Raw genomic sequence first — 144179 nt, 5'->3', positions numbered from 1 at the left:
TCAACATAAGAAGAAAAATACTGAATTTCCTCCTGCATTTTATCAAATCCAGTGATTTATGGAGCAATTCCTCTTGTCAATGTAGCGGTAAATCTCGGGGCCGGCCGAGCTCTTTGCTTTTTTTTCCCGATTCCCAGCGTTTCCCTTACTCATGCTGGATCAATAAGTAAGAAATAGAATGTTATTACGAGAGTGCGTAGAATTCCATTTACTCTTTTTATTCGAGTTAATTAGTTAACAAGGCAAACGCGTCGTATGCATCTATTTTCATAACTTATTATTATTTTTATTTACTTATTAACTCATTTATTTGCACTTTATTATTAATTTTATTGTAATTTTACTTAATCAACTATTATCGTATTGTTATTATTATTACAGTTATTATTGTTACTGTTATTATTATTGTAATTATTATTTTTGTATCCTATAATTCCATCATTTTTTGTTTTATTATTCATTTTTATTTATTATTATTTTTAGTTAATTTTATTAATAGTTTATTTTATTATCTATTGTTATGCTATTGTTACTTATTACTATATTTTTATTAATTACTATTTCATTATTATTTAAACTATTATTTATTATTGTTTATTTAGTAGTAATTATGAGAGTACTGTTGAAAATTTACTTTGTCACTATTTTTAACTGGTTATAATAAGTATTCATTACTTATTATATTTTTATTATTTGCTATTTTATTATTATATACTATATAAATAGATACACTACATATACATATGCACTATATTACATATACTATTTTATTTTTTATTATTTTATTTTTTTTTATTTATTTAGTGGTAATCATGAGAAATACTGCTGAAAGTTCACCTGATCACTATTTTATTCTACTGTTTGTTATTATTAATTATTATTATTAATTATATTTTTATTAATTTCTATTTCATTATTTTTAATTTTATTGTTTATTTTTGTTTATTTAATGGTACTCTTGAGGAAATACTGTCAAAATTCGACTTTAGCTGTATGTGTGATTTGTTTGATGCGGTCGGAGGTCGATGACGAGGATTCTCCTCCCCCGCTCTACGAATCGGATTCACGTTGGTGGCAATTATGCACGCATTCGTGGTGGTGCAATTTCCGCTTACTCTTTATCTGTCACCATCTCTCGTATTCCCCTTAGGACCTCAATTATATCTACGGCTTCATCGAAATCGAAATGAATGACCGACGAAAAGATTGTCTCGCTAGCACTTCACCGTTATTTCTCATTTAAACAACTGTTTTTAAGAAAATTTTACCGACAAATTCACGATTTCCAGACAAATTCAGGAATTCAATTCAAGAGTCTCAATGTTTTAGTTTTAATTCAAATTAGAGTCTTTAAAAAAAATTTCAATTTATTTTATTTTTAATCTCAATTATTCTTCGTCTAGCTCTTCTTCCCTTAAATAGCGAACCTATGTATTTCTAGGTGAACACTGAAATCTTTGAATCTTTTAAGGAACGAAGAAAATAAAATTTAAAAAAGCAGAATAAGAATAAAAAGTAAAGGAGAAGGAGCAAAAAAAAGAAAATAAAACGCGCAAATATGTAATTTCGCTAATACTTGCCGAATTAATTATAAAAACTCAAAAAAAAAATTGGATTATTACAAAGTATTATTACAGTTATTACAAATTATTACATATTACAATGTAATTACTACATTATTTATTACAATTATTACATAAAACAAACCTTGCTTAGTCATAATTAAGTGAATTGAAAAAAAAAAGATTTCAGAGAAATTCAGAGAGAAGGATTTTTTTTTTTGAAAGAAAAAGAGAAAAGAATTAAATTTGGAAATTCAGCAAAAAATGTGAATTTATTATTTTTTTTTTTGATTCGTGGCTGCCGGCTTAAACCAATAATAGGGAATTCGGAGAGCTCATCGTCATCATCATCCACATCTGTATCGTCAGGCAAACAACAACAACAACAACACCAACAATTCACTGAAATTCCATACAGTAAGAACAGACACACACGGTGGTTTGCACGATTATTCCCGGCACGTATGTACGTTACTGTCGAGTACTAGTTTCCAGTAAATTACATGTGCACTGTCCGAATAAATATGGTTGGAGAAAAACGATTCGACCTTTCACGTACTTACGTATCACGACACGATTTATTCCAGCATAGCATCGAATTCGATAATTTTATTCGAGCTTATATTCGACATCGATTATTCGAATAATCGAACTATGTATCATAGATAAGACACACACAAACATCAGTGTTCGCACAAAACAAAAATATCTGTGAAAAGTCCGACCATTATTGTGTTCGATTTCCCGGAAAAAATTACTTATTGTTTTTTGTTATTATTTACTATTTCATTAGTTTTTAATTTTATTGTTTATCCGTCCGTATTCGAATATTCGAGTGGTCGATATTCGAACGGAGGACATTCGAACGTTCGAATAGATCAAATTTTTTGTTGTTTATCTGTTTCATGGATGTAATATCGTCTTATTTTTTTTTCGAATATCTCTTAGTTTCTCGAGAATTCTACACGTGAAAATTCGAAACCGCGGATCATCCGTGAAATTTCACGGTGTGTAATTTTTCATCGACACACAATGGCCATCACATTATTTTTAGTGTCGTCGCCGTAGAGTTTTCCATCTCGAAAATGTGTGAGAACGATATCCTTCTAATAGTTCCACACATATTTGAGAGACCAGAGACCTGCTCCAGAGGTGTCATCGGTGGTTTTCGAAAAAGATTTTTCGGAGAACAGAAGCACAGAAATTTGTCACAAATCCTAGAGGACCACTTCGAATTTGAAGAAGATTAATCTAATTTGAATAAATAATAAATAATTAATCTAATTCAAGTTAAATTTCGGTGTTGCTTTGGTTAGGAAGATCTTTGTAAAATAATAAATAAACAAATAAGTAAATGAGCAAGTATATAAGTGAATAAACTTCTACGTTATGTTACGCTGTGTTGCGCTCAGATCTCATGGATTTTCTGCACCTTACGTGGTATAAACCGCAATAAATAAATAAATAAATAAATAAATAAATAAATAAATAAATAAATAAACCTCTTCATTTTTTAATTCCGCTGAGATCTCACGCGAATTTGATAAATAAACAAACGAGCAAATGAAATTCTACGTTATTCGATTGCGCTCTGATATCACGGATTTCCTGCATCCGCTGCATGTGCCGGAAGTATTCATTTTCAAGTAAATAGCGCCCAAAAATATTATTCCTAGATTCCCCAAAAGATTTCCGGATAAAAAAAACTCTATTAAAACACGTCATTAGCTTTTAGCAACCCATAAAACCGCTTGAGAAAGCCGAATGTTAACCATTTTCTTTTTTTTTTCTTTTTTCTTTTTTCTTTTCTTTTTTTGTATCGCTCGTTTCTGTTTTTCAGCAGTAAATTTCTAACAATTCGACATAGCCGGTACGGGACGAGTTGTGTCGATGTGTGTGAGAAATTGGTTTCCCGATGATCCACGGGCGCGTTATCCGTAAATCTTCTGCCGTTGATTTTCCCCACCCGCCCGCCTTTTCTATGCGGCTATGTTGTTGTCTATCCGTCTATTTAGTGCGAAATGGGATTTCCATCCATAATTTCCCCATAATCGCTCGCTACGGCATTTACGGCACTTCCACGAAGGAGAAGACTGCTAATTTTAGCTTTAATTCATTGTCGACATTGCTTAACGGATATTTATTTATTTCTTTTTTTTATTTATTCACATACACCAATGGTAATATTGAAAAAAAGAAAGAAAGAAGAAAAAACAAATTTTATCCACTTAAACCAATATTTCACTTAGAAAAAAGAAAAAAGAAAAAAGAAAACAAATTTTGTTTGAGTTCGAACATTCTAGAGAAAAAAAAGACTCGGCATCCAATTTATTCCCAATGGAACTTTTCCGGCGCAGTGATTTTCGGATACGGCTGTGGATATTCTGATATAAGCTCTATGTAGTTCATTATCGACATTTGCATACCCGATATTTACTTGTTTATTTACTTATTTATCCATATAAACCTATGCTCTACTGAAAAGGAAAGAAAAAAGAAACCAAATTTTTTGTCTGAGTTAGAACATTCTAGAAAAACAAAGAACTCGGCATCCAATTTATTCCCAATGGAACTTTGCCGGAGCCGTCGTTTTGTGGATATGCGAGACGTAAACAAACGTACTTAAGTGAACGTACTAAAGTTCTTCGAGCACTAGAATCCAATTAGTAGAAGACGTGGCCAACACATCTTGAACTTTTTTGTTTTTCTACTTCTTGTGTTTTTTTTTGTTTATCACTCTCCAGAAACAACAACATGAGACAGTAAACAAGCAACATAAAACCTCGCAGGGATCTCATGTTGCTTGTTTTTGTTTTCCGGGTGAAATATGCTCATTTACGTACGACCTAATGGCTAGGATTTCTGCAATTGCGGACAGTAGCGCCGCATCATCGAAAAATTTTTGAAAAATCTGCTTTCCATGAAACTTTTCGGCTTGGATTGTTCCCAGTAATGCTTCTTTTTCCCCTACCAGCGTTTTCAGTATAAATAGGGCATACAACACAAAGTTCTCCGGAGGAATCCGCTTTCTTTCCCCGTTTCCGGTTCGATTTCTCGCTATGGTCGTCAAGTTGGCGATGTGGATGCTTTGTTCTCGATTTTGTTGTGTCGTGCTTTGTTGCATGAGCCTCATCTTCATACCGAGATCGATAGGGAGGCCTGACATGTGGAGGGGCGGTGCATTTTTTCGAAACAATCGAGTTCCAACCCCTCGATAATCCAGCGACAATTGCCGCAGCAGTAACAGCTCGAGCGGCATAGCTCAGTCGTACCGATACCTGCACCCGAAACAAGTTACGCTGATCCTACCGCCCGCGTATCATCCGGAAGCGCAGCTCGTCCCCGTGTTGAAATAAAATAATCCGTGCCGAATCCTCGGATGCTGGAGGAGTGTAGGGTCCAGAAGTTCTTCGGGAGAGTCGTGCGGTGTTTTCGTGGCGGGATGGCGTGGTGGGCCTCCGCGCTCCACTCCTTCCGCCGTCGTTCCGGCGGTGGCGCCCCACATTCCATGTTATCGATCTATGGCTCCGCGCCAAGGCGCACGGCTTTGAAATTTCCCTCCTCACACACGCGCCGGCCGTCGGGGTCGTCGTCGTCGTCGTCGTCGTCGAGTGAGTGAGTGAGTACCAACACACCCGTCCAACCTGGTGCCCAGATGGTCCCCACCCCGCCGGTCGTTTCACGTCCCTCTATTCCACGGACCTTCACCACGGCCAATCAATACACACACCATCGCCTACCTCTAATTAATCTACGCTCTAAGCTCTATATAGAGCGTCCTAATCATACCTCATACCTCGTTAATGATTCCCTCAAGGGATTTCCTCAAGCGTGCAAGGCCGAGTCGAGCCCGGAGCCGAGTTGACACACACATTCTCGTTTCGTTTCGTTTCGTTCCTCGTTTTTTCGTCAACCTTCCCGTTTCGTCTGCTGCTCTCAAAGTGGTTCACGCACACTCACACAAACTGTTGCATTACGCTCGATTCGTTCTGTTCCCGGCCCTCCTCCTTCGAAAAGTTTCCCTCCCCGACGAATCGAAATCGATCTCTCTCTAATATTTCTAATATTACTTTATTCATATTTATTTCTATTCTCATCCCTATTTCTATTATTTCTAATGATTTCCACTTGATTTTTACCGTAGGCAAATACGTTTTAGGACAAAATAGTCAATCTGTGTGGTCTAATATTTATAATATCCTTTTATTCATGTTTATTTTTATTGTCATTCACATTTTTATTATTTTTGACGATTTTTGCTTAACTTTGACAAAAAGCAAATATTTTTTAGGACGAAAATTATGGAATTATAGGACAATTCTTATAACATTCTTTATTTTTATATTTCTTCTTATATTTATTTATTGTCATTTGTATATTTTAAGAATTTTCACTTGACTTTGACCAAAACGAGATAATTTTTATGTCCAAAGAAAGTAAAGTGTGTGGATTTTTCTGGGTTTTTTTTTCGGTTTTGACTAACTAGAAAAAAAATAAACAAGGAGTAAACAGCAATCATGAGTTCAGCTATATTTGTGACTATGCTTTCTTATTGTTGCGGTTTTCTTGTGCAACACTGGTGTATGTAAATAAATAAATAAATAGACAAATAAACTCCACCTATTTATATTGTATATATCTATGTATTCTTTCTGTATATCTCTATATTATTTCTATCATATTATATATATATATATATATATATATATGTATTTGTATTATTTATATTTATTTGACATCCCTTTTCCTCCTCATTTATAACTATTCTTTTCAAAAATCTCTTTTCGTCATATTTCATCTTTTTCTCCCCCTCCTATCTTTGTGTTTACTGTAAATGACGAATGAGGCTGTGTGCTGGAACTGCTCCAGGATGAGTGACAGATTTGGCAGTGCACGATTCTGGCGGGGCGAGATTCTTCGACTCTCGATTTGTGATTCTTTTTGAAGACGTTTAAAAAAAACGACGTGCGGAGCATGGAAGACTTCTTGTGAAGTACAAAAGTAGTTGTAAAACCCAAGATTTTTGTTTACTCGTTTATTTTTTTATGACATGACCATTGTCGTTACTTAGTAATAGTCAGAACAGGCTTTTCATGCCTTCCCTATTTTTAATCATGTGGAGTGTTTAAACCATCAATAAGAAAAAAGATGGAGGTCATAATTGAAAGGAATATAAAAAAAAACCCAAAAAAAGGGAAAAATTTACAAAATATTTGTAATATTCCTTTTAAATTGCTTAAATATTAACCACTACTCACTCAACTTACTTATTTAATTTTTTTCCACTACTGTTTGCTTAATGTTTTACTTGATAAATACTCGAACAAGCACACACATTTTTTAAAAAATAATTAAATTGTTTTAGTTTTAATTATGTTGTTTATTGTTTTGTTTTAATTTATTAATAACTACTCAAACAAACACAAAACAAATAAAAAAAAATTGACTGAATTATTTTCAAAAAAAAATCGTTCGAAATCTTCTTAATCTGTGTAGTTTCCTACAAATGAGAGAGGTGGCCGCAGAGAATTTTCAAAAAGTGCAACACCCGAATTTATAACCTTGCACTAAGTCCGTCCAGGACCAAGAGGTGACGGTCCTCGTCGTCGCTTCCGTATTAGTTTTATGTCCGACAGCGGAGACAACACAGAAGGCGATATGTGTCTCGGAGAGATTCGATCGTGCTCATTATTCGGAAGAACCATGTGCCGTTTACATTGTTTCTGCCGTGGTTAATGATGTACGTTGAGGGATGAGCGGGGAGGAGGAGGGGGCAGCCCCTCTGATCCGCAGGAGTCTCACCACACATACGGACGAAACTCTGCTGCGACGGAGCAGCACATTCCTTCCTAGAATTCTTTGCTCAGTTCCCAGCGAGCAGAATTCCTGGATAGTATCCAGCGTAGCTCACTTCAACGACAAAGTATAACTTCCAGTAACTTTTAGTTATTTCCACAGAATTATTATTATTTCCACAGATTATTTAGTTATTTCCAGAGGATTTCCACTCGATAAATGATGTTGTTGTTGATGATAATGTTTAATACATTTGAATACTTAAGTATAATAATAAATATATTGAAATATATAAATAATAAAATAAAAATAAAAATAAAATAAATAGAATTATATAAATAATATTGAATATGAAAACACGACCCATGACTGAACCACAACACAACCACTGTGCACCACACGTTATTCGATTCAATTTAGAATTTTTTTTTAATTACGAGAGATTCTTATGATATGAAATAAGCTGTATACGTATATAATATGTTCAGCACAATTCAAATGTGTGTCCAGAAAAAAATATCCGATTTTTCTGGAGAGAGAAAAATGAAAAAATTGAAATTTATCCAAGTCATACATATCCATATTTATACAACTCTCCTTTTTTTCGTTTTCTAACGAATAATTACCGGAGTTTTACTTTTTTTTCCTGGAAAAAAGTGATTTTATCCACTACAAAGTTAATATTCTTCCTTTAAAAATTGAAATTAGCCGCATATCTCTGAAACTCTTCTCCTTTTCGTCTTCTAGCGAATAATTATCGAATTTTTACATTTTTCTTGGAAAAAAATGATTTTATCAATTGAAGAGTGAATATATTTCCTTTAAAAAATTGAAATCTGGCCATACATCTATGCAGCTCTTCTCTTTTTCGTTTTCTAGCGAAGAATTATCGAATTTTTACGTTTTTCCTCGAAAAAAAAAAAGATATTATCCATTACAGTGTGAATATTCTTCCTTTAAAAATTGAAATTTTTAAATTGAAATTTAACCATACATCTCTGAAACTCTCCTCTTTTTCGTTTTCCAGCGAAGAATTACCGAATTCCTACTTTCTTAAAAGAGAAATTGAAATTTAAAAAAATTGAAGAATTACATAGTGAATATGCTCCCTATGATTCTCTATAAGTGATTTTGGAGCGAGTTTCTCGCCTTTGGACTTCGCTTCCAGGATTCCCTCGTTCCATGTTACGTGGATTTTTCGCGTTTTTCCCTTCTTCCGGACACGTGTAGCCGCTTTTCTTCATATTCTCGTCGTGGTCGTGGTCGTCGTCGTCGTAGCGATGCGATCCGCACTTCCCATACATATACATACATTCGTGTCCACACACACACACGCACACAGCACAGCACAGCACTTTGATGGATTTTCATTTCAGAGCAGCGGCTCCGGATGAATGGATCTTCTCAATACGTCACTAATGCCACTTCATGAATTTGTTTTCCCCCGCCGGTTTCATACACAAATTCCATTCCCCAACCATGCCAAGCTCCAATGCTTGACTATTTTTCTTTTACTCCTCTTTTTTTCTTTTTGCTTACGCAAACGCTGTGTATGCAACTCCCGTTCCTTCTCATTCTTCCCGATCCTGTGATCCTGAATCTCCCCTCTTCCCATTTACTTTTCTTTCGTTTTCCAGCGAAGAATTACCGAATTCATACTTTTTTAAAAGAAAAATTGAAATTCAAAAAAAATTCAAAGAATTACAGAGTGAATATCCCCTCTGGGATCTGGGAAATTTTCCCGGAGTCCAGTTTTTCTATGTGAACGCAAAATGCTACTTGCAGAAGTATTCTACTGATGTTTCTCTTTTAGTCTCTTTTCTTCTCATTTCCAAGGATTTCCTAGGGATTTTTCTAGGAGTTATGTTTTTCTAGGGAAACCGAAAATGTCACGTCTAAAATTGTTCTCATTTTTTCCTCTAAAATTCTATATATTATGTATAGCTCAACAATTGAGTTCACGGCAGTGTGTGCACTGATTTCCCTCGTGTAAACGAAGGTTTCAGAATTTTTCTTAGCACATTTCACATCATGTTTCTCCTTTATTCTAGTTCTACCTTTCCTTTTTCTTTCTGTATTTCTACAAGCATTTGCTTCCACATTTCTCTTTCTCATGCACGTGAATGAAATGAATGATCTTCCTTTTTTTTTAGAAAGAAAAAAACCGATTTTATCCTCTATTTATTCAATATCCTATTCTTTTATGATTTTCCATGTTAAAAATTTTCAATTTTGGATACAACTGCTCTTTAAGGGCGAGAAATTCTCCAGTTAATTAATTCTAAATCTAAATCTAAATAATCTAAACTAATCAATTTCTCTATAAATTATAAATATAGATTCTCTATACTAAGAATATGAAGATTTGAAAATTTTCCACTTAAAATTTCGGTTTTTTTCTTAGAAAGAAAAAGAAAATCACTATATTTTGTTTTAAAGACTTCAAATTTCAAGAGAAAATTCACTAGAATTCCTTGGACATTGAGAGAAGCAAGTGATTTCCCCGTGGGACCAACAGGTAAGACGTCACATGTCACACAAACATCCTCTGTCGAAATCCTTGCGGTGTTGTTTTCCGAGTTTTCCCGCGTGGTATCGTTGTTGCCGCTCTCCGTGGGCATCTCTGTCGGAGGAGTTTGGTTTGTCGCCGAGGTTCCGATGTGGGGTTTGTAACTGATTCATCCTCCTCCGGACGCGATCCACGGCGCCCGGCCGGTTTTCCTCCTCCGTTACGTTTCCTGGTCCGTTCATGGTTTGTTCGCGTGTTTGCTCGCCGTGCAGCTGAGTTGAGTTGAGGAGACTCGAGCGGCGGCCTCATACAAACCTCATCGCTACTACTGCTACTACTACTACCACATTCCCGTTACTCCGAACCAACTTCTTTTTTATTCTGACGCGTTTCCCGCAAGCGGTTTTCATTTGTAGTTCTTGTTGTTTGGTCGTATCGTTACGGTACGGGGAAAAAAAAACCTGGTGTAAATTGCTGTACATGATCCGTGCCTTCTCCTCGAATTGACGTAGATTGAATCTTGTGCTTCTGAATTGTCTCAGTTACTAAATTAGTACTAGTATTAGTATTTAGTAGGTGGTTTCAAGTATTAGTATTTAGTAAGTGGTTTTAAGTAATTTAAAGTAACTAAAAAAGTTTAAGTTAGTTTAAATAATGGTAGTATTCGGTAAGTGGTTTAAGTATTAGTATTTATTGAGTTGTTTAAGTATTACTGTTTATTAAGTGGTTTTAAGTAATTTAAAGTAAATAAAAAAGTCTAAGTTAGTTTAAAATAATTAATATCAAGTAGTTTAAAGCTACTAGAACAAAAGAAAGTAATAATAATAATAATAATAATAGTAATAATAATAATAATAGTAGTAATAATAATAACCCATTCTCATTTTAAAAATATGAGTAATATAAATAAAAATATGATAAAATTATAATATAATAATCATAACTCATTATAATAGCTCATAATATTCATAATATAATTCTAATATAATTATATATTCATAATAATATTTCAATATATTCGTAATAATATTCATAAAATTCTAATATTCTCCGGAATGTCAGTACTGGTTCGTATTTCAGGACTACTGAAATTCTCTAGAATTTCCACAAATACCACGAAGTTCAAAACTCTTACATACCTCGTGCGATTAAATTATCATTTTCCAGACTTTTCTTCTGCTCTCGGATCTTCCTAAAAGCCTTTAATTTACTTTTATTTTATTTTATTATTTGTACTCTTTATTTGTCTTATTCAAAAATTTGAATTTAACCTCTAATTTATCCACTTTTCTTGCTTTCTTCTGCGTTCCCCCATACTTCGGTGATCCGTGGATTCGAAAGTATAATAGAAGTATATAGTAGAAAGTAGGTGAAGTAAACAGTATAAAGTATACAGGTAATAGGTTTGGCTTTGTTTCCAAATTAAAAGCCTATGGGGTCTTTGAAAAAACGCGATCAATAAATCAATAAATTTTTAGTTAGGAGGTTGTTCCCATAGGGAAACAAAATCAAAATCTATTACTTGTATACTTTACCTTACTTATTTTGTACTATATAATTCTATTATACTTTTTCGAATCCACGGACTTTCGTAACTGGTCGCCTCAGGTCCACTCCATTTAGTTTTTGTACAGCAATTCCTAGAAAGAAAAAAAAAGTGGACGGATTTCGTTACGAGACTGGCTGGCGACTCCGTTGTTTCATTAATCATCAACTCTATACAGCACCGTTACTAACTACTTACACTGTTCCAGAATCCGTCTACGACTTGGATTAATCCATCCGTCGCAAATCGTCGTCAGGATTTTCCTTCTTGGAATGGTAAAATACCATTCGAAAACAATTGTGCCACTGCAATTTCAAATTTCGTACGCCTTGAATTTCGATACTAAAATGTACGGCCTGAAAACAAGCAAAACTTTCAATTTTCAGCAATTTTTACTACTTTAAGGGATTTAATATTGTAGGTAATTGTGAAAATTTTCAGCAGCACCGTAGAAGGGAACCTCCACAAAAATTTTCATCATTCCTCATTCCTCATATTCCTCATTATCTCTCCTGGAAGAATATTATTTCATATCTCATCTTTTCACTTTCTATTAAAATTCTATACATTAAGTTTTATTATATATATATATATATATATATATATATATATTAAGACCCTTTTCGTTAAAATTCTGTACATTATACTTCATCATATATATTAAAATTTAGCACTATAATTTATTTTAAAAAATTAAATTAATTATTGTTAAAAATTAATTATTGAAATAATATATATTTTAATATATATTGAAATAATGCATATGTTTGACATGTGTATATTAAAATATTAGTAATTCTACGTATCATAATTCTTCAGAACAATTCTTCAGATTATTTCCTAGGTGTTGATTAAATTTTCTGGAGAGTAACTGAATCAATATCTTCCATGTTCAGTGCTTAGACGATTCCAGAATTTAGTTAATTCACTAAATCCCAAGTATTTAGTAGTATTTCCCATGTATTGGTACTTATGTATTCACTAGTTTGTAAGGATTTTTTTGATTTACGGAATAAAACTTGAAAAAATTTTTTCGCCATTAGCAGAAGAGGACACTCATGAACAAATCGAATGAGGGAAACAGCTGAACAATCACGCGTGGAACTTCTACGATTAGCTTCAGCACTAACTACTTTTTGACTGTTTTAAACTATTCGTAAAGCTTTTTTTAATTGAAATATGTATTAAAATAATTCATATGTGTAATATACTTATTAAAATACTATCAATTCTATATATTAAAATTCTTTTTGAAAAATTTCTTAAAAAAAACCTCTTAATATTGTTTTATGTTTTTCTCTGGTGTCCTCCGCCTATTTTCTCCTCCACCTGATCAGAAAGACCGTGAGAAGGATTGTTTACTGCTTTTATCGTCTCGTCTCCTCTGTGCAACGCCTTCCAGAAAATCCTCTTCTTGTTGATGTTTACGGGGAATTTCTGAACGTGGACCATCTCACCACGCGTCCTTTGTTCCGTCGTTGAATTTTTGGGTGCTGCCCGGTTCTGTTAAAATTCTGTATATTATATTTTATCATACATATTAAAATTTAGCACTATAATTTATATTAAAATAATACTAAAAATAATAAAATAGTAATAAAATTATATTTCAATATATGTTGAAATAATGCATATGTTTGACATATGTATTAGGTTGGTACAAAAGAAATGCAGGCCTTTTTTGTTTTAATAATTTCAACACTATTTTTTTGATAAATTAATGCTTTTTTACTAGGTATTATAGATTGTTGGAAAGCTTATTATATGAATTTTCTAAATATGTATATGGAATTTAATTCAAATTAATTTGGTGTTGATGTCGCTTATTATATATTAAAATATTCGTAATTCTTCAGAACAACTTTTCACATTGTTTCCTAGTTCTTGATTAAATTTTCTGGAGAGTAACTGAATCCACATCTTCCGTGTTCAGTGCTTAGACGATTCCAGAATTTAAATTTACTACTTTTTTTTACATTAAAATAATACATATTTTAACCGGTTCGGTTCCGCTCGGTTCGGTTCGGTTCACTAAGCGTTAGTGTCAGCCAACTGACCCCGGCGCCATCCCATCCCCTTCCCCCATCCTGTTGGCCTCACTAATTATCCTCTGCATAAAAAGCTGTGCCAGATCCACTCCACCTGGCTCTAATGAACCGTAAGTGCCAGTCCATGAATTGTGTGCGTGTGTGTTTGTTGCTCTCCGGAGCGATTTTAAAACAATTTCCAATGATAAATCCCTGTACACTTCTGGATTTGTTTTCCACTTTCTTCTTTTTTTTTTGCTACCCGGTACGAACTGGTATTATTATTTCATCCGTGCCGTTCTCCTGAAATCGTTCTCGTTTTTGATAGTGTGGCTGTTTGTTTCTCTCAGGAAGGAGCTGATTTTAGTTTCGTTCCTTTTTTTGGATTCTGTTTTTTTCAATTAGATACCATTTATTTATTTTTTAATATTTATTGTTTTATATTTATATCATATTTTTTTACTCGTTATTTTATATTTTTTCGGATTAGATATTGCTTATTTATTTGTTTATTTATTACGCTCAATGGAAAAAAGGATGTGGCAAGGATAAAATAATAAAATAATTATGAAAAATAAAAATGTATGAATAAATAAAAATAATAAAATAATAATAAAATATTGAATGTAATATAAAATGTATATATAATAAAAATATATAAAATATTTAAAAATTCGGCGAATACATAGTAAAAAGCAGAGAAAAGAACATTAATATAATATAAAATAAATAATATCAGTCTCGTGTAGAATTTTGCCCTAAGTAATTTAGTACTTAAACCCATCCAGAGCATTCAGGAAGGATAGTTAAGCATCTAAGAGGTGTGGAGTTAGATGCAAGCAGACTTTGGATATAAGTGACATACATTTACATCAGCCAGCAAGATGATATTATTGATTATATCGATTAAATTATAGTTTTGATTACAAGATATTACTGTAGGTCTCGTTACTTACTGTATTACTGTAGAAAAATATGTAGTACTACGGAATAAGTTTGAATGTGTTCAACGCTAGGCCCACGTTTGTAGGTGCGTATCACATCCTGCTTCCACCGTATCGTGTCACCTTCCTTATTGAGACGTTAGGTGGAATGATCCTCAAAAAGAATGGGAAAAGTGGAAAAAATAAAATAAAAAACTTCTATATTCTCTACCTTTCTGGCATGTAATTGCTAAAAGGGGAAAAAGTAAAAAAAAAATAGAAAAAAGTACATTTCCAATTTGTATCCTGTAACTTCTATTTCCCCCTTCCATGCACGCAATTGCTAAACTTTTTGGGCCATTTTTTGTATGGGAATAAAAGTGCACGAATGTGTTCGACGAATCCGAAGCGCGATTGATTAACTCGTGGACATTTTATCCACTTTTACACTTTGTATGATTGGTGGAATCCGAGCTAAATCAGTTAATCATTTTCTTTTTTTCAATGTTTCAGTTCAATTAATCTCTGCTTCTCATTTTCTTTTTTTTTTTAGTGCTTCAGATAATCTTTTTTCTCCAGCGCTTCTTCTTTTCTCGAGAAGGACTTTCTTTGAGGTGTTCAGTTTCGATCGATTTTTCCGAATGAAGATCCGAGAAATTTTTCTAAAAATCCTTTTAACATGAGTACATAGTTCGTGGAATCTATTCTAGCGTTCCGAGATCGAGCGCTGTGAAGCGCACATAATCCACACTTTTCCATACGAACTCATCAGCTAAGCATTGCTATTGGCGTTTTTTCCCCGCTCAGCAGCTTTCCTCTTATCTTTCTGATTCTGACGGAACAACGCATCTATTAAAACATTTTCGAAGTCTGGAAGTGAAACTACAAAATCTTTTGTGATTCCTATCCGAACAACAATCCATAATCCTTTCGTACAACGGCGTTATCCTTAGGTTTTTTTTCTTCGTCCATTCATCGTAGTCAGATGCTCAGTTCGAGCAAAAACATTAGATTTATACTCCTTTTGTCGGCGTGAAGACGGACTTCAAAAGAAATTGCAAAAAAATTCACAGATGACAGCCACGTAACTGTTTTGCTCACCTTCAAACGATACGTGATAAGATTTTATTGGGCTTCATTCGTTCAGACGCGTATCTGCTTTGTTTCTGGATCGGGGCGATATATATTGTTAAAGGGACCGATTCTGGAACATTTATTACGTCATATATTACTATTATTATTATTATTATTATTATTATTATTATTATTATTATTATTATTATTATTATATATATTGTTGAAGAGACCGATTCTGGAATATTTATTTATTACGTTATATATTATTATTATTACTTAATTTTATTTATTTATCACGTCGTCGTTATCATTTATGTACTTATTTATTATTACTTTATTACGTTATTTACGATTCTTTACTTATTAGGTATTGATGCGTTCAATGGGGTACCACAAGGAAATATAGATAGAAAGGAAGTAAATGTGAATAATAGAGTAGTATAGAGAAATTTAGAGAGAGAGAGGCAGAGAGAGGGAAAGAGGGGAGAGAGAGAAAAAGAGGAGAGAGAGGAGAAAAAGAAAGGAGAGAGGAGAAAAAGAGAGAAAAGCTGGTTCTTTTACTTCCTTATTGATCTACTATTAAAACTGCGTAACAGTCGCTGGCTTATAGTTCCAATAATTTCCAAGCCCTCTCTCCTTGAAACCACCGCATTGGGAACTGTATTTATGTCCTTAACTTAGGTAAATTCTTAAAATAAATAGGTTAAATCATTAAACATAAGCAATGTTCTTCCTTTCTTCCGTTACGGTGTGAAAAAAACAGCAGCATCCATGAATTTGGCGACGATTAATTTTTGCTCACAAAGGAGTGCTGAATGCGGTTCACGGGATTTATTTCATTCCTTTACTTTTATCATCCATCCATATACATTTATTTTAAGTGTAAATAATGTGAGATGAGCACGACTGTCACAAATTTCATGAATCAGGGTTCTACAAGAAAATTCATGGGGTATTCCTTTGTTTCTTCGTAAAAGCAAGGTTTTTTCTCTTTTTTTTTCAAGAGACTCATTTTACTGTTTTTGCTGAAATTCGGCGCCGCTCATTCTCGGGAATTTTTTCAAGACGTCAAAAAAATCCAGAGCCCATCTCTCTGTGCACATGTTTTCGTTCTTCGAATTTCTTCAGGATTTCCAAGCATCCAAGGCCAAAACAGCTTCGAGATTTGAAGGTCTCTTTGTTCACGCAGAGTTAACGCGAGTCCGCTTCATTCTACCTACATTCCTTGTCTCCTCCTCTGTGTTTCTCCCGGCTTTATTTTATGACTGAGCGAGCAACTGCTGTTGTTGTTTTTGTTCGCAGGTTTTCGGCTTTTTTTCACTTTTCTGTTTTTTTTTTCTTTCTCCTTTTTCTCTTCTTCTCTGCTAAAGTGTGGCTGTAGATCAGTTGATTGATGCTCAATAAAAATTAGGAAAAAAGTTGTTGAGGAAGAAAATTTAAAAAATAAACTTCCAACTCTTCTATCCTCTATCTTTCTTGCATGGAATTACTAAACCTTTTTCTTTTTTCCTTTTTCCTTTTTCCTTTTTCACATTTTCTATCAGAATAAAAGGCTGTAGTGAGTGATAGAACTGCCGAGAAATGAGAATCCTGAACAGAATCCGAATCCTACAATGAACAAGGGCACAATTTCACCGTTTTACGTTATAAATCAGGATAAAACTGATGTCTTTTCTCCTCTTACAGTGTCCAAATTGATCATTCTTGTTTTTTTCTTTTTTTTCCCTCTTTCTGCTTCTTCGCGTTTTGAAATGAAATGAAATTTGAAAAAAAAAATGAAAGAAAATGTACTGTATCTATTTTTGAACATATATCGCTGGAGCTGGACAGCCTTTATTAATATTCCTCTGTAGTCTGCTCGATGCGACTATGCTGTATAATATTGAATGTTCGTAACGAAACGTATTAATTGATCGATGGGAAAAACTGTTCAGGAACCGGAATTCCTACATTTCCTCTTCTTCTTTTTTCTTTTTTTTAATGCCTATTTTCTCATCGTGTGAACTTTTTCCATGCTTCCTAGCTGCTTCCATGTATATCACCCACAATTCCAGAAGATTTCTTCAGTTTTTCCGCAAGTCGTCACGATGAGGGCGTTGACGGTTGTGCTGCTCGCTTTCCTTATGAATGTTATAGCGGAAAGGCCGAAAGTGAAGGATAGCACTGGTGCATTTCTCGTGAAAATCAGGTGAGTACTGTAGGGATTTATGGTCGGGTCACGAACGAATTGGAACATGGTGCAATTGCGTACACGTACGGTTGCGCTCGAAGCCCGACGTGGTGGAGCGTAGCGGTTCGGATTTACGCGGGACCATCACCAGGTGCAACGATGAGTGGTGCCGGCGAGGGTCCCCGCTTGATCCTAACCGCTACGCTTAACCGCGTCGCTTCGAGCGCAACTGCACCGTGTTTCGCGTCGTTTTGACCCTACTAAACGTTGCCTTTTTGTTACCGTAACCCACCAATCTTTACGTTAAACCCACTTTAGCGATATCCCAGTCGGATCGTGCGGTTCGGACTCGTATTTCGGTTTGGGCATGATGAACGGTAGTCTCGAGGAATGCGAAAGGTGGCAACTGACTGATCCACGCGCGGCCAGGGAGTACGAGGAGTATAAATGCAAACATCTTCGGGGTTAGTTCATTCGTTCGGATTGACGTTCTCTTATCGATGTATCTTCAATCGTTGTGAGATCTTCCGCTTCATCGTGGCGAAAAGTCCTTTAATAATCTACCCGTTCCCATTTCGTGGTCGCAATTCCTCGTCCTATCGCACTCTTTCTTTCCGACGTCTTGTGTTCGGTCGTGTTAAATTCATTTCTAATCGCTTCCTAGTTGTTTTTTTTTTTTTAAGTTTTTGTTGAATGTCGAAATTCCTTCTAAATGGCGCGCCAGATTTCTTGGCGCACGTACACGATGTTTTTGTCATTTTACACTAGCCTCTGTATATTTTCACTCCGCTTTCACATTTTCGTATACCGTGGGAAAAACGGTGGCGGTCACGTGATGAAATATCACGTGGTTATTTCCAAAAGAAAATACAGCGTTTCAAAAAAGGGGATGTACTTTATGTGTGTCCGCTAATTACTACTATCCACTAATTAGTACGAGGTGTAATGTCAGCATTTAGTATCAAAAAGTACTATAGTAAATGAGTAAGTAGTATAAATAACAAGAACGGGAGAAGATGTTGTAGGGTCTCTTAGTGACTTTAGCTTACATGTTATCCTGTTCTGTTATACTATCCTCTAAGATCCTCTAAGACTTATGTTTAGATCCTAGCGCCTCGATCGATTTAGTTATTTACTTCAAGAAATAAGGGCACCACTGAGTGCCTCCGTCCCCCTCCCCCAACTACATTTTATCCAGGAACTGCTTATGTCCTACGGAGTTTAAGGGCTTCAGTTGAAATAAACTCCTCGTATGACAAACCTCCAGAGTTCCTCTGTCCTATTAATCCGTGATTCATGTGACAATAAGATTGCAGCGTTTTGCATTAAATTTGCAATTTTCAATTCCGTACTATTGAAGTTTCTAGTTTTCTCCTCTTTTTTCGTTTCTTCATTTTTATTCATACGACTGATTGTAATCTTTGAGATTTATCCTGGTTGACATTCAAAAAGTGCGTAGGCGAAAGACATGAGCCATTGTTATGTACGTATTGTGACAAAGTGCATGTTCGGAAAACACCTATGACGGATTTGGTCATTCGTTAAAGGCAGCCCGTCGTGAGATTTTCGATGTCTGGATCTCTCATGGACAATATTAACTTCGGGGTGTAGATTATGAAAATGGACGTAGCGACGCTGAATTCTGCCTAATCGTCCTGAAACATATCGTGGGAACCAAGTTAGTTCCTACGAGGTACGTTAGAACGCGCCCGCATTGCAAACGCTAAGGTTCCCTATCCAGGGTTTTTCGGGGCCTATCCAGGGTTTTACTTGAATAAGCTGGTGAGGAGACTTAATTAATCCTCGACCACTCGCTGATGGACGCGGTGTGTGCGCAAGAGTGGACCGTTCTCACGTACCTCGTAGGAACAAACGCCTTTCCCCACGCTGTTTTCCAGGACAATTAGGGAAAATCGACCGAGACCACGTTCATACAACTAATCTACACCTCGAACTCTATGTTTTTCCTCCGGTTTCCCAACTACGCCAGTCAGGGGTACGCTGCATTTAGGAATCGTCCGAAAATAGTAAGAGGATTACTAGTTTTTACGCGGCTATGTACGCATTTCATTTTCTAGGAAATCTAGGAGAAATATAGGAGGGGAACCTCCTATCTAGGAAATCATTGGTAATGTTAGTTCTGTAACATACTTTTTTCCGTGATTCCATGCTCTGCATTACAATGTGATGCTGTCACGGAGAGCTATGTACTAATGGTTTTGCCGAGGTTTCATGCGAATAGCGGGGATTATCACTTAGTGACTGACGGCTGTCTCTCCGATGAAAATCGACGAAGCGGATTGTCGCGTGGTCGCCGGCGCCGCCAACGTTGTTGCAACACAAAATGATGCATGAGTTGACGTGAGCCGCGGCTACGGCTACGGCCGATGCCGGAAAACTCTGACGACGGGGAGGATGAGTGTAAAGAGGTGTGTAAGTGCGTGAGAGTTTCGTGATACGACGGGGATTGCCGGCGTTTTTGATGTTTTTATGGTCGAAAACTAATCTTTACTTTCGAATGGACGGTGGAGGCTTTCATTAACTGAGAAAAACAGAAAAAATAAGTCTGAGGGATTTTCCCGTTGCTACGCTCGTGGTCGCGATTGTGTAATTAGTTTTTTTTCGGAAAAGAAAAATTGGAAAACCACCAAATACACAAGACATAAGTGGGTTTAATAAATGAATTAAATAAATAAAAATTCAAATATATAAGTAATAATTTTCGACCAAACGTTTTCCTGCGTTGGAACCGCCACATACTTCTGTCTATATCGTCCATAAGTGTCTCTATGATGTTTCTAGATGGGACCTTTATTAGCCTGACCTTTTTCGCTTTGTTTAATGTTTGGAGAAAACCCCATCGATACGCTAGAATCATGGATGAAAGGTCATCGCTCTGTTGAGTGCACCTAGCGTTCGATAACTACTCGAACGTAATTTCAAAAGGTCAACCATCTCGAGTGGTCTTAGCTTATTGTTACAACAAATAGTTCAGATGTAGTGGGTTTTTAGCACTACGTGTAACATTGTTACAAGTACCCGTACACGCGCCGTCTTTTGGGAAAAGGAAGGGATCAGGTGCTAATAAACGTCATTTCACTCGTAAAATGTTCGATGGAACTTGAGTCTATGAAATCCGCGCTCCAAAATGTCGTTTATACATAGACAACCGTGCATCCAATGTTCTTATATTGTTTAATTCACAGATTTGCAATTTTTCTCCTCATTTTCCCTCCGAAATCCATGAATTCATTATTTTTGTCAAACACCAGAAAAGCTTATTTGAATTAATTTGAATTAATCTTATTTGAATTTGAATTAATCTGAAAATCATTAATATTAACTGAAATTTTTAATTAAAAATTAGTAAAAATTATTAATTAATTGATTCGAACGCTCGCTGACATCATCGAAGTCCCTTCCCAAGAAAATGTAGTTGCTCCAACACTAAATCTGTAAATTTTCGTCTGTTTGAATGCTAAATGAAGTTCAGTTATTGTTGATGTTGAATTTTTTCAAATTTTTTGAAATATCTTTTCTAATTTGTATTCTCTATTGTTTTTTAGGTGGGTTTCTTAGTTAACGTTAACAATACTGTGCGTGTATATGCGTACGGGAGTCCACAGAAATGTAGTGGGTACCCGCGCCATTTTCGAAGCGGTTCGAGTTGAAAAATGATTCAAAGTCATTCCGATCTCTTTAATTTTTTGATTTTAGCGGAGTAATTCCGTTTGAAACGCTTCTACATAGCAAATAACTAATAACAAATACTTCTACATAATTGTTAATTCCACCATCGTGCTTACCATGCTTAACGGTGGAACTACCGTATGAATGACATCCAGACCCATTTCTGTAATCTGTTGTGTAGTACACAGGTAAATTGTTCGATGCATTTTGATATCTTTATGGATTTCATGTGAAGTTTATGGTTTCTTGAAGATTAAAAATTAAAGAGATGTAAATAGATATCAATCGATTTTCTTTGGATTGCAAAAAATTGGATTTTCCATATATTATTTTATCTTACTATGCTCAGCTTCTAATTCTCGGCATATTTTTTTTTCTACGTAGGACCCAGTGCCTGCAATTCGTTGCATGAAATCGATTGCGCTCTGAGTGTTGATTAGGTGGAACTCGAAGAATACCTTCTTATCCAGATGACAAAGTATCCTATAGTAGCGTCGAAGGGGACCGAGGCTAGTACTAGCACTCATCGCTACAGTTCGCGGTGGTCCCGCCTTGATCCCGACCGCTAGCTGCACGCGTCGCTTCGAGCGCCGACGCTTACGCAACTGCACTGTGTGCTTCATGTCTCCACATTTATTGTTCTTATAGAGCTGGTTTTTTTTTTCAGTTGATGGGAAATTTTGTGCACAAGTTGAAATGAGATATCGCTAATTTTCAAGAAAAGTTCCTCATCACAGCATCGTTCTGGTCGTCTTTTAAATCGGACAAGCTTTTTGTTTATTTCTTCATGCTTCTTAGATGAAGCCTATATTATTTTGGAACTCTCTTCAATTATTCTGTATGAGATTATTATTCCATGAGAGAAGAGTTGCATCTTATGTGTTTCATCTTACTATTAGAACAGGTGACTTTTCTTTTCACTTCTGGCTGCTTAGAAGTCCGTTATTGATGCAAGTAGGAATTAGATAGCTTTTTTTAAAAGGTGGATTCCCCGTGCACATATTGATGGCTGTCCACCTTTTTCTTTACAATAGATGTAGTTCTGAAATTGATGACGGCATCGCCGCGTTCGTATGTGACGAGTGGAGCATCTTAATTGCCGTGGTATAGTCGGATAAAAACGACCTGAAGTTTGTTGAGGTTGCATAGGCAGCTGCGCTCGAAGCGATGCAGTGGAATGTAGCGGTTAGAATCGAAGAGGGTCCCCTTAGCACCACTCACCATTGCAGGTCACCTCGATCCCGTGCGCTAGCTCCGCCGCACCGCTTCGTGCGCAGCCGCCTACGCAACTGCACCGAATCTCATGTCGTTTTGACTCGACTATATCATATATATACATATATTGAGATTAAGCCAGAAATTGTTGATAATAGTTTTCTCTTTTATTTTTTCAGTACATGCCCGAATGGAAGGCAACAAATGTGTATGTGAAGCGAAATGGAAAGGACCCATTTGCAATGAATTCGAAGGATGTCCAGAAGGTCATGCACTTCTTGGCAAAGTGTGAGTTCTTAGTTCAGCTTAGTTCTTGACTTTAAGGCCGAACTATTTACACTCTTATTGTTTACATTTTGAGGAGAGTAGGAGTCTTTTTTCCTATTATCGTTTAACATCCGAAAGTATCTCTCGTTCTTAACAGGTGCACTGCGAATGTTTGCCAACATGGAGGGACTCTTGCTGTAGGAAAGAAAGAGATCGAATGTATTTGCGAAGTAGGTGGATTTATTTACTTTTTAATCCATACTACTTCAGTACGTTCTGCAATTTTGCGGAGAATTACTGTGTAATTTTCATGTTTTAATGTTCTCTACTCTTTTTTTTTCTTGAAAAATGCGGTACCCGTTCTCAAAGCGGCTACGTTGTTTTCTTTTCTTTTTTTACTGGTACTGTGACCGTTGAACGGAGTGGTGGTGTCTGTCCATCCTCGTCCGCCAAATTTAATCTTTTTCCACTATTATGATCATTTTCTAAACATGCCGTACTTTTGCGATCTGACTTTTGTGCCATCAAAAGCTCAGTCTTTGCTTTCTTTTGAACAGCAATAGCTGGATGAAATCTGACTACACGTTTTTTATCCGCAGCTGTCACAACGTGAGTGAGTTTTCAGACTCGTTGTCTCTTGCTTCTTCCCTCAATTCTGTTCCTTTTACACTGAGACATCTTTCGCCGCGATGTCTTAGATAGTGGGATCTTCTTTTTTGAATTTTAAGATTAAGGAACACAGAACACCCAAGTTCTTATCCATAGTTCGGGGAAATTTGGCTTAGGAGATAACCCCGTTCCCAGTGCAACTCATGAACTTTCTCCTGCTGCCTCACCTTTTGCGCTAAACATTATCCAAGTCCGCTTCTTGGGAATAATAGTCAACACATGTACTGACGTCTCTGCACGCAAACATTGTTTCGCAAGCGGCAAACTGCCGGAAGGATCGCGAAATCCAGGAAAGAAAAATAGAAGCGCGATATGAGAGGATTACCGTGAATACCACCATAACTGCGATAGGGAGGAGCCGGACTCTCCTCAAGAGGGTGCAGCTCATGGGATGCAGCGCAAGTGGTGAGGATCCCTTCGCCAACCATCCTAGGGATAAGGGGCTCCCTTTTCCAACTGTCCAAAAATGAAGGGGGCTGAAGCACTGGCTCCGACTATCGCATGTATGAAAACCCAGGCGATAGTTCGGTGAGCGTATCCATGCCATCACTGCTTCCACGAAGTCGTTTTGTATAGGCCCAAAGGCAAAATTCAAAAAATAGTCATATTTCGATCGATTGGTCCCCTTTTTATCATTGAACTAAGGTCTGCTCGTGATACTGATGGGTCCCACATTCTACAACACTTCCACTCCCATTTTGAATCAATCCAACGTATCTTACCGATCTATTTGACGACTACGAAAAAAAGGCCCAATTTCTATTGTCTCCGCATAACGGGCCTCTTCTTCACGTTGAAGCCTTATTAGCTTCCAGAAAAAAAAACTAATGACTGTTCAACAGTGGAACTAAGTGACGACAGGTTCAAGATCAAGGGAAGATCGCAAGTGTTTTCTGAATTCTTTACATGTTTAATTTTTGCGGTGCTTGTATTGGCCGATAACGTTTGTGGGAGATCGGAAGTAAGTGTTACTCTTGGAGCAGCACAACGATGTGCTTATTACCAGCTTCCCGGTACTATTCAGCTAGTTGGCTGTTACCTTGGAAACTGAAGTTTGTCCTTGTATGTTTGCACTATCCTACGGAATACTATTTATGGCCGATAAATGAGTGCTAGACATGTCTGAAAGGGTAAAAACACTGTTTCGATATATTGTCTAATCCTCACAGTCATTTTAAGGGGTTCGTAAACCTCAAACGACATTGAATTGAAATGAACGTGGTGACGCATCCCAACCGGATTGATTAACACTTTATCTTTTATCCTTTATTGCTAGATCTTCTCTTTGTTCTTGGAACTACATGCTTTTGCGGCAGCGAAGTAACTTTTTCCTTCTCTGTGATAACGTTCTTTTAGGTGACAAATGTTTTCTGGGCCCTTTATCTCTCGTTCATTATTTCAGATCCCGTGGGATGGCCGCTACTGTGACAGGTTGGCGTGCTGGCGAAAGACCAAATTCGGTACGTTCTGTTCGAAATTCATTCGATCGCTGCCGTAAAGCTGCTTTTCGTCTATGAGCGGAGCGCTTCCATATAAAAAAGTTTTAAGAGGGTTTATGGAAGGACTGTGTTCAGAGGCGCAATTGCATATTTAAAGGCAGCATATCACGAAACTGACGTAGTTGGGAAATGTATGGGGAGTTATAGAGTTCGGGGTGTGGATTAGTGTGAGTATGAGTACGTTCGAGCGTGGCCTTCTTCAATTCCCCCCTAATTGTTTGGAAAAAAGGGCGTGGGAGGGGTGTTTGTTCCTACGACGAAGTACATTTCCCTTCCAGTCCCCTCAGTACCTTATTCAAGGTTTTATTTGAAAATGCTGCTGAGAAGACCTCGTTTGTTTTTGAACGCTCGCTCGTGGGTACGGCTCATGTGCAAGAGTGGCGCGTTCTTACGTACCTCGTAGGAACCAAGGTTGTTTCCCACGCTGTTTTACAGGACGATTAGCGAAAAATTGAGCGTGATCACAATTATACTCGTAATCTACACCTCGAATTCTATATTGTCTACGTGAAATCAAAACACATCGAAAATTTCATGATGCGTTGCGCTTAACTCCGTGAATTATGGGCTCCATGGACGAGTTTGTAATGCCACCGTTCACTCTGGCGCGTGCACAATTGCGGAGGGTTTTCACGCACCTCGTAGGAACAAAACCAGTTTTCGACGCCCTTTTTTACGACCATTAAGTGGGCTTAATTGTGGCCAAATTCTGCTAGTACTCTACACTCTGAACCCTATATTTTCCCGCAAGTTTCCGCGCTACCTGCAGGTGTAGTGTAGCGGTTAGAGGTTCCGCTTCCTGCACGATCGACCGCCCTAGTGCTCACCAAGCCTTTCATCCATCTGGGGTCGATAAATTGGTACCAGACTTGTCTGGGAGGATAAAAACACTGGCTTGACACATCGGCGAGTCACCGCAAGTCATCGTAGAGGCCAGTTACACATTCGTGAACCTCAAACGATTCCGAATTGAAGTGAACGTGGAGGCGCATCCCGAGTGGATTGATTAACGCCAGAAACTTTATCCTTTTTATCCTTTTTCGGCCAATTTCGTGATACCTTTAGAGAACATGAGCAGCGAAAACAAAACCATTCTTACAAGCTTCTTTCTAGTACTGAAACGGATAAGATAACACGTTACAGGACAGGACAAGCGATTCCGTAATCAAGTGGATCATTGCGTTTGCACTTCCTACTTCGAAGGTGACAATTGCGATAAAATCATCGCTTGCATGAACGGAGGTGAACTACAAGATCACAGGTGATCCTTGAGTTGTTCTTTGAGAGCCTATTGTATTGTTGCGCTGTTGAGGAACAATTCGTCCTTTTTTGGGGGCATCTTAGAGAATGTTTGCTTTATTCATTGTTTTGTTGCCGAGTTTCCACTTATAGAAGCACTCAGATCGAGCGGGGCCTCCGCGTTCCATTGTCTTAGAGTTGTTGTTTCGTGTATAGAGAAGTTCACACTTCAACACTGGGTAGTTAGCACTTGTTATGATGTGGGAAAAACCATGAATGGGTCCATTATATTCGTGGAGATACAAAGAAGCACTTTTGTCGTCGAAATAGCATGAAGTGAAGAAGATTAGAAACAAAATAAATAACAAAAATAACACAAAAGAATAGATAAATGAAAGAAAAATAAGAGAACGATAGAAGGAAAAACTAAAAAAAAAAATTAAAGATATAAAAAGGAACTGTCATGTGATAATGTGTGTAAGAATATATGGGAGATGATGCTTTTTCTGTTCATTCATTGCTAAAATGCTCTAATGCATGCTTGTACAGTGCGTTACTGTACACATTTTTCTAAAAGATTTAATATAAAGTGATAGAATTAAAATTTTACATTTCTCTAAAGAACATAGTTTTGAATGAAAATACAGCTAGTTCATACAATACACACTGTGGTATAGTATAACCTGTAATACAGTAATATAATAGTATATAATATTACATATAATATAGTGATATCGCAGTCAGAGCAGTCCAAAAACGTGAGTGAATGTTTCAAAGTAAAAAGTACTTCTTTTATACAGATATGTGATATAAATACATTTAAAAAACAATTCTCATGCACCACAGCTGCGTGTTCTCTTTAATATGGTAATGTAATTCAGGGGAGTGGAAGTAATTTGTGTAAACAGTTCGTCCATCGTAATTTTTCGATCGATTCAGCTCGTTCTTCTAATTTTAATGGTGAGAGGAGAGGGGTGGAAGTAAGTAGGAGGAAGTTTTGAGGTAGATTCACCTGTGAACGGAGGCTTTCTACGACTCATTTCTTCGTGCTTTCACCATGTGTTTACATTCTCTAAACTGAAAAAAACATGAAAATTGCAGGTTTTTTTTTTAAATCCGTGAGTTCTTTTTTCTCTAGTGCCAGTGAGCAGGTTTTCTTGATGCACATGTTTTGTAAACTCATGCGAGTTGTTGAAGACGTTTTCATTTCATTCTCATTGGAATCTTTGATCTTTGAATGTTATTATAGGGTTTCATTGTAACCCAGGAGGATAGACATGTTTTATCTAATGTCCACAGTAATGAATTTGCGAATCCACGAATAAAATAACGAAAATAGAAAAATATAAATGTAGGTAAAATGAATAATGAATAATTTAACCTTATGCGAATCACTTTAATGGTAAATATGTATTGAACAAATACTAACTAAGGAGATTCTACGTCTAGCTCTGTAGCAGTAGTGGACGTTCTTATATCCGTTCCACGATAGTGTTCCATTGACTTAGATCGGATTATGTGAAGAATAAGTAGGAGGAAGTTTTGAGGTAGCTCAGATTATATCACGGTGAAGATTGGGCACCCTTCCACCATTTACCTCATTCAGCCGGAATTTTTTTTATTTCTTGAAAAAACAAACTTTAAGAACTGTGTTGCTTTGAATATGTGTCCATCTCTCGGCTTTATAGAAGTTTTCCTTCTTTATTTACTATATCATTTCAGATGTATCTGCAAAGAAGGTTACGGTGGAGAAGTTTGCGAGAAGAAATGTCAAAAGGGGCAAGTCACGTGAGTGAAGATGTTCTTCTATTATTGAATTTTGCAGTATTTTTCTTTGTAGGAATTAAAAATTAAAAAAATGACAAATGATGCAAAACAGTTTCCAATCACCACACGATGGTGATGTTGTGGGGGTCAGCTTAATTTTTCATGTAAGATGTTGATATTGGCAGCTGTGTTGGGGAAATGTATTGCTGTTGTTTTTACAGTACTGGTTTAAATATACATAAACACGTCCTTGATGGAAGCTCCATCGATGTTTTTTTTTCTGGAGATATTTGCACGCCAGTATGCATAGCTAATCTTCTCGAATTGAACGGTCTGCCTGCGTGGGTTGGGAAAAGCCTTTCGTCTTTCCTGGAACAGAGCATATATGGCTTTTGGACTAAACAGAAAAAGCAATTTAGTTGATGGATGAATCTACAGTAATCCCCACTATTTCAATATTTCTTTGTTTTTATTGGTAGTATACATACGTTCGGAGGGGTAATTCTCGAAGCCTTTCCCTTTTCTTATTTCTCCATTGTACCATATTACTCGGAAACATATTCATCCAGCAACGTCAATTGCGTTCCACGTTCCAGTCCCGGGACAATTTCTATTCATTCGTTTCGTCTTTTAAATATACACTGATGGGATATTTTGGAGGTTTAGGTATTCGTGAAGATCACTTTTATGTATTAGAACAATGAATGGAATTAGAACTGTTAGAAACAAAGAATTTCCTGAAGTTTCTGTATTACATGATGACAAATAAGCGGAACTTTTATTGCTTGTTGTCCAATAGGCTTTCTAATCTAGCTTTTACTAAAAGTTGGTATTTTATCTCTAGAGGAAGCTTCATTCTACCGTAGTCTTTAAGAAGCGATCTTGAATGAGTACTGTCAAAAAACCTCAAAAAACCACCTGACAATCTGCCGATTAGCAACTGAGACATGTTTTTTAACGCTAAATAAGTAAAATTATTGGTATTTGTAATTTATAAGAAGAAGAAACCTTCTTCTATATGCTATAAGGAGTTTGATATGTGACGTATTGCATGCTTTTTTGAATTCCCATATTTTTTGAAATTGACTTTTCTCATATTTCGTGAATAGTTCCCATCGCTAGTTACCTTTCACACAGGAGTATTTAAAAAATCAGCGAAAAATTAGAGATAATTAGCTGAAGCCAGTCGATTGTTTGGAAGAACTAAATCTTAAGTTCTAAATTTTGTTAGGGATTCAGTCAGATACTAATTACTGCCTCGAAAAATTTTATTTGTGTTCACTACCAAATCTCAACTACTGCAGATACTGTAGGAATATATTTCTTTTTCCTTCTGAACGAATTATGACGCGTATTTTTTGCACAATACCTCCCCTTCTATAAACAGTAGAGGAAGTTTAACAAGATTGCTGTCAAGAAACGAATATGACTTTTAGTTTTTTTTTTTTTTTTTTTGGATGATCCATGATGAGGAAATTTGTTACCGTGGTGACATTTTACACTTAGTGCGCGTGGACTTTGCTAGTGTTTTCGTCTCGTTGACGATCTTAGAGACTTATTGGAACCTAAAAGCTTGTAGAAGTGAAAATAAATGTTTGTCGTTATGACCGAAATTCCCGAACTTGTTTATGGCTCGCATCCTGTCGTCAACAGTGTTCATAGGAGATTTAAACTACACGCTCACGATGAAATATTAGGCACAGGGATACTTAGTGTCGTTACTTTTCAAGTAAAAATTTCAAATAAAAATTTTTCTATTCATTAACCAGGAGATCAAACAATAGTATAATCAACAAATTACTCAATAGCATTTTCCCATCTAATAGCAGTGACATAATAGGCTTTAAAAACAAGAAGAAAAATGGCTCTTTTCAGTAGTTTTTTTTTCTGCCTGAAATAAATAAGCCGGTGTTTAGTAGCTTGGAAATATTGAACCAGTCGTAAATTTACCGGTGTTTTTCATCAACAACGGTGTGCGTTTGATCGACATTGCTTTCACTGAACGTTTCATGTAAACGACCAAACGATACGGTAGTTGTTGTGATGAAAATTCGTATTTGAACAGTTGTTCAAAACAACGTGTGGTTGTTTTCGATGGTTAACATTCTAAACAATGGTTCTGTCGTTCTGTCCCCTTGTTTTGATCGAAAAAGAAATAAGGTTGAAGTCCTGGAGGAATATATTACATGGATACTTAAATACCTACCTTCACTGATCGTGTGAACATCAGAATCGTTTCCATTTGTTTTTTCAATTTCGAATCATCTAGAAGGTAGTTGATGGATTTTCCAACTGATCACCATGACTAGTTGATCTGCTATTGATCTATTGATCAGATGGGGTAGCAATTTATATGTGTGTCAAGATACAATCCATTTCAGATGTTCATCCTGCTCCATCATGCCCGTTATCGCTCTACTAGTCAGCATCGTAGCCGCAGTTGTATCTTGGCAGTGACGTTGATGAGTTCGGAAGCAACTTCTTCATCGTGATTATGGGATAAGTTCGTTCCCATCATCATCATCATCATCTTATCCGCTGACTGTGCTGTTCTAAGCGGTTCCATTTGTTCGCGGTTGTTTTATCAACCAACTTTCACCTCAACTAAATTAGTTTATAAGAACTGCGCTGTTATTCCCATTCATTCTATGCAGAAGCTCGTCCTTATAAGCTATAGATCGTTGTACATATAGGTGATCTAATCGCTCCAATGTTAACGCATGTTGTTGTATATTTTAGTACATTGCTTATCGTCGTCGACTCGTTTCGTTGTGAAGAAAAAAAAAGAAGAAAAGATCATTTTAATTCTACTGCCGATGGTCTTGTTTCATTCGTAGAAATAGCTTGCCAGTTGCGAAGATATTTTGTTTTTGTCTTTTCTCCTCAATCAAACAGGCTTTCTTTTATTTTTGTTATGCGCGAGTAAAGTTGTGATTATGAAGAAGTGGTAGAGTAAATGGTTTGCACTGTGAAGTCTAAAAATCGAGTTTCGGAATGAGACGAAACTTCCCAACTAATGGTGGATTTGTCTGAGATCCATTCCATTGGATCACAGTCGTACTCATTCATAACAATTATTTATTGCACTTTGCTTATTATTATTAGGTGTATAGCACGATATAACAACTTTGAGAACGTACGCCCGAAAAAATTGTTATTTGAAGTTAAACTCGTGCTAAAATACAGTAGTAATAAGGTTTTTATTTGATGCTTTCAAGCTCTGCGATGCTTGGAGCCGTATGAAAATCAATAACTCCATCCTAAGAATTTTCTACACATACTATCCATTTTGGATAACGAAAAAGGTGTGAATCTTGACTGTTAGAATACATTTTAGGTGTATTTCTAAGCAATAGAGGTCCGCAGCGACCAATATTCCTTTTGAACCTCCTGTTGTCTGGAAACTGTATTAGTATCACATAGATACCCCTGAATGGACGATCCAATGGATGGAAAATTTATCAGTGCTGAAGTGGAACAGAAGGAGAAATCTTACAAGACATCGTTGAGGCTCATTTTCCTCCTTTTCCTGAATTAACGAGCTGTTGGGAATCAGCTTCTCAAACTTCTGGATGAACAAGCCTTCACATCACTTAGATCTCAGCACGCGATACCTGGATGTCTAGGCAGATATAAAGAATTTTATTTGCATTGACAGAAATTCTGACTAGTTTCCTGCAACACAATGACAAAAAAAAACTTTATTATGAGCTGTTACTCACCGGCAAATCGACAACAAAGTGAAAAAAGAAACTGTTGAATAATAATAGGACACTAGTCACTATAATAAAGGCAAGAACAACCCAAAAAGAACCCATATCAAGGAAACTTTCATAAAGAAAGCTCCGAAGAAGGCACAACACTAATCACGACAAGTTTTTAGAGGTGCTAGACTTTATGAGCACCAACCATTAACGTCATTAACCGAGACCACCATGCTATCTATGCATATTTCGCCACACATGTTACTGATAAATATATTCTGCTTTGCCCCGCTGCAGTGATTCAATTACGGTTGGGATTCTCTAGGGTTTATGTGAAATAGTGAAGTATGAAAAGTAGTTACTCTTTTGTTAATGTGTCTCTTTCTGAAAATCAACAAAAATCAAGAATTACATACCAAAGTTACGTTGGTAATGAATATACCGGAAAGGGGAGTTTTTTTTTTTCAACCGTTTATGAATATAGTGGAAAATTCTAACTAGCGGAAAATGGGAGATGTGGACCATAAAATGAACAAACAAGGACCAGAAGATGAAATCTATTACGTGGTTCCCCCCAAAAAGGCAAATTAAGAGTACGTGTTTCATCTACATAGTATAAGAAGCTTCAAGGACCTACTATTTATTAAAGTACTTTTAAAGATGTTTTAGATGGTGCTGAATATCAACCCGAGGAAGGTACAGTTTATATCAGCTGCTGGATAACCGTCTCTGGTAATCAACGAACCTAGAATGATATCATGTGATGTTTTTATAAGTACGCATATTTTAGCACCACCTTTTTATAAGAAGGGGAGTAAAATAAAGAGCATAACAAATTTGAATTCTGAGCTGCGAGGACGCAACACTTGCTTCAATTACCTACATACGTTTCGTTGTCGCAGTTGTAGAGAGCATTTTTAACTTCATTCAACTCTTCAACTTTAACTTCTAACTCTTTACTTTAACTCCAACTCTTACTTCTTAACTTACTTTAACTCCAACTCTTACTTCTTAACTTACTTTAACTCTTTAACTGTATCGCAAATAACAACTAGAAATTCGCCTCAAGTACGAATGGTAAACTGGCGTATAATTACCTAACCATGACACCCTTAGTTATTCTAGCTCTAAACAAACTGATTTCCGGTTGCTCCAACATAGAAATTTCAAAAGAGCATTTGATAAGAAATAGGGATAAGGAGGAAAACTCAAGACAAATTAACGACAATTATCTTGAATGTGTCTTCCAGGTTTTCAGGTGTTGTCTCGGAGTGCTACCATAACTCCCACGGTGGTTTACTGGGAACCTCTCGAAGCATAGCAAGAGTATGATTTAATGGAATGGTCAGTCGTATCCCTCCTTCAGAATACAGCAAAAAATCTCGCAAACGACGACTGGAATGAAAGACGAAAATCGAAACAAGAAAGTAATAGAAAACAGTACAATACTCGTTGCAACTACCCACCCGCTTGCGCCAGTTATGTAACCGGCGGGTATTCCTGCTTGTCGTTGGGTAGCATCAGTTATCATGTCCACGAACTCATCGCCGCCTGGTAACAACATGAACTCTTAGCTCTTTACCTTCACTTTAAACAGAAAAAATAATTTCTTCGTTTGTCAGTCGTTCAACTGCAGTCCTACCTAACTTTTATTGACATTTATTCAACTTTTATTGCTTAAACTGGAGTCAAGATTGTTATTAATGGAATTAAAAATGTCATATTCAAGGACAGTCGAAAATGGGCAGTGCTAGAAGATATTTCGGGTAATGTTCCAACTTAACCATCATAATAAGCCTTTTTGAAGTGATTAAAGAATTACATAGAAATACATCGAAAATATTTGGTATTTCTATCAGAAAAAAAAAAATTCCCCACCTGCATACGAATCCGTGACTAGTGCTATTAGAGCTCCGGCATTTTCAGCGTTGATTATTTTCTCCACGAAAGAGCATTCACTGCAACAATGAAATGAGAGATTATCATGATATAGTCTGCATGACGTGCGACGACGTGTTAGGGCAACGTGCGACGCTGCCGTAACATACGCTCTCCTAGCAAACTCTCCTTTCCCTCTGTTTTGCCAGAATCAAAGAGATATCCCGCTCAGTCGGTTAGCCACATTCAGCGAGACTCACTATAAGCTAACGCTTAAAGAAACACACGGAAACTGCTGCATGGGCCGTCGGAGGCTACGACTGCTTCTTCATCATTATTGTCCAAATAACTGCAGGGTCCACACATAGATTTTAGACCGCACCTTTCTACGGCTTAACTCCCGAAAGCTGAGTATTTTTGTTCTTAAGTAGTCGACTTATCTGCACATCACTAGTGACATTATTCCCAGTCTCAACTTCAAGGACTCTGAAATAATTGAATGGAACATACCCTCTTTCCAAGAGAACGACCTCATTTGGACCAAGTTTATTTTTTAGCGGTTGACATCCGTGAGCAGGGTACGCATACACAAGTGACGCTTTCTACAAAATCTCATACAAAGGCGAGAGAAGCATATAAGATACGAGATAAGTGTGAAGAACAAATCAAGTAAGTAATAGCAATAATAATGATAGTAGTAATAGTATATATTAGCATAATATTATAATACTACGAAGTAAGTGAAGTTGGAACAGTGTCTACTGCTAACGTCGAGAATAATCGTTCGCCTCAAACTAGCGGCGTCTTTGTATCATCACAGAGACTATATTTGAGTCAAAACGATGCGAAGTCTCGTGAAGCTGCAAGGTGAGACCATTCCTCACTTGCTCCATACATATCTGCAGCCCAAGTGGAGCTGGAGATAGTTCCACGTGGATCGCTACTGCTTCTCCACAGCTTCGAGCGCAACTACGCAATGGCACTGGACTTCAGGTCGTTTTCACCCGACTATACCACAAAGAACAAGAATATTACTCAAAACTTCGAAAAAAATACATTTTCTGCATGTATTATGAGAGGGAATGAATCAAAAAGAGAAAGCACAAAGTAATCTACTTACCTTGTAAGAATACTTCGGAAACGGAACTCCGACACTGTGAGAAGGCTGCATTTGATAGGTGTACGACAGTTGTTTAGGATAATCAATGTAGAAAAACAAGACATCCTGAGCTACAAAGTAAGAGGTCATTAGAAGTGTAGCGTACTGTTTTCTTGTTTTTACACAAACATAGTGATATTGTAATGAGAGATCCTCTTAGAATCTGAATCAGTACCAAGAGACAGCCTAATGAACTGAAGCAATTTATCTGGAGAAATCTTCCAAAACAAGTGTCGTAGAGTATGAAATCGAGGGTAAGTGTTAAAGAAACACGTCAAGCAAAGTTCTTCTATTTTCACAAACGACTGCTGGCCAATAACTTGTTCAAGATCTTCTGCCGTTACGTGCAGATTTAAAGTTTCAGGCAATGCGTATACAAATAAACGAACTTGATAGCTCTCCAATATTAGAAAGACTTATTACATGATCTATGCGACGAGTTTGTGCAAACTGCACGTAATTCTGATGGGTACCAATAATCGCACAAATTCGATTGCAAATTACTTCATTCGTCATGGAATAAACTCTGAGACACTTTGATACTTACGATCAATATTGAGAAGTGACACTTTTGACGTCTGAATCAAGACCAACAGCATTTGAGTGGCTGTTTTAATCATTCAATAACTGAATAACTCATTTACAAAGTTATCAGACCACATAAGTTGAAAACCTTCTAACAATGCGTTCAGGAGTGCTTAGTAAAACAATGGAAAGCATCTGAAAACCAAAGCTCTCTCAATGATTTCTCGGATGCTTTCTAATTGGGGAAACGTACAAATCCACAAGCAATTTCAACCGGAACATCTCGAATACAAGAATTGCTAAGTTGGGATGTTTCATAGTGTTTTTCTTCTTCAATGTACTCAGTTCTTTTCATCTTAATTCTAAAAATATAAGGATATAAATGTGCTATTACATTATAGACACATTCACATTCCACATTCAAAAACGAAAGTGAAACGAAGGGAGGAAAAGGTTGTACTGTATATTTTCCTGTAAATGTTGAACGTCCTGTGTGTCAGCTACTGTTCTTATAGTTAATGTATCTGACCCTAACTGTTATATATGTTTTCTCATTTATTGCATTCAGTTGCTATAAACATAAGGAACATAAGAAAATGACTAAGTCGGAAACTGTTTCATGTTTACACTTTTTTCTGATCCCCGTAAGTCTCTATAACTTCCAGTAAAATTAACCGAAGAGTTTTGCAGTTACAGACTAAGCAACGTAACGCTCCACTTTAGCTGACACAATACAACCTTAAAAACCTAAACTGGCATCGGCTTTAAGAAATAAAGACACAAAAAGACTTTAGAAACCACATCATCTTATCGCATTTGCAAAAAGGTACTTAGGTTAGTTCGTTAGTAGGTTCCCTTATAGGTATAAACCTGCTTAGGATCAATGGAACACGATCTCACACATCTAGTCGGTGATATCTGGAAACCATGACTTTTCGATTAGATTGTACAGAAATGAGCGGCTCATATCCTATCGTTCCTGTGACGAAAAAAAAAAACCTCAAGATGTTTACGCACCCTAGCCCCTAGCATAAAATGAAGCAAGAAAATAACGTTCATTGTGAATAAGTCCAACAACTAAATTAGTAAAAATCTAAAAAAAATTACTAGGACTAAAACTACTAAAACCTACCAAACCGTTGGTGTTTTTATTTAGAAAGCCCTTTAAACAATTATACTTCCGAAAATCCTTACCATTGCGACACATGTCCAGCGATCTTTATGCTCCGTTCGTTCAATACTCAAATTGAAACGTTAATCCCGAATTTGGTAAATTTACCTACGTTAGTGACTTCTTCACGTTCTCATGTAAACAGTTAGAAAGATAAGTATCATGAAGATCATAATTTTGTATGTTGATGCTTACAACGTGGTTAATACAACGTTTAGAACTAATTGATTGTAGGAACACACGTCCAACCCCCTTTACTGAATGGAATGGAAAGTTCTAAAGAAGTAGAAGTTGAAGGAAATGACATACCTGCAAAAATGGAGTTCACAGTCACAACCAACAAAAGCGGTAAGAACATCCCATCTAGAGATGCTTGCGGAAACTATTTCTTTCGTCCTCCGTTTGCTAGCAGCTATGTGATAAAGTTCGCCGAACATAAGGCCCGCCACCGTGAAAGCTCTACCGCGAACCTTTACACGCGATATCCCGCGTAGCGCGGCCCTACAGCGAATGAACGACTCCTCTCTCCAGCGGAAGTTTCGTCAAAAGTAGTATGTCACGAAATTGACGACGTTGAGATCTTTCCAGAAATAAATAGGTGCAAAGGTGTAGTCCACTAACATGACTGTGCACAATTCCGCTTAGTAGTCCAGAAAAAAGGCGTGAGAAACAGCCTTGGTTGAACCGATTCCCCCTACAATGTACGAGGTTACGCGATAGAGCGCAAACATCTCTGTCTTCCCCCAACGTTCGCTATCCAGTTAATTCAACTCAAATAAGCTGCAGAAACACGTCAATCAGCACATTCGCAGACCCGTTGCCATTGTTATCACTCCGGTTCTTCCAACGATGTAATAAGTTACATCGTTGAAAGCATCGGTGCAGCCAAGTCTGTTTCACACGCTTTCTTTTCGTTTAGTAGCGGGAATTGAGCGTGACCAAGTTCACATTTGTGAACTACACTCCTATCCTCATCTGTAGAGATCTGTAGAAACCAATTCTGTGGTACTCTGCCTTTAAGACTGATAACTTGAACCGGAACCGCAGCTTCTGCGCGGTGGCTAGACAGAGCAGGGAAAAGTGTCTGACTTTCGACAGTCACTAAATTCGGCGCTACACGGAGATGGCTAAAATATGGCACCTTGGCCCGGAAATTTCAGGACGAGCTCTTTGCAAGAACTCCGCCAAGATCATCTGGCAAACAAACAGAAGGACAGGGGGTTAGTGAATCAAGTTGATGTCATCAACAGCTACCCTTTGAATGCTTGTAATTTTTATTGATCTGAACATGGCGCTGAAAGGAGCGAACATTGATTTTTCCCACTCCTCTTTTTAGAGGTTTGGAGTGGACTGATTCGAAAAGCTGCGGGGAAGAACATCTACGAGGAGAAGTCAAGGTTAACCTCATCTTATCATGGTTAATAAAATTCTCTGTAGTTACACCAGTCTTAATATCTCAGATTTATTCCCTATTCAAAAATTGGTAACATGCGGTCCCACATTTAAGATAAAGATAACATTTAAGATAAAGATAAATTTACTACCCCTAAGTGTTCTGTGAGACTTTTTGTTAACAGAGTTTGCTGAGGATTACTCAGTTGTCTGCAAAAATATCCATTATTAATAAATCTTTAGTATTTAAGAAAGTTGTTTACGGATTCCTTAAGCATATAAGTAATTAGAGAAGATAATTAGAGAAGAGTAATTAGAGAAGAAGTGGATTAATTTCTTCGCTTGTATTCACTAACGCATGTGTGCACTTCTTATTACTTTTTGCTGGTGTTTATTTATGGTACTTATTCCTTGTATACTCCATTCATTGACAGATGGATTCCCATGTAAAGAATAAATAAATGAATAAATAAATAAATAACCACTGCAAATAATAGAAATCTCCTACAGATAAAGATGTAAGGTAAGATAATTAAAGAGAAGAACAAGAAGTATGGATTTTTCTCTGAATATGACATAAATCTAAATGGAAAGCTGTAAATGAGAGGAGACACATGACGGAATGTGAAAAAAAAAAACATCTCCAGCGAATTTGAGGACTTCAAGGACAGAAAAAGAGTTACAGTTATGTATCACAAAGCCTACAAATTCAATAATAAACAACAACAGTTCTTTAAAACGACTTTTCATATTTTATGCGTTGCTTTTAATAAAACAGGTGACTGACGACCGCAAGGAGTGTAAGGCTGGCGTCGAATGTATTACTAAAGCAACGGCGATGCGCCATGATTCGATCGAAACAGGACAAAAGGGTGAGGACGGATGTGTCAGAAGGAAAGTATGTGAGAAAGAACGTACTTTGTTGCAGACTCATTCGGTTGATCGATCACATGGGACCCTTGATGAGTAATCTCATTCACAGAAGAATACATCTTAATGACAGCAATATATAACAACATATTCTCGTCTTCGAATCAGTAGAGGAGGAATCAGTATCAGTAGAGGATAAAGTGTCAATAGTAGGATGAGCCAACGCGTTCATCTCATTCGGTTGAAAACATTCGAGGACGAGAATATGTTGTTGTGGGTTCCTGTCATTGATATTATATTACTGCGAGAATGAGATTAGTCATTAAAAGTCCCATGTGCCGACTTTATTGTCAATATCAACCGTAGTAAAGGATAAAGTGTCAATAGTGAGATGTTCGTCCAGCACATTCATCTCAATTCGTAGTCGAAATTCATTCAGGAAATGGGACGGGTGTAGCCGAAGTCCTTAAGAGGAGGTGATTGCACGATCGATCAATGGTTTGAAATTGCCCTAGAGCCGATCAAACCGCTTCCCTTGAAAGCAGCATACTGCGAATCTGATCTGATGAGGAACTCCGCGGGAAAAGCTAGAGATGGGGTTGTAGATTGCGGGATCCGTGGTGGTTCCGCTCACCTCTCCCTAATCGTCCTGAAAAAAGGGCGTGGGAACCGCTTTAATTCCTACGAGGAACGTTAGAACGTTCCTCTATTTATACGTTCTGGTCCGCTTCTGCAAACTATTCATTTGTCTCGCTTGAATTCGGCAGTCGAGGAGAACTCACTGGCTTTACAACGATTAAGGAGAGATGAGTTAAATCACCCATGGTCCCACAATCTACAACCCCATCCCTAGCTTTTCCAGCGATTTCCCTAACTATGTCAGATTCGTGCTATGCTGCCTTTAAGAAGGAAGAAGGGAGTTGAAGGAACCAACTCAAAAAGCGTTCGTAATGGCTTTCACGGAAACTAGGATCGTGGGGGGACCCTTGCTAGCACCACTCATCGCTGGAGCGCGTGTTGGTCCCACCTCGATTCCAACCGCTCCGCTCCATTACGCTGCTTCGAGCGCACCCGCTTACGCAATTGCATCGAGCTTCATGTCGTTTTGATCCGGCTATACTCCAACACAATGTGACCTAAATTTCTACAACGAATGTACTGCGAACACAAAAGACCCGCGGAATCGCTACGTTGACAATTTTTTGCATTTGCTACTTGTTCACTTCGATAAAACAAAATAGGCAGCAAACATTTCGTCCGATGTATGCTAGAAATGACAACAACGACCAAAATTTCCGGCAGTTTTATCAAAACAGCCTTTTGCTCCTTACCGTCTCCCATATCCTGAACACCGCGCACGGAGTTCTCGGTGCGCTCCAGTGGCTGGCTGCACTGCGCCCGCGTTGCATGCTTAGATTGAGCAGCGCTGCGTGTTCATATTTTTGGTCGGGGAGACTCTTACTCGGCATGGAAACATCGTAAAATCTGACATTTTCTAGGATTTCTTCCTCCATATCTTGAGATTTCTTATGATTTGAAATGTGTGGATTGTGAGCATGGACAGTTCTAAGCAATTAAGTTGCACTTAATTCAATTAAGAGAAAAATTCGATGTATTTGAGGAGACGTCAGCCGTTGTAGTAGTTTTTCTGTTAAATTTGTTTTCATTGCTTCATTGGAATAAGATAACAATATTTCAGTGTTTCCGCCCTTGTTATCTATCGTTTTCTGAGGGCCGCTTTGCTGCTTGATAACAATCGTTTGAAGAATGAATCGGATGCGAACACGAGGAAAGGAACAGGATCCAGCGTTGAGCCCTTCATCACCTCTTCCCTCAGCATCTTCAAGTATCCCAAATCTTTCACCGTTAACATCACCGTGTCGAGACAGGTCAGTGGATCCTACTTGGTAAGATTTTAATTTCACTTTTTTTTTCTTAAAATGAATAAGGTATGTTCATTTTGTTCCATCTAAACTGGATCGTTAAGTTAGAGGCGAAACGATCCACTTTTTTTAACTTTACCCCCTATCTTGTTTCCTTGATATGTACATAGTTTCTGGAGCTGATTTCAACTAAAAGATCTGATGCATATACCTGACTAAAGGCTTTGCTCTGCAACTTAGTCGGCCCCGGATAGTTTTGATATTTTCACCCAATTGAAATTACAGTGTCGTTCTTTTTCTCTTGGTCGTGGATACAAAGCATGCGTAGTCTCGTAGCGCATCGACTGTAGGGGAACGGATGTTATATTCAATATCTGGGTTCAGAAATATTACATGTCCATGGCTTGATTTCTATTCTTTTATAAGCTGTCGTATAAGTAGTTTTTCTATCCAGAAAACCTCATCGATTTTGATCAGACTTTTTTTTCTGAGGTACTGAGGTATTTTATTTTGGTTTTCTTTCAATCTTATAATCCTGTACACAACTGCTCCCACAACTGTGTTTCAGTCTTCCATGCAAATTAATATATGTTCACCTTCCGTTCGACCAACACTCTCGCTTGGAAGTAAGAGCAGGGCAAACAGCTCGTGATGCGATTTCCAAACTTCTCAAGAAAAGAAACATAACTCCCCAACTGTGTCATGTGAACGTTTCCGAGGATCCAAGGAGCCTGCAGATCGACCTCAACGTGAGCTTTTTTTTTGTTGTTCTGAAATCAGACCTCCTAGCGGATGTTAAAGAGATGAGAGCAGAATCACAAAACGGAAAATAGACCGATTCAATATCGTTTACCAGTTCGTGCACTTGTTTTTATTCTTCTAATGGTTTACTTTTTAATTCATCTCTATGCAAGATAGTGTTTTTGCATGCATGGAGGTTGTAAAGCGACAAAAACGAAGAAGAAAGCTTGCCACATTTTTGGATGTAGGAAGAATGTGTCATAAGGCCGTAGCGAATGATAATTTTTGATACACTTGTCTATAATGCTTGCTTCGTTGTTTGAAAAAGTATCTGCAAAGCCGAAATGCAAAAAAAAAAATGCACGCTTTTCAGATTCTTTTCCCATACGGACATAAAATATACGGGAACCTCATTTGAAAGACTTCTATGTTCCCGTATGTTTTATAACAGGAGGATTGGTATTCTAACTGCATTATATATTTCAGAAACATTGTTAATCTAAGAACAATATTAGGAAAATATCGCGACATTTACAATGTGGAATGAAAGTACAGAACTGCTAAATAAAAGGAACAATTTTCTACAAACTGTAAAATGGAGCGGTGATGAGGAGCTGGAATTCGGAGCAATTCACAGCGAAAATAAATAGTAGACTGTAGAGTTTGTTGTATTGCATGTACAACTCCATTTAATGATAATTTCCTGCATCTCTCTGTCGTTGTAACACTATCAGATGTGTAAGAGCAGCATATTGCGCATAGAGTGAAGTGACGCGTTCAAACGTAGGTCGTAGGAAGTAGGCCCATTTCCCACGCTGTTTTTAAGGACGATTAGGGGAATTGAACGTGATCACTAATAATCGTAATCTACACCGCGAACTCTATATTGTCCCATAGAGACCCCAACTTCGTCAATTTTTGCCCTTGAAAAGAGAACGCGTCGAAACTTTTCTTTAACGTTCGTTATGAACTATCTTTGGAGGCATGAAAAAGCAAATAAGCCATAAGCCAATAAATGCGAGCATGAATAAGCTAATAAGTGATAAAACCGACCATAGACACTTTGCTGAGGAGTTAGCCTCAGCAAATCTTTGCTGTACGTCGACCTCGTGGCTGCCGTTGTTGCAGAGATCAAGAGGAGATCCCCTATTTTACACTTGTCATGATAAAGGGTTAACCCATAACTTGGGTACGAGGTAGAGTCGGAGGCAGTTAGCAAGGACAAGGTCAACGAAGACTTTTACCATAGCTGCGATAAGGAGGAGCCGTACTCTCCTCAGGTGAAGGGGGTACAGCGCAGGTGATGAGGATCCCTTTTCCAACCGTTTAAAAGTTGAGGGGTTGGAGCAATGGCTCTTAATATCTTATGTATGGCTTCTACGGAGTATGTTTATCTACTTAGATGTCGATGTTTATACGGCGCGTCATGGAAGAAGTTATAGGATGCCGAAATGGTGTGAATTCCAGCACACTTGCGTATGCAGATGAGTACGAAGCGGTGCGGTCGAGCTTGCGGTTGTTATTAAGGGATTTTGCCGCTAGTTCCGTTCACCTCTGCGGATCGGTTTACGCAACTGTTCCAAGCCTGAAGCTCTTTTGACTAGGATCTGATTAGTGACGTTGATAGGTGCATTATACCTTTGAATCAGATCCAGTCGAGGTCTCAGCTGGTCCATCACATGAACCTGAGACCTTATCAGCTCATCTAGCTGGCGGTCTCCCGCGAGTGGGCTTTGCGTCTGTTACGATTTACTCTAACGTTTTTTTAGTCCATATACCGTCATTTCTTCTTACAGTTACATCTGTGCACCGCTTTCATTATGTATTCTGGTGGCTCGCGACGGCAGAACATTCGTCTAGATTGGGAAGTGCGAATTCCTGCTAGGTGTCGTGGCTGATTTAGCTCTAAAAAATCTCTTAAGCGATCTATGAGTGAAAAATACTAGTCATTTTTCTGAGTAAAAGAGAGCCAGCCCTCATTTCCACTGCATAGTATAGTACTGGAAAACTTGAGTCAATCAAAAACGGAAGAGCTTGCTCTTTGATTTTTTAAATAAGACCATGAGCTGCTGGGCGGTGAAAACATTTGCAAAATCAAAAGAAATTAGTCGAATTGTCTCTTCTTCGACTCCCAGCCTCCTTCCCAGTTTTGGGATAGGTTGCTTGCTGACCTGCCTATTAAGTCAGCCAATGCAGTGGTGCGAATTTCTAGAACTTTTCCCTCAATCAAGTATTTCTTTGCATATCTGCAAGTATAGCAAAACACGTCTTCAAAAGTTTTTTCTTTCCAGTGTTATGAGAAAAAAATCCAATTTCAGGAGGATCTGGAATCAATCGCTGCTCGTTTGGAAAAGAATGAGCTCTGGGTGCACAGCGAGTATCTCGATACAGTTAGTTCAATCAAACACACTATCGTACGTAGGACTTTCATTCCTCCTGTCAACTGCGATGTTTGCAAGAACCCAATTTGGCTCGTTGTGAGTTTGCATCTAATCAATTCTTCTTGTATGTTTCAGGACTCGTATTCTGTTTTTCGCCCTTTCTTATTAGGTTTTCTTTCTTTTAAAGAGGGAGTGATTTAAAATGTCTACAAATCTCACTCACGCATTTGCAGTAAGATATTTTCTCTTGCAGTTCTTGTAACGATGCGTGGTGAAGTACCGGATACGTTCGTACTCAAGCTTTGTCCGTTTGTCTTCTTTCTTAATGATTTGCAATTTAAGGGTTACCGATGCGAGTTTTGTCAATTCAAATTCCACCAAAGGTGTTCGTCGTTTGCGCCACTTTACTGTGATTTAATTCAAACTGTGCCGCGAGATGAAGCTGTAAGTCATTCCTTTTCTTCGTAGTTTTCCTTTGCGCCCTCATTTAGAAAATATTTTCGTCCTACGCATGTTTGTTTTTAGCTTGCACAACGCCTCCTCGACCTGGTGTCAAGAATGGAAGGACAAGATGCAGAGGCTGCCGGGAGAGTAGTGACCCAGCTACAACCAAATCCTAGTCCAGCTCATACCCCTGAGGGAAGTCATGGTGACTTAACCCTCAAAAGGTGACTTTCTCATCTGCAATTAAAAAAATAGTTTGATGTGAAACCATCAACTAAATAAAGAGAAGTGCGCAAGTATTAAGGCGGTGCAAAAATTTAGATATAATCTAAGTAATCTTCAAATCCTACACATTTACTTCATAATTCATTAAACGTCAGCGTATACCTCCGCAGGATCTCACACTTGAAATAGATCTACCCCGCATTGACAATAATTTGAAAGTGCAATACATACTTGCGAAAATCTAACGTTCGAGTCACGGAATTCCACCAGTTATCAAAAGAAATTCGAAAAGTTCAGAAGCTTTCTGGCGTTCCAACGTAGAACTTCACTGTGTACTATGTTTCTTGCAGTCTGGACTCTTGAGCTTGGCTTGTTTAATAATATGCGCATAGGACAAGGTGCGCAAAAGCAAAATAGATGAATGAAATTCAGAGTGCTTATATAAATCCAATAAAATCGTTATTAAGCTATATAGCTTGCACAGTTTTGTGTCGGAGTTTATGCAAATGTTTGAATTTGGAGAATTAAATTCAGTCATGAAAAAATATAGACTTCGAAGTGTAGTTTATGAGTTTGTGCATATCTCTACTCAATTCCCCGTAATAATCCTGTAAAATGGTGTGGGAACAGCCTTAGTTCCTACGAGCTACGTTGGAACGCGCCCCTTTGTACACGCTCCGGTCTCTTGAGCAGCCTATCCATTAGTTTATACTTGAATAAGCTGGTTAAGAGACCTCATTGATCTTCGATTCGCTCGGTCGTGGACGCGGCACGCGCACAAGGATAGAACGTTCTCACGTACCTCGTACCAGCAACTCGTACCAACACGTACCGGTTCCTCACGCTGTTTCTCGGGACGATTTGAGCGAGGCCATAATCTACACCCCATTCTCTATATTTTAGTCCGTTGCTTTTAAGAATCTACTCGTATGTATAGAATATCGCACCCATAAATCAATATAATATAATATAATACAATTTATGCCCAATAATTATATCGATAAGTTGAGCTGATCGCAACCATTGTTTGTGTACCAGCCTTATATATTTTGTAACAAGTTCGTATAATGGATATTTTAGGGGTGGTGGTGTGAAACGACATCAACCTCCTGCAGCTAGCACCACCAAAGAGGGTGCTGGTCCTCTGGCTCCATATCCTCGTGATAGGTGAGATGTGGCTTTTTTTCAAAAAGATTCCCTGGCGTTTCTGCTTTTATCCTAACTCTTCAGGCATTTGTGTCTGTTAGGGGTTGGTAACTTGCATATATTTCATTTTTATGGAAAGTACAGCATTAAACTGACTTCAGGTCTTCTTCGGCTCCAAACATCAACGCAATCAATGACGAAGTTGTTTTGGAACACAACGTGGGTGAAATATTTTAAAATCCAATCACGTCAATCAATGCTCTGTGGAAACCCATATCACTGCGCTATAACCTCTCCAACGACTCACATATATCAATCAAATAGTCTCCAGTCTTCCCCTGTGATTTTGGCTCTATATATTCTGTCTCTGTAGAAAGTTTATAGATGCGGTTACATGGCTGTGCCCGTCACTAGCAATGGGTGACTATTGACACTGGTATAGATACACACAAACTTCGCAATCACATCTCTGAACTTCACTAAGAAACGAACCAGTTACGGAAGTGCCAGATCGTAACACGAAAAATTCTCAGATCTTTATTCATCATTTTACGTAGCATCATGCTGCTACCGTACTCTAATTTGCATAATCCATTACTAAACAAAATACAACTCGGTACACAGTTTCGATATCCCAAGTGCGGTTTTTATTTTCGTATGGGTGAAAGTTGTTCGTAAGTTGAAAGTTGAAGGAAAGAACGCCTGTACTTTAGACTGAGAACATAAAATGATGCTGTTTTTTTTTTCAGCAGCGCATTTTGGACGCCTTAGAAACGCAGCATCACGGTACGTACTTTTACCTCAATTGTTGTTTTTAACGTTAACCGAAAGTTTACAGCAGACGGTGATAATTCTTCGAGATCATTGAGAGGTGGCAAGCCTAGGCCACAATTCCAGAGCGGCCAACTAACAGGGGTCAATGTCACCGGAAGTGGAATAGGTGCTCGAAAAGCGTCCAATCGCCTACATCCACGTTCAGACACTTCTCCATTCGGCTCCAACTCTCCATCAAGTAGGATATTCTCATTTCCTTTCTAGTTGTTGGAGGAAAATTCTACGGAAACATTTGTGGTCGAAGGTTTAAGCGACTGCCAACGCTTTTGACTGCTGTTCCTTTTAAGGCACTTGCTCATCTCCTCCTGCAAATCAACTACACGCTGGTCAACTTCTACCACCTACTCTTCCGCTAACTCCTCCTCAGAGCGCTCCTCCACAAAAGGTCTCTATTATTTGCAAACAGAGTAGCGCATTTGCTTGAGAAGAATTCATTTGGTTTCTGGAGAGTCCATCTTTTTTTGTTGCAGTTTTCACCTGGATTCTTTCGAGGAAGGAGCCGTTCTCCTGGAGAACGTCTGGAGCCGCACAGGACACGCGCGCTGGCAAATAAATTTGCTCATGAGGATTGGGAGGTATGATTGTAGTTGTGCTTTTCGAAGATGCACCTTAGAAACGTTTTAAATTGACAATGGGCGAAAAGTGGGAAGGGCAACGATTAGAAAAAGCGGGCACTTATGTACTAGCTCGGTATATCTGGAGACGTGGATGGGTATGTTGAATACTTGATTCCCTCTTGCTTGGCTCTTCACAGGCGCAACGCTACGTTCTTTTTTTAAATGCATAAACGTGTATGTATCTCCCATGGTTTCAGATTGACGAAAAGCAAATTACTCTCCAGTGTAAGGTGGGATCAGGTTCTTTTGGTACCGTCTACCGTGGTGAGTACTTTGGGCTTGTTGCGGTGAAGAAACTAAACGTTGGCGAGCCCACTCTTCAACAACTTCAGGCTTTCAAGAATGAGGTAAGCTCCTGATTTTGCTACCAGTTCTTAACCTTGTAATGGCTGATCTCGTCCTTGTGGTTGCAGGTAGCAGTGTTGAAAAAGACACGTCATCTAAACGTGCTTCTTTTTATGGGATGGGTTCGTGAACCTTCGCTTGCCATTGTAACTCAATGGTGTGAAGGCAGTAGCTTGTACAAGCATATTCATGTTGTAGGTATGTTTCGGTGTAATTCATTGATTCAAGGTCTTATTTCTTATATGTTAGTATGGTAGTAAGGATATCGATTAGCTTCTATATATTTGACTGTTACATTTACAGTGATTTGGTAGCTGATTAGGGTTGTTCTTGTATCGTTCTTTGGTAATCGACATATAATTAGTAGTTTTGGTCGACTGAGTATGAATATTTTAGCCCAATAAATGCGCATATTATTTCAGAACCACGCGTGGAATTCGAGATGAGCACAATTCTCGACATTTTTAAACAAATAACATTGGGGATGAATTATCTCCATTCGAAAAATATCATACACAGGTATCTTTTTTCTGATAATATACACTGAAGTTCTTGGTGGTAGTTCGGTAAAAATTAAATTTGTATTAGTATGAGAGGTTAGTTCCATATGCCTCATTATTTGAGATATTGACACTTTTTTCCTCATAGCTGCAGTGGATATGATTCCAGTAAATGTTCATTACTTTAGTGATTTCTTATTCCAGAGATTTGAAAACCAACAACATTTTCCTTATGGACGATATGAGCACTGTCAAGATCGGTGACTTTGGATTAGCCACAGTAAAAACACGATGGAGTGGAGGACAACAAAGTCAGCAACCAACTGGTAGTATTCTGTGGATGGTGCGTTCTATATCTGACTCATATGTGAAGTAATCTACTCTCTGATGATTTAGGCACCGGAAGTCATTCGCATGCAAGATCCAAACCCTTACACTACACTTTCCGACGTGTATTCGTTTGGAGTGGTTATGTATGAGGTTCTTTCCAGCTCCTTACCCTATTCGAATATAAACAACAGAGATCAGATTCTGTTTATGGTAAGTTCGAAGTTTGGACCAACTACATAAAAGCTGAATGACTTGTATTCTGACAATAATGAGATTTTATGCTTGTTGTATAAGAACTGCAGCTTGTTAACGTTGACAATATCAGCGCATCTTTCGTTGCGTGTTGGATCAGCAGTCCAGGGTAAACACACTTCAAAGATGACCTCCAATGGGTGACTAAATGTTAACGCACATACTGCTAAATCTTTTTATACAACAACAAAAGAGAAAAAAATGGGACCTCGGTTTTTCTCTGATACCGAACGAATGATGAAATGAAAATGAAGACGTCCAAAATGGGTCGAAATGGAATTAATCGATGAACTTTTGCCAGTTGTACGAATAGTTAAATTCACCTATCGTCATTCCGTTATGTAAAGAGTTGTTTCTCCGAGTGCTGCCTTCAGAATAATTTGTACGTGTTTTCAAAACTATGTCACGATAATCTTTTTGATAAAAACTGCCGTTTATCTCAAAATTTAGAATGGGAATGGATAAAATTTTGGGTTAATCAAGAATACAGGTCAAGAATGTTGCTGCTTTTTCAGGTCGGTCGAGGTTATTTAAAACCAGATGTGACGAAAATTAGATCGGATACTCCGAAAACATTGATGACGCTTTACGAACGGTGTATTAAATTCAACAGAGATGAGAGACCCGAATTCAATGAGGTTTGTTTTTTATATCCGTTCAAAATTTCTATTTCTATGATGTGATATTACTTAGGTCCTCGATAAGCTTCGAGGGATTTCCCTTCCTAAATTAACGCGGTCGACTTCCGCTCCAAGCCTATACGGAGGTATCGTGGGATCAGTTGAACCTGTTAGTAGCTTCAATTCATATACAGCGAGAACGACTCATCACTTATGGGGATATCTTTAAAGGATGTCTTGGTAAGTCCATTCGGTCACTTCAAATCGAACAAATAGTTTTTTAAATTATAACTCTTCCATGTGGGGAAGAGAGAAACATTTCGAAAGGTTGTTCGTGATGTTGGGCATGATGCTGCTTTTAAATAGTACTCTTTCTAAAGTTTTAGAATTATTGTGGTCATGAGGATGTCGATTTTATAGGGAATGCATGTGATTATTAAGATTTTTGCAATCGGCAATAGTTTTTGTAACGAAATTCTCAGCAAACGCTTCTTTCAAGCAAAATCCAGTAGTGCTTGGGCCAGAAACCTTACGACATGAGCGAAAAACCAGTCAGTATTGAATTAGAACAAACGAATAGAGCAGACATAAAATAAAAGTGCTTGAAAGTTGCGCAAAGCAGGCTGCATGTAGTAAATTATGTTGAAAATTTTGCTTAACAAGAAAGCGTTAGCTTTAAATATGCTATGGATTAACCTCAAAGATTTACGAAGCTTCGGATCCTTTTTAAATCTAGTTTTTTTTTTTTTTGTTGAGAAGGGAGTTAATACCTATTGGAGATTCGATGGGTGAAATATGTCAGTCTGGAATTGTGAAAGTTCTGAAAATTTTGGAAAAGAAATGCGAGAATGTTGTTTATTTATGTTATATGTTTATATTTATTTTTATTTTTAGCAGGTGTTGGAGAACGCTACATACCAGCTTCTGGGTTTTTGCCAGTGTCTTTGATCGTTCTTGTTTGGTGACACTGTGATACTTTCTTGTTTATGATGGGTAACTTCCTTTCGTTTAATGTCATAGGATTCCTTTCTCAGTTTCACGCCGGTATAATTTGATTCGAAATGTGCATATATCTTGAGTAGAGCTAGTACGTATCTTTTATATGTGCTTAGTTTTTCTAAAGGCTTTTACTTGACTTTCTTGGAGAGTTCTATTGCATTTCTACATAAGCTAGGAATGGATTATCAATGTTTTACGTTTTTTTTTTTTTTTTTGGTGAAATCATTCACGTCTATTGTATTTGACGACTACCTGTAATAGTTGTATTTCTGTTCTTGTGCATAGTGTCATCGGCTGAGTAGCCGTTGTCATGTATGATCTTCATCAAAACAGTAGGTAGTAGGGATTTTTGTGCTGGTGCCCTCACAACAAAGGAACTGGTGATTCTTTTCAACTGTTTTGTACAGTATTATATTCATCGGGTAAAGTAAATTTATTCTGCTTGTGTTATTTTAGTTCATAGGAAAATGTTGTTTTCAAGTTATTTACAAATTGACCAGCTCACAGACACCTCACATATACCGCTTGTTATCTGCCACAGTTGAAGAACACACGTGAGATGGATGAATCCTCAGCATTATACACAGAAATCCATCAGTTGGTGAACTGTAACAGTCATTTGGAAAAGGGCACAATTGACTATGTGCAACAATTGGTACAGGTCTGTCCACATGTTCTGTGGTTTTCTAATTTTCACTAGAAATATTAAAATTCACTTTAAAAGTTTAAAGAAGCAAGTTATTGTGTGAAGGGAATTAAGCTGCATCTTAGCTGAGCAGATGCTTTTGTCCTGTTTTTTCAAAAAATTCTGCAGAAGTTACTTCAAACGTATGCGGCCATAATAAAGATATCGAAAAGGGACCCGTGAAAATTGGTAGCGATTATAGTCGGGTCAAAACGACATGAAACACGGATATTTGCGCAAGCGGCTGTGCTCAAAGTGGAGCGTAGCGGTTGGGATCGTGTAAGGATCCACGCTACCGCCAAACACCTCTGCAGTTCACCATTGTCCCACCTCGATTCCAACCGCTGTCTCCACCGCACCGCTTCCGAACGCGGCCTCTTGCGCAGTGGTCCGTGTTTCATGTCGTTTTGACCCAACTATACTATGAGTATTTGCATATTCAGTAAAATCAGTGTAAAACATATTGTATCGGAGTGAAGCGATGAGCCATGAACCTTCTCTATGGTACACAAAAATCTCTCGGATCAATTTTCTTGTTTTTTTTTTTGCAGTTCTCTATTTCTTTTTGTGTAATAATACGTGGACAAGATCATGTAGTCTTAAGGATAAAGGATAAAGTTCCAGGCGTTAGTCAATCCGCTTGGGACGCACCACCACGTTCACTTCATTTCAGAATCGCTTGAGGTTTACGAACGTGTAACTGGCCTACACAATGACTTGCGGGGGCTAGCCGATGTGTCAAATCAGTGTTTTATCCTCGCAGACAAATCTGGTACCAATTTATTGACCCCGGAGGGATGAAAGACCTGGTGAGCACTAAGGCGGATTCGAACCTCCGATCGGTCGTGCAGGAAGCGGAACCTCTAACCGCTACACTACACCTGCCCTTTATGTAGTCGTCTCGAAAGTAACTTTTTCCTTGTTTGATCTTTTGTTTTGTTTCTCGTAAATTATCTAGAACATCTCGTATTTTGCAGAGGTTCAATTTCTGTCCCGCTTTTTGTGTAATTTTACGTGATTACGAAGAAGTGAGAAACTATTCTAAAAAAAAGAAGTAAAGAGGGAGCTTTCAGCGCATTGTAGAGTGTGCTCAATGCATACCTCTTCCGCGTTGTGTCATCCAAACACAACATTTTTACGCTGACTGTATGAACTGGTCTCTTTGTGTGGAAGGTTGGTCACGAGCAGAAATCAGTCTAAGTAGTACTTCCCTTTCTTCAAACAGGTAGATTGAAGAAAGGATTTGAAGAAAGAAAAGATAAAAGAAAGATGGATTAGATTTCATTTCAAGAGGGGATATAGTTGGGTCAAAACGACATAAAGCACGAACTATTGCGTAAGCGGCTGCGCTCGAAGCGGCGCGGTGGAGCGTAGCGGTTGGGATCGTGTAAGGATCGTCGCTACCGCCATCCACCTCTGCAGTTCGCTGTGGTCCCACATCTACTCCAACCGCGGTCGCAACCGCACTGTTTTGTCCACTTGACGCTCCACTTTAATGGTCTAAAAAAACAAGAATCAGCAAAATTAAAAAATCAAGATCATGTTATCCTGGTGAGCGAGGAATTCTCTTTTAAGTGATATGTAATATTTTACAAATGCTTTTTGTTTCTCTCTATTTTTCAACTTTGAAATAAAAACACGCTTAAAGGCACCACTCGCTCACGTGAAATTCTTTCCCCAAACCGAGAACGCTAGAAATAAACGGTAGCCAGGGTTTGGGTGACCAACTTAAAGGCATCACTCCACGAATATGGGGTGGTACGGATTTCAGGTGGAGTATTCGTATACGGGATGGGAGGCTATGGAGAGGAAGGCGACTCCGTCCATTTCTTCCTAATTGCCGTAGAAAACGGCCCGGAAGATACGGCTTCGAGCGTTCCGGCGCACCATTTTCTACAGGGAGTTCGACTGGAGCGCGCCAGCCTTGTGCACGCGCCGCATCTTCCGGACCGTTTTTTTTACGGCAGTTAGGAAGAAATGGACGGAATCAACCTTCTCTCCATAATCTACTATCCCTTATAAGCATACTCCACCTGAAATCTGCACCACCTCAGATTCGTGGGGTGATGCCTTTAATTGCTTATCCTAATAGTGGGTTGCCACGTTGGACGACGACGGAATTACTAGCAAGCGTATCAAATTGCATGTTTGGAAAGAGAAAGTCGCTGAATTCGCTTTCTTTCCTGAGAATTCTGGATTTTTCTTTTCCTTTTTTTCTTCGCTTTTTTCTTCTTTTTAGTGGAGAGAATTTAGCGCCACAACGCTCATACTTGCGTTCTCCTCCATTACCTACCATTCTTTCTTCGTCAAGATTGCCAATTTCATAAAAACGCTACTTTTGTGCCATAAAGTACAGTATGGTACAGGTTTAGGAGGTGACTATCACGTCCGGGTATTCGATGCTTCATTGTCTTACAAAAAAAAAACAACAGAAAATACTATTACTGTGCACTGGAGCGTTGTCATGTTGATTGATCTCGATTTTCCTTTCTATTTGTGAATCAGACCTTTTCCTACATCTGAGTCAACGTAAAAACCTAAAGGACGATCATTTAAACGATTCTAGCGGTTGAGGATCATCTGGAAATCTTTTTTTTTTTCCAAAGACCGTCATAATTCTTATAAGATAATTTTTCTTTCTTTCTTCTTTTCTTTGTTATAATGATAATGGGTAACTTTTTTTTTTAGCGAAATAGGAAATTTTATTGAGCTTTGCAGAAATATAAACATCTAAAGTTTTTTTTCAAATATTATTTTCCAGTTATTTACTTGTTTTCAAGCTACTATTACTTATTTTATTCTATATTTGCTCAAGGATATTTTATGAGTCTATAGGGCTCTCCAAGTCCTCTGAATGAGTAGGAACTCAAAAGTTTAATCGGATGAAAAGTAGTAGTTCATCCAGAACTATGGTCTTTACAGCTTCTACAACGTTTCTTCATTGTGGATCTTGAACGAGCAATGGAACTAAAGATGGATGATTTGTTCTGGACAACAATAAAACAACTAATCGATCACATCCGTGAGGAGAAAGGAAGTGGAATGCATAATGTGAGTTCCAACTTTTACATAGTTGATATGGGAATCAAAGTGCTTGCGTACTCGCTCTAGAAACAAACCGAGGGAGGTGGTACCTTTGTTCGACTGTCCTTGAATCTTGGAATATTGAATACTTAGCTTTTCTTTTATTGATTTGATTGAGCTAAAGCACCAAAAGCCAAAAATTTAGCTGTTAATGATTAATAGTAATATAAATAATAAATAAAAGTGTATTAAAGATGATACGTGTTTCATTCCATGTTGTACTTGCTTATCTTGTGTAGGTAACTATGTCCAGCTCCTTAATCCTTTCCAAGTCGTTAGAAAATATTGAAAATTTGATATTTTCAGAATTTAGACAATGTGGTCAACTTGTGTGTGTCATGGATGTGCGATTTATCCTTAAAGGCATGCTCGAAATATCAACTACCTTGTCATGATATTCCGTCGTTTGTATCTCTTTCACCTGGACTTCGAGGCGACTGCGCAGAGCTCGTCTCACCTTCGGCAGGAAATGCATTCATCGCATTTCTCTGTCTTCGACTAGGCGATTTGTTTAGATACAAAGTGAGTTCGGTTCGTTTTCTATGCAGTAGATAGCAACAAATACTTATACATTCGGAAATTCTTCTCCTGTAATTTCTTGATTCTGCTATTGCGTAAGTAGCTGTGCTCGAGCCGGCGCGGTGGAGCTAGCGGTTGAGATCGAGGTGGAAGCATCGCGAACTGCAGTAATGAGCGGTCCCAAATTGATCCGAACCGCTGCGCTTCAACCCGCTGCTTCGAACGCAGCCGCGTACGCAACTGCACGGTGCTGAAGGCCGTTTTGAGTCGTCTAGCCAGCTGCGTTCGTTCTTAGTTTCGTTTTGGCATAATCAGGAATTGCCTAGATACATTTTTTTGTTGACAAATATTTTTGAACTCACGGGGGAGAGTTCGCAACTTCTGTTTTTTTTTTCGTCCTCTTCTCTGGGAGAGGATTTGGGATGTGAAGAGATGAATTTCAAGTGGATTCTGCTAAATACGGGGAACTGTTCGCTGCATGGTCGCATTTCATCACTGCTTCTAAACTGTAGGCCAAAAATTGCATTTAGGAGCGTATCCAGAAGTATAATACTGTAGTTTGTGCAACCTGTTGTTAACATGTGCTTTTTGTGTAGAATCACGTGGTTACATAAAGATAAAATTTTTAAGGGCAATTACGATCTTTGTGTGCGACTGTATAGGTGCAGTCTTCGAGGAAATCCTTCGTATGGGGATCCATGGAATCAACTTGGTCTGATCGCCAGTCTGAAGTTAGTTGAGATTGTCTGAGTCAATTTTCTTCGTTATCAGCACTTATCAGCACTTGCTTCGTGCACACTTTATTTATCAAAAATTTAATAGAAACGCGGATATACAACATTTTGAATGAACATTAGAAAAACCAACAGTGAGTGACGGTACGACAAGCTAAGTCCCTCGTAGTTACCTTTTCAGAGACCTCGTAGGAACTGAAGCGCTTTTCACGGTTATTTTTAGGACGACTAAAGTGAATTGAGCGGAGCCACGCTTTTTTGTGTAATCTACGATCCGAAATCCAATGTTTCCTTGGGGTTCTCGTAATACGTCAACTTCGTGATCTGGTACCTTTAAATAACGGGGAAACAAAAAGGAAAAGGTAGAAATGGATGATTGCCGCAAGTATTTTATGTACCCAAGGACGATTGCTAGAAAAATTTGATTTTGATAGCAAAAACCAGTGAATCTAGTACAAACTTAGGTACATAGTTTATTTTTTCCATGTTAACTAGGAAGATCCTTCTCCAAGTAGATCCTTTCCTCATTTCATTTTCTTCTAAAATTCTTATATTGTGGGAAAATAGATAAAGTCTTGAAATCCAATTTTTTATTTTCTAGGTCCAACTTCTTCCTTTTAGTGTTTTATGGCTTTCGTTTCTCTTATTATTATATATTATATTTCTCTTATTATTATATATATTGTTCTTATATACTTTATTTTATTTCATTTTCTTTGCAGAGCTAAGCCGCTCGATTCACTCTATTTCAACGTACGTGCTTTTCATTGTCCAATTCCATTCACCCCAGCTTCGACGAATATTTCGAACCTTTTCAGGAAATACGCCCAGAAAGGTCCACTTTTTTTTTGTTCTCGTAAACCATTAATGGCTGCGTATGCTTTTTCCAGAGTTCAGCACAAACGACTGTTTTTCCGATCAATATCTTACGATACTCGCCAGATGCCATTTTGTACGTTGTCGAATTCTCGTTTGGTAGTTCCCAAAAATATAAGCTTTGTATTGTTCTCTAGATTGAAAATAGGTTTTTGTTCACCTTAGAATTTTCCTTCTGGGAAGACATGGGAAAATTTTTGAGAGTCAATGCTCTAAGACCTATCGAACTATGTGAGATTATAGTAACATTTCTTGCTGTCGAAGATGATTAAATTTTCGTGGAAAAAAATGCTGGGATTTTTTTTTGTTTCGAAGAGAAATCCGCCTCAAATCTTTTGTTTTTAATATGCGTTCTGTAATTTCGAACCTCTCGAATGTCTGACTTTGAGAAGTACGATCGCTTCACATTTATCTTTTTTTCCGGATTCGGGATCTAATCATTAGCTGAAAACGGTTTCAGAAATAAGAATTCGTAGTAGTAGTTGTACATGTTTGAAATTTTCTTACATACTGGCAAAAATCCAGAATTTCCGCTACATTTCAACAGTACCACTTAGCCGTAATGGTTCTGGCTGATTAGTAAAGGAAAGAAAAACAAAGAAGGAGTTTTTTTTTTTTTCCAAAATTAAGCTTGACATTCCAGCGATGTCCAAAATATGTGTAAAATCAGTGCCTAAAGTCCGCTTAGAAAGATTGTCTAGAAATAATTGACAGCCTATTTATAATTATTATTTATTACATTATCCTCTTGTTTTATAAATTGATCTGAGAAATCAGTGTTCAAAATTTCCGCAAAAAAAAATTACTTGAAAGTTATTAGGGTCCTACTTATAATATTTATTATAATCTTTTCTTTTTTTCGTAAATAATGAGGAATATTCGGGGTGAAATAAAAGCTCGGATTACAGCTCTTACCAGTACCTGATCACGCTATTGCTCATGTTGGACCACAGCTGACTAATAGAAAATTGCTCGTTGCTCCTCTTTCATTGCTTCAACCGCTAGGTGAGTTTCAATCGATTACATCCAGAGTTTCGAGCAATGGAGAACTCCATTTTGTATCTATTAGACTGACAATTAAAATGTAGGATTTGACAGTAGATGGCGGGTGTAGCGCAGTCTTTAAGAGGTTCCGCTGTGTCTGCACGATCGATCGGAGGTTCGAATCCGCCCTAGTGCTCAGCCCAAGCCTTTCATTCCTCCGGAGTCGATAAATTGGTACCAGACTTGTCTGGGAGGATAAAAACACTGACTTGACCACCGCAAGTCATTGTATAGGCCATTTACGCGTTCGTAAACCTCAACGGATTCTAAATTGAAGTGAACGTGGTGGCGGATCCTGAGCGGATTGATTAACGCCAGACACTTTATACTTTATCCAGTTTATCGATTGATAATGTGAAACAAGAGTTAAAATTGTTAACAGTCTTTATTAGGGTTAACGCTTACGGCGTTGTCACCATCATCAGAGCCTGGAATGTCTGAACATGACGTCCCTGGTTCTGATGAAAGCGGTAAGAATGTCGAACGTTCATCGAACATTCACATAGTCAATCGAATATTTGCAGTCATTATGCCAAGATTCGGATTTTATTTATTTATTTTTCGATTTTATACATCTATTTTGTATCATTGGTATCATTATCAGCTCTAAAAGTGCATTAAAGTTAATAAGTAGACATATCCGATGCTTTCTGGTTTCTGGTTTCTGCCAGAGTGGTTGTCATGTTTTCAGATCCATTGTTGTTTTTTGTTTGTTTTTTGTTATTTTCAGAAGTTATGTTTTGTTTTTGCCAGATACGAATGCCAGAATCACAGATGGAAATTTCTACGGCATTCGGATTAAAAAAGGGTCAAAATCAATAAAAGCTGACATGGTTTATGGGCATATTATTAGTTTCTTACAAAAAAACTACTCTGTAAACTACTATTGTGATCAAAGATCAGTAAGACTTTTCAAATAAAACAAAAACTGTATATTTTTCTGTTGTTTGTGTGTTTGTATCCATCCTAGGGCTTTGCAGTTTTGGTCTCTGGTGTTAATTTTTAATCTTTTTTTTTTCTTAGGAAATGCACAAGATGAGATTCGAGCACGTCATTCCTTGATACAACTGTTAACGTTGGCGTTCAACAAGGCCACAGAATTACTTCTGTGCAAGAAACCGGTGAGATTATTTTTTTACACAGTTTTATTTATTATTTTAATCTCTTTTTTTTTCCCAAAATTCCAGCTACAGCCTCATAACTTGTGGTTTCAGATACGGTTGCGACCTGATTTATTGTTGTGTATTGTACTCCTCCTAAGGGTCCCAGATGTCTGTCGATGTGATCCGCTTCTAGTATCAGTTTTGTCTGAATCTCAACAAGATGTTATTTTTGACAATGAAAAACTGGAAACGTTCAGGTGCCTGTTCTTTCTTGTTGTTTTCCTAATGTTTCACACTCTAATTTTTTGTATTATTAGTTTATTTGGTTTTTTTTTGAAGGCATAGATTCAGATGTTTTTCCGAGTCGGATCCATTCGAGTATCCTGTTAGTTACGGACAAATAGCTGGTCACCTATCCGAGCTGGTCGGTGAGAAGGCTGATGATAGAAAGGCGTCAACTCAAGGTAGGTGTTCTTTTTCGTGAACAGATGCATTTATTTCTTTTTCTTTTTTCCCCTCTTTTTTCTTTTTCTTTTTTTCCACCAGAATCATGTCTGGGAATGGATGAATTTGATTTTACTTGAGGAACATACGAACGAACCTATGAATTTATCAATTTCCAAGAGAAATGAAGATCGAATTTTGAATTAGATTTTTATTCTGATTTTTTTCTTTAATTTTACCTCACTTGGTGAGTCTGAAAACATAGCATCCCATCACATATCCCATCCCCAGAACTATAAGTCACAAGGATTTTTATGTGGGACCTAAGGGCCCTCCCCGTGTCTTGTTTTTGTCCTTTTTTTGTTGTCTTTGGAGACAAACTACATTGATGCTAGTGAACGAATCTACCAGAATTCACGGAAAGTTCCTGAGTTGGAAAATCTCTTCTAACTTGGCGACTACGCGTCTAAACAGAATTCTGGCCTGAACGTGGGGAAAAAAAAACTTGAAGCGCGCTCAGATTCATCGATGTAACACCGATTCCATATGTAAATGCTCATTTTCTGCGGTGAATGCCTGTTTTTGTCATCGCCATGTCATATTTAGGAACAGAACTGAACGAAGAATCAATTGTTTGTGTTCTTACTGTGTTTTGGGAAGAACTGCTGTTTCTGCAAACGTCTATTTATTTATTTATTTATTCCATTATTCGTTCGCTATTTATTTATTTATTCACTATTTATTTATTCGTTCGTTACATGGTTATTTGTTTTTTATCTGGCCGAATTCAAATCAACCCTCATCCTTCATTTGTCCATTCACATCAATCATCTGCACTTCTGGATTCTGTTTTCTCTTTTTCCCCTGGGGCTAATTAAAAATGACAACCTACAGTTTTTGTTTCTCATCATTAAGCATTCCTTTCTGAATACATACATTATGCTCTTCTTCTTCTGTCCTAGTGGAGACACATAAATTAACCAACCCTCACCATTAGTTTCATGTTTTCGCAAAGCGAAATGTTTGTTTTTCCTACATGCTGACTAAGACGGGTTTAGCGCAGCTGGTAAGTGGTTCTGCTATGACTGCACGATCGATCGGTGGTTCAAAATCGCCGTAGAACCAACCAAATCTTTCATCCCTTTGCGGTCGATAAATTGGTACCGGATTTGTCTGAGAGGATGGAAACTGACTAGATACATCGGCCGGTCCCCATAAATCACTGTGTGGGCCGGCTTTGTGTCTATTAACCTCAAACAATTCTGAATTGAAGTGAACGCGTCGGCGTATCCTGAACGGATTGGTTAATGCCGGAGATTTTATCCGTTGTCCTTTATGTATTGACTGTCTTCCACGTTCACCAACTCTCATTTTCATTTGATCCGATTAAAAGAATGGTAAGAAATGTCGTTATGTTGGTACTGTGTTTCGAAAGAACTGAAGCTTCTACAAACATCTATTTATTTGTTTATGTTTGTATTTATTTATTTTTCACATGGTTATTTTTTTTAAGTAGCCAAATTCTAATAAACTTCCCATCTTTCGTGTCCATTCACATCAATCGTGGCTACGTTTCTGCCGTTTCTTCTGTTTTCCCTACTCTAATGAAGGTTCAAGTGCTTTTTTTTTTCGTTGAGAAAAATCCAGATTTCATTAAGGAATAAAAAAAAACCTGTGAATTTTCTCACCGATTAAAAACTACTTTATTGATGATGGAGTTATGAACAAGCATAGGAAAGATTGAAAAAAAAACTATGTTTGCTCACGATCTACGAGCGAAGCTGCTCTCTTTCTTCCCCCCTCCCGAAAAGCTTGACATTTAGAAAATTATTGCTGAATGCTGAAGGAGAAGAGGAGAAGAATTTTCGAAATGAAATTCTGCATCTCATTATTCGTCTTTTCTAGAAAGTGCAATGACGTTACAATTCTTCTATGATGCTGTCAACTGCACTGAGTCAACGGACATACAAATGTGTGTCGCTTCATAATATATTGTTTGAAAAAGGAACCATCGTTTGCAGCGCGTTTCTCCAGAATGACTTCTCTTATCGGAGTTTTTTTAAATAAGGATAAAGAAAAAAGTGTCTGGCGTCAATCAATCCGCTTGGGACCCTCGCCACCACGTTCAGTTTAATTCAGAATCGTTTGAGGTTTACGTAACGGAACGTGTATCTGGCCCATACAATGACTTGCGGGGGCTGGCCGATGTGTCAAGTCAATGCTTTTATCCTCCCAGTTGAGTCTGGTACCAATTTATCGACCTCGAAGGGATGAAGTCTTGGTGAACACTGGGGCGGATTCGAACCTCCGATCAATCGTGCAGACAGTGGAACCTCTAACCGACTGCGCTACACCCGCCCTTCTGAGTTCTTCACACCATTTTATTAATAGTAATTTAAATAAATGAAAGCGTAGAAATATTCCCGCTTATCTTTTCCATTGCTTTCTTTGTTGCTGAGACCAGTTAGTGGGGTCGAATCCACTTCATGCCACTATTTAAACTTAATTTTAACTTAATTTCAGAAAATAATCTTGTCAAAAAGGCAATTCTTCGCTTTCTAAGAGGGTTAATTAGATTAGACTCAACTCTAATTTAATTTAATTAGATTCTTGAAACATTTGAATTTATTTCTTTTGTAGTCATTTCTTTTGTTTTATAGTTTTTTTTTCATAAATGTCATATCTCTGTCGTCATATTCCAATTTCTCTGAATAATTTCTGGATTGTTTTCTAAAGCTTGCCTTATTTATTGCCTGGTACGAGGTTAATGTGGACTCTACTAAGCTATATTTGGGAAAAGTAGGCTAAGAAACATAAAATGAACAATAAAAAAATAAAAAATAAAATTTAAAAAGAACAAAAAATGAACAACAAAAAATGAATCATGAACTAATGAACTGGAGTTGCTTTCAATTTTCAAGCTGTGAAAAAGAAGAATTCACCGAAATGTGTTCCTAATAAACTAAATAATAAAAATAATGATATAAACACACTAATCTCTTATTCGTTACAAATTATTCTGTAAGACTTCAACATATTTTTAAAAAATAATCAGTAGTTTTAATTTTTATTAGAATTACTTTTTTTAAATTTTCAATTAAACATCATATCAACTTCGTCTTCGGATTCAGAAAGAAAACAGTGCAAATGAATCTGTCATATTATATAATAAAATAATTTTTTTCTTGGGATCTGCCTAAAATCCTTCCTCTTCCTATCTAACAATCACTATTAATTTTCAAAGTATTTATTTCAAAGTATCAACGCTTTTGATCATTTATAGTGGATTAGAGTAGGAAAAATTGAAAATAGGGAAGTTTTACATGGTTTGCTTAAAAGTGTAGGGACGAAGGAAATTAGGGGAATTTTCAATTTTTGCCGGTGGCCACAGAAAACTGTCGTTGCTATCGTGTAGGTGGTCTCACAACTTATTTCCTTATTTATATTCTACACTTACTTATTTTTTATTTATTATGCATTACTATATACATACACTATTATGTTATATATTATTTATATTACACATTATTATTATCGGATGGCCCCCGCAAGTCATTGCCGAGGCCAACAAGCGCTCCAAAACCTCAACGATTACGAATTGCAGTAAAATGCGTTGGCGCATCCCAAGTGGATTGATACTCCAGTAGCTTTATGCATTTTTTTATACATTATTATATGCATAATTATATCATACATTACTTATTTGTTCTACTTTATTTATTTTATTTATTACTTACTTATTTTACTTATTATCTTTATTATTTTTGTCTTATTTATTTATTTCATTTGTTTTATCTATTTTACTTATTTTATATACATCATTATATTACACATTATTTATTTATTTATTATACTTTATTAATTTTTTCAAATACCGTTTTTCTCTTCAATTATGCAAGCCATTTTGAAATTGAAATTTGAACAGTAGCTGTTCCCAAATTTGGAAATGATATGTGTATATTTCATTTTTGTTTTTGAAAGCTAATACATCGTTTGTTAGTGGAATTTTTCACTGGATTACAGTAGAGGAAGGATTCACAGCGCCCGAAAGAAAAATCCTGGAAGTAGGATGCAAAGATTTATCGAAGAGACGTGTAGGAATAATGTGGGCACACAGGTGAAATCTGTCCGCTGCTCTCTCTTCAACTCTTCCTCTTTTTTTTTCTTTTTTAAATTTCTCAAGTAGATGGCTAATGATGGAAAACTTTGTGCTGCTGTTGTTTTACTCAGCACCTCAAAAGTGCACTTAGGTTGTTTGTGATAATGGAATGGCTTAGATTGAGTGCATACTGTAGAAATAACCAAAAAAATTATACACTTGGCGCACTGGCGTATGAGAAAAACTGTCACATTTTCATTAATCCTCTTGGACCCTGTAACAACTTTTTTTAAAGTTTTTGCAGCAGAGTTCACTTGATGTTCGCCTAATTACGGTAATAAATACCAAAATACAGGCAAATACGGCATTTTTTAAAATATTATATACGCGTGTTCTGACTTGACTCGAAAAGGTCCCCTATGGGTTGCGTCAGAAAATGATGGGACCTTCCACAAATTAACTGAGGTGGTCTGGAGTAGGTAATTCATCTCGTTCTCTGAGTTAATTCATCACATTAAGGCGTCGGACGTTGAGCTGTGATGAAGAATTCCACTCGATTTCCGTCCTTTAATGATGTTTCATTCAGGAATCGGCAGGAAACCTTCGTTGATGAATGAGTTCGTGGCTCTTACGATACTCTCTGGAGGGTCTGGTTACGCGGTTGATACATACGTAATGGCGGTTTTTTTTAAAACTTAAACTCGCGCGAGAAAAAAGAGCTTAGCGCTATGTGACTTTTATTTGAAGGAGCCTTTCTTTCTCTACAAGCTAGTTTTTTATTTTGTTTTTTATGCTGCTTTTTTTGGATCCACACCAAAATCCCTGGGGAATGAATCACAAAATGGGACGCTCCTGTATTATGTGGGATCTCGGCCGTTATTTAAAGGCAGCACATCACGAATCTGACGTGGTAAGGGAATCCAAGTGGGACCAAGAGATGCGGTTGTAGATTGTGGGATCCGTCATGGTTCCGCTCCTCTCTCTTATCCCCGTAGAGGCGAGCGTAGAAGACGCCGTTTTTCACGACGATTCAACGCGAAACCCTTGTACACGCGCCGCGTCTTCGTGCGAGCGGTCGAAGATCAATGAGGTCTCCTCACCAGCCTATTTAAGTAAATCCAATGAATATGTTGCTGAGAGGACAAGAATGTGTACGTAGAGGAGTGTTCTAACGTACCTCGTCGGAAATAAAACGGTTCCCACTCCGTTTTTTACGACGATTGGGGAGAGATGAGCGGAACTACCTTGGATCCTGCAACTTACGACCCAGTCTCTAGCATTTACCGCAGATTCCCTCACCGCAGCTGATTTTTGGTATGCTGTCTTTGAGGCTCCATTTTAATAGCGCTGGTCAGCTTATCTTGGTATCCAACTGCGGTACGAAAGATCCCAAGTTACGATCTATACTTTGTTTCGCTATGAAATCCAAAGTAGACCTAGGATTTTCCTTGGTAAACGGAGAAGGCGTTTAATCGGATAAATATTTTAAATTCATCCTTTCAAGGTCTGAAGAAGGGGAAGTCGCTTAAAGTTCAACAAAGAACAAAAAATTTAAACAACCTCTTATCCGGCTCAACTGAAGAAAATCTCGAGAAACTTAAGAAATGAAAAGAAATTCAAAAAAAAAACTGAATTATCCTCATGCCTATGTTTATTTGTTGAGCATGCAGAGAAAATACTGTTCTATACTAACCGGAGATCTTTAATCCCTATTCAGGTGCGCTTTGCTGATGGTTGCTTAACAATCCTGTTCCATATTTCCATTCAGGATTCATACAAGGTATCAATTAACGTTCCTTGAAAGGGATGAAAACATCAAATCTCATCCCATTCATCGGAAAGTTTATCGTTTCGTTCGATAAGAGACGTAAGGACTCCGTGAAGCTGTTGCTTCCTAGTTCTTGGCTCCGCACCACCACGATTTGGGAGGTTTTGTGAAGCCCACTAGTGTATCCTTGTGTGTTTAAGAAAATCAATGAGCGAATATTCGGAGCTTTTCGTTTGTGAAGTCGGTGCGACGATGGTGTTGGTGGTGAAGAGAGAATTGCAAAATAGAATTCCTGCTTTCTCCGCGATCCATATTATACGTCCTCCTTCCGTCTCTCGTTCTTATTTCTAGCTGTAAATGCGATAGTTGGAACCGGTGCTCCAAACTCCTTCACTTTTGGACGGTTGGCGGAGGGACCTCCTTCACTTTGTATCGTTGGCAAAGGGATCCCATCACTTTTGGGCGGTTGGCGAAGAGATCCTTTTCATTTTTGGATGGGTGGCGAAGGGACCCTTTTCATTCTTGGACGGTTGGCAAGTGGACTCTCTTCATTTTTGGGCCGTTGGCGAAGGGATCCTTTTCATTCTTGGACGGGTGGCGAAGGGACCTCCTCCACATTTGGACGGTTGGCAAAGGGATCCCATCACTTTTGGGCGGTTGGCGAAGGGATCCTTTTCATTCTTGGATGGGCGGCGAAGGGACCCTTTTCATTCTTGGACGGTTGGCAAATGGACTCTCTTCATTTTTGGACGGTTGGCGAAGGCATCCTTTTCATTTTTGGACGGGTTGCAAAGGGACCCTTTTTATTCCTTTTATTCTTGAACCGTTGGCGAAGGGACCTTCTTCACTTCTGGACGATTGGCAAAGGGACCCTTTTTGTTCTTTTTATTATTGGACGGTTGGCGAAGAGACCCTGTTCACTTTTGTAGCGTTGACAAAGGGACTCCTTCATTTTTGGACGATTGCCCAAGGGATCTCCTTCATTTTTGGGCGGTTGGCGAAGGGATCCTCGTCACTTGAGCTGCACCCCATGAGCCGGGTACCCTCCTTCACCTGAGCAGGGTCCGGCTCCTCGCTATCGCATATATGTTTCTAGCTGGCCAACGCACAAATCGATCGTGTCGCACTCTAGGAATAGGCCTCGGGATATATGTGGTTTGAATTCGATATTCCCTGCCGCGCTGTTCCCACCTTCTTATTTTGTCGATTCGTTCTGCTTCTGCTTAAATCCTCTTCTCTTTCTTTCCGTTTTGTGAATCCCTTTTCTTTCTTTTTCTTTCTTCACAGCGTATCCTCTTTCGCCCCCGGGCAGTAATGGAAATCCTTCGATGTTTTTTTTTCCTCGAGATTGGGTGGACCTTAAATTCACCTATTGTTTCAACGAGGTTTATTATTTATTGTTATTATTGTTTGTTCTCATATTTACTTAATTGTACTTATTTATTATTCTGAAAATATTCACAAGATTTAATGGTGTTCTACACCACGCCATGGGTCTCGGAAAAGGGATTTGTGGAAACTGAAGAAGAAACCATGAGGTGTATGAATTCTCTCTTTTCCCTTTTCGTAGCAACTGAGAGCGATTACATCGAAATTGTTTTTTTTTCTCCAATTTTGCATGGAAGACGGATGGTAATGCCCTTTATTTTCTTCGGGCGGAAGTGCCTCCAGAAAACAGGTTCCTTTTTTAAGTTATTTTAGCCAGTTTTAAAGATTTGACTATGTTCACCGCCTCTTCTCAGTCGATTATTGAGCGATTTTTGATTTTTTTCTTGAAAGTACTGAAGTGTTCCGGAACAACAAAGATTTTACACTGATCCATCGTCATGATATCTCCGATATCCCCTGCTGTTATTGAAAGAATATTTTATATGAGCGTCATATTTTACTGTAAACGTTTCTGGTTACATCGATAGCCTTCTTATTTTTACTTTCTTTTGAGAAATGAAAAAAATACATTGTTTACTTGTTTACATTCAACCATCACCATACCGTAAGCATGGTCGCTATCGCCAAAGGGACCTCTCTGCAGCGGTGGCGTCCACAGCAAGGGTCCCGTGATCTGCATAACGACCCCAAGGGGTCTATCACGGACCGCTAGTCTATTAATTTTTCAACCTTACACGTTTCTAGAAACACTGTTGCGCATATATTTTTTCTAGGATCCTTTCAGGACACTTGAGACGTAATTTGACGCTACGTTACTTAGAAAATACTAGAAAAATAAAAAAAAATACTTAGAAAATACTAAAAATAAAATAAAAATTGATTTTCCACTTAAGAGTGTTATCACTTCATGTGAATATACTATCATTTCAACTATGTACTAAATTTTTCCGCCTCTCCGTCTGCTTGCGTGCACGACGCGACTACCTCAAAGTTGAGTAAATAGACTCAACAGGCACTCGGTGGCCACCGGGAACCTTGCTCTGTTAACGAGAAGAGGGAATATTAGGATAGTGGGCTGGAAACAAACCTGCAAGCTCCATTAAACACCAAATGAACGGGTATTTATGTTAAAATTGGGTAATTAAACTGAAATGGGGGGTGAGAAACTCAATAGAGAGGCCAACTAGTAACATTTTCGTTCTTTTAGACGAGTTATGAATTTGAAAAATATGAATTTTTTGAATACTTTTGAACATGCTGACATTTTATCTAATGGGTAATTTAAGGCATGACAAATTGCTGCCGTTACTGGATTGGGCACGTTGGCTCAATTTAAAACTCGTTGACTCAATTTATCCTATGCCTGAGGGAACATTTGTGGATCTAATATTCACGAAAAAAAAGTCTCGAAAAGGAGGGTAGAATTGATGACGTTTTCCTCTATTCCTAGAGAAGGCTCTTGGAATTTTAAGAAGTAGAACCGACAGAAAAGCCAGTGAAATCTTATCGTAGAAAAATCCTCAAAAAAATCTCGAAAAGAGTAGGAGAATTGACGGCGTTTTCCTCTTTTCCTGGAAAAGGATCTTGGAATTTTTAGAAGTGGAAACAACGAAAAAAAGCCTATGATATCTTATTGAAAATCGAAGAATTGAAATGGTAGAAAATAAAAGTAAAAGTAAATAAAAAGCTAAATAAAGAAATAAAAAAGTAAAAGTAAATAAAAGGTGAAATAATCTTATCGTAGAAATTAGAAACTGGATGTTCCACGGGAATGTTCAGACTTTTTTCACTAGTTATTTCACCGGTGACCATAAGTCAAACCGTCTCGCCCGGAATCCTTTTCGATTTCCTCACAACGTGCAAACAACTGGTCGTATCCGTCCACTTCACAACGTTTACTTTTCTCTTTCATGCTATCGTGTTTCATTTTGAATTTCACGTTCGGATGTGCATTGAGGAGAGGAGGAGGAGAGTGGTGACAAAGTCTGGATTGCTCTCCTTCTCTTCATAGAACGTTCTCCAGCACACACCCACATTTACATTTGTCATTTCTCGACGGATTCGTCCCCACCTATTGTCTTGCACCGTCATTTACATTATTATTCTCGAACGAAGCCATTCTCTGAATAGCAGAGCAGTTCGCTCTTTATTTCTTTTTCTTTTTTCTTTTCTTTTCGTTTTTTTTTTTCGTTCAAGTCAAAATTCTTTTGTGGCAGCTGTTCTTGAAGAATGCGAATCATTCCGAGTTTTTTTTTCACCCCACATGTGAAAAGGCCTGAAGTCGTTTTGTTTGAAATGTGCGCATTATTCTTTTTTTTCTCGTTTTCATAACTGCACGGCTTCTGACGCAACTGCCCGCATCTTCACGAGGCTGCTTCTCCCTTGGATATTGCCGCAATAAAAGTCGCCTTGAGTCAGTCCATGCACCGTTTCGCTCGTAAAGTTCGGGATTTCACGTCCGGCCTGAACTCTTCGCCTGACGATGAAAGTTGTTGTTAAATTTCCCTCATTTCACTTCCGTTCACCTCCGCTCTCAGTCTTCAGACTTCCCTCTCCAACTTTAATACGGTAGCGTCCTTAGAGTTTAGTGAATGAGGTTATCTAGAAGTTTCCTTAAGATGAGGTTGATGAACAACCCTTGGTTAAAAATAGGGCTTTGCTGTTGAAGGATGTTCCGGGTTTGGCACATCTTTCTTCTAAGCCGTTCTCATAACCGCCGCTGCTCTTCAGAATAAAGAATGAAGGATAAAGTGTCCGGCGTTAATTAATCCGCTTAGGATGCGCCGACTACGACATTTCAACTCGGAATCGTTTGAGGTTTAGGAACCCATGTCTAGCCTATAGAATGACTTTCGTCAGTGTTTTTTTCGACCCTCTCATACAATTCTGGCACCAATTTATAGACGTCGGAGGGATGAAAGGTTTTTGTGAGCACGGGGGCGGTCTCGAACCATCGATCGATTTTACAGTCATAGCGGAATCACTTTCCACTGCACTACACCCGCCCCCAGTGGACAATCTTTGGTTAGAAATAGATCTTTGCCGTTGATTGCTGTTCTGTTTTGACATATCTTTGTTTTATATCGTTCTTATACCTGCCGTTAATCATCGTTCCTGAAATACAGGCAGAAATCTTCCACGAGTTCAGTGGTTTGTTCGTCCAGAGGGATTTTTAAATCCTCAAGGAAAGCCACGCCTATCGTTGTGGAGCTGTAGTCCATAGGCTGCATAGGTTTGAGGCGAAGATGAAAATAAATTTTGTGGGTTTCCATGAGTATTACAACATTATTCCTTGTCGACACTGCTGGCTGTTCTTCGCATTTTGTCATGGCGAAGTTGAAAAAGAAAGGTCTTGCAACTGTTCTTTGTTCTACTAGGTCCCACTTAGAACGATGATAAAATAGCGTCAAAACGACATGAAACAGGTACGTACTGCGTACACGGTTTCGCTCAGGGCGATTCGGTGAAGCGTAGCGATTAGGAATGGGTGGGGACCCTTGCTGGCACCACCCATCGCTGTAGTCTCTCAAAGGTCCCACCTCGGTCCCAGCCGCTGTCTGCGCCGCGCAGTTCTGGGCGCGTACGCAAATGCACCATGCTTCATGTCGTTTCGACCCGACTATACATTACAGTACATTCGACTTAGATGAGGCCAGTTGCTCTGACTCATGTCGCTAATCAAACAAATGGACGACATTCCTGGAATTTCATCAGTTTGAAGCTCTCGAAAAAGGAATATTAAAGGAGCCGATCCCTATGATGTACAGCTAGTGCCGTTGATAGTTTTTCCTGAACGTCAGGGAACGACGACAGGGCGGCTTCAGTAAATGCATAGACACTTGCGATACGTAGCGCTAGAGTTCTCGGTGATGTTATAATCCTGCGAGGGTTCATTTAGACGAATCCTTGTATCAAAATTGGCAGGAACAATTTTTATTTCCTTGCGTATTTTTCAATTTGATACAAAAACGCTCAGGATTTATTCGTCCACCCAGCGATAGATGTATAGTCGGGTCAAATCTACCTGAAGGCCGTTGCAGTTACGTAAGCGGTTGCGCTCGAAGCGGTGCGGTGGAGCGTAGCGGTTAGGATGAAGGAGGTGGTGGGCGGTACTGTAGTTTGCGATGGTCCCACCTCGATCCCAAGCGCTAACTTCCTTCTCCAATCTCGGTCCTTCGAGCGCAGCCGCTTACGTAACTTCACTGAAATTTATGTCGTTTTGACTCGACTCTACCGAAGTGTTGTGGATAGTGCGGCTTGTAGTAACTCACTGGATAGTAAACGATAATCTGTTTTGACGAAACGGGAGGTTGCTGCGATGGAGGATCCGAGCTAAGTTGGAGCTTTTGACTAATAAGATTATCTGCTGGTGTAGTAGAGTACAGTAACTTTTTATTATATTTGGAAAAGTTGCTTCTTTGGACCATGGGCTTCTCTGAAGTTCTTGTCTTCCCATGTATTTTCAAATTATTTTCTCTTTTGCAGCTGATAATCTTCTCAGGAGCTTCTCTTTCATGGAATCTCTACAAGACTCGTATGCTCGCAAACTGTACCCTCGAATCCCTGATTGTGCTCAGTAATGTAGCGCTGGGACCACCATGTACAACTGTGACAGTCAGAGCTATTTAAACAAAAAAAAAAAATGCGACAAATTGGTGCTGAAAAAAAAAATTCACCAGAAGTTTCGCTACTGTCAGTGAAAAGTTTTTTCTAGTCTTGCACTTTTTGCACCACTTTGTTGCATTTTTTCTGTTCATAGTTTCGAATTGTTTCTGGCTACAAATATCAACAAATTAAAAGTAATAAATAAATAATAAATAACAATAAATAATAATAAAAAATAAAATAGTAGTAAATAATAAAAAAAAATCAGTTAACTTATCGTTGTATTCTGATCTCGGAAATATTGTTTCCTGTTTCTGTTTAATTTTAATTTTGATTTCCTACATTACCGCTGCAACCATTCAGTCCTAGGACAGAATTTGTCCTTTGAACAGGCGAATGTGATTCGGAAAACAGTATACGATAAGATTACGGTATAGATCCTCCACGAGAAATGTTCCACAAAAGAAAAGACTAAACAACGCTAAAAGTTATCAACGTTAAATCTTATTATTTTTATTCTCATTACACTGATCGTAATCACTTACTCTTTTTTCCCATTCATTTTGAAGTAAACGTTTTCATATTGACAGATTTTGTGTCTTATTTATATCCACGAATGTTAGAGCAGCTAGGATTCTGAGTGAGGAATTTCTGCTTCCTGTTGGCACAAGTTTTCTGCAGTGATAGGACTACTTAAAGGCATCACCCAACGAATCTGAGGTGGTACGGATTTCAGGTGGAGTATTCGTGAACGGGATGGGAGACTATGGAGAGGGGGGTGATGCCTTTAACCTATTTTTACGTCCAAGCTATCCTTTTATTTATTTATTTTTATTTGTATTTATTTGCATCTATTTTTATTCATTTATATTTACTTGTATTTATTTATTTGAAAACAGCCATAATTGTGCGCAAAAACAGAAAATAGAAGCAACAAAAAGAAGAGCTCACTAGAATTTCCCGAAAATTCTATACAGAAACACTAGCCCTTCGATTTAGATAGGAGAATAGTTTTTTTTTTCAAATTCATAATTCATTTCGTTCATCCTTTAGTAATGCTAATTTATGTTCTAATGCTGATTTATCGGTTGCAACAGACGTATTTTAATTTTTAAATTATATTAGTTCACTTTTTCTTTTGGAAAATACTTGGGAAATGTCGTGCAGAAAGTGGAAGGTTTTAATTTTTCTTCTTCTGGAGCAGCTGTTTCTATGGTGAACAATGAAGCCCACCCCTTATGACTGTTAAGAGAATTTTATGATCCTGAAATGAGTGGTTAATTTGATTTTTCGCATTCCTTTGAACTCCTACAGACGAAGTGTGGAGAAAAAAGTTTTGAGAAGTATTGGATTAATAAAAAAGTAATGGAATCCGTCATAACTTTTATAATGAACGTGATTTGCGCACTTTCAAGGATATGGTAACGTGAAAAGTGTAGAATGTACGTAAGACATACGTCCAAGTTAGGTTAAGTTTTTTTATTAAATCTATTCCATGAGAATTAGGTGGATTTAGGTGAAAATTTCCGCAAATGTTATGATCGCTGGACTCTTTTGTGCTTTTCTTGGTAGCGGATTACTGTAGGAACCGCTAAGAGCAGCGTACGGATCTTAACATGTCGTCATCTACGGGTTCGACGCACATATTCCCCTCAAGTTGAGTTCACTCACGTTCAGCTGAGGAATTAGGAGCGATGCTTCCGCTTTCGTTAACGCTGTCCGACTTCCTGGGAAGTTATTGATGGTAAGCACGGGAACACAGCGCATTAATTGCGTTTTTGCACGAGATCGATACGGTAAACGGTTATTTGTTGGGAGTTATTATTAGTTATTATTATTTACTTACTATTTCCTTAATTAGTTTCGATATGTACTAACGATTTATTCAATTTCGACTATAACAATTTATTAAGTTTTTTTTTAAAGTTTTTTTTTTGTGCTACCACAGAATATTTTCGATTCTTTTAATAACGTATCCTGCAACGATATTTGATACCAGAGGTTTATTTAGGAAGGAAATAATGGGTCAAATATGTGGTCATATATAAATAATATAATGATAAATATTTTTAAAAAATAATGCATAATATAATAGTAAATAGTAACAATGATAATAAACAATACAAATAATGGGTCATATATAAATAATGTTATTTTGAATTTTCCGCGAGTACGGAAGCGTTGTATCCATCAAATGTTCCTCGGACCAGAAAATGGTTGCTAATTGGAGTTAATTAATTGATTGATTAATTACATAAATGATATTCAGGGCGTAGACTTAAAGCTTAGCTTCATCAATACAGATCACCGATAACTGTTTTTCCCTGCTCATTGAAGGATCAGAGTCCTGGATCACCTATACATTCGCTCCTGATGTTAATTTCCTGGAGTGGGCAGCTCCTCTTCCTCGAGAATACTCCCAAGTTCCCTCAAGTTCTAAATATTTGCTATTCTTCGTCTTCGTATCGATCCGTGCTTATTCTTCTCTTCGCTTATGCTTCAAATAATCCTCGATACTTGAAGAGCTATTTGCTTAAGGGCACATTGCTGGGGCGCAAACTCTCACGCGTATTATGCGCGTCGCTGAACGAAGCTGAGTGGTTATCTCTGAACGACGTTGAAGGCGCATCACCCCACGAATCTGAGGTGGTACGGATTTCAGGTGGAATAATCGTATACGGGATCGTAGATCATGGAGAGGTGGGTGATTCCGTCCATTTCTTCCTAATTCCCGTAAAAAACGGAAGATACGGCTTCGAGCGTTCCGGCGCACTATTTTCCACAAAGGAGTTCGATTGGAGCGCGCCAGCCTTGTGCACGCACCGCATCTTCCGGGCCGTTTTTTACGGCGATTAGGAAGAAATGGACGGAATCACCCACCTCTCCATTATCTACTATCCCTTATAAGAATACTCCACTTGAAATCTGCACCACCTCAGATTCGTGGGGTGATGCCTTTAAACCCCTGTACTCTTTTTTTTCTGTTGCTGTTGTTTTTTTTTTTTATTTGTTGAATTCATTCTACGTGGATCTTCCTGAAAAATATTCTTATTAGATCTTAATGAAATAATATCATAATATATAATACCTTTTGAAACTGTCGAAAAAAAAACACTAGAAGGTTCATCCGGTGGAGTTCCTTTCTCCTGACTTCTCTCCTTTGGCGGAAAAATCGTTTTTATTCTTATTATTCATTATTATTATTATTTATCATTTGAGATTATATTATTTCTTTTTAAATTATTTACTAGTTTTGTTCTTATTCCCATTATTTTTTAGAATTATTATTTATTGTTATTTATTTAAATTTATCATCAAAATTTATTATTTATTTATCATCAAAATTACTATTTATTTAAAATCAGTGGTGCAGTGATGGTGCAGTTATTGGATTAATTTTCTAAAAATATTATTGTTATTTATTACTACTGTAAATATTTTCTAAAATTTCTCTTTCATTGTTCGCGTGGTAGCGCCTAAGCGTTCGTCTCGAGTCACAGTCAATAGGTCATAACTTTTTGACCAGAGCGAAATCCTCCCTGATTGAAAATGAAATGAATGAGCGCCAGGAAGAATGGATGATTTGTGTGACTCATGGGAATCTGAAAAAAGATATTAGAAACGCTTGGGATTGATACGCAATATATCCAGAAAGAAAAGAAATCGGCAATATTAACGTTTGCGCGCTCGCGCGTCGGTAAAAGAGGGATGCGAGCTGTTTTATTGCTTTATCCACACGAAATAACGTTCGTGGATCCTAGGGGGAAATACGGTAGAGAATCCATAAGCAACGGTACTTCCAAGAGACTTATTTTCGATGATCTACTCTTATTTTCAAGCATTTCTAGCTGTCAGTATTTTAAAAAAAAAAAGATTATCGACGAGGTTATTTTAGTAGCGGTTTAGCAGTGATCTGCAGTAGTTGAATTAATTTTCTAAGATTATTATTATTTCCAATTATAATTATTGTAATTATTGCTTTCTAAAATTTCTGTTCCATTGTTCAGGAACGTCCTGAACTTTGGACTTGACGTGAGTTCAAAGGTCGCATCGTTTGTGACAGCTGTGTAAGGTTCAGTTGCGAACTTTTCCTGTGTAAGAAAGTGGGACAGGATGGGACAGGAAGGGATGGATGGATGGATGGATGAAGGAATGAATAAATGAATGAATGAATGGATGCCCTACCAGCATTAATGGTGCTTCGACGTGTGCGAAATCAATAAAAGCCGCACGACTACCACACACACACACACACACGCACACACAATGGCGCTATGGCGCTCAATTCCCGCGGCGGTGATGGTAGTAATTCGATTCCGTTGTGTCACAATTTTATCGTCTACTTTCGTTTTCCGGATTAAATCCAGAGAAGAAAAAAAGTGATGGTGGCGACGATGTCTCTGGATGTGAATGTAATTTGGTGTTTCGTTGTTCTATTAGATCATGTTTGTCGCGTTGTTTCAGTCTCGCACAATTTTCTGGATTCCTTTGAGGTTTGGTTGAAAGGTTCCGAAAATGCTATCCATTTGAGAGGAATCAAAAAGATTAGCTATCTTAAGTGTAGGATTTCTCCACCCGCAGATAATTCCATCTTTCGTTCCTTTTCTAATGTAAATATAATTTTAATAATATATTATAGTATGATTTGCTTCAATTATTATATAATATCTCTTCAGTTCTAGTCATAGCAGCTGCCTTCTACCTCATGTGCTTCCTCAGCTGTATAAACTTTATCCTGTACGATTATTCAACCTCGGACACTCTCCCATCACTCCTCGGCTCCTTTCCTATATCTTTTCTTCTTAATTTTTTCTTCATTTCTTTTTCTATCCAGTTTCTTCACTCCTGGCTTCTCTTTCCATATTTTTTTAAAATTTTGTTTCTTTATATGTTTTTCCATCCATTTTCTATCTTTTTTTTATCCTCCTTTACGGTTCAAAATATGCATATAATATAAAATAATATGCAGTACTTTCCTAAATTTATTCCATACGAGTGTTCTCGGCCTAGTGATTAGATCAGGTTCAAGTGATCTGCCTATGATCTACTGTATCAATAGAAAATTCCAGTGGAGGACTTTCTGATCGTTGGCTCTTGTCCTATGATGATTTTTTCTTTGTCCTTCCACGCTGTATTCTTATGAAAACACTAAGTCAAAGACGAACCATAGAATCTTCTTTTTATTGATTTCTTTTAGCCATAGTCATGATAGGTATTGATCTTTCTTTCTTTCTTTTTCTTATTAACTATTCTTACTCATTATTATTAGTGTCTATTATTTAAATTAGCCCTATGAAGGAAAAACCAAAAAAAAAAAGAAAGAAAACAAAAGCAAAACTGTAAAAGCTTTGTTCTACAATTTTCTTTTTGTCATGACGTTGGAATTCCAAACAGATCGACATTCAACACAATCTCTGTTTGTGATTGTCGTTTTATTCATCCGTAATCCACTAGAGAATGCATGGATTTTCTATCCATCAAAGTTTGCATTTCATTACTGCACCTGTGGCTGTTGCTCTGCATGCACCTATGGTTTTTTTTATCAGTTTGACGACAGCAATCGTGACGTTCATCCATGAAAACCTCACGAATTGCGTTCAGGATATATTTATTTTTCGGTAAAGTGTAATTGAGAAGTGGGCACTTAACCAAACTCTTATTTCTTATGGCTCTATCTGGCGTTTTTTTTTCGCTTAGGTAACCTTGATCTCCATCCCATAAGGTCCTCTAAGAGCCGCTCCCGCCAACCATCACATCTCCCTCCTCCTTCTCCTTCTCCTCCCCTTTCTCCTCCTTCTTCTCTTTCTTCTCCTTCTTCTCTTTCTCCTCCTTCTTCTCCTTCTTCTCCTTCTCCTCCTTCTCTAACTACATTTTACCTTCTATTTTCATACGTAAAACACTTCGTAAATTTTTTGAATCCATTCTGTTTCATTAGTCGTCCTTAACTATTCAGCTGAGCTAATTCACCGCTACAGATGACTTGTTGATTTTTTGTGTTTTTTTTGTGTTTTGAGAATTTTAGAAACCGACTATTTCTTTTTTGAAAAAAAATTAGAACCCAATTATTTCATTCTTTTTGAAAAAAAGCCTTTCCTTTTCAAAATTCTAATCATGGTAGTGGTCTTTGGGATTCTGGGGACGTGCATATGTTTAATGGGAATATATGTATGTACATGTACTTGCAGTCCGAAATACTGTACATCTAAAAAATTGGTGATTTTGCGTTACGATTTGAACAGTTTTATATATTCTGGGAATACTTTCATAAACTAAACCGAAATTGAGGATAACCTCAGTCATTAAGACTAGTAGTATTATTTTCCCCACGATATTTTATTGTATTATTTTCGTTTCAATTTTATTTCCAATTTCTTCTCAGTTTACGAAATAATTTCCGAGGATTTCTCAATCCGTTTCTTGGGAAAGGAGGTTATTTAGACGCAGAACTGTTGAAATCTTTTCTTCTTCTTTTTTTTTTCTCCTGAAATTATGGTTGGAGCTGGACAAACGGACGTTTGTTGATAATATTGTGCTTCTTATGGCGCAGGGCATATTGCTTCATTTGTTTATTTCGCGAAGGTCCTCGATTAAGTCTATTAACGTGGGCGATTTCAAGTTGTTTTTTCGGATCTCCATATCCAGAATCTCGTCGAGCCTTCGGGAAGAACAAAATCTGCTTGTCCAACAATCTTCAGGTCCTCTATTCTTGAAGATTTGGTGTGGGGATCTGTATTTATGTTCTTTTTGTTATGTCGAAATCTCGTTCGCATAAAAAGGAAAAATTTAAAGAAATCTGAATGTATTTAATGCAAAAAAAAATCTGGATGTACTCTATCCGGAGGTTTGAATCCAAATGCAAACGTTTTGCGTAACTTTTCTTTGATTTCTTCTTCTTTTCTTTCCTATTTAAAATCCAGACAATTATTTTTTTCTTTTCTGCCAATCGGTCTCGGATTTTACATTGTGAATTGGTCCAAACAATATGACGGGGTCCTTTTCCAGTCCCTCCAGTCAGTGAGACTGGTCAGTTTGTTTTCCTGGTTGGAGTTTTTGGGTGGTGTACTTATCGGTGATGACATCGAGGCTTGTCAAGGAGAGAGGACGAGTTTGATGGGATATGCATAGCATCAAAGGACGTCGAACCATTTTCAGACGTTTGATGAAGACGAGGTTGTCTCTCGAAACATCGGCCCATTAATAAATTTTTACCAGCACCTCATTTTTATGGAGAAAAACGCAAACGGTACGTTCGTTCGAGCACCATTTTGGGTTTTCACAGGGTTACGAAAAAATTTATTAGGCTATTTATTAAGTATTATTATTATTTATTATTATTTATTTATTTATTTTTAACCTATTTGAGAAAAGGTACAGAGAAACAATAGATCTGTACTACGCGTACCTCATTCTATTCGATGCCGTGTATTCAACGTCTGTCTTTCCTTTTGTTTTGTTTTCTTTTTTCTTGAAATTTAATTAATTTTGAAATTTTTCCACACTTCTCCATTATTTTGGAGCCTTCATGATTCTTTCCATTCATAGGATCGCTGAGAATTTATAGGAGAAATAAGAATAATAAAATAATAGAATAAAATAAGAAAAAGAAAAAATGGTTATGAATATTTCTTATGCGAATGACTTACTTTTCTCTTTCCTAACTTTTCCAGTTCCTTTTCTTTACGTCATCAGATTTCCGGGAAATGAGTAATTTTTACGAAAAAAAAATTGGATAACCTTAGTAGAAATGTTTCAAAATCAGCTGTGTTCTGTTAATTCAATAATATATTTCCCTGTGTTAGGTATTCAAGTCAAATGACTTGAAATTTTCTCAGCAAATTCTAATTTTTTCTTTTTTTTTTCTTTTTCCCGGCGATCGTATTAATACATTATTATTTGCTGAAATTGTCTGCAGCTCACATATTGACATGTAGATGTAATTTTCGTTTAATTTTTGATAACTCTTCACTGGAAACTGTGAGAACTTTGCTTTTTTGTGGTCGTGCCATCAATTTTTTGTTGAAGTGGAGCGCGTTTGTTGTTCTTCTGGCGCATCATTGTTTTCAGCACCATTATTTTCAGGCAATTCGCGGTGTAGACGTCGACGTACCGTACTCTGCGCACCACAGCATCAATTCCCGTCGACGAACACAGAACCGGACCTTTAGGAAGGGGAATCGGTGCAGGAGGAGGGCGGTGTTAGAAGCGTGAAGAGGGAGAGCGAAACCAGCAGTTGTCTCGTTAATTCGTTGGGCGTGCCTTTACGGCTTGCCCCCCGTAGCTTGCAAGCATATTCGGCTACCTATACCGCAGCATGGCCACCCTCGTCGCGTCGTCGTCGTCCGGCTCCGGCTCTGCACCACCATCCACCACAGCCGCGGCAACGTCGACGTCGACAGGGAGTGCGTCCACAAATTCCAATCCACCATCACCATCCAGCAACAATATGACCTCTACCGCTCCACGATTCCCACCAAATACACGAGTAGAAGGCGTAACCTCTGAAGAGGAGGTAAGTAGTCCTGTAGTTTTTTTTTTTCTCGATTTTTTTCCTCACCATCACCACACAATATTAATTTAAATTTTAAATATTTTACTGCACCTTAAGTATTTTATGAGAATTTTGTGACGGATTTTAACACAGGTTTTGTGAAAAATATAAAAAAATATATAAAATATAAAAATATAATACAATATAATAAATATAATAAGTGTAATAATATAAATATATAAAAATATAAAAATATAAAAATAAAAATTTGTGCTTAATGCATATAGCAGAATGTTAGTGCATTCCTTGAGCATTTGTCCGATTGCAAATAGAGTTCACAAATACAATTTTCCAATTTTTTTTTCTTTGATTTCCGCATACATACAGATTGTGTGGCTCGTCCCTCCTGAGGAAGTTGAAATCCTCACAAAAGCACCTTCAGAGGATTTAGAGATGTGAACAGACCTACTGATACCTCAATTGTGCAATGATTATCCACGTTTATCACAATCATCGTACTCAAAACTCAACATTGGCAAGGGTCCCATCTCGATCCTAATCACAGAAGTAACAAAAAATGAGTAGTCGAGAAACAGCTAGGTCTTATGGGCCCTTTTTGACTAAGAATTAAGTCTGCTAGAAATTTTTAGTTTGGGTAACGAATCGAAAATGAGAAAAAAAATTGTTATGGGAGCAAGGAAATCACTATTACCTGTAAATTTTTTCTCCAACTCACGAGTGGGACCTTCAACATGTGTAACCACATGTAGTCAGTTCAAAAGGGTACGAAGCTCGATGCAGTAACGTAAGTGGTTGCGCTAGAAGCGGTATAATGGACGGTAACGGTTAGGATTGAAATGGGACCCTTGCTAACATCAAGCTCATCCCCGCAGTTCGCTGGATGGAAGCTCGATGCAATTGCGTAGGCAGCTGCGCTCGAAGCGGTGCGGTGAGGCAGCGATTGAGATTGAGGTCGAGGTGGGACCATCATGAAGTGCAGTAATGATTGGCATATTGGCGAGGGTCCCATCTCGATCCTAATCGCTACGCTTCACTGCACCTCTTCGACCGTTGCCACTAGTGTAACCGCACTGAGCTCTATAAAATTTTGACTCGACTGTGTTTATTTTATTATTTTACCTTTCTATTTTCTATTTATTATTTTGATATTACTGTATTATTAGCGGATATTAATGGTCACTTTACTACAACTTGTAGAAAAAAGGTAGTATTAAGCCCTTTCAATTCTAGGCCATCAACTTTCTACGTGAACATTTTATCCCAAACGAACCAATCTTATCCAGCCTTCGCATTTCGAATACGTGAGTTTCTTTATTTCCTTTTTCTTTTTTTTTTTTGATTGCGTTCATCAGTCCTCTGAGAGGAAAATCAAATTCACTGGACTTCTTGTCACAGAAAAGCACCCAATCCTATATCGTTCTATCGTTTCAGTTTCACTTCTTTTTTTTCCAGGAAAGAGCTTATTTCGCTGCTTACTGATGTTGTACGCGATTGTATGACCTGTCCGGCATCACATCTTCTTCGAGATACTACAACCAAGGAGTTATTAGGTGTTTGTTTGGCCAGCAAGGCTTCTCTCTTCGAAAAACAGGTGAGATTCGTTGTCGAATTCACGAGCATCTCTCCTTTTTTTTTGACCCATTGACGAGGGCGGCGTATCTTACGCGTGGGATAAGCTAATCCAATTTTATGAGCTATATTCGAATTATATTCGAGGATAATAAACCAATTAATTGCGAAAAATGTCTTTCTAGAACAAGTTAGGAAATCATAAAAAATAACCGTTGGAAGATGTGCGGCTCATCGATGAGCCCTATTGTCCCACGGGATCAGAAAAAAGCGTGGTTAGGCCTTGCTATCAGAGGGTTAACATCCTTAAATCTGGATCTGTGCAGCGTTTTTGGCAATTTTTCCCCGAAAATTTCTCCAGAAACGATGCTATTCGATTCGATTCAGGCATCAGATTGTCTCATACAGTAACCTAATGTCTGCCTGCATCAAAATTTTGCTACTAGAAATAACTAGAAATAACCATAACTACATTACTAACAACAATGATTTTATCTGGATCCTTCTTTTCCCGTAATTTTCTCATTAGCACTGGCATAGCGTGTGGTAGTCAGCATGAAAACGCGAAAACATCAATCCAAGCGAGTATAGTAATTAACAGACGGCTGTGTTAAAGGATTTTAAAGAATCCCAGTAACGTGTTTAAATGAGGAGAAGGATCAGACGAATAGGACGGACGGACAGAATGTGGGGGTATAATCAGTTGAAGTGAGAATTGCCACTTAAAAGTGGCAAGCTAATGGAGCTGAAGAATGTTTTAGGTTCGATTTTCTCATTCTCCCCTGGAAATAATGCCTCGAACCTACTTTCACTTTCCAAAGAGTGCAGTTATTAGAGCAAATCAATCATCGTTGAGTGTAATTTGCTGACTCTAAATAGTGCTGCAAATTCCCAGCTTCTCCGCCGATATTCCGAAAAAGTGTCTGCCCTATCAACCTGACGGAAGTCTATTAGTCTACCATGGTTATTATTATGGGAGCGGAGAATAAGGGAAAGGTTCGGCTTCCGGAAGGACCCTCAGAAACGACCACCACATCCAAGCAAAGCAACAGACGCGTAATTTATCCACCCTTCAACAGATGAGATAGTGACTAGAAATGAAAAGAGCATTCCCATGGAACGGTCATTTCAATGAGTTGATCATAAACCTTTTTCCGGTGATCAATTGGAGGGGGGCAAGTCTGCTGCCAGCAGCTATACAATTATTAAAACAAATCAATCATCGACGGGTGTGCTTTGCTTTACTTTACTTTCCCGACCTGTTATTTATATAGTTTGAAATATACAATCGCATGGTTTGAATGTCAGGAATACAATATCCTCATTTTGTCGTTTGGGGAATATATCAGCTACGTAGTTTGCTGTTCATAATACACACTGCTGAGTAATAGGAATCGAAGACTCCGATGAATCACTCGCCCCGGCAAAACTACTCATAATTCTTCCCAAGAATTCGTATGAGGGCAAGCTATGGTAAGGTCAAAACGACATGAAGCATCGTGCTATTTCGTAGGTGGCTGCGCTGCGCAGCGGTGCGGTGGGGCGCAGCCCTTACGATCGAGGTGGGACCCCTTGCTAGCACCACTCATCGCTGCAGTTCACGATGGTCCCACCTCGATTCCAAGGCTTCACTGCGTCGCTCGGAAAGCATCCGTTTACGCAATTACCTCGTGCTTCATGTCGTTTTGACACTACTATGACTGCGCATAATTTTCGGGTACAACCAAACTCACATAACAAACTTCCAGTTTCCATAACAAGCTGGATAAATGAGCAGAGTTAAACAGAAGCAACAACTGGATTCCTTTTCTAGTGCTCAGGTCCCGTTCCTTCCACAAAACGCCTTTGACCCATCAGTGAAGTATCGACAGCAGAATCCTTTCGATAACTCGAAGCTAGTAAGGCTGCACCTTATTAAGTAAAGCTGATGCAGATGTTGCCTTTCATAAAATGTGGTGAACGATTGAGAAAGTAGAAGGGTGCAGATAAGATCACTTCTGAAGATAAGTAACCCTATTGTTGTTGACAGGGGAGAATGAAACGCAGTCGGCAAGATGTCCGACTGTTACTGGACGATCAACCGATCGTTCTGAACCCCTCTGAGTTAAGGAAACCTTTCTTGTCTGAGGGGATAAAACACTGACTTGATCATCGGCTGGCCCCCGCAAGTCACTGTACAAGCCATCACACGTTCGTAAACGTCAAACGATTCTGAGTTCAAGTGAATGCAAAGGCGAACCCCATGGGGATTGATCAATGCCGTCATCAACTTTATCCTTTGCTTCCCATTGTTGATTTCAAAAATTAACTCTGACTAAGGACATCTTCTCCATGATTAACCTATGCCTTTAAGGCAAAAAAAAAATTGCATCAGGAGGAAGCTCATAATGCAGAGGATTAACTTTTAACTTATGCATGCGGACGCCATGAATTTACATCCCAATTTGAAGGCGAAAAATCACGATTCTGACATAGTTAGGGTCTTGGTGGGAAAATGTAGACCTCGCATGCAAGTGCAACTGCTGCCCAGTGCCATCTGTCCTCTCGAGGTACTCAAAGAGCGTCGTATTTTTGCTTGAAGCACTTCGAAAAGAAGTTGGCGGTCTTACTGCGGTGTGTTTGATGTCGCGTGGTATCCAGACGCTTACGGTCCCGCTTTGAAAAGCATCACGTGTCTAGGCCACATAATTTTGTTTTCCTTCGCATATGCGGGAACGCCTGGGATCTTCGATCGGTGACGTAGGAGAGAACTTCGAATCTCTTTTTTTATTTGCGTAAAACGTTATTCTGCACTCTTGCACTTTCTTCCTGCTTGCGAAACGTCCACGTTTCTGAAGCGTATATCAAAGCAGGAAGGTCTCACTCAATTCCATTCGCCTAATTGTCCTGAATAATGACCTGGGAACCGCCTTAGTTTGTACGAGATGCGTTAAAATGTGGCCCCTTCTCACTTCGAAAACGCTCCGATTTCTACCGCTGCCTATCCACATCTGCCCGATGTTAAAGAGGAGAAGCTGGAGAGTTGAATAAGATCCAAGTTAACACATATAAGTTGCTCGTGTACGAGACTGCTCGGAAATCGAGGGTCTTCGAGCTTCAAATCCTGAGATGGTAAACAAAGAATTAGACATTTGATGCCATGCTGTCCTCATTTTTCCTCATGAGAAATTCCTCTACTCCCTTTCTTTTAGCATATCGCTTTCCACAATGAAATTTGAGCTATGTTCGTTAGAAAAGTTGCTTAATAATCTGCCAGAATCAGAAATAGAATAGGTGGAAAAGTAGCGTGCTTCACGAAGAAAAACTAAAGTGTGTATTTGTAACGAACAGTCCTCGCTTGAAGAAATCCCCGAGCATTTACGGAAGTTCTTCCACAAGGCCTTTTTTTAGGGAGAGTTTACCTTGAAGAAAATTTCTTTACTTCTCTTAAGTCGCATACTTTTAGACACCACTTCCCGGAACACCACTTCCTTTCCTAAAAACATGAAGCTCTTGTTCTCCTAGCGCATCGGCTCTATATGTATATCTGCTAATTGGCCTGTTGTAGCGCAATTGGTAAGAGGTTCTGCTGCGAGTCCACGACTGAGTGATGGTTTGAAACTGTCCCGGCGCCAACTGAGTCCTTCATCCCTCCGAGATTGATAAATTGGTGTCAAATTTATCCGGGGGAATAAGAACACTGACATGATACATCGGGAAGCCCCCGCAAGTTATTGTGTAGGCTGAGCACGGCTTAGCAATCCTGAAACGACATCTAAATTGAAGTCGAACGCGTAGGCGCATCCCAGACGAGACGGATTGATTAACGCCAAACACTTCATCTTTTATCCTCATATTTGAAATGACAGAGATCTTTTGTCACTTTTCGAGACAGTGAAAAACATATGTGTTTATGTGAGTAGATCACATTTGAGAGTGGGTGTGGCGCAGTCGGTTAGAGATCCGCTGCAGGCATGCGGTCGATGGTTCGAAACCGCCCTAGTGCCGACCAAGCCTCTCATCCCCCGGGTCAATAAACTGATACATAAACGAATTAATACACCAATGGCTTTATCTCTCCATTTTTATCTCATTCTAAAAGTTTTTTTTCTTTTTTTTTTTTTGGAAAGGGAAGTTCTGTTGCAGATGGATCGTCTGTTTCGGTACGAGTTTTCCGATCCTCAATTACATGTGGCCATTGAGTTTCTTAAATCAGTTTTCAATCGTGCCGATGTCGCTTATCATTTAGAAGAGAATCAAATCGCAAAACCGGTAATTTTTTTTCTTTTGACTGTGCTTAAATTTTTGAACGGAACCAGGACCTCCTCCTTTAGGTGTTTGTGGCGATAATCGCAGTCCGTCCAGTGTTTTGGGGTAAAGGGATCGGTAGTGGTTTATTGGAAACGTGGTTAGTTTTTTTTCCGAATTTTTTTCTTTGAATGCGATTAATTGATTAGTGATTAGAGTGAGGAGTGTTTTTTTCTTTGAATACTACGTGATCAGTAGCTATCCAGAATTTTTTTCTAAAGCAGCTCAGATACGATAGGAATACGTACGTACTGTTTTTGATCCCAACTTCTGTTTAGCTTATCCTCTGCTCGGGAAGATCGTTGCGATGGTGCATTAGCGTTGTGCAGCAGCAGTCGAGCTAGTCGGCTAATGTTGAAAAAATTCAAAAAAGTGGTGAGGGTCTTTTTTTTTCTTCTTTTAAACTATGTATAACTATGCATTAAAAAAAAACTAAGAATGCATTAAATTATAAAATATATATGTATAGGTATGTATGAATTTATGTATGTGTAAAATATGTATAACTTTCTTTACTATTATTATTTATTATTATTTATTATTATTATTTATCATTACTTACTATTATTTATTATTATTTATTACTACTATTTGTCATTGTTTATTATCATTATTATTTATTATTATATATTATTGTTTATTATCATTATTATTTATTATTATTTATTATTTATTATATTATTGTTTATTATCATTATTATTATTTATTATTTATTATTATTTATTACTATCTGTTATTACTTATTATTACTTATTTTGTTTATTATTATTATCATTATTATCTATAATTATTGTATTTTATTATTTATTATTGTTTATTATTGTTCTTCATTATTATTATTGTTTATTTATTATGTATTATTTATTATTATTTATTTATTATTATTTGCACACTCATTCTCTTCCAGGTATGTCGAACACGATACTGTGACTATCGCGGAGAGTACAGGGATCCTCCTATAGCACCACCGGAACCAGATTCAGCTCTACACGTTCTCCTAACTAAACTATAAGAGCTTCTGGCCTAAAAAATATACTTAGCTCCTTTCCGGGAAGAAAAAAAAATCAAATCCCAGATTCCATTGTCGAAATTTGTGTGCTTGGTTTCATCTGTAACCGCTTCTAATCCCATACCTAGCGATGCCTTCTATGGCAACCAGCCCGTGTTTTTTTTTTTTGCTCCTCTACTAAACGTTGCCAAAAGTGTCGGCCTAGATGGATGTGTGTACCATGTTATCCGGATATGCCAAATTTTCTTCCACAAGAAAAAAAAATTTCGCAAGCGAGGGTCATTCTGAATTAGCCATTTTTTTCTCCAGTTGCTGGTTCTGGTTCTTTATTTTTTTTACGCCTTCCACAATGGTCGTCTATATTCGCTCCGTTGACTGTTGTGGGTTCTTTTTCGTTTGGTGGTTCTGCTTTCGTTCTTCTGGAAACATCCAATTTTTCCTTTCCTGTCTGCTCTTATATTACAGTCTATTATTTTTCATTTCTTTCGTTCTTTTGTGGAATTTCTGTTAGCAAAATTTTAGCCTCTTTTTTCTATGTAGAATATGTGACTAACTATACTGAGTTTGCGCCAAAATTACTGTAAAAATCATTGAATGGCGGAGAATTTTCCATATGGTTGCGTCTCCATCGTCGTGCTATTGTACTTTTTTTTTTACTTACTTATGGGTTTCGAAGAAATGACTTTTTTTCTGAAATGAACCAGTTTATTTCTGAAATTTACGTAATTCTTATTACACTAAAGACATTTCTTGGCACTAGGAGTGCTTCAATGATTCCAATACGGAAGAGGGAGAGTTATGGTCAGGATGAATCTGTCCATACTAAGGTACTTAGTTGATAATTCCTTTTTTTTAACATAAACTCATTTGTGTTTTTTTCTATTTATGTAAGATTTTTTAAAGGATTTTTCATCTATGTACTTCACATGAAGGGATTTGCTCGAGTACCTGAAGGTTTTATGGTGCTGATTATTACTTTTATGAAGCACTTCCTTCTGGAAACTTCTGTCTTCTGTTAGATTTGCAAATGTAGGCGAAACACATTGATCGTAATTAAAGGCAGCGTATCACCAAACTTTTGGGAACGATAGAGTTCGGGGTGTAGATTACGACCATGAGCCTGGTTTCATTCACTTTTTCCTAGTTGCTCTGAAAAATCGCGTGGGAACGGCGTTTGTTCCTACGAGGCACGTTAGAACGCGCCTTTTTGTACACGCTCCGATCCCTTCAGCACCCCATTTATTTGCTTATCGACGGGGTCAGACAGTGTGAGAGTATTATTCACATGTTATTTTTACTCCTTTGACCGCTTGCTTGTGAAAGCGGTGCGTACATAATGGTGGCGCGTTCTAATGTACCTCGTAGGACTAAATGCCGCTAACACGCCGTTTCTCAAGACGATTAGGGCGAACTGAGTATGCGACAATGTTAATGCTCGTAATCTACACCACGAACTCTATTTTTTTCCTATTTTTTCCACAGCTTTACCGGCTTTGTCAACACTCTGATATCTTCAAAAGAGAAAAGGTCTGCTATTAATTAATTCGTTTCTCGTTTTGAGGTGCTGCAACAAATTCTACTTTAATTCAAAATGATTCCGTCTGTAAAATAAGTTGCGGCATCTAAGCGATGTATCAGGTCAGCGATTTTGTTTTGTACCAACTTTGTCTACTGTGTCAATTTATCTACTTGTAAAAATGAAATACTTGGCTAACTTAGAATGGTTGCGAACCATCCTGAAGAATGGAGACTCTTAAAAGTATTCATTGCTCGTGATCTGAAACAAATTATGCGAGGGAAAATTTTTGAGTAAGTCCTTGAAAAAAACTCTATAGTGTGGATATACATTCACAAGGCTTGGCCATTTCAGATTCGCTCGCAACAGGTGAAAAAAAAAAGATCTTAAACAAAATAAAGCAGTTGAGAGGATTTTGAAAAAAAAAAATATAGAAACAGTTTTTCTTTTATCCGCATGTCTTTCCTCCTTTTCTTAGAAGACGCCAATGCACTCCACTGCCATTGATTGCACTGATTAATTTCTGCTTCGTCTCCCTCAGCTGCCTCTTACCTCTTAGGAACAAGTCAACTCTTCCGTCCGCTCAGGGGTTACTGATCTTCCCGACGATGCTCAGGAGCTATAGAGTTTTGGCACACTTCTCGCCAACGAGGATGCTCGGTCCACTCCTTTTCTCCCTTTTTAGCCAGGAATAAGTCAGATTCACCTATATTTTGATATTAAAATTCCGTAGAAAAATTATTTTTTCAAGTAATAATTATGAAATTATAACATTTTAATAATATTTAATATTTTAATAATCTAAACAATACAAGAAATTAGAAAAAAAATTGATTGCTCCTTTTCTCAAACTACTGGTTCTTTACGAATCGACAAAGTAACGATTCCCACGCCAGGATTTTCTCTCTCTCTCTCTCTCTCTCTCTCTCTCTCTCTCTCTCTCTCTTTATCCGTTAATGGAACTCAAAAGTGCACCAAGCGCAGTTAAGATGGAAAAAAATTTGGAAGTTAATATAAAACTTCGCTAAGATTTAACGATTGAAATGATTTTCGCATAAATGAGAAATAAATTTAAAATTTCTTTCTCATCTCATTTGTGCTACTGAAAACTTTACGTGGATCTGATCCAATAGCATTGAAAATAGCGTAATTTTTCTATTCTCATCGTTAATTCAGTTTTTCACATCACTTTTTTTTTACACAGTAGAACACGCGCAGCTAATCCACACGCATGAAATGGAAATATGAGCCGAGAGCTCATCTGTATCCCTGAAATATCCGTGGGACGGTTAACAAAATATGAAAATAAGCCGAATTTCGCTCATCCACTCGATTTGAACCAGAAATGTGGACAAGAGCTCGTATACTCGAACTATCGATAACTTATGGGAGAATACTTTATAGATTCCAGTAGTACAATATGGTTATTTGAACTTAAAATAAGTAAATAAATTTCGAAAAAGCCGCTTAAACTTCGGAATTTTTCGTACTAAGTACTCGTACTACTACTACTACTACTAGTACTCCTTCTTCGCACTGTCACGGATACAAAATAAAAAATAATAGAAAAATAAAAAATATAAAATAGAAAAATTATACTGAGATCCAGAAAAAAAGCTATTGAATTGTACAGATGAGAACAAAGTACTGAAGGTGACAATAATGTGGTGTGAGCTGGGCAGCACAAAATTTTTTGCGCTTTAGCCTTTGGACCCATTGATAGCACTACCGTATAACAATAGATTCAAAGATCATATTCGGATGATCTTAATACAGTTACAATTTGTCACTAAAGGATAAAGAATAAAGTGTCTGACGTTAATCAATCCGTTTGGGACCCGCGCCATCACGTTCACTTCAATTCAGAATCGTTTGAGGTTTACGAACGTGTAAATGGCCTATACAATGACTTGCGGTGGTTAGCCGATGTGCCAAGTCAGTGCTTTTATCCTCCGAGACAAGTCTGGTACTGATTTATCGACCCCGGAGAGATGAAAGGCTTGGTTAGCACTTGGGCGGATTCGAACCTCCGATCGATCATGCTGCAGCCATAGCGGAACCTCTTACCGATTGCGCTACATCCGCTCCAGATTCCAGTGGTAAAATATGATTGTTTAGACTACTTAAAAGTCAAAAGTCGCTTCAACTTCAGAATCCTTTATATTTTAACCAATGAACCCATTGACACCAAAACCGTGTGGCAATGGATTTAAATCACATCATTTTAACACAATTGCATCGCAATGTGTTATTACATCAATATTATGAGAGATTGGGGAGGGTGTAGTGTAGCGGTTTGAGATTCCGCTTCCTGCACGATCGATTGGAGGTTCGAATCCGCCCTAGTGCTCACCAAGCCTTTCATCCCTCCGGGATTGCCAGACTCGTCTGGGAGGATAGAAACACTGATTTGACACATCTCCTAGCCCCGTAAGTCATTGTATAGGCCAGTTTCACGTTCGTGAACCTGATCCTGAACTGAAGTGAACGTGGTCCCAAGCGGATTGATCAACGCCCGACACTTTATCCTTTATCAGACATTAGCGTCATTACGCAATCGGTGAGACTTATTAGATTTTACTGTGGACCGTGGAGGTATCACTGTATTCCTCCTGGCGTACCTTAACGCTTTAACGACAGGTTCGGCTCAATGATGAGACGCACACTCTTCAACGATTATTTTTCAGGATTTTCCAAATATTTCCAGATTTTTTTTGTATTTCGTGGATCAATAGATGGATGGATCTTTTATTGTTTATTATTTCCTTGTTTAAATATAGCTCGTGAAACTTGATTGAGAACCACATACGCAAAAAAAAACGCGCGTTGTGGTCAATGGGTTGAATCGCGAGTGGGCGGCGGATACAACGGAACGGTTGTCAACTGGAAATCTAATCAGGACCCGTAGACACGTGGATTTCTCACCGCGAATCTAACTTATGTAATAATAGATTGTTTACATAACGGTTTTTAGCACAACTCTCGGCCGCCACCGTATACCCTCAGTAAACCCAATATAAACCTTTTCAAAGAACGATCAAGTGTCCTTTTCCATAACAACCTCGAAACAATTCAAAGAAAAACTAACGATAAAGTTTCATTTCTTGAGTTTTTCTCTAATTTAAAACCACCATTCTATATGAATTAAATTCGCCCACCAATAAAATTTTATTCCTTATTGCAAAATGCAAATTGCATTCCTTGTAAGTAGTAAGTTAGTTTCGTATTATTATTAAAGGTGTGAACAAACAACGAGACAAAACGGTAAGTGTAACATTCTCCGGTATCGGATGCAATCCTAATATGTAAAAAACTGGAAAAAAATAAAATAAAATAATAAAAATAATAAAATAATGTAACAATAAAATAACAAAAATATAATAAACTAAAATAATAAGAATTGCAAATGAAGCATTGGGAATACTTTCCACTTATTCTTCGAAATAAGTCGTTAACGTAACAGAGATAGAAAAATGCCTTTTTGGTGCAATAACTCCATTGGATCCAATGGATCCAATATAGTGGTGTGGCGCAGTCGGTTAGAGATCTGTCGTAGCCGCACGGTCGATGGTTCGAATCCGCTCTAGTGCTCAGCGAGCCTTTCATCCGTCCAGGATCGATAAATTGGTACCAGACTTGTCTGGGAGGATAAAGACACCGACTTGATCATCAGCTGGCCTCCGCATGTCTTCGTATAGGCCGGTTACAAGTTCGTAAACCTCAAACGATTCGGAATTGAAGTGAACGTGGTGGTGCGGGTCTCAAGCGGATTGACTGACGCCAGACAGTTTATCCTTCTATTACGATGACGATGATCATCCATGGCAGATCCACAACTCTGAAACTATTACCCTCGACATAGTAGTTATTCGGTAGAAACTACCGCATTGACGTCAACTATAGTCGAGTCAAAACGACATGAAGCATGGTGCATTTACGTACGCGCTCGAAACGGCACGGTGTAGGCAGCAGTTGGGACCGAGGTGGGACCATCGTAAACTGCAGCGATTGGTGGTGCCAGTAAGGGTCCCAATACTCTCGTAACCGCTATGCTACACCGCACCGCCTCGAGAGAAGTCGCGTACGAAATTGCATCGCGCTTCATGCTTCATGCTTTTCACACTTCGTTTTGACCCTATTATTAGGTTGGTGCAAAAGAAATGCAGGTTTTTCTACCTAAAATCTAAATTAATATAACTCAGATCTAACAAAATTTATTTAAAAAAAAAAGTAATCTCCATTACAATTAACGCACTTTTGCCAACGAGCTTCTTAATGCCAATATCATAAAAGTCTGGGGTTCTGGAAGCGATGAACTCATCGAAGGCAGTTTCTGCATCGTCTTGGTTTCTGAAGTGTTTCTCCCGCAAGAATTTATTATATATATACCGCTATAAACAAAGTAAAGTCAGTAAAGTGTAAGTATTTTGTCTAATCGTTGTCCGATGTCTGTTCGCACGTTTCTTCATATCGCTTCGGCTTAGACCGATTAAGACAACATTACCCCACTCACTGACCCATTGCGACATGATACAAACCTTATGCTATTCTTCACATAGAACTTATGAATCGCCTATTCATTGATTGTACTACTATCGTCGTAGAAGTACTGGAAAGTGAAAAAAAAAAACTATCATCTTTCGCTCTTTCCTCTTTCTGCTTCAATTCTGTGCTAACCATTGTTTGTTGAAGAAAAGCACAACCTCTCCTGAGTTCTTCTGTCCGGCTTGTCCGAGATAATCAAAATAAACTTTACATCTCATTTGTTTTCCCGATTTTGTGGTAATCATCATATAAACTCTTTCTCTTCTCTTTTCTACCTGAGAATTGTAAAAGAACCACCCAAAATACAGGGCTTCACTATGTTCAGATACACCAGTGAGTCCTCTATCCTCACTGTAGTCACTGTCCTAACTCTAAGGTCTCTCCGCGATTTTGAAATCACATTAGAGAATGAATTCAAGTAATTTTGTATAAGTAATTTATGAAATAATGAATTTTGTCGCTACTGTTAAAAGTGTGGCAGCGACATCTTCATGGATATAGCGCTCAAATCGAATCGAATTGAGATCCACTGTTATACCCTACAACAACTTCTATTTTTCTGTAGTAAACACATTAAACATAAATTGTATGCGTGGCAAAATACCAGTGAAAAAAATGGTCAACAGCTTGCGCCTATAATACAACTTAAAAGCTGAACAATAGAAATCTACTGGTGATACCTAGGAACGATAAGGTATAATGAGAACATGATGATATTCAATGTGTCTTTGATTGGTGCCAAACCAGGTGAAAACTGCAGGAATGAGAAAATCTACAACATTTCAGAAGTTGGGGCGCCAACAAAATTCTAAAAGAATCAACTAATTGTCCTAGACAATGGTCACACAAGAGAAGAGGAAAGCGATTGTATTGCAAAGTATTTAGAGCCAAGATGGCAGTTGTGATTGAAACCTCAGAAGAAAGGCGACTAAACGTAACTTTGGAAGGGTCTCCCATGAGGTTCACATATTATGCGTCTAATTCACTGACGACCACAATGAAAACCTGCAAGTTCAACACAGACACACAGGCAAGGTCAGCTCAGCTGAAGGCTGAATCTCAAAACAGTAGGGAGGGGTCTATAGTACATGAACTAGTCGAGAAACAAAATACAGATGATAAATAAGGATTAAAACTGCACCGATAAAAAGCCTTAGGGCGAGAATCACTGGAGGAGATTAAACGATGATAAATTATCGTTTGGCATGTGTTCTGCCACTCAGAGGAGCATGACCTACGAAGCCCAAAGCAAGCCTACTAAAACCAGATATACGATCTCATTGTTCAGAGCATACAGAAGCAAGAAGTAAGGATTTTCTTACGATACAGTACAAGATTATAGTGACCAGTAAGGGTAAACTTCACTTTTTGCTCTATAGGAGACACTGCCAAGAGATGGCAACAGATACCTACAATTGTTGCTAAGAAATGTTGAAAACGGAAAAGAACAAAACGAAGAGAAAGCTGTGAGTGAACGCAAATACGTCAAAACAATTGGGCCTGAAAATCAGTTCAGCACTTCATACTGCAACGGGGTGTTGAGCCACCTGCTGTGTGGAACTGCTGCATCGATAGCAAATATACGACGGAAGAGCTTTTGCGCTTTCAGCTGTCATACCAATACAGACATAATGATACCAACGTGCACAACCAGCTTCGCACAGGATCCAACCCACCGTTTCGCCTAAATACGTGCAGCGGAAAAGTGAGGGATGCTTAACCAAAAATCAATATGACTAACCATATCTTATTAAGTGGACCGTGTGTAACACTTCACCGATAGTAAAAAAAGGTTCAAAAAAAATAAAAGAAACGAAAGAAGTAAATAATAAGAGAAATGTAAAAAAAGAAAGAAAGAGGAAATAACTTTAAAAAATATCTTAAGCAGCTGGCTAGTTAGACTGAATACACACAACATCAACCCATTTATTTAAACATTAAATTCAGCCCAAAACATCTAAAGTGGACTTTTTTGCTAAATGCATACACTCATTTTAGGTACGTTTCCTGACGCCCCGACTGACATTCATCACCTTCAATTGCTTGGTTTGTTTAATGTAGAAATCCCTTTTAAGAAGAACTGATTAGAAATACCATTTTTCTGTCCTACGGGTGAAAAACTAAGGAAGACCCGGGCATGTGGAGTAGAAGGAAGTACCCAAACGAACGATAGCGGTAAGTAGCGAACGTCAAAATCAGAATTTGTTTCAACACTAGCAGAATAGAGATGAAAGCTTTAGGAAAGGTGAAAGATAAATTGCATTCGAGTTCTCGCATTCTAACTTCATCGAACTCAAAAAAAGAAATACCAGCCACAAAATAAGATCATGCTAGTATTACATTATGTTCTAAGCAGCGAAATTCCCGTAAATTCACTGTTCAAGATCTGCTAGGAAGCAATTCAATCATCCATGTGAGGCGCTTCGCGTAATAAATCAATAGAGCTGTGCAATACATACAGACATGCACATAATGAAAAACAATACTTCGAGAAAAAGGTACGGCAACCTTAAAAATAGAGGTGCAGCATAGGAACGCATACTTTGGTTGGACTACGATTTTTGGAGAATCATTTTCTTTTTCAACACTATCCATCCCATTATTTTATTTAAAAGGATGGGAAAATGTATCATATACAGTAAAATGTAGGTGCCATTAATAGGAAATAGAAAGAATATGTTTCATCACAACTATTTAAAAATGAATGCCAAAAGGAAGCTCCACTCACCATATGGTTTCAAGCATGTGTCAGCAGAGCACATTTCATTATCTTGATGATAGACAACTCTGGACTTCTTCCGTTCCTTCTTCGATGAATGTTTACCGCTCGAATTACGTTTCCCTCTCTTTGGCCGAATAAAAATAAAAGGCATAGGAGAAGAACGGGTTGGCCGGTCTCGCAATGAACACCACGCTCTAGAAATTTTGAATTTGCATTATTTCAAATATGTTTGTGACAAATTTTTTGGACGCATGACCTACTTCTTCTGAGGATCGAGGACAGAAGAAAATGTTTTCTGAATGAGTGGAGCCACATTCGGCAAAACGTCCATATCCAAAACTTCGCATGCCATTACTGATTCAACAACGGATTGCGCTCTGTAAAGGAAGCAGCCGACTTCGAGCACTTTTCTGCGCAACAAAACCTGGTACAACTCTCCCACGTTCGTAAAAGGAACCTGTCTTTCAGTTCGCCACTTAGTTCGTCACCAACTACGGCAATATCAGCAAGCAATGTTTTCGCTTCATATGCCAATTCTTTTCCACGAGAAACGAGCTCGCGGACGAGAATCACCTGGAAGTGCAATTTATTTGTGACCTGCAATCCTGACACTTGAAAAAAACAGCACCTCCAGGGAATTGCTAGGGGCTAAGTTACAGGCAGCCTGAACGTCTTCAATGCATGGTCTTCTTCCACGTAAACATCTCACACAAAGATATGCACCCTCAGGAAGACGTTCGAGGAATGGATCCCATTGACAGCAGGAAACTGAAGAAAATGATTCACAAATGGTGATTCACAGATTGTGATTCTCCACCTTTAAGGTGCAAAAACCATTTTCAATTGTAAATTTAGTTTAGCAACATGAAAGCAATTAGAACAGCGTGATCTTGGGCGAATAAGTGAAATTCCATACTTACCATGGTATTTTGCTCGGCACAATATGCAGACTAATATATCGGAATGCTGTTGACTGTTGCTGCTGCTTACACATACACACGTGTCAACAGGAGAACGTTTCGAATTTGCATCTTGCAGAGATCCTAAAAGGTCATTACGGATTCTTCGCAAAAAAAAAAAACAGAATAATAAAACAAAACGAGCATACCTATAAGAGCACGTTGTTGATCGCGCAGCGCATACAAATGTTCCTTCATTTCAGCACATGACGAAAATTCTCGTAGTTGTGTCCTGAACAGTATGTGTGAATACGATAAAAGACGATTACAGTGACTTCCAATATATAATAATACGTAATATACACTATATATAATACATATTAAATTGTTAAGCGATGTTCAGAAAATTGGAACTTTTTTCGTTATTTTCAATTAACAAAGGAGTTTCAGGAGAAAAAAAATAGACGGTAAACATGACTCACCATTGATCCTCGGGTGCAGGCGAATCAACCAGAAAATGAGGAATTACCTGACCTTCTACTAGAGCCGCAATATCGTCACGATCACGTATGATCTGAAAGCAAGTAAAAAAGATGGTAGAATGTGAAAAAAAAACGAAAAGATGTAAAAGGAATTACAACATATAACAATATATTTTGAGAACAAACACACCTCTACCAAATTATAATATGACGAAGGTTTTTGAAATAGATTCATAAGTCTTTGAGTAAACTTCAGCAGTCCATCACGATCAAGCAGTATTTTCTTGTGTAACTCCGAGTTGAGAAGAAATCTTCAAGAAACATTGCATTGATTTTCCTTCACAAAGCATGAAACTACTAAACAGCAACAAACTTCGACTCCTCGCATGCTTTTACCAGCTCTAAGCAATCACACAGCGTTGTTTCCTTATTAGTTGTCCTTTCTCGAACAGCGCGTACTCGGAGTAGCTCCTCTCGCATGTTATCCATTACTGAAAAAAAAACCATCGATAAAACAACAAAAGAACATCAACGTTCCACAGTTACACCCTTGATCTTCGAATACGAGATTCTTCAAAGACATTTTCGGTCTTGTTTGCTACAAAGATTTTTGGTGGTTTAACACTCTCTCGGTATTGCACCAGTTCCAAAGCCTGGTGTACCGTGGATAAAGCTCAGCACAAAAAAAAACTAGCACAAGTTCACGAATTTCTAACGCTGGTAATTCACAGCCGTGCACTAGCGAATACAGCAATGATCGCATGATATTTTGGTGTGATGCACAAATATTTCCCAAACTAATAGTCGTCCGTTAAACACCGAAGTCCAAATATAAGCACAAAACGTCATTGCTTATTGCTACAGAAGCCATTTAGAAAAAAACCTTAATATTATTGAACTATGGTGAAAAAAACAAAATTAATCACCTTTAGAGTTCAACCAATCTGATTCACGAATTTCGCTCCATAAGCTATCAAGATCGCCTTCCGCAGACGATGGGTCAGCGAACAACCGCTCCACCTTAGATATAACAGACGTTGTTGTATCAATCAATTTAAAAAAAAGGATTAATACCTTAGATTCAGCCAGTAAAGCTGTTTTTAAACGACTGTGCAGACAATTAAGAGGAGAAGACGGACTGTCACTGGGAAACAAGCGAGAACCTTCGGAGATCAAGCTAAACAAAATACACCTATGAAATATGCGAGTATAAGTAGACTGCGGACGCATACCGTAATATATCATCTGCTTTCCATCTCTCACGGCTCAGAAACTCATCATCGTTTTCCATGTCATCTGTGGTAGTCCATTCCAGGACGAGCTTTGCTTGGGCACTCCATTCCCGCATTTCGATTGTCTTAGGAGTACAAGATGAGTTCGAGTTCAATTCAGTTCAGTTTTTTTTTAGTTCATTTAAGGGATTCCAAAACTTACTCGCCAAAGCTGATCTATTTCATCTAGTCGCACATCAAATCCTTCACCGCGTTCAACCAACTCTCTCAAATCCACCGACGACGCCTTGGAGTCTTCAGATTTACATTCTTCAATTGCTGCACGAGCTTCTTCTTGCCATTTTTCTATCCTGTTGATGAGGGACTGAAAAATTCAAATAAGAATAAAACTTGTACTGATATAGTTGCTCCATCATACCGTTTTTACAGAAAACGGAATCAATGAAATAAAAATAAAGCAGTAGCACACTTTAATGTAAGCGAAACAGACATTAGTTCGAAATTCCCAAGGGCTATCCAAGTCTTTCGTGCTCTTGGGTCCTTAATTTAACTGATAGCGTTAGTGCAGCTGCTGATCACACAAGTCACATCTCAAGGAGAATGGCCGACATCAAGCACCTTATCTTTCATCCTTAATCTAAGCAATCACTATTGGACCACAAGCTCATAAACAAAACACTTAAAACAGCAGCCTTCAAAATCTTCCACCCAAGTTTCACTTGTGCCATAACATGCCATGTGCCATTTGTGATGCGTTGCAACAATTTTTCTCTAATTCTACTAACAAAAAAAAGTACAAAAATGTATTTCAATTCCATAACGTACCTCAACTTCTTCCACCAATGATTGCTGATCACAAGGTAAGGACTGAAGTTCGTCGATAAGACTTCGGATGCCAGCGATATCGAGACGAGTGTCAGCACGTTGGATACGTGTTTTAACTCTGCAAATCAAGATAAAAATTACAAACTCGAATAAAAGATTTAAGATGTGTGATATATCTGCACAATTCTGACTAGCCTAAGCGTAAGTTGTACAAACATTGGGACGTCTTAATTATTTTTTAAAAACGCTCTTGCAATTGCGATTCAATCCTTTGCTACAGATCCATGAACTCTGTAGTCGAACTTGATTTTACATCTATATTCTTTTGCACCTAGCAGTAGTATCGAAACATTATCCAAAGTATTAGACAAAGCCCTATTCTTTTTCAAATCGTAAATACAAAGAACTGTGTGGATCTATTATAAAATCGATATTTTCGCTCAAAGCAGCCATCAAATTTAAAATCAGCGTGAGAACTAACGAAATGATAAGTTACTCTTCGTAAGCAAATATTCACTGGCAGGTAATAGAAAGAGAATCGTTTCAATGGGGCCATACGACCATATGAACTGCAAACCTCGTTCTGACTTTTCCATTCAGAAGAGTACGAGCCTTCTCTGAAGCAGCATGAGACTTCTTCGTTATATCTAGTAGTCGTATAAGTGGAGTTGTATGAGGGAATCGTTTGTGTCGAGCTGTTTCCACAAGATTCTCCACAGCAGTCATCGCTGCAAAAACAGTAGGTAACTCTCACAATTAATGTCAAACAAGAAAAATCCCGAAAAAAAAAACGAACAAGGTTTTTTGGAGTCGTTCAAAATGTTGTCCACTTGCTCTTTCCATTCAAAATAAAGTGTAGTACGCTCTTCTAGCTTATGGACAATGTCATTTAGTTCTTCAATTGTGTAACGATACCTGTAATGTTGTAATAATATAAAGTTCATTTTTTACAACATGAAATTTATATCATAGTCAGGTCAAAACGACATGAAGCACGGTGCATCTGCGTAGGCGCTAGAAAGAAAGCGGTAGAGGCAACAGTTGGAACCGAGGTCGGACCTTCGCGAACTGCAGCGATGGGTGATGCCGGCAAGGGTTCCAGTCCGCTCCTAACCGCTATGCTACACCGCACCGCTTTGAGAGAAGCCGCGTACGCAATTGCACCGTGCTTCATGTCGTTTTGACCCTACTATATGATATATTGAACCACTACTACAAAGGAAAAAGAAAGCGACCTGAACAACAGTACTCAAAAATACTCGCCTTAGAACACGCTCTGAAACAGGACATTTATTACACAGATGATCGTAGTGCTCCAAGCAAACTGTTCTTCCATGACCACAAGACAGTCCCGAAAGAAACACCGTGGTGTTACAGTATCTGCAACCGAACATACTTGTTGGTAAATAGGCTTAGACAAACGAAACCCTTAACTCTTTGAGAACGAAAAGGTCAAATAAAAAATAAAACGTTGGTACCTGCACGTGCGAGCGTCATCCGCAATTGTCTCAAAGTTTTCCCTACGCGACAAAGATATACCACTTTCCATAACGTGGACACGGTCTTGACTTTCTCGTTTTGATATCTTAAAGAATATTATTTCAAATAATTTTGTATGCTTTTTATAACAAAATGTTCTGAAAGAATGAAACATAAACTGAGCACTCAGGATTGGACTTCAATAAGAAAAATAACACGTTATTAAGGAGGTATTTACACGCGAATGTTTTTTGTTGGGCGGCTAAGGCGTTTGATCGGATTAATCACGTTCGATTTCACCCTTTCAGGCTCTGAAGAGGGCGATATTGCGGAAACGTTAGCCACGAACAAAGGTTTTTAACAACCTCGTGTCCGGCTCAATTAAAGAAAAGAAATATTTACACGCAGTTCCCCTACTATCGGCAAAATCGGATATTAATATTTCCGCCCATTTTACAGTACTTTATACTTACATTTGTTTACCAATTTGTTGGTATCAGAGAATTTTGAATGTAAAATCTCAAGTCGAAGATCAAGCCAAAGAGGCACCTCACATACTGAACATGGTCAACTTACTGAACTCAGAAGACATAATTCGTAGGTTCACATGCGTGCTGAAATTAGTTGGCGCAAGAATTGTACCGACTATTGAGCGTAACTCAACGAGTCCACTAGTGTCACCGTGACAGGAAGCACTTCCGGAGACAAAATCACATTTCACTTCTTGAGAATAGAAAATAACGTTCCACTCTTCTGTACTTCTTTATTTAGAATTCGCCCACCTCCAACATTTCATCCAGGGCGGCGAGGCTCATTGCGATTCCGAGCTTATCACACGAGGAAGCCATCTTGAGCACCAACTCATCGTGGGAGAACACACAAAATCGACGAACATATGCGTATTCGCGAATGCATTGACGTCCTTTGCTCAGCTGTTTATTTTTCGATGAGAACAACAAAATAAATTTTGAAGAGACAATGATATTCTACACCACTTACCCAATCAATTGGTGCAAAATTAACAGCTTCTGCAAAATTCAACCCTTCGTTATATCCTGCGTGATATGCACGTGGAAACGTGATCACAAATTCACCCGCATTTTGATGCACCTGGAAATACTTATAAACATTTTCTTTTTAATTTTAAGTAGCAGTGATGAACGTCAAGACCTTGAACGCATCTTTTTCACATATTAAACTTGACACAATCACTCACCGTCCAAATTTTTACACCTTTTGAGAGAAGTATAGCGGGATTAACAGCTGTAGTCATGTGATGAAAAATGTCTTTCTGTTTCGTAACTCCTGGAGCTAAATCGCGAACAACCTAAACTGTGCAGTCTTAACAGATGTGAGAAATAGAAATGAGAAAGAAACTAGATAATGTTCAAAAAGAGCAATTACTAAGTAGAATTATGTGAAGAGAATTAAAAATTCAAACAACAAATTATTCATGCCTCTTCGAAATGGGTAGCATAATTCCCGCCTATTCCGTACCAGATTTTCCGCTCACCCCTGAAAAATAGCAATCGTTGGTTAAAAACGTCCGACACAAAAAAGTACAGCACTAAGAACATGTACAGGTGGTGTTATAAAGTCTTACCAGTGATTGTAATTGATGCTGTACGTCCAATGGTCTTCGGTGTGCCAACAAAATGTGCTGAAGCACATTCCAACGTATACCCAAGGAACCATCATACCTATCATACACATCAATTAATGTTAACATCAAAATCCAAAATAGTCCACTCAGAGATTTCCTAGCGCCATTTAGCTACTTTTAGTATGCGGTCAGAAAACTTGTATTGTCAGTATTGGCGAGTTCTGTGTTACGTGTTTGGTTTATTATTTTCCTGTTTACTTATGTGGTTGTTATAATTTGCAGATAATGGAGTTTTGGAATGAATTATGAATTCCAACGTTCCAGACGGTAAGGAAGAAATAGAAAGGAACATCTTTATGTAAGATGAAAGAAAGACGAAAACAAAACAATAAAATAGAAAACGATGAACAAAAGCATGGAATAAATAGCAGAGAAGTCTCCCACTCACCTGAAATACCAGTTTCAATATGAGAAAGAACAGATTCTCTAAGAACTGGCAAATTGTTGAGGTTCCATGCATGGTTTGCATAATAATGTTTCTGCTTCGCGTCGACACCACGATAATCATCTCCTTTTCGAGGGAAACCGCTTCCCACCTGAACAGTTTTTATTCTACGATCACCAATGTTTAGCTGGACGTAAAATTTTCGCGGATTTCTTAATTAGATGTAACTAGAACAGAACGTCATACTAAAATTATATTCCCACAGAAAGCATTTTCTCCACCGGATGACCCTATAAATAATCTAGTTCTGCTAAGTATCCTTGTAATTCCTACAAATATAAAAATTAGAAGCAACTCCTTACAACAACAACAAAAAAAAAGAAATCCAAACATCGTCAATTTTGTGAGAGGTTGCCTTCAAACAGATACTTGTGTATCAACATTTGAAAGATCGCAATGCTTATGATGTCTGAATCATCAGAAAACTGAATACCTTGCTCGTAATCAGATCAGCGCCGTATTTAACGGAAACGGTGTCGTCCATATCATTAACTATTCGCCAAAATTCTCTTTCCACTGCTTCATCAGAAACATCCTTCAAAATGGCAAGGTGTCAACAACGTAGCACAATGCAGTGAAGTTATAAGATTCAAAATCACGAAAACAGCTTTGTGAGGATAAAAGCGCATAGGGAGCAGATATTGATGAGCACACAAAGATATTTAGTTTAGAAGAAATGCAAGTAAAAAAAAAATACTCAAGGGAAAAGTATACCTCAGGTTCCTTCACGTTAAAATAGTCAGTCTTGAATTTGTTTGCATATTCCGCAAATGTGAAGAGATTGTACGTAGTATGAGCATCGTAGAATCCAAAGTTGACACCGATTTTAGCAACTTCTTTTGCAACACAAGTAGGACAACGCCATTCTCCCTGAAAACGATGAATAAATAGATAAAGCCACACAACAATTATTACTGAGCATCACTACATAATTGGTTGCCTCGGTCTAATATGCTAAATAGTTAAATCGACGCAGCTCAGAGAAGAAAAAAAGTGCCCAGGCATTTATTGAAAATTCCGGTGGCGCGCTTCCTTTTGCAGCTTAACTTGGAATTTACCCCGTACGTTTTGTGGCCTAATATGGAATTTTTATCGTTACTGGAAAACAGAAAGAAAAGCAGATGAGTGGGACAAGAAAAAAGAAATCAAACCAATACTCATTATGGACTTATCTGAACCTAAATGGATTAAAAAGTGGTACAGAGGTGGCAAAATGCATATATAGGCTTCTATTGTCAATGAACAGACAACTATTGTCAATCATCATCAATGTTAACAATAACGTAAAGAAATAGTTCTTATTAGTGCACTGGAAGTATAATGCTGAAGTTTTACAATCGATTGGCAACAGAATCACATGATAATTCTCTAACAAATTAAGTCAAAGAACCACGGGGTTCCCTATCATCACGTCCACGATAATCATTGAAAAAAGTGATGCAGCAAACGAAAGCGTTAGAACCTTTTACGGTCATCTCAAACACTTTCAAAATCTCGACATTTAATTCGAAAAGTGCTTATTTAAGGAAAATGCTATGCAAACACTTGTGCAAATTTTCAAACTTGTCGGGATCGTGCTGCAAGCTGGATGTACGCTATTTCAGCATTCTGCTTAATATAATAGCACAACCCCCCTCAATACTGACGCCTAGAATCAAATCCTAGAGGAAAAAACGCGCAGCCAACTCCTAAGCTATAATTATGAAGATTTTGTGCGGCATGAAAAAAGATCTCCAAGCAGATAACAATGTGGTTCAGAAAAACCTGTATTGATCTAATACCCACTACTGTCTGAACCACTGAAAAATCACATTGTTACTTAATGAAGCCCAAGAATTAAAAATAATCTTGTTATTTCAAACACCAGGCAAACTTCTTTCGTCTTACTTTAACTTCCACAATACCTTTGGAACGCCATCCAGAGGGGGAACACAGCAGTGAGTGTGCATGCTTTTGTCACAATCTTCACACAGTAAAAGCCGATCTTCTTCGTCTCCACGCCGGCATACAACACAGTAAACATTTTCCATTGGGTCTGCCTTCTCTGAAAAGTTATTGTTGCGTGACAAACTTTAGAGAAAAATTTCAACTTCTGCACTTTTTGGAGTAGCAGCTTTTGCTTTTTTCGGTTGAGGAAGCCCTGCCATCATACGACCTTGAGGCCTTGGTTGACGCCTCCTCCCCTGCATTGTGGGTATGCATTCTTCTTTCGAATCCTTCGTTTCTTCATCACAAACTAATTCGTCCACATTGTCATTTTCCTGTTTCTGAAAATGAGTGTAAATCCTTGAAAGATTTCGAAAAACCAATAAGACCTACCTCAATCATGATAACAAAGGGATGGATGAACTTTGTGAAGAATGTTTTAATATTAGAAGGGCCATGGTTGCTACGAACATTCACTTTTCGAGACACATGAGACCACTGCTTCTTAGAAGTGACAACATCTGCTCCACCAAAAGAACAAACAATCTAAATTCATGTAAGGAACGGATATGCATTTGCGCATTGACGAATAATAACAAAAGAATAGCAAATTCGATCGACAACGAATAAATAGTCGAGTTTGAAACTTATGAATACTGTGTGAAAAGACACAGATAAAGGCATATGTAAAGTTCTACTACATGCAAATCTATACCTATTTAATTTGTCAGCGCCCAAATGTTTGGGAATGTCGGACTAAAAAAATATTTACGGAAATACGGAGATAATTCGTTCATCGTTCCACAAATTTGATATGTGTCATGATTTAAAAACAATACTCCTGCGAGCCGAGTAAAAAGAAATGTATAAGGGAACAACTACTGTGTACAAGTTCCTCACAGCTACAAATGCTACAATAGCAAGTATCGAATTCGCGATACGCATCCATTAATCTCAAACGACTTTATAACTGAAACTGAACTGAACTGAACGACTTGAATTGAAGTCGAAAGCATTGACGCATTCCAAACGGATTAAAGCACGCCATACACTTCGTTCTTTTATCCGTAAGTTCATAAGTATTACATTTCGAGACGTAATGGTGAAGGGAACAGGTATTGTGCAGTAGCGAAAAATGTAGGGGTACCATTAACCTTTCAAGCACCTGTGACCTTGATAACATCGAATAAAGTAGTGTTATGAAATTATGCAACATACTGCTCTAACTAAAAGTTTTTGTTAATACACCAATGCCCCTTAGATTATGAGAAATAAAATAAAAATATTAAATAAGTAATAATATTATAAAAATATAACAACATGTAGATAATAACTAATAAAAATAATATAAACATCAAATGTTCGACTTGTACATGTAGTAAATATAGTAAACAAATTTGTAGACATTAATATCCGATATATTTGTACTTCGGATTTTGATCTTACCTGCTAGATACTAAATGGAGTTGGACCAAGGTAAAAAAAAATTATGTTATCGACGGAAAATCGATGAATGAAGCTACAATTTCGCAACACTAAAAGAGCCGGAGGAAGACTTCGTCACTGTTTTAATCGATAAAGTTGCAAGGAGCTTTGTTTTTATTTGCAGAGAATTAAATTTAATTGGGGCTGAGAATGAGGTGGCTCAAAAGAATAATAGTGGTTAATTACATAGATTGCTTGATTTTGTCGAGACATTGAAAACATTATTGGATTTCATTTAGTCTTTCTATAAGGCTCCGACAATGTATAATGTGATTCAAAATGTTAACCGAAAAAAATGCTAAATTTAGGTTAACTATATTCAGCTAAATCCTCAACATGGTTATCCTAACCTGATCTTTAGTGACTTCTTGATAAATAAATGTATTAGGTCACAACTTACGAGAACCTATTGATATGATTTCACTTAAAAATTCATAGATGATACTCATAGATTCATAGATGACGAAACTGGGCCATAAAATTAACACTTATAATTTCGAAGTGGCTAGATATCCCAATTGTTAATTCAAACTCATAAAGAATATCATCTCTAATACTTATCTCTGCAGAAATCTCCGAAAAACCAGAATCTATAATCTATCAGAAGATTCTAAAGGACGAGGTTTAGAATTGTGTAGGAATTTCTCTAACAACAAATAGAGGATGTCTACCCTACCTTGGATTGAAGTAAATTTGTTAGCTCTCGGACCTACATTTAGAGAACATATGAGTGTAATTCTTTAGCTTCTGTAATTTGTGTACACTGTGCACTATATTAATAATGAGGTTAATAATCGTCTCATACTAATGCAACTCCATTTAACATGGTAAATGTTATTCCGACACATTATTTCCACCGATATTTGCACCGATTTGTTCTTTCTTACCCAGGAATTACTTGACTAACTACTTTCTTGGAAACTAATTATGAGACAAAAGTGGGGAGCGAGAGTTAGCGCATGCGTTGAGATCGATACACGTGACAGTCAATGTGTTTAGTAACTTCCTAGGTAAAGTTTCAGCGGGAGAAAAAGAAACAGGATGACTCGTAAACGTGTATGTATGTATGTATGTATGTATGTACGCGAAGTCCTATCTTAGAAATTTAGAGAAGAGAAATTACTACACAGTAAGGACGTTATTCAAAAAAAAAACAATAGGGTGGAATGGAACTTGTTGAAACACAAACCGAACGAACCTTATACAACCTGAAAAGATCGATAGTTTTGCCGTCCACAACCAACGGTTTGAACTCAAAACCTTGCAAGTTCCAGTAGGTCGTCAGCTTGTCCATAAACACCTAAGATATGGCCATAAACACTGTTCATCTATATAAGAAACAATAATTGTCTCACCAATCTCTCTCTCACAAGTGCTTCGACCTCGTTAAGTTTTTGAATACGGGGAGTGAACTCGAAGGTTTCATTATTAATGGCGAACGGTGGTTTGAAGTTCTGAAAATCAAGGTGTAGAAAGTCGACAATAAAAATCTGTATTGTTTAATTTCTTTGTATTGTTTAATGATGCTGCTGAATCAGAACATACCTCAGGAGGAATAATCTTGACCACACCGTATTCTTCCGCTTCTGGACGAATTTTTGCCACATATGCAATAGGATCAAGAAATTCTTCAGGAGTTGGATAATAAACTGGGGCAAACGGAGGTCGCTCGAAATAACGGTAGAATTTGTCGAAATTTTCCATAATTTCAGTACAAACAGAAGAATGTCACCACCAACAATCACCGCACAACTTCATCTAAAAGAAAGTAAAGAGGAAATTGAAGCAAAAGAAACAATGTGATAATTACAAGTCGAAGGATCTGTTTCCGGATAAAAACCCCAAATATTCCCATAGTTTGAGATGAATAGATTGTGAAGCACCGAAATGCATGCTACTATTTCGGTAGTTATAAATAAGTGGGATAAATAAGAATCGATCAACAACAGCTTCACCACATCACGAGACAAAACGCCATCCGTGGCAATTCGACAAACTTCTGTTCTACTGTCGAATATTTGTATGTGACATCTGTAATTGCACCATTTCTAGAAACAGATTTCAATATTCCCATGACAAATAAAATGGACGTCTCTCCTTGTGTTTTGTTTGTTCTCGGCGTTATCTGATATTTTTTATCTGATGAGTAATTTTATTGCTAGCTGTAGCTTGCTTTGCAAATACAGGTGCCCCAATCGTCCCCAGCACTCTCACGCAGAGGCTAGGTTTATAGGTGGTCATTCTTATTTGGATTTTCCGTAAAGACCTCGGAAGAAAATGTTCTGCGGAAAGATCACTAGGAATTTAAGTGCCTAGGAATTATTGTTTTGATATGAGCATACACGTTCGCTTATCTTTCAGTGTTTCATCGATTTCGTGCAGATTTCTGGAACAAGGAGCATGTCGGTTTTATTGCGGGACACAGGGGGAAGATGAGTGAGGGAAAATGTAGTAGGGGGAGGAGGGGAACGCCCGTTGGCGCCTTTATCTCTGGAAGTAAACGACTAAATCAGTCGGGGCCCTAAGACTTGAGCATTAGTTCTTGAGGGTCTATGATTTATATAAGCCAAAGTTAATAAAGAACTAAAGATAAAAGAAAAAGATAGAGCGTCCACGAATAAGTGATCCACTGAGTGCCCTTGGGGCCTGTACTTATGGTGTAAGCCATATGGCTTAGCTAGTGTTTGGCTTTCAGAGAGAGGTGGAGTGGTTGCGAGAAAATCCAAAGAAGAAGTCCAAATCGAAGACGTCAAATACAATTCTTCACGCTGTGTTGCACCTCAAGTCAGACCATTTTGATCCCGCTATAGTGTCCCACATAAAGAAATCACCCCATGAATCTGACGTGATATGGATTTCTGATGGTCAAAGACTATACGGAATCGTAGATTGCAGAAAGATGATATCGAGATATCCCGCTCATTTCTTCCTAATCGTCGTAAAAAACGGCCCGGGAGATGCGGCTTCGCGCATTCCGAGGCGCAATTTTCTACAACAAGTTCGATTGGAGCTCGCCAGCCTTGTGCACGCGCCGCATCTTCCGCGCCGTTCTTTTTAACAGCAATTAGGAAGAAATGGACGGAATCAAGTCGTCTCTTCTCTTCTTCGCCTTCTCTCCATAGTCTACCACCAGTAGACTATGGAGAGGAAGGCCAGTATAGGGGTAACCCGCCTGAAACCTGCACCACCCCTGATTCATGGGGCGATGCCTTTAACGCTTTACGGCTCGGTGTAGTTCACATTTACAGTCGAGTCAGCTATTTATGAAGTGTTGTGCATTTGCCGAATCAGGGACATGCAGTTGTGCAGTTGATGACAATCACGACCGGCCGCAACCTCCCTATCAAAGAGATCGCGATGACAAGCTCATCTGAAATATTTTCCCTTTTTGAAATGTGTTTCCGCCTTTCTTTTCATGTATTTGTGGATGACTAGGATTACTTCTTAGTCATAGATATTCTACGCTTAGAAATAAGACTTTTTCGCTGCCATCAACGCGTCGACCTATCGATTACTGTCTTATCGATTGTCGGATGCGATAGCAGCACCCGCATCCGTGACAACACCTGCCCCACCAAAGGAACAAACAATCTAGATTCATGTGAGGAATCGATATGCATCTGCTACAATATGACGTGTGAAGCCGTCGCAAAAGGCGAATGTATGCCAAAAAGTCTTGACGTCAATTGAGAAAGATCGCAATTCTGCTCAACCAACAATCATTCTAGCACAGAATAAGATTTTTCAATTAACTCAGCATTGCTGCTGTATCTTATTCTATTCTTTCGCGCCTTGGTGAAGTGAAAACGACGGCAGCTTAGTTATTTGCACTGTCTTTTCAGCGAAATTGTAGGAGATCTAGCCATGTCAAGCATTGCACATCAGGTTAGTCATTTGATCTTGAGCTTTGCTGTGACTAATTAGATGTTTTCAGATTAAGGACGAAGGAACAAGGAAGAAGAAGGAATCAATAGTTGATCTTTCCCGGTTTATCGACAAGAAGATTCGTGTCAAGTTCCAAGGAGGGCGAGAAGGTTCTTCTTTGTCTTTTTTTCTTTCAGATGAAAATTTTTAATTTGTGAAGAATAGTATCGCTATATAAGTATATTTGTCAGGAGTGTCATAATCAGCAATAAACAACGACTCAAATTTTTCTGAGAAACCAACTAAGAAAATTCTCGGAACTTAGAGTCACATTTTCCAAGAAAGTTTTTTTTTTCGTTTCAGCGACTGGCATTTTGAAAGGGTATGATGCCTTGCTCAACCTTGTACTCGATAACTGTAATGAATATCTTCGCGATCCTGAAAATCCAGGCACAGTCGGGGATGACACCAGGTTAGTTGTCACTAATGTATCCTTGAAATTAATGTCCCCTGTGCCAGAAGTCATATTTTCAAAATTTCGTCATCACCCATCTGTTGTTCCTCTAACCTCGATCGTGAACAATCGAGTTATCAAGAATAGGGATAGTCATGGCTTGAAGCATTCATGCTTTTTTTAAACGCAGTATTGCTGAACGGACCAGGTCCTAACTCTTCAAAGTCCCATTTTTTAAAGCGTTTAAGTCAGTCTTTTCAATTTTAGCTCAACTCGCGAATGGGTTTGTGAACAAAAAAAGATAACATTGCTAAACAAGCAGATGTTAGAAATGTGCTTTGTGTGTGTTATTTTTTTTTTTTGAAAATTATGATGGAAGTATTGTTTTAGAATCTGTGTTTTAATTTAAGTGTGTTTTAATCAGCTTAAGAAATTTTTGGGAAATTTTACAACCCATTTGCTGAAACGTGAAGGCGTCTGTCCGTCTAATCGACGATGTATTGCATCTAAGAAGCAAGTGTGTTGACCTTGAGATGGTGCTCTTTCTATTTTCTGCTCACGACACTTCAATAATAAGATCTCCAATTCATTTCACTTATCTAAAATTTTCACTACTTTTATCCCACTCCTCAGTGTATCGCGCCGTTATTCTCCGTTTGATAGTCGGACTCATCTTACTCCAAAAAGTATTTCCATGTTAGATGTTTTGAGCTATACAAAAATACAAACCGGCTAGGTCTTTTATCTCATAGTATGTTATAGCACTTCTCCTCCTCATGTTGATTTATCAAAAAGGTAAAGAAGAAAAGAACTGAAGAACTTGAAAAACATTGTTTGCTCATGGAAGATCTTTGTCTAGACCACTGGGCCTGATTGTTGCTCGCGGCACTGCAATAACAGTTATTGCTCCTTCTGATGGTATGGAACAAATAGACAACCCATTCGCTCAAACTGAAGAATAGAGGTAATTCTTCGCTTGTGCTTTCAGAGTTTTATAGCGACTTTATTGTTGACTGATGGTCATTTTACGGTATTCAATACTGCAGATCTTTCATAATCCACATGTTTTCAGCCTGGTAGTTGAAATTCACATGTTATCTTCAATTTTATTGCGGAGGTGAAAAGGGACCGACATCTTGAAGAGTAACGATACAGTTACTTAAGAAAAAAGGTCATTGCACTATTTTCGCTATTTTCGCCATAGCTACAAGAGCTCAGCTGCATCAAAATGAACTCTATAAAGTAAAAAATTATATTCTAAGGGGAGGATTTGATCACTTAGATACTGATACTGGATTTGGTTGAAGACACTACACATGTTTTGAAATATAAAAAAACGATCTACTCTTAAATTGTTTGTTTTCTATGTGGCGGGTATTACTAACTACCACAGCCAGAGATGTTTTTGATGCAGCATTGTTCAAAGCATTGAGGATAACTAAATCCCAAGTAAAATTTGCGCATGAAGAAAGTGAGATATGCTTTTAACTTTTTAACTTTACTTCTACTAAATACCATTATGATCCTATTGTTTTCTGTTACGTATGTGTGTGGTATTTCTGGTTTGATATTTTCGGTGTCAGGTTCGTTTAGAAACATTTTTGATCACATGTCATATGTATGCATGTTCTGCTGCTTTCATCCGTTCTGAAAGGGACAAAAGGTTCAGTTCCTATTGCAAGTATCCTGTATATTTACAGTAAACAGGAGGCATGCTAATGAAATTTAAGAAGATGTCAGATTTGTTTTGCTTGCTCAGTTTTTTGCATTCCGCGTTTCGAACAAAGTTATTTGCAAAGATTGTAAGCGCTACGCCGACTATAAGCAGAGGTTGCGTTAAAATGATTGATCTTCTGTACGAATCGAGAGCGGAAAGAAAAGGTAATGACCTCATTTCTTGAGTAAATGTAGTTTTGCCGTTTGAGATGTCACAATGTGGAAATCCCTCAGTTGCATTCACGATTTTTTTTCTCAAATTTGTTCCTCTCTCTATTAAATTCAGGTTATTTTTGTTCCTCGCATATCGTTCTTTTCATTATTGCATAGGTGATGAAAGCATGTACACTAAGCTATTCAAAGCCTGAGATATTTCTTAGATTAGAGCAGATAATTCTGAACATGTTGCGTCCATCGTTGTTGTTTCTTTAATTTCTCTGCAGACGCTGTAATCTACAGAACATCTCATTTTGTTTGAGGTAATTTGTACAGTTGTTGTCAATTGTGTTTTATAAGCGAATGAATCGATTTATCACTGTTTAACCCGTTCTAGTGCAATTGATTACCAATATTTGTCACAAACACACCTTTGTAGAACACCTTTACAACACCTCAACTATTTTAGAACACAATTGTACTGACTTGTTTGTGTTCGTGTTTAAAACCGGATTTTCGTACCCAAGCAGGAAATAGTAGTTGAACACACATAGATGCAGGAGGCAGTCAATACATACAATACATCTCGGCAATGTGATTCAGGTGAACAATATCTGGTCTCTCTGGCTTGGATTCTGGCGGTGACGATAATTCGATCCAAGCTGATTGCAAGTGAATGATTGTCATTTCTTTTCTTTAACATATATTCCTACAATTACGCGACTTGACAGTTCATACCAACACTCCAAGCGTTGTTGTCGCTGTATGGGAATTCCCATCCTTGAAATTGTGGTATTCATAGACCAGCGATTGGAAAGTCACCATGACAGAACCGCAGTAGCCTTCTCAGTAGGAGCTAATTATAGTTTACTGCTAATTACATACTAGTTTGGATAGCGGGGAACCCTCACTAGCACCAATTCACGAGTGAAACTAGTGATGCTACCGCATCGATCCCAACCGCGTCGCTTGCCCAGCTGCGCCGAGCTTCAGGGCGTTTCGATCAGACTATAGAATCTGATACTGAAACAAGCCGCAAATGCCTTTAAGTAGCAAGGTTACCTTGAACTAGACACAACAATGGTTCTTCTACATATGTATTTTCTGGAAAGCTACAAAGCGCGAATCATGAAACTTTCACGAAAAAAAATTTTGTGTAAAAATGCATTGTACTCAAGCATAAAACGCGAAAACAACATAGACATATCCAATCTATTTCGAAAATGAGAAGAAACGTGTTCAAAACAATGCTGAGGAAAGAGAAATCCACTATGTACAGCTTAATTCTGTGTTAATGCTCACGGGACGACGTAGCATATGTACAACTAGATACATAGGAAACAACAGCACTTCAAAAGGCCGTCTTTGGACGGATGTCAAAACATAGCAAAAGAAACATTACAAGTCGTGAAAGGCAACTTTCAAGATGAATGGCCACGAATAGTAATGAAACGCTGAGACAGGGTTATGGAGGATCCGAAAGCCGGTTGACTGGTGTAGACAACATATAGAAATCCGTCTTGATCCCTGTCCGTTTGATAAAGTTGAGACATTGTCATAGAGTTGGAAACTACAGATTTTTCATTGACCAGCAAGAAGAAAGCTTGCTCAGGATGGAGCTGCAACCTGAAAGTTGCTTGATACAAGTGACTGCAACTACAATCAGTTCAAAACAACCTGAAACCTGGTGCAGTTGCATAAGCGGTCGAGTTCGACGCGGTGCGGTAGAGATAAAGGTTGTAATCGATGTGGGACCTTCGTTAGTTCTATTCATCTTTGCAGTCCAGTAGTTAGCGATGGTCCCATCTCGATCGCATCGATTGGTTCTACGAAGCTGCTTCGATCGCAATCGCTCACACAACTCCACCAATCTTCAGGTCATTTTGACGCCATGATATCAACGAGTTTGTTCAGTACAAAATACTGTATTACGTAATCAGGACACTCATCAATGTCTCACTGGCATCCTTTTTGCGGAACCTTATTTCTGTTTAAGGTAGCGTATGCGTAAATTCCCATCCAGAAGTATCACCCCTGCAATCCAGTTTTTCTCCAGTGAGAAGTTATGATGCTCAGTCGCGTTTGGTCAGTTAAGGTCCAGACTTCAACAGCCTCATTATCAAGACTTCCTAGGCTGTAATTAGTGGTCGTAACAAAATAATTGTCCGTTGGTATCAGCTCCATCGTTCCATCGACCAGTGCAAGCCTGCTCGTATGACGCAATTTGTGACGTAGATAGCGCTACTCAAAATATATTGGTCGCAGGGATGCGTAATACGAATTTATGGATTCTCGTCACTTCTTTCCTCATGTGTCGTTACTTTGAACATACGTAATCAGATCTAAAAGCGCATCATAAGCGCGAGTACTTCACTACAGTTAAAAAACTGAGTATTCTGTATGAATCAATCCGCATGGTAACTGATTATGCACGGTGGAAGAAGTACAGTGGGACTCATTTAGATCGTGACGTATACAAGAAATAGTCACAAATTGTAACTGTGTGAAAACATAGAAGAAGAGATGACTCTTCAAACTGTCGTATTGTCATTATATTCAAACTATTCTATTTGGTCCAATTTATATCTCTTCTGTTTGCTAATATGAAAAACGACATGAAGCATAGTGCAGTTGTGTAAGCGGTTGCGCTCGAAGCAGCGCGGTGGAGACGGTGGTTTGGATCGCAGTGAGACCATCCCGAACTGCAGCAGTGAGTGATGCTAGCAAGGGTCCTCTTTCGATGGTAACCACTACGCTCCACACGACGCTTACGCAATTGCACCGTGCTTGAAATCGTCTCCACCCAACTATATGTGATATAGAAATGGAACATCACCTGCGTCGAATGATATGCATGAGCTCGGCTACGGTAATATGGTCCGGTACTAAGAATTTGCAGCGATCCATCAGTGGAAGACTTCGTTCACCATCAAATCTCTCGATAATTACAGGGACCTTGTTTGGCTGCTGGCGTCTGATCTCTGCGACATCTTTCTCTCGAGCATCTTAAAGAAAAAACTGCTCAAATCAACAAAACAGAAAAATTTAAAACTCGTAACTACAGGTGTCCAATATCAGCTAAAATTGTTCCATTTCAACATAGCAACAAGTTATTCTGTCTCTTCTTATTACGAAAGAATTCAACCCTTCTGTTACCCCATCTACACCCTGTGGAAGCTGAGTTAGAACATCGGCCCACACAACCGTTAGAGTAATAGATGAGCAAACATAGCGCCAAAAAGCATTGCTATGTCATAGATATTTGATGAGTTAGAATGAGAGCAAAGCAACAAGCATCTCTAAGAGACTGATCGCGCATAGTTCTCAACTTCAAATTCTTTGCAGGACTCCCTTATCAAAGTTAATAAAATGCTTCGACATAAACTTTGCAAATTAGGATAATATCGTCGGATCAAGATGACATGAAACATAGTGCAGTTGCGTAAGTGGTCGCGTTCTAAACGGCGCAGAGGAGCCAACGGTTGGAACCGACATGAGGAATTCGCGAACTCCAACGATGAACGCTTCCAGCATGACTCGATCTTATCCGCTACAATCCACCTCGCCGCTTTGAGCTCAGCCGCTCACGCAACTGCACCCGGCTTCGTGTCGTTTTGACACTGCTACAGCTATAACAACTGAATGCTCAATATTTGCTGAAAGTCAACCAAATCTCACCCCATCTAATTCTTAACTTTTTTCGGTATTGGAATACAATATTAAAATGTGTAGTTTTCTTGTGGAAGTGAATATACGAAAGATCAGGCCCTGAGACGCAGATAGATTCAGAGGCGGACTCCCTGCTTCTGCCGTGCCAGAATTAATTTGAAAAATTTGAAAAAGTTCGTATTTCAGTCGCGTAATCATTGTCGCAGCCTTTTCTTTCCTCACCCTGAATATCAGGAGATGGCGACTTGGTGGGACGTGAGTTCAGAAAACAAAGTCAAACAGTGGTGTTCGATCATCCAAGTGTTGCTGAGTGATAGCCATGCCTAATTCACGTGGAATACCCAAAAACCATGCTCCATTATCGCTGATTGGAACTTTTATTTCACCACGTGATGAGAGATTGTGTTTCTCACGTAGACCAGAGCATTCCATGGGTATGAGATTAGGAACAGGATGATTCCTCGAAAAGCGTTTTAGAATCAAGAAAACTGATGTGGTGAACTTGGGATCCACTCGATGATACGAGGAATCCTGCGGTTTGAACAGCATTGAGTAGAATGACGTAACTTCAGCTCGTATTGACCCGACTGTACTTATACATTGGTATTTATGCCTAGAAAAGCGTGATAGCGCTAAAGTGGACAGCACCAAGAGCAAATATGTTGTTTCAAGAAAACTCAACGTATCTCACGAGTTCATTTATTTTAATTTCTAATCGTTGTAGTACTTCTGGGGAAAGGAAAAAAAATGCAAAGTATTCTCGAAAGATTTTGACATTTTCTAGAGTTCGAAAGGAATGCTAATTTCAACAGAACTTCGCAGCAATTGTACACGAGCGAACGACGACATTCAAAATTCTTCCAACCAAAATTCCAATCTAATGACTTTTCATTCCGCTTTGTTATCTACCTCACGAAATTACGTTTGAATGTCTGACGCATATGATCAAAGCGTCTTAGAGAAATTGGCTCATCTCATCGTTTGATTCGAACATTTCATCATTTGGAGGAAGAATTCTAATAACTATCTCGAACCGTTTCTCGTATGTTCTCTTTTGAAGGCAATTACGCTATTCTGTATATAAGAATGTGAAGTTTATGAAACCAGGTACCACAGAGTGACGCGGCAGTCGGCACATAAGTTCGACTTAGCATCCACATCAAAGACAGAACGTTGAGGGTTTTGTAAACTGGATCTTTCCCAACCACCTTTAATTACTAAAATGACTACCTGGTAATTCGTACAATTTTCTGATCATAAACTCGGCTTTATGCACGGAACAGGTTTAAACACTTCGAAAATTTTCTGGTCCTTATTAATTCCACTTGAGAACTTGGGAGAATAAGTTTTGAAAACAGCAGTCGAAAACAAATTGATATTCAAAAAGACCGTTAAAAAGACACGAAAAGGCCCCTCAAATTCACCCCAAAAAATGTGTCCGCTGAGATCACGATTCACACACGTGATGAGTTTATAGGCGAGTAATTAAGGTGCGCAGCAGCTCTATTTCGAAAAAATTCACATGATAGAAACATGAGGATCGTACTGTTTTTAGCATCCGAAAAAAAATCAGTTTATATTCTGCTTACAACGAAGAGCAGAATAGTCACGAAAAAGTGCACGGGCATGAGCGAACAAATGTGTGTTCCTGAAGAAAGTTAACGACTAAAAGAAGACCGCTGTTTCGATTTTCGGTTAGTTCCAAGATGTAATACAATACATGTAATATAGTTAACATCAAAAAGAACCGCAAATATCTCCAAGAAGATTAGAATGGCACAAACAATGAGCCCACTTTTGGACAACGCTAAACCCTTACCTTACGTGAGGAGCAACTATTTCTAAGTGACGGTATAGGAGTGGTCGGTAGCCTGCATATGCAGAACCTATGTAGGGAAACCCAGCAGAACAAACTACGTACACAGACCCAGCAAAACAGAAACAGTAACTGTTCCAAGTGACTTCGAAACTTACGGAATGGACGTCGCTCCTTGAACGAAGGAATTGAACCGGTCGAGAGAGACATCTCTAGCGTTCGACCAGCAAAAGACAACGAAGTAATTCAAGAGAAAAAATCACAGTCAAGTCACTGAGACGGGCCCGTACAATGACAAGACTCCCGTTTGGTCCATCGCAAGCAACCGCTTGCTTTATCAACGCGGAAAACTCGTACGCACCTCGAACGCGCGGTGAGGGCGCAAACTTTGAAGATTTGGTATTCATTGGCTTTTGCAAGATTTCCAAGGTGCTGGACTGCTAACTCCCGACTTTTTTTTTCTTATTTCTTCACAAAGAACTATATTATATTGATGTGACCGCATGAGGACCTGAATCTGATACTTCGACAGATTCATCTCGAGAATTGAATCGTTTGAGTTGTGCACGTAAAACAAAGTCCGCTCAAGTAAGATGTCCACAAAATGGGACTATATTTCGCAGGATCCCTGTAGATATCGGAGCCATTCCAACTTTTACAAATCCATAGTGAACGGACAGCTTGTTTGGTGAGTGGGTGTGATGTGAAGGGGTGCTAATATCTAACTCTGCTTATATTTTTATAATTCCACAGCTCTTAAATACCTAACCTTCCCTCTTAGAATTCAATTACCCAGGGCAAGATCGCACACGTGACTAGTCCCTGTTCATCATACCCTTCTGTCTTTTCACCATGTGTTTACTGTATTTGTTTTGTATTTGTCCTTGCCGCATCCTTTTTGGCACGCTGCTATGAGTAATAAATAAACAAACAGGTCTGTTGCTGTCTACTATCGAGAGTGAGGTTACTAGATCCTGCTGTATGACTGCCAACGGCACTTACCCCTCTCAGGCAATCGTAACACGCATAAATCGTCACGTTATTACGAAACCTGGGCTGACATGGGAGTAATAAAATTGGCGTAGACGTCAGACAGATAAAACATGCGCTGAACCGAGTAAACAGAGACGTAAACACTGATAGCGCAATTACATCGCGCGACATAAACAAGGTACTTATACTTGCGCTAGGCACGTACTTTCGTGCGCGGGGGCCCGTACGAGTTCTCCATGTCCGCGCCTTGTGCAAAACATGTGATTATTGATGAACTGTTGCCGGAGTTTCTGGTTAGGACCCATCACCATTTCGCCTTCAATTGCTGACGTAGGAACGTGGGAACACATGGTGTGGCATTTCACTTCCCGGGAGGGTAGGCAGTATGTATTGGACAAGGATCGTGTATTGCAGGTTAGAGGCCCGCTGTAGCCGCACGGTTGAGGGTTCAAAACCGCCCTAGTGTCAGCCAAGCCATTCATCGCTCTGTGGTCGATAAATTGGTACCAGACTTGTCTTGGAGGATAAAAACACTGACTTGATCATCGGCTGGGCCTCGTAAGTCATTGTATAAAACCACTAAACGTTCCAAAACCTCAACGATTACGAACTACAGTGGAACGTGTTGGTGCATCCTAGGTGAATTAATTGGTATGACTTTACCCTTTATCCTTTAATTGAACAGACCGAAGCAGTGGTTCAATGTAATATTTAATCTACAGTAGAGACAGGGAATGGTGCCAATGAATGTGAACGACTGAATGAGTGGGCAGAGCTTTGTCAGCTGCACTCTTGGACGATACAATTAACTGTGCCACTAAATAACCATAACCTCTAAGCTTATTTTATATCGCGCTCCTTTTGCGATCATTAGGGTCGATGATATTGTAGGTGTAAATATGTGTTTAAGAACATTACCTGATTATATCGCACCTATACATTTCCCGCACAGATTTCATCCTTCTGGTTCTGACGTTCTCCTTTGGAATCAATTTGGACTTGAACGGGACTTTATGATCGTCATTCCCGGTAGGTTAGGTCAGTGTTCTTGTCCTACCAGCCAAGTCTGATACCAATCTATCGATCCACAGAGGATGAAAGGCTTGGTTGGCAGTAGGGCTGCTTCGAATCATGGCAGCCATTCAACTCCAGGATTTTCAAGTTATTATGCGTAGGGACGTCACAATGTGTGTACATGCGGACCGTACACCTCTGATATCCCGTATGAGGTGTCAGACAGCTTTTTTCCATTTTCATATACCGTTTTTCATCGCCTTATCTTCCTTTCACGAGGAATTTTTGCCCAATTTCTGCATTTCGTTCTCGACAACATTTCTCAGTATGCGAAATTCTTCTTTCTTTCTCCTCTTCATGGAGTTAGGGTTGTTGACGATGGGGTTTCGAAAGAGCCGCAAAATGTAGGGAAAGATTTTTTGGGATGATGAGAAACGGTTATGTACGAAATGGGACCGTTTCTCATTTAGTTCTTTCTCGAGTAGGACCGTTTCTTCGATCAAACCACTCTTTCAGGAGGATATCACTGTGTATAGCGGCTGAATGGCAAAGTTAGAGACAGGATATCACGATGCTGGCGGAACCCACAGCTAAAGAGTACAGTTATTTTAGTAGATTGCAGAATCCAGCGGCATCTTCAGGGCCTATTTTACGCACCCCGCCAAAATCGCGATACATTGCCTTTAAAGGCATCACCCCACGAATCTGAGGTGGTACGGATTTCAGGTGAAGTATTCGCATACGGGATAGTAGATTATGGGGAGGGGGGTGATTCCGTCAATTTCTCCCTAATTACCGTGAAAAAAAAAACGGTCTGGAAGATGCGGCGTGTGCACAAGGCTGGCGCGCTCCAGTCGAACTTGTTGTAGAAAATAGCGCGCGGGATCGCTCGAAGCCGTATCGTCCGTGTCGTATTTTTTACGGCAATTAGGGAGAAATGGACGGAGTCATCTCCCTCTCTATAATCTACGATCCCGTATACGAATACTCCACCTGAAATCCGTACCACCTCAGATTCGTGGAGTGATGCCTTTAAGGGAGTGCACTATGCCGAACAAACACGGCGGCAGTGTATAAATTGTTGCTTCGGGCTTTGACCTAAGCTTGGACACTTCTAATATTTGAGAAAGGTCACAAACTGCGTTTGAATCTCCTTAGATGTGCTAATCAAAATACGATAGAGATTATTCGAGGATGCAATTGTTTTATATCTACGATTTTCGTATAAGACAATTGCATTTTTCTCATTCACGATGGCGCATTCTTCAAACCATGTCACTGCTAGAGAGCATCGTCTCTCGAATAAGGTGGTTGTCAGAACCATTGGAAGATGATAACAGTTCTGAAACGTGAAATTAATCCCATTTTCACTCGGTATGTGTGTAGTTGATCTTTTTATGGATTGTTTCATTGGTTCATTGATTGGATTGGTCAGCTGTTTCACTGAATACCGTCAGTGTCTTTGTAGAAGGACTTCTTGTTTCGCATCACTTCCTTCAACTCCTTTTAAAATGCGTACGTATTCTATCTTTTCAGCATTCGAGGTTTTTGACCAATAAGTAGAGATATTTGTCGTTTTTTTTTTTCGCGAAAACGCCGAGATAGGAGGACGGTTCGACAAATTCGGTGAGGGACAAATCCTTGCCTCGTAACGTGTCGCGCTCGTCTTTAGTTCAAAATCCAGGATAGCATCAGATATCGTAATACCTGTGAAGCGACTGGGCACGGTCTAAGTAGTGCTGCGATAACACCATCATGACATAGTTGGCTTCCACCACAGCCATCTATCCATATAGATCAAGAATAATCCTCTCGTCATATTAATAAGAGAATTAGGAAAAAAAATGGCAGGAGTTCAGTCTCGACTGGGCATCTGATGCCCGATGACGTCGAAGAAAGCGGATCGGGACTCTATGAAAGAATCAGCCTTTGTTGTGCAGTTTGACTGGGTTTGGCTCTCCGAGTTACTCCAATATGAGTCACTGAACTGTTGTAAGGACGCCTGGAATTAGACAGTCTTGTTTTACATGACAGTGACTGCAGTAGGAGGATCACAGCCAATTTCACTGCCAACTGCGGTAATCCACAGCTCGTATAGTTTGGGAGTTTGGTTTTGGTCAATCAACGGCGATCAAGCTGGTGAAGGTCTTGTGAAGAAGGTCGTTTTGTTTTAAAGGCACCACCCCAATCTGATGGAATCTGATATGGTATGGATTTCCGACAGCCAAAGACTATACGGGATGACAGATGAGCGACATCCAACCAGTTTTGCATTCTACGCCCCCGTATAGTCTTTGGCCGTCGAAAATCCATACCATGTCAGATTCGTGGAGTGATGCCTTTAAGAATATGGCCGAACTAGTTTCCAGTACTGAATTTGTTGTCCAATAATCTCCATGTCTTTTCTTCTTGAAATATTAGCATTGTGAGCTAGATTTACGTCTTCTTGTTTTTGCCAACGAGGTTTTGGTGGAACCTTATTTACGGTTTGACGTTTCAACTTTCTCCTTTTTATGCCCTGGAAATGGTTCGAGGTTTTTTGATGTTATGCATGTCCCATCGAGCTCCTCTTTTCTTGCCAAGCCTCGATATCATTTTGAGTACGATCAAGCAATTTTTAAGATAGAAAAGAAACAATTTGTTTTCTTTCTATCTTAGAAATCGTCAAAAATTTCGTTGGTCGATGTTCTGTGAATTGTGTGTATCCTGTGGAAGGCGATTTTTTAAAATATACGCTTCAAAACTAACACCTAACCGTCTGCTACCTCCGATATCTTCGATAACCTTTTATGATGAGGACTAACAAAATCTAAATTTGCAGGTACGTCTCCAATCCTGGTGCCTGAAGAGGATGAATGTATTTGTGGAGCTGAAGTCACTAACGTTTGGAATGTAAGGAGACACAAGAATTCCGATGAATATAAATGTGTGATCTTCAGAAGAATATGATGCTTTTAGCTTCTTATATAGCTTGCGTCTAGCGAAAAATCAACATCGTTTCAGGTCTCACAATGGCAGGACCCATATCTTCACAACTCGGAGGGAAAGTATTTTGTTCCAGTCAAATAGGGATAATTAAAATAGCATTAATTTGCTTCCTGATTTCTTCTTCTGTTCAGGTTTGTTTTCCTCATTTCGAATAATTATAGAGAACTCTGCTTTTAAGAGTAGGATGATGAAGAGTTTTCGTGCCTGTAGCTGTTATTTTGAGCAAGTAGCTCTTCGGAAGGATTGAGAATATCTTTTTCGCATGATGTCCTCTTCTTTTTATGTAATATCTTTCTTATATATATATCTTCTTTTGCATGATTTTTGCATTGATACATATCTTTTTTTTTAAATTTATTTTGGTAACGTTCTCTTACTAATCAAAGCTCGATTTGCGGCCAAAGACAAGACCTAGATCCTTCCTTCCTCGGTTCAATCATTAATGCGAATTGTACTGCGGACTATAATATAAAATGAAGTTTTATGTCAGAACGTCAAAAACCAAGGAGTTGAAGCTTTTCGAGCTTCCTTTAATAATTGATAGTCTTCTTTTATTTATGATCTGTTTGTTAAATCGTTTGTAGTGTAATCTGAGTAGGTACTACACTCTCACAACAGTTCCTACTATTAATAGATCAATTTTGAGCAGAAGGCGCTTTTTTGCGCTTGGTCAAGATACTTACGCTTATTCAAAGTTTTCAGTTATTCTTCCCGCTTCTTATCGAGCATGGAATATGGTTTACCACGTTGACACGATACTATGGGAAAATTTTACTTCGACAGGACGTTGAATCCACAGATTTTTCCGGTCGGGTGTCCCTTCCTGCAACGAAGGGGCCAACATACTTCCCTGAAATCTTCCCCGTGGAGACATGGATGGTTTGATGGTTTCCATATTTTCGTAAACGTTCGTTACATCTAAGCTTTGAATATCAGGGAGCACAGCCAGCACCTCTCGTTACTCGCGAGCATATCAACGAGCTCTCCGATCGAACTCTCGAGCAAGAAGCTTTAGCAGCTCTTTCTGCTGCCCAATCCAGCAGGCGTTCCGGAAATAGGAAAAAGGTTTGTAGGAAATGTGACGAGTCATATAAAAATTTACGTCTCATCAAAGTAGTTGACTTTTTGCGGCTAATTTTTCGACTTCGAATATATCGCTAGCGTATGGGTGGAGTCTTTATTCCATATTAGATGAATTACAACTTATTTTCACACCTGCACCTTCATATACTCTGTAGGACACCTGCGCTATCCATTCTCGTTTCATATAAATAGCGCGATTCAAGAAAATACAGAGTAGAAGTAGAATATATTTCGAGGACTCCTAAGATGCATGGCTGCCAATATTAGGACTTTTTCATCGGCGTATTAATTTTTATGCATTCTCTCCCTTGCTGGCATGATTTGGAGAAGAAAAGGGTTTTGTCCGACTTTTCAAACGTTTCTAAATTATGGTGGTGTTGATGAAAAAGAGATAGAACCAAGTTTGAATACTTAAAATTGTTGTATCGACATTTTTTAAAGGAAAAAAGTTGAGAATTTCTTTTTTCGTGCGATCATTTCCTACAGAAGGAGCTACAGTTCTGAGCATTTACATTGAACAGTAAATTTGGATCATGGGAGAAATTCATGAAATATACTCCATTCTTATTCATTATTCAAGGCGAGTGAAACGGGCCTAAATAGCACTAGTGTTTGGGACATATTATCCAGACCATCACATTGCTAAGACATATCTAGCAGTCTTGGCTGTTTCCATCACTTGACACGAAAAAAAAAACACGCAGTACGTGAAAAGTCGAACATCCCGAACTTCCACAATTCTTTGACCATTTGGCTCTGGAGTTTGACTTCGAATTTTAGCAAAATCTACTCAGAACGATATTAGGTGGAGTTCTTCTACTGAATCACCTCGCGCTCAATACCTCTTGCAGGCCAGAATCATCATCGAGCATGCACTTGCCCTTGCCCCTAATCATCCTGATATTTTGACGGAGTATGGATTGTTCCACGAGGTTACTTCTTTAGATATTTTCACACGATATCTCCATTATATGTTTTTTTACATTTATATTTCTTCATAGGTACTGGAAAACGACGTTCTTGAGGCCGATCTCTGCTATGCAAAAGCTTTAGCATTTGATCCGCACCATTCTGAGGCCCTTGTGTATGTGTTATTCATCTTTATTCGTTTCTAAGTATATCATCAGTGTAATTATTACTTGTAAGGGGATTGTAATACCGAAGTCAGGGATTCAGTGTCTTTTTTTTCTTCAGCTATTGCGACCTTTCAAATTCTGTTGAAGTTAACTATGAATATTTGATCATTTCTCATTAAGTTGGTTTATTCTAGGCGAAGGAAGAAAACATTGCCCCTTGTCAACGCCATGGATGCTAAGTTGTTGAATCGAATTCAGAAGAAACGCGACGAATTTGCGCGCTTGCCGCACACGTCGTCTTTGAGAAGAGCCATGCGTGAAAGCTATTTTCTTCATATATATCACACTGTTGCTATTGAAGGAAATACACTGTCACTTGGACAAACACGGTACTCATTTCATAGTGATTAGTAGCTTTTTTTGAAGATATACATTTTATGTACTGTGTGTATTTCTTATTTTTGTCATTAGCCTTTCGTTTCAAGTGTTCGTGGTAGGTCAGAACAAGTTCGGCATTATGTACGAAATTCTTCTCGTTATCGAATTCGAGTGTAATTTTTCATAGTCGACTTCAGCGCTATGCTGCGGTTACAGTAGTATGATAGAAACTCATCAGAGTATTCAAAACTAGTTAGAACTCTCTCTGTGATAGCCATGATTCATGCGCGAGACTTCGTGAAGATCGTGAAGGATACTCAGGGTATATTCGGTACGGGATTTATAGGGATGTTACCTTATGCATACGTTCTGCTATGCTTTAATACGTTGACCATGAGCTGGATTATGGATTTTTACGGTCAAAAATCATGATTTCCCGAGTAACATAATATCTTGGCTTCCGGAGTGCAGGATGAAAGGTGAAACAAATCCTCCATTGGGTAGCAAGCTAGTTTACTCTGCATTGGTTACATATTGATACTAAGTAGTGGATGAACAGTTGCTTTTGTAAAGAATACAGCTACAGAAATTTAAAAAAATTGCCCGCATAAGACACGTATATGCAACTACGAAGGGTTATTTTTGAGAAATCATTACATATTTTCGATGAATCATTTGAAGCATGCAACAAAGGAAGGTTGGAAAAAATTGCGACTTATGTTTTAGTTCCATCCTGGAATCTGGTATGGCAGTGGCTGGAAAGAGTATCCATGAGCACAACGAGGTTATTGGGATGGATGCAGCACTTCGATTTCTTAATCATTCCCTTCTCCACATGAACGAAATCACTTTGGATGTAAGTTTTATATCTAATGCGGTATGACTTACTAAGCACACATTCTTTAATTGCATAATCTTTTATTTAGGATATCTTGGAAATGCACAGAAGAGTCTTAGGAAATGTTAATCCTTTAGATGCAGGACGTATTCGTACAACACAGGTGTCTCGCAGAGTATAATCTTTTTTTTTCTGCTTGTAGCTGATGGATATTTAGGTATTTGTTGGACGGTTTACTCCAGTTGCGCCGGAGTATGTCAAAGAGCAGCTGGCTGAACTGGTTAATTGGCTAAAGGATCCTTTAACGCTGGAAATGAATCCTGTTGAGAAAGCAGCTATTGCGCACTACAAACTTGTGGGTTTTCAAAGATGTCTTCCCGAATTTTCCGACCATTGGGTGATTTTTTTTGCACATTTGTCCGAATAAAGATTTGAAAAGAGGAAGAAGTGATAGGATCAAAAGAGTTCTCTTTATCGAAGTTGATACCACAATTTGTGATTTTCCTCAAAATTCTTGTCTTACAGGTTGTGGTGCATCCTTTTGTGGATGGAAATGGTAGAACAGCTCGGCTTCTCTTGAATCTGATTCTGATGAGGGCTGGTTTTCCACCCGTAATCTTACCAGTGGAGTCACGTGCGGAATACTATGCAACTCTACACACGGCTAACCTTGGCGACTTACGACCTTTTATCAGATATATAGCACGTTACACAGAAAATACTTTAAAGGTGAGTTGTTCAATCGATTTCACTGTACTCTTTCATCTTTTGTTCACCACTGTAGCACTCTCACCCTCTACCACTTCGGAATTAAGCAATTCAAAAACTTACAAGGGAACGTTTCGACTCATTTTCATGTGAAAGGTATCAAAAAATCTTTCCAAAAAAATGGAGAAGAAATGTAATATAAAATGTCACGAAACAGGTGTTTACTTTGAGTTTTCGATAGATGGTGTCCAAAAAATATATTTGGCGAACCTAGTACGGTCTCTTCAGTTCTCTTCAGCAGATTGAATGTCCTTGTAATGCTGAAGAAGTAATTTTATTCTGATCAATTAGAATTAGAAGTTCATCTCAAGCTTATGTTTGAGAATAGATGTTGTTTTACTATTGTATTCGCTTCATTCATTTTATCCAGCTTTTTTTAGTTCTATATCAATTCGACAGAAAAGTGTGTCGGAGGCGATTGTGCCGAAAATGAATTGCGTGGTGAAGAGTCGGAGAGAATATCATCATGATTCCTGAACTTGTTTTGAAGAAATTTGAAGAAGCATCTGGGAAGAATTAACGTTTTTTATGATAAAGACTAATTTCGCATAGACTCCAAGTAGATTAACATGGGCTTTAGCAAATCCTTGTGTGTGTGTTTTTTTTTTATTGTGCAATGTGCCATACAACCGGGTAATTTGAGAAATTTGGTCGACGGATTTTTTACTCGTTATTTTACATACTCTGTACTGTTCTATTGTTAGTTTTTATTGTATGTAGTGTACATAGCACTGATTGTGGGGATAAAATCTAAGCCACTATCTACACTCTCCTGGGAGCTTTTGGATTCTCTACCTGTGATCATGCTATTGCAGTTATTAACATTAATAACATTGTACGACATTGATTTACTATTCTGCATGATCAAAATTTTTATTGGAGCATTTTACATTGTCACTATATCAAGAATACTAACAGAACAGCTTGATCCTTTCATATAACTTCATAAAATCAAAATGGAGGCAGTCATAATATTATTTTGGAAAAAATCTCAGCTCTTCCTTAGTCATAACGTCAAAGATTGTACCTTGAGATGCAGAATTCTCATAAATTTACTAGAAATATCGTATGCCATCGTCTCTGGTTGATACATCTTCATTCATGTTGTGATAAGAAGAAGTTGCCCGCGATTGGGTCTCCTGAAAATACATAGGTAGTTAGATGCAGATAGCCGGAGATTTATGGATAATCCATAACGCTAGTAATAACGAAAGATAGTTTTCTCTGGAGATAGTCGACTCAGATCTTCTTTTGCTACCGGTTCCTTTGCTTAGGAGCGTAATAGTCCATTGGAGACAAACAAATACGAAGTTGAAAGTTATAGCGAGTGAGGATGACGCTTCTGCACACAATTTCCCCACTTTAAATGTACTTTCCCTCTTCCCTCTCCCTCACCCTTGTTTTGAAGAAGTTGGTAATAGGAAATTTGAATTTTCCCCTCGAAATTTCAGGAAAAGGAGCTCATTCACTAATAATCACTAATGGCTTTGAATTTTCCGGGCTCTGACGAAGGCGATAACGACGAAACGTTAGCCGTTGTTTAATAAAGACGATCAATACTAATCTTGGCTACAGCTCAAGGAAATCAATTAAAAACGGTCGGAAGTATTTCCGTCACTCGGGATGAAATTATTAGTCCTCTTCTAGACCCAACAAAAATTACACCACCGGAACTCCCTTGGCCGATTACTGTCAATTGCAATCATTAGTATCGTATGGTATAGTAAAGGAGAAGAGAAACGTACCAAGCTTATTCTTCTCTATAAATTGTTTGACGTTGAACTTGGCTCGGCTAGATGGCTTGGGAACGTTGATACGCCTGAAATGATAATCAGTTGGTAGCTATTATAGCTATAGTTGGGTTAAAAGAAGCCGAAGATGCGGCCCTCGTTAGCTTCACGTCCTTCTGCAATCCGAGCCGCTCGCAACCGCCAGCTCAACCGCATCGCTTCGAGCGGAGCCACTTACGCAACTGCAGCAAACCTCAAGCCAGTCTGACTTGACTGTTTGATAACACAGTTATGTTCGCCCATTAATGGCAGCATACCACACAATTGAGGGTGTTGGGGATGTTCACGAATAGATAGGGATAGGGGTGTAGCTCGTAGCTCACCAGTATGATCGCGATCACTCTAAATTCCCCCGATCCAGAAAGACTTCGTCCGAAACTGCTTCGTCGCACCGGATTTCCTAGACACCAAATAACGTATTGAGTCTGCGAGAACAGGCATACGTGTCGTATTTGCAATGAAGCGAACAACTAACGGGAGCACGGACTCTCCTACTCGCTGGTGTGCTTTAAAGGTAGCATACCACGACTCTGAGGTGGTGCGGATTTCAGGTGGAGTATCCGTATACGGCGTGGTAGATTATGGAGACCGCGGTGGTTCCGCTCATCTCTCCCTTCATCACTGCAAACAGCCGCCTCCAGAATGCTGTTTTGTACGACGCCATCCACTGCAACGCTCCACCCATTGCGCCTCCTCCGCTCTGCGATTCGTCGAAAATCAGTTCGGATTGCCCCGACAGGCAGTGAGGGACACTATGCGTGCAAGGGTGGCGCGATGCAATAGAAGGCATCGTAGAAAACAGCAGTCAAGGGCTGGCTGCTTGCAGTGATTCAGGGAGAGATGAGAGGAACCACCTCGTCTCCATAATCTACGACCCCGTATACGGGGTACTCTACCTGAAATCCGTACCACCTCAGATTCGTAGTATGCTGCCTTTAATTAGTGTCGGTTGCTTGTAGATGCGTCGAAAGTTTTAAAAAATGATGCGTTGACGAATCCTGAAACACACAATTCCAATATTAAGAATTTGTGAGAGTTCACGATACCACTATGCTTTTAAAGGCAGCATATTACGAATCTGGTGTTGTGGGGAAATCCACTGAAAGACCTGGAGATAAGGTTGTCGACTGCGGGATCCGGGGTGGTTCCGTTCACCTCTCCTTAATCGTACAAAAAAAAAAACGGTGTGGGAACCGCTTTATTTCCTACGAGGTGCGATGGAATGGGAAAGCCGTTTGTCACTTTAGAACGGTTTTTGTGCTCTATGAATTCATAGGGCTGGCTACTGATCGATTACAGCCAGCAGAACCAAGCTAGCTGTTCAAAGATGAGCGTTCACTGAGTACTTGACCTTTTCGTTTCCTCACCGCAGTAATGAGTCAATGGCGAAGTGTAAGGCACAAAGCAGGTAAGTGGAGGAGTCACCCAAAGTTGCCCTACAGTTTAAGAAGAATAGGGAATGTCTGTTCCAGTTTTCATGCACTTGGACAAGATACAATCTCACCCAAAATATTCAGAGCCACTCTCAAGAAGCCGGTGTTAAAGTCAGGATAACATTGAGATGAAAGCTCGTGGTTGATGGTTATGAAAGGCTTTACTCTCAAAAGCCAGCATGTGTACAACGAGAATTGTCTGCATTTGACAATACTCTTGTTTCGTTGTAATCCTACGATTCAAACTTTTCATGTCTGAATTACTTCAGGAAAGAAGCGAGGATAATCCTCCATTGATATGTAAGATTACAGCTATCCAGCTGGTGTCACAACTGGAGGTAGGGCTGGCTACTGATCGATTACAGCCAGCAGAACCAAGCTAGCTGTTCAAAGATGAGCGTTCACTGAGTACTTGACCTTTTCGTTTCCTCACCGCAGTAATGAGTCAATGGCGAAGTGTGAGGCACAAAAGAAGGTAAGTAGAGGAGTCATCCAGAGTTGCCCTACATCTTGAGAAGAGTAGGGAATGTCTGTTCCAGTTTTCATGCACTTGGACAAGATACAATCTCACCCAAAATATTCAGAGCCACTGTCAAGAAGCCGGTGTTAAAGTCAGGATAACATTGAGATGAAAGCTCGTGGTTGATGGTTATACTCTATTTATTTTGCTTATGGGATCATTCTTGTAAAACAAAATACCAAGCAGGAACACCTAGAACGATCTAATTACTTTGAAAGTAGATTTGGTGGGAAAGTAAGTCTACAAGTGGATCTGAAAAAGCTATTTTCACGTAAAACAGGTCTCAGACGCTCCACTTACACTCAAGGAAACAAAAAATATCTGAACATTCTAGCTGGCCTCATTTTTGAGTGGGAAAGTCAACATAGTGTAAGGGCCAACAACCCAAGCGAACAGAAAAGATGTGGCTTAGAGAACAAAGATGATGTATCGAAGAAAACAAAGGATATTCGGTTCCAATCTTTATAATACCGTATTTCCAAATTTGACCGACTCTTTAGAAGCCTGGAAGCCTATCAGGTAGGAGTAGAATGGTGTCGGCTCAATGAACTCAAGAATGAGGAATCAAAATGAAGAATCGCGGGCCTATGTGAACTATCAGAGATTCGAGATTTTACCGGAGAAGGTAAAACCAGGTGAGTCTGATCTGTGGTGGTTTAAAGGCATAAATCACCCCACGAATCTGAGGTGGTACGGATTTCAGGTGGAGTATTCGTATACGGGATCACAGATTTTGGAGAGAGGGGTAATCCCGTCCATTTCTTTCTAATTGCCGTAAAAAAAACGGCCCGGACGATACGGCTTCGAGCGATCCGGCGCTGTTTTCTACGAGTTCGATTGGAGCGCGCCAGCCTTGTGCATGCGCCTTCACCATCTTCAGTGCCGTTTTTTTTACGACAACTAGGAAGAAATGGACGGAATCACCCCCTCTGCCTCTCCATAATCTATTATCCCGTATAAGAATACTCCACCTGAAATCCCTACTACCTCAGATTCGTGGGGTGATGCCTTTAAGGACAGACGGAAGAGAGCCGCAGTGGGGACAGATCTGAGATAACGGATAAAAAGCGTGCAACCCCTAATCGTCAGTTTTCATACTGCTCTTCAAAAACATAACGCTCAAGGGGAAGACGGGTGATAAAATTGATATCTGCCTGGGACCACCGAGTACTCGGAAATAAAGCGAAGTATCGCTGACACTGACCAACAGTGGAGAGATTGTTATCAGATTGCGCATATTTTTGTAGATATGGTCGGGTCAAAACGACATAAAGCTCGGTGCAGTTGCAGCTGCGCTTGAAACGGCGAGGTGGAGCGTAGCGGTCAGGATCGAGAGGGGACCCTTGCTAACACCATCTATTGCTGCATGGTCCCACATCGATCCTAACCGCTTGTTTCACCGCGCTGCTTCGATCGCACCCGCTTACGCAACTCCTCCGAGCTTTATGTCGTTTTCACGGGACTGTAGCTAGTAAATAGGATATATTCCCTAATCCCACCTTCCTTGGTGTTCCCACATAAGAATAACATATCGATGTAGATCAGTTCTTGGTTGAGGAGCTGGTGACCCGTAGGGCATTTGATGTTGGCCTGGAACACACGGATACAGTAGTGACGAATGTAAATGAAGTTATAGTTGTTGAAGATGCTGTGGACGTATTGACTCACCCCCGTTGATGCCCTCAATAACGTTACTGGCGGGTATATTTACAACAAGCCAGTGCAACCATTCCGCAACTGACGGGTTCTTCCGCGAAAGATTGTCCGGATCTAGAGAAAAAAAATGTATTTATTTGCGCAATATTAGCGTCATTAACAGACTGACTTCAAGATGTACCAAAAGCTCATCAGGTATCAAACTTACATAAATTCATGGGGTTTACAGTAGCGCTGAAAGTTGAAAAAATCGACGCCACTATTCTTACGGACCTCTTCTCCTTACCTCATCGGTTTTTCACCTTAGCAAGAGTCGATTTTGACCTGGCACTAGCACTGATCCTACTTTTTTATTATGTGCCTGCGAAAATTGAGCAGCTGGGGTGTTAGGTAGGACTTTTATGCTATGATTCGGATCACTTTATGATCATTGTCCAATTCCAATGGAACTTCATTTGCATTTTCCTTCAAAGAAGTTTCACTCAAAATATTACTGTAGTGCGCCAATATAAATCAAAATATGCCTGCTGTAAAACTTGAAGATTTACTTTTTTGATGGCATTTGTGATTCCATCTGCGCATTAGGGCGAAAAGGGAGTCAAAGGGAGTTAAAGGGAGGGTAAGGGAAAGTAAGGGAGGGTAGGCACTCAAGACTCAATACTGAATCGAACTGCAGTTAAACCGCAAAAAATCGTTCTTAGAGCACAAAGATTGTCCTTGAAGGCATCACCCCACGAATTTGATGTGGTACGGACTTCAGGTGGAGTATTCGTATACGGGATAGTAGATTATGGAGAGGTGGTTGATTCCGTCCATTTCTTCCTAATTGCCGTAGAAAATGGCCCGGGAGATGCGGCGCGTGCACAAGGCTGGCCCGCTCAAATCGAACTCATTGTAGAAAGTAGCGCCCCGGAACGCTCGAAGCCGTAATTTCCGGGCGGTTTTTTGCGGCAATTAGGAAGAAATGGACGGAGTCATCTCCCTCTCCATAGTCTACGATCCCGTATACGAATACTCCACCTGAAATCCGTGCCACCTCAGAATCGTGGAGTGATGCCTTTAAGCATCAAATGCGGATTGCGTACAACCCATTCCTGGAACCATTTACGGTTCTTTTTCTCCGTTGAGTAAACCACATGATATGATTTAGCTATTCACTTACAGTAAGCCTTTTTAGAGAGTTTGGTGACGTCAAAACATTAGTAGTTCGAACTGAATCCTCCTTTTTCTCTTAATAGCATTTGTTTACATGTCGTGGACCCTATGAGACTAATTCTTAGGCTTTTGGGTCCTGACTTACTTAACTATTCACTTGTTCTAGTGAGGAATTATCGTCTTTTCATATGGGAGAAACACTTGTGTGACACTTAAAGACGGTTTTTGCGCTCTATGGACGTTTTTGCGCTCAAAGTACAGTCCGATTGGAGCAACGTTGGGCGTTCATCCCCACCCCAATTTTGCACCATTTAAAGCAGCTGCAGCAACCATTTGCACACTTCGTTTCCTCAATAAGATTTCTCAGTTTCAATTTTCTAGTTTTTTATCTGGATGTAGAAGAGGCAATTCATATTTATTCTCTAAGGGTAATGGTTAAAGTTAAAGGATAAAGTGCTAATCATTCCGCTTGGGACCCGCGCCACCACGTTCACTTCAATTCAGAATCGTTTGAGGTTTACGGACGTGTATCTGGCCTATACAATGATTTGCAGGGGCGAGCCGATGTGCCAAGTCAGTGCTTTTATCCTCCCAGACAAGTCTGGTTCCAATTTATCGACCCCGGAAGGATGAAAGTCTTGGTGAGCACTAAGGCGGATTCGAACCTCCGATCGATCGTGCAGGAAGTGGAACCTCTAACCGCTACACTACACCCACTCCCAAGGTTAATGGTTAGGTTCTAGATTTTCTAGATTTTCAATCAAATAAAAAAATCGATAATAAGCAGCCGCTGCCCCTCACCCTCTCCTAACTTCATTTTCCCCCTTGGATTAGTGTAAGCAACCAGTGAAAGGAGGTAGCGATCCATCTCGTCACACAACTCTTACACATGTCGTCAGTATAGGCAGTTTGACGTATTTAGCAACAGCTGCGTACTTCCTTTACAATGCCGTGCCGTGCAATGTGTACGATGCACGATAGGATGAAAGAGATCTACAGACGGCGAACGTACCAATCATCACCATACTAAATGTGCTTTCCGGATCCGCTCCGGGTAAATTGAAACGTGGCGCATTCTTGAGATTCCTTGTTGACATAGTCATTCCCGGCTCCACTTGGATTCCATCCCAGACTAGCTAAAAAGGATTTTTTTCATTGTGTCTTTAATTTTTCGTTTTTTTAAATCAATATTTAATACTTCACAACGAATGAACGATAAGAACTGGAAACGAACGTGTAACTTCTGTTTTGGTGGGTTGTCGATGATTTTTGGTGTGATCTCGTGTTGAGCGAAAGCAGCCGCGATGTCACCCATTCTAAACGAGTGGAACACATTGACGCTGCTCGCAAATACACGCAGATTTTTTTCCTTGTCAACAGTATTCTCGAAGTTCTACACAAGTTCATCGCACGGTAACAACAGGGAACCCTTCCGGAAAACATCACGATTTCAGAAAATCCCGATAATTTTCTAATTATCCTAAACGGGAAAACAGGACAGGATGGGGATGGCACCGGGAATTCAACTAAAAAAGCATCATGATTCCAGAGAATCCTTATCATTTTCTAACTAGAATAATTCTGAGATTTACATGATTGGGACCTTTAAAATGAAATGAAATAGAAAAAAAAATGAATAGGTAGAAACAGTATTCTCGAAGTTCTACAAGTTTATCGCACGGTAACAACGGGAAACACTTCCGGAAAACATCACGGTTCCAGGAAATTTCAATTGTTTTCTAACTATTCTAGACGGCAAAACTGGACAGGATGGGAAGTACTGGGAACTCATCTAAAAAGCATCATGGTTCCAGAAAATTCTAATTATTTTCCAATTCCCTAAACTGCAAAACAACACAGAAAGGAAAGTTTAGAATAATTCTGACATTTAAATGATTGGGAACATTTAAATTGAAATAATAAGTGGGGAAGAAAATGTAGAGAAAAAAAATATGAAGAATTTGACAAAAATGAAAAATGTGAAGGATTTTAAACGTACTTTAAACTTGAGTAACTACATGGTAAGTGCGCGTGTTTATGGATCCTATGATAATGTTTTCCAAAACATTTGGGGAATGTTGTAATGAAAAACGCTGCGCAAACATTCGTTGGTCACATTTTTCCCGTTTTTTTTTCGAAAGGAAGAAGCTCAGAAGAATGTAAATAGCAAATAAAAGAGGCAAATAATGAGGGAGAATGAAGAGAAAAGAATCCTAAGACGTATGAAGTTCCAGTGAAAGCAAAGTTCCATACATAAAATTTGTCGTAAACAAGTCGAGGGAAATCCTGAAGATGTTTTTTTTCCTTCGCATTTCGAATTTCAACACTCTCAATCCTACATTTCCAGGCGCTCTGCTTTGTAAATATTTTGTAGAATAATAATAATAATAGTAATAAGAAAAATAATAGTAAGAAGAATAAGAGAAATAAAAATAATAAGAATAAGAATAATAAACAGCTTTTGTGTGTGTAAGGATGGCCTAAAGCTGATGACAGAGGAGAAAATAAAGAGGAGGATGTGGGAGGGCGGTCGAGGACGGACCGACGGATGGACGGACGTCAACCGAACAGCTGATCCGCGCGCGATCACCCCCGCAAACGCCAACAACGCGAACACCGAACGCAGAATCTTCAGCAGGAAGCGAGTGATGGTAGTGACGAACTGAGGATGAGGTTGGCGTAGAGGGGGGCGCCGACGGCCGCAATTTCGTTTTCGCACCCCGGGCTCCACATCACACATGATTCACGTGTAATGCGTGGGACGTTTTCTGTGGTTCTGTGTGCTCTTCCACGTGTTGTTGAGTAAGTTATGAACAATTTCGTTTCTTTCACCGGTGCCACTTCTGTCAGTCGTTGTTGCGTCTGAATTTACGACATCTACGCTTTTTTTCTCGGTTCATGGCACTGCATTGCTCAAATATGCGCCGCATCTGTTCCTCGGATGATTTTTAAAAAGTAATTTCTTGCGGCAAGGAGGAGTGCCGTAGGATAGCTCATTGCATTGGGTGAAGTAAAAAGTTCTGAGCGTTTTCGGTGGATGTCGTTATCCAGGGAGGTTGAGCCATATCCGAGGATCTAAGCATCACATCCGTTCATAGTAATCGGCGATTTTAAGGTGACATCACGAGAACAGGGCGGGTGTAGTGCAGCGGTCAGAGGTTCCGATACTTGCACGGTTGATCGGAGGTTCGAATCCGCCCCAGTGCTCACCAAGCTTTTCATCCCCCAGGGGTCGATAAATTGGTACCAGACTTGTCTGGGAGGATAAAACACTGACTTAACACATCGGCTAGCCACCGCAAATCATTGCAGAGGTCAGTTACACGTTCGCAAACCTCAAACGATTCTGAATTGAAGTGAACGTGGGGACACATCCCAAGCGGATTGATTAACGCCTGACACTTTATCCTTTTATCACGGGGAGAAAAACTGAAAATGATCGTGGTCCAAACACGATGAACCGTCCCAAATGATCGTCAAGCCCGGACTAACATCGTAGAAGGATTTGCTGTATGTCTGGAAAAGTGAAGCAGGCGAGTGACCAGAAGCGGCCAGAATTGGCCAGTAGGCAAGGTGATGGTGCTCCATCAAGGCCAGACCGCTCACATCTTTAACGACTCGTCAGAAGCTCCAGGATTATGGATGGATGTTTCTACCGCCTAGTCCAGTCCTGGCACCAAGCAACTATCACCTTTTCAAGTATTTGCAAAATTTTCTTGATGGTACAAGACTGACCACAAGAGAGGCTTCTGAAAATGAGGTGGTCAGGTTTTTTTTGCCAATAAGGATCAGGACTTCTTCAATTGTGGAATTATGAAATTTTAATCAAAATGGACTAAAGTTATGGAAAAACCGGCGCATATTTGATCTAAATCGGTTAGCCCTAACAATTTTAATTTCATTCTCGAAATAAAGCAAAAAAAAGAAACGCTCAGAACTTTTCAGTTCACCTAATTTTGAGTACACTTATTTTGAGTAGAAGATAACTATAAAGTATTTAGATCACAACATGGAAATCGTTCGAGGAACAGGCCACATCCCTACGTCTTTTTTGAGAAACTCGTTTTTTTCCTTCCTAGAAAAAAGAGTGCTTCGTTGGCATCGGAATGCATGGAGGAATAGCTTGAACGCTACCCAGAATAATTAATCCAGGCCGAATTAATGTGCCCAGATGCCTCCGAGCTCAGAATCCATGAGTTCACGATTAATGAAGTTCATTCAAAATTTATTTGCAAATATTAACTAGTGAACCAGCTGTATATAAGTGAATATTCTGCGTAGAACCATCTTATAAAGTCCCAATATTTTCTGTAAAATTATTTTTGTTCCTTCTTTTTGAATACCCTAATCCATACATAATTATTTTTAATATTCTTAATTCTTCTGAATATAACTACCCTAATATTCAGAATTTACTTATTTTGAGTAGAAGATAACTATAAGGTATAGAAGGTATTAAAATGTTATTATTACGTTGTATAGTTGTCTTATTATTATTAATTATTGTTGATTGTTAAGGTGTATTAAGGTGTTCAGTAGTAGGTAACAATTCTCGTTCACTTCGTTACTCCTTTCGATGAGAACCTGTCAGCCAAACACAGTTGTCCACAGATTGTAGAAGTTATCCACAAAATTGCCTCCAAACGACAGAATGAAATTCCAGACAGATGGCAGTATTTTGGATAGGCACAACCATTAAATTTTTATTTTCTCAAGAAAATCGCAAACAAAATTTTGTGGACGGAAGAAACTTGTTGTTCACCACATGCGTTGCATTTTACATCCAGAACATCACACACACGCATCAATCTCAGCGCAGTATCATTTGTACTTGAGGTCGACAGAGGGTTGTGGATAACATAACCTTCTTGTTGGTTCCAACATCAGTGTGATTTAGCTTTTTTCAGAGCCGAGGGAAAACGAATCTATTTAGTTCTTTAATGGATTTGAAATTTTTACTATGTAAACACTTTTTCATTTGTAGCTATCAGATCCAACAGTAGACTCAAGATTTTCTTTGTTGGGCGAGTAGAGCGTTTGATCAGGGAAATCGCGTTCGATTTCACCCTTTTTCAGGCTCTGGCGAAGGTGAACTTGCCGAAACTTCAGCCAGTAGTAAAGGATTTTAACGGCTCCGTGTCCGGCTCAACGTAAGAACGCAAATATGTAAAAGTAGCTCAGTAAATCGTGGAAAAAACCATAATGTACCACCTGCGAGCGATCATCGCCGCTTTTCAATCCGTTCAGAGGTCGCTGGAGACTTTTCTCACTTATTATACATCGGTCATACTCATTGTAGTACCTGCTAACATTTTTTTTTTCATATTGAAAAATTTGGAATTTGAATTTGGAATTTTTTGTGCTATTTATTTCAAATTCATATTAATTTCCATTCAAATTAAGGGCGAGTTTAGTGTAGCGGTTAGAGATTCCGCTTCCTGCGCGATCGATCGGAGGTTCGAATCCGCCCTAGTACTCACCAAGCCCCTCATCCCTCCGGGGTCGATAAATTGGTGCCAGACTTGTCTGGGAGGACAAAAACACTGACTTGGGACATCGGCTAGCCCCTGCAAGTCATTGTGCAGGCCAGTTACCCCTTCGTAAACCTTAAACGATTCTGAATTGAAGTGAACGTGATGGCGCGGGTCCCAAGCGGATTGATTAACGCCAGACACTTTATCCTTTATTCATTACATTTCTTCTCTGCAAGGAAAACATAGAAACGTCTATCCTTTCAGGTTTCAGCTTCTTCCAGGTTTCAGATACGATCGGGAAATTGTCGGTCAGGAATGAATGAATGATTTTGAAGATGTTTTCAATCTTCAAGGATCATCGATCAAGAAAAATCGTGAGCACAACACAGTAAGATCCATCTGAAGGAATGTGGAACGAAATTCCAAACAGTAAAATGTGGCATGTGTGGGTCGAATGACGAATATTCTATTGCTTTCACCGCGACCGACGTGTTGATGTACCAATTTTTTTTTCTCCGGTTCATTCCACTGGGATGACACAAGTGGAAACGACGTTAGAGCACAGATGTTGAGAAAAAATGAATTTAAAATATTTTAAAGTGGGAACGAGCAGCATGTAGACAAGTGAACATTTTATATACGTCTTACACAGTCATCGCAGATGTTTGCATCCACAAAACTTATGGTTACCTCATCTCAGGGAAAAAATAAACAGGTGGATGTGAAAAAGTGTGAGAAGTAGACTGAAAGAGAAGCAGAGAGTGCCGCTGGGAACATTTCTTCTCCTGATGCTACTTTTCAATTGCTTTGAATTTTTTTTTCTTTTTCAATTGCTGAAAGATTTTCTTTTTTTTGTGGTTGTTGGAATTCTTCGTTCTCTTCATGCTGCTGCATCCATGTTTCATTTTCCACAATGACATATATCGTTAATCTATGATTCACTTTTCGTTCCTTAGTGACAAAAACAATGCATCTGTGCCAAACAGTCTACAGTGTGTAAATAGCCTTGTTACATTCGCCCTCATGCTTTGTCACATTCGCCGCCTCCTGCCTCCCGCCTCTTTTCATTACTTTACTTCAGATCTCCTCAGTTAAAGGCATCACCCCACATCTCTGAGGTGGTACAGATTTTAGGTGGAGTATTCGTATACGGGATCGTAGATTATGGAGAGAAGAAAAAAAAATGCAAACTTATTCGCCAGCCTAGTACACTCATCATCAACTACTATTAGGTTATAAACTTTCGAGAAGCATTTTTTTTTCAAGATTTTGTTAAAATTTTCCAGAAGCTTCTGGATCTATTTTTTTTTTAGAAAAAAAAACGTATAAATAGGTCAGCTAAAAGGCTTCTTAATTGTTCATCGGTTATTCGATTTTATTGACATCCCCATTTTATTGACATTAATTATGGAGTTCAAAAGTATCGCCTCACGAATCTGGGGTGGTACGGATTTCAAGTGGAGTATTCGTATACGGGATCGTAGATTATGGAGAGAGGGGTGATCCCGTCCCTTTCTCCCTAATTGCCGTGAAAAAACGGCCCGGAAGATACGGCTTCGGGCGCGTCCCGGCGCGCTACTTTCCACAACGAGTTGGATTGGAGCGCGCCAGCCTTGTGCACGCGCCGCATCTCCCGGGCCGTTTTTTTACGGCAATTGGGAAGAAATGGACGGAATCACCTCTCTCTCTTTAATCTACTATGCCGTTTACGAATACTCCACCGGAAATCTGCGCCACCTCAGATTCATGGGGGTGATGCCTTAAACCCCTTAATTCGCGCGCCTGTACAAACGGTATACTCCGTGACGTATGTATATACGCCACAAGCACTAGAAGAGCTATGAATGAACATCAAGGTAAAATTCAGATGAAGTCGCTGGGATATCAATCCACTTGGGACGCGCCTTGATGCGTTTTACTGCAATTCGTAATCGTTGAGGTTTTGGAACGCGTGTTGGCCTATACTTGCGGCCTGTATAATGACTTGCAGGGCCATCCTATGATCAAGTCAGTGTTTTTTATCATCCCAGACAAGTCTGGTACCAATTTATTGACCCCGGGGGATGAAAGGCTTGGTGAGCACTAGGGCGGTTTCGAACCATTGACCGTCTGGTTATAATGAACCTCTAACCGACTGCGCCACATCCGCCCAATGAATGAACATTTTCATCGTTAAATGTCTAGTCATATCAAAGCATAAAATTAAATAAGTAATAATAATTAAATAAGTAATAATAATAATAAGTTCGAGGGACAGAAAGACCAGTGACGTTGATGGTGCGTTTTGTGCTCTTCTCGTTACCGCAGCCTTTCTTCCTGCTTAGACCTGCGCTACTGGAACTTCATAGGCAATCCGAAAATCGGCGATCAACCAAACTGAAGACTCGATTGAGAGGGTGATGCTAGGGATATCTTATTTCATCCAGCTGAATAAGAAGATCCACAAAGCGTCAATGATCGAAAATCAGAGATAAACTTGCCGAGCAGAGTAAACTGAAGCCGGGCTGGAAATATGATCCGTTTTAACGTGACAACTGTTCGACTAGCACTCAACTAACTTTGTCCCAGGATGTAGATAACAACACAACAGAAGGATCGATCCGGTTATGGATTTATTTAAAGATCATCGAAAATATCCCTCAAAATCCAAGATCGTTCGGCGATTCTTCATCGATTTGCAATTTTTGAGACGTGAAATGAACGAGAGAAAAAGAAAGAGGGAATCCTCAATTGGAAATTATTTTGGATATTTAAATATAGGAGATAAAAGCCAAATTACTCTAGATTTTTATATATAAGAGATAAAATCCAAGATCAAAAACGGCAAAGGTGATGAAAAATGAATGAAAGGTTGTCTAGGAGTGTCGTAGGTGCAGTATTCGTTGAGCGGTATGTTGAGTAGATCAAAAAGACCGCTTTATTTCTTTGCGTAAAAAAACGAACGTTTTATAAGAAAAGGAACATTTTATTGAATAATGATATATTTTCGGTGTTGTTGGATGATTTTTTGTCATTCTTCAAGCAACTCCATAATTCCACATTCAGGAAAGTGCAGAAAGTGTGAGGCAATTTAACACGAGTCACATAAATTTAATTATTCGCAATGAAATTGACTAATTTTATGGTTTTTTTTTTGTCACATTTTCCTTACTTGCTACGGTTGGACTCATTGAGGCAATATTTACATCATTCTCTGCAAAATAGTGAAAGATTAACGATTGTTAACTATCGAAGGTGAAAAACCATAATTATGACAATTTTCACTGGAATAGTTGGTAATTTTTTGAATATTGAAGTTGCTTAGAAGAAGCAGTGACTTTTTGATTAATCCAGTAATATATGCCATTTCGCTATTTGTCGGTGACATTATAATCTATTAATTGTTATAAGTAATCTATTAGCCATTATAAATCTGCCGGAATTGGTTTGAGGATGCGTTCATTTCTAATCTATAGAACTCATTAAAAAAAAAACTTACTTAATTATAGATAAAATAACAATAAAGCAGAAAAAAGCTTCCTTTTTGGTGTGTAATAGCCATGGATTCAATTTTTAAAATTTTTTCCAATTCAATTTTCATAAGCCTGGAAATTTTTTATGGTCCAAAGTTAATTTCCCTACAACGTAATATTTGAAGATTTTTAGGTTGAAACTGTTCTACTTAGTTTCTGTGTCTTATCTTATTATCATATATCTGTTCAATTCAATTTTCTTAGACAAAGAATGTGAAACGAAAAGAATTTGTTGGGATATTTCAGAAATTTTTCCACCCTAATCTATTCGATACCGGGAAGCATCCTTGGAGAGAAATTCCTTTCCCCTAAATCTTTGAGACCTTGCAAAATGTGATTCAGAAGTTTTAGCAAATCTCGCTGGACACCAAATTTTATGTTGTAGCAAAATTGTTGCGATTTATATAATTGATGAGAAAAAGTCACTTTGACCGCTAATCCAATTAAAATTTCAGAAAATTCAAGGAAATCAGGAAGCAAAACGGAACCAGTTGCGGTCGAGCAATAGAATAAAACTTTATAATGATAAAATAAGCAAAATAAAGTACAAAATATTGGCATTTTGATGAATAGAGGGGGAAGGATAACCTGCAAAAAAAAACATGGATAACGCATTGAAATGATGAGAATTGCATGCTCCAGTTCTGCTACATCTTCTCCAATCTTACCTAGTAAGTTCGAGAGACAAGCAGTTGACAGAAACTCTTCATCTGTACTCGACTTTGATTGTTTAGCACGAAAATATTCCAGTGAACAACTGTAGATCTTCTAATGTGCGTTGTTTCTCCTTCTGTATTCAGAAAAAAAAAAACTAATTCCGAAACTGAGAAAGATAAGAGGGGACGAGGAAAGGAAAGGAAAGTGGTCCACAAAAGTTCGTTAACTACTCTAAATAACATATTCTTCTATATCCAGAAAAACTATTCCCAAAATTTTGTTGTGTAAAATTCAGGTGAAATTCTAGTGAGCTCTGTTCTATCTTGTTTTTTTCTTGTTTTATGGCACACTTGCAGGTGTTTTCAATAAATAAACAAATAAATGTTATATTTTTAGAGAGGTCTTGCGGTAAACCGCAATTTGATTTGAATGAAATCCATGTAAAATTTGAGGTGAATTATTTCACAGTATCCCTTAATCGGTGCTGAACCCAATACACTTGTATATGTATAGTACGGGTACGACAAGTTTACTGTTCACGTACCTTTTACCAACTAAGAAAATATATAGTAAATAAATAAAAATAATTAAATATAGTAAATAATTAAATAAAATAATATACAACTGAATAAATAAATAACAATATCGAGATGTAAAATAAAATCTCTTTAAAAAAAAGTGCGTACACAACTGAAGAGATTTGCTGGAGTTGAACAAAAAAAAAACATTTTTGGAGCACAGAATCTGTAGCGCTCCACTTCTATCATGGAACTTCAATAATTTCGAATGAAAATAAGGAAAAGACGGCGAAATGCGGACGGCAGACATGTAAAATCACACATATGTTTGGAATCAGCGTCATGATTGATGTTGATTGAGGCAGGAGATCCTGGAAAATGTAGGAATACCAAAAGGATGCTCTAAAGAACTTTTTAGTTGGAAAATTTCGGTCTCCATCGTACTTGGAGGAATATATAGGAAAAGACGTAAAAGAGAATGGATCAGCTGTAGGTGGTTGTTTTCGGAGGGAAATTCGTGCAACGAGCCACCTGTGGAACAGGTTCCTAGAAACTGGTACGACACATTTCACATGTTTTTAAGTCAGCAGCTATAGTAAGCTTCAAAATCTAAGAAAATTTCTAATCTGAAGAGAAAACTATCGACTGTACTTCTATTTCTATCTTTAATTTTCATTTATTTTTCTTTTGTTTTTTCCTCTTTTTCATTTTTATTTCTATCGACTTTTCCAAGTTTTAGAGATTATTCGAGGATATAGATGACTATATTTTTTCATTTATTTTCTTTTGTTTATTTTTATTTTTATTTCTGTCTACTCCCTCAAGTTTTAGAGACTATTCGAGGATACAGATGGCTATCTTTTATTACCATTTATTTTCTTTTGTTTTTTTACTTTTATTTCTATCGACTTTTCCAATTTTTAGAGATTATTCGCGGATACAGAAGGCTATGAATATTTCAAAAAACTCCAAATCTCATAAAGTTTCCGATTCACCATAGGGATCGTGTCACTATAAACCACAGGTTACAAAAATTTATTTACATAGCATGAAACAACTTTTATTACTGGACATGTTGTCCCATTGATCAAAATTGTTCTTGTCGTTCTGAAATTTTCCACAAGTTCACCATGATGCTACAGTATTTGCTGCTCTCTATCGTCTTCGTTCAGCCTTCACGTTTTTTCAAACTAAGGTTCTTCAACATAGTAGGGATCTTGGCTTGTGCCTTGTTTTTCTCCCCAAAAAGATGCAGTCATTGCGCGAAGATTCAAGAAATTTTGAACTTTTAGAAAGTAGTAGTAGAAAGCTATTTGTGACCGTATAATTCTTAGTGAATACTAGAAGTTTCCACCACTATGTAGGCAGGTATCAGATCTCCTGCACCGTCTCCCGCCTATTCTTCAAAATACCAATATTTTGTGTTTTATTTTGCTTATTTTATTATTAAAAAGTTTTATTTTGTTGTTCGACCGCAAGTGGTGTTGTTCCGTTTACTGAATTTCTTTGAATTTTCTGAAATTCATTAGTCAGGTGGTGATAAATTTTCACGAATGAGCCTTCACCCTTAGTTCCATTAACCATTAACTTTCAACTTAAAGGCAGCATATCACGAAATAGACGATTTTATGATCTCTGTGGGACAATACGCAGGGTTATATATTACGGAGACGAGCGTGACTTTGCGCAATCCCCCCTATTCGTTCTAAAAACTAGCGTGGGAACCGCTTCTACG

At 38.5% G+C, this 144179-nt stretch overlaps 11 protein-coding genes across 15 annotated transcripts; 6 read left to right on the top strand and 5 right to left on the bottom strand.

Moving 5' to 3' along the window:
* Positions 1–9891: 9891 nt before the first annotated feature.
* RB195_000342 (uncharacterized protein) lies at positions 9892–10176 on the bottom strand (the record flags this gene model as incomplete). Its single annotated transcript, XM_064196616.1, has 1 exon — positions 9892–10176. One exon carries the CDS (start codon positions 10174–10176, stop codon positions 9892–9894), a length of 285 nt encoding a protein of 94 aa, XP_064052497.1.
* A 7351-nt stretch (positions 10177–17527) lies between these two features.
* RB195_000341 (uncharacterized protein) lies at positions 17528–30413 on the top strand (the record flags this gene model as incomplete). Its single annotated transcript, XM_064196615.1, has 8 exons — positions 17528–17628; positions 17929–18074; positions 22695–22803; positions 22940–23012; positions 24854–24911; positions 26094–26211; positions 27912–27977; positions 30338–30413. 8 exons carry the CDS (start codon positions 17528–17530, stop codon positions 30411–30413), a joined length of 747 nt encoding a protein of 248 aa, XP_064052496.1.
* A 2521-nt stretch (positions 30414–32934) lies between these two features.
* On the bottom strand, positions 32935–36751 carry RB195_000340 (uncharacterized protein; the record flags this gene model as incomplete). The annotated part of the gene is made up of 6 exons (XM_013453324.2): positions 32935–33055; positions 33127–33211; positions 33539–33618; positions 34049–34140; positions 34659–34768; positions 36703–36751. 6 exons carry the CDS (start codon positions 36749–36751, stop codon positions 32935–32937), a joined length of 537 nt encoding a protein of 178 aa, XP_013308778.2.
* A 3671-nt stretch (positions 36752–40422) lies between these two features.
* On the top strand, positions 40423–49921 carry RB195_000339 (uncharacterized protein; the record flags this gene model as incomplete). Of its 2 annotated transcripts, XM_064196614.1 has the most annotated exons (20): positions 40423–40544; positions 41107–41287; positions 43598–43756; positions 44003–44104; positions 44186–44328; positions 45410–45496; positions 45637–45694; positions 46225–46261; positions 46314–46487; positions 46597–46694; positions 46780–46884; positions 47124–47273; positions 47340–47469; positions 47694–47790; positions 47976–48114; positions 48168–48311; positions 48869–48991; positions 49047–49142; positions 49205–49213; positions 49868–49921. In XM_064196614.1, the coding sequence occupies 20 exons, from the start codon at positions 40423–40425 to the stop codon at positions 49919–49921; spliced, it is 2208 nt and encodes a 735-aa protein (XP_064052494.1). The 2 variants fall into 2 exon arrangements, with proteins under 2 accessions (XP_064052494.1, XP_064052495.1); XM_064196613.1 differs by lacking the exons at positions 49205–49213; positions 49868–49921 and having other exon boundaries at positions 49047–49202.
* A 610-nt stretch (positions 49922–50531) lies between these two features.
* On the top strand, positions 50532–78487 carry RB195_000338 (uncharacterized protein; the record flags this gene model as incomplete). The annotated part of the gene is made up of 11 exons (XM_064196612.1): positions 50532–50633; positions 53580–53708; positions 54048–54263; positions 54891–54991; positions 55717–55829; positions 55885–55946; positions 56779–56875; positions 57938–58035; positions 58129–58274; positions 58369–58481; positions 78402–78487. 11 exons carry the CDS (start codon positions 50532–50534, stop codon positions 78485–78487), a joined length of 1263 nt encoding a protein of 420 aa, XP_064052493.1.
* Positions 78488–78633: 146 nt separating this feature from the next.
* Positions 78634–85700, top strand: RB195_000337 (uncharacterized protein; the record flags this gene model as incomplete). Its single annotated transcript, XM_064196611.1, has 7 exons — positions 78634–78831; positions 80062–80132; positions 80284–80422; positions 84526–84651; positions 84714–84787; positions 84966–85062; positions 85596–85700. The coding sequence occupies 7 exons, from the start codon at positions 78634–78636 to the stop codon at positions 85698–85700; spliced, it is 810 nt and encodes a 269-aa protein (XP_064052492.1).
* A 7578-nt stretch (positions 85701–93278) lies between these two features.
* Positions 93279–106620, bottom strand: RB195_000336 (uncharacterized protein; the record flags this gene model as incomplete). Of its 3 annotated transcripts, none has more annotated exons than XM_064196610.1 (34): positions 93279–93442; positions 94487–94674; positions 94741–94857; positions 94923–95053; positions 95109–95248; positions 95401–95523; positions 95589–95671; positions 95862–95953; positions 96052–96172; positions 96235–96352; positions 96788–96881; positions 96936–97038; positions 97094–97218; positions 97296–97457; positions 97919–98036; positions 98496–98646; positions 98715–98833; positions 99182–99298; positions 99397–99503; positions 100180–100329; positions 100397–100425; positions 100492–100507; positions 100614–100724; positions 100855–100912; positions 101001–101097; positions 101449–101596; positions 101939–102040; positions 102220–102375; positions 103410–103549; positions 103604–103772; positions 103825–103977; positions 106115–106216; positions 106272–106370; positions 106462–106620. In XM_064196610.1, 34 exons carry the CDS (start codon positions 106618–106620, stop codon positions 93279–93281), a joined length of 4062 nt encoding a protein of 1353 aa, XP_064052490.1. The 3 variants fall into 3 exon arrangements, with proteins under 3 accessions (XP_064052490.1, XP_064052491.1, XP_064052489.1); XM_064196609.1 differs by having other exon boundaries at positions 94938–95053; XM_064196608.1 differs by having other exon boundaries at positions 100397–100507.
* A 2160-nt stretch (positions 106621–108780) lies between these two features.
* Positions 108781–110314, top strand: RB195_000335 (uncharacterized protein; the record flags this gene model as incomplete). 2 transcript variants are annotated; one of them, XM_064196607.1, is made up of 6 exons in its annotated part: positions 108781–108801; positions 108851–108950; positions 109144–109252; positions 110094–110133; positions 110192–110198; positions 110307–110314. In XM_064196607.1, 6 exons carry the CDS (start codon positions 108781–108783, stop codon positions 110312–110314), a joined length of 285 nt encoding a protein of 94 aa, XP_064052487.1. The 2 variants fall into 2 exon arrangements, with proteins under 2 accessions (XP_064052487.1, XP_064052488.1); XM_064196606.1 differs by lacking the exon at positions 110307–110314 and having other exon boundaries at positions 110094–110196.
* Positions 110315–112527: 2213 nt separating this feature from the next.
* RB195_000334 (uncharacterized protein) lies at positions 112528–116801 on the bottom strand (the record flags this gene model as incomplete). Its single annotated transcript, XM_013451646.2, has 3 exons — positions 112528–112732; positions 113943–114111; positions 116750–116801. The coding sequence occupies 3 exons, from the start codon at positions 116799–116801 to the stop codon at positions 112528–112530; spliced, it is 426 nt and encodes a 141-aa protein (XP_013307100.1).
* Positions 116802–120481: 3680 nt separating this feature from the next.
* RB195_000333 (uncharacterized protein) lies at positions 120482–126199 on the top strand (the record flags this gene model as incomplete). Its single annotated transcript, XM_064196605.1, has 13 exons — positions 120482–120590; positions 121420–121524; positions 121602–121717; positions 122289–122465; positions 122523–122651; positions 123521–123601; positions 123671–123753; positions 123940–124134; positions 124850–124979; positions 125050–125124; positions 125179–125316; positions 125487–125690; positions 126110–126199. 13 exons carry the CDS (start codon positions 120482–120484, stop codon positions 126197–126199), a joined length of 1632 nt encoding a protein of 543 aa, XP_064052486.1.
* Positions 126200–126824: 625 nt separating this feature from the next.
* On the bottom strand, positions 126825–133598 carry RB195_000332 (uncharacterized protein; the record flags this gene model as incomplete). The annotated part of the gene is made up of 6 exons (XM_064196604.1): positions 126825–126868; positions 127475–127548; positions 130972–131062; positions 131141–131242; positions 133296–133419; positions 133518–133598. The coding sequence occupies 6 exons, from the start codon at positions 133596–133598 to the stop codon at positions 126825–126827; spliced, it is 516 nt and encodes a 171-aa protein (XP_064052485.1).
* Positions 133599–144179: the final 10581 nt, after the last annotated feature.

This window comes from Necator americanus, chromosome IV, assembly GCF_031761385.1.
Source record: "Necator americanus strain Aroian chromosome IV, whole genome shotgun sequence".
NCBI classification, from domain to species: domain Eukaryota; kingdom Metazoa; phylum Nematoda; class Chromadorea; order Rhabditida; family Ancylostomatidae; genus Necator; species Necator americanus.
Note: the sequence above shows the minus strand (reverse complement) of the source record. Positions and strands in the feature narration are given on the sequence as shown.